The sequence below is a fragment of the Pavona decussata genome, unplaced genomic scaffold (assembly GCF_977016875.1).
Source record: "Pavona decussata unplaced genomic scaffold, jaPavDecu1.1 SCAFFOLD_102, whole genome shotgun sequence".
Lineage (NCBI taxonomy): Eukaryota > Metazoa > Cnidaria > Anthozoa > Scleractinia > Agariciidae > Pavona > Pavona decussata.
This window is the reverse complement of record NW_028145517.1, coordinates 1022090-1147646: the sequence shown is the minus strand read 5'-3', so window position 1 is coordinate 1147646 and position 125557 is coordinate 1022090. Positions and strand designations below refer to the sequence as shown.

At 38.1% G+C, this 125557-nt stretch overlaps 4 protein-coding genes and 1 pseudogene across 5 annotated transcripts; 3 read left to right on the top strand and 2 right to left on the bottom strand.

The window, feature by feature from the left end:
- Positions 1–4427: 4427 nt before the first annotated feature.
- LOC146471513 (uncharacterized) lies at positions 4428–5452 on the top strand (annotated as a pseudogene).
- A 16407-nt stretch (positions 5453–21859) lies between these two features.
- LOC146471512 (uncharacterized) lies at positions 21860–53919 on the bottom strand. Its single transcript, XM_085119982.1, has 19 exons — positions 53815–53919; positions 37254–37618; positions 36572–36727; positions 36001–36114; positions 35165–35296; positions 34849–34945; positions 34147–34365; positions 33381–33595; positions 32341–32502; positions 31636–31803; positions 30879–30989; positions 30424–30540; positions 29477–29567; positions 28643–29017; positions 28207–28329; positions 27027–27146; positions 26559–26702; positions 24995–25228; positions 21860–22642 (listed from the first exon to the last, which is right to left on the bottom strand). The coding sequence occupies exons 1-19, from the start codon at positions 53882–53884 to the stop codon at positions 22338–22340; spliced, it is 3318 nt and encodes a 1105-aa protein (XP_084976108.1). The 5' UTR covers positions 53885–53919; the 3' UTR covers positions 21860–22337.
- A 5601-nt stretch (positions 53920–59520) lies between these two features.
- On the bottom strand, positions 59521–90296 carry LOC146471511 (uncharacterized). 2 transcript variants are annotated; one of them, XM_085119986.1, is made up of 20 exons: positions 90214–90276; positions 84468–84498; positions 80885–81249; positions 79844–79999; positions 78846–78959; positions 78037–78168; positions 76306–76402; positions 75241–75459; positions 73994–74208; positions 72910–73071; positions 71983–72150; positions 71226–71336; positions 70183–70299; positions 69388–69478; positions 68063–68437; positions 67765–67887; positions 65403–65522; positions 64127–64261; positions 62467–62712; positions 59521–60320 (listed from the first exon to the last, which is right to left on the bottom strand). In XM_085119986.1, the coding sequence occupies exons 1-20, from the start codon at positions 90250–90252 to the stop codon at positions 60013–60015; spliced, it is 3324 nt and encodes a 1107-aa protein (XP_084976112.1). In that variant the 5' UTR covers positions 90253–90276; the 3' UTR covers positions 59521–60012. The 2 variants fall into 2 exon arrangements, with proteins under 2 accessions (XP_084976112.1, XP_084976111.1); XM_085119985.1 differs by lacking the exon at positions 84468–84498 and having other exon boundaries at positions 59526–60320; positions 90183–90296.
- Positions 90297–114284: 23988 nt separating this feature from the next.
- On the top strand, positions 114285–116077 carry LOC146471510 (uncharacterized protein KIAA1958 homolog). Its single transcript, XM_085120808.1, has one exon. The coding sequence runs from the start codon at positions 114394–114396 to the stop codon at positions 115657–115659; it is 1266 nt and encodes a 421-aa protein (XP_084976934.1). The 5' UTR covers positions 114285–114393; the 3' UTR covers positions 115660–116077.
- Positions 116078–121479: 5402 nt separating this feature from the next.
- On the top strand, positions 121480–123864 carry LOC146471509 (beta-1 adrenergic receptor-like). Its single transcript, XM_085120807.1, has one exon. It carries the CDS (start codon positions 121997–121999, stop codon positions 122891–122893), a length of 897 nt encoding a protein of 298 aa, XP_084976933.1. The 5' UTR covers positions 121480–121996; the 3' UTR covers positions 122894–123864.
- The last annotated feature ends 1693 nt before the right edge of the window (positions 123865–125557 follow it).

Below are 125557 nucleotides of genomic sequence, written 5' to 3'. Positions count from 1 at the left end.
AGAGCTAAACGGGAGAGCTCTTTATTTGTTTCCCCATAGACATCAAGGACTTTTCCCTTCGAGAAAGTTTGACGTTTTTTCTTGAAACGACTGAAATAGATTTTTAACACGTGATACCACATAAAAACCTGTTTTAGCTAAGTTAGACGATGTTACACAATAATTTGAGGAGTAAAACGATATACAATTTCTTTGTTGCTAAGATACATACTCACGAAAAAATAAAGGGTTGATTCCTGGGAATGAGGAAGGGAATTAAGTGATACTACATACGCTCAAACGAGGTGAAAGGGTTTTAACTTAAGCTTTCAAAGCAGTTTATATATATCCTAAATTTAATCTCCTTTTAATAAAAATAATAAAGTATTGATTTCTCAGAATGAGGAAGAGAGGGTGAAGAGTAATTCCAAGTGCAAGCCAAGCGTAATGCTGAGATTTTTGGACTCTCAAGCCGCACTCCTCTAGCACTTAATGATATGCCAGTCCTGCACCATCCCTCTCAAACACACTGTAATCTTTAAGTTATCCAACGAAGAAAACATTCCGCACGGACCAGGTATTTGCTGAAACACAGTAACACAGAAACACAGTATTAAGCGGAAAGATAATATTTTCAGCAAACATCTGTTTGCTAATACGCGGTGGGGGATTGAAAAAGTGCAAGAAAAATCCTGAGTAAAACCTTCCTAAGTACTTTCAATGGGCTAGACAAGGCTATTTATCAACGCAAGTGCAGCACATTTCACACTTCTGACTTGAATGTAACAACAAAATGTCCATATATATGTTGAAATTTGAAACGTTAAAGAGACGTCGCCTGTCGACTGTTTGTGCTCTCGGTGTTAGGGGAGAGGGGGTGATAGGGTTTTTGTCGAAAACCTCGTTAAGTGCCCCAGCAGGCAATTTTAAATACCAGTTACAGTAGTGTGAGGTCGTTGGAAAGTAGAATTTAAAGCGACTGAGGAGGTGTCGGGCTGCCCTTCTAGCCCCACCCCTGCTTTTTGTTCTCCCTGAGATATCTGTTCATCAGCCCAGACAGAAATCACTGGGTCTCATTTTGAAGCCCGTCTTTGTGTACAGCTTCAGTTAGTTATAGTTGGAACTGTAGCTAGGCATAAACTGAGATGATTATAAAAGAAACGTACAGTCAATCAACGCGAGTTATGAGGTAGAAGGAAAATTAAACCAACTGATCGATTACAACTGAGATATGCTAACCCAGGCAATGATAACTGGATGTAGAGACACTGAACAACGGGAAAAAACAGAAAACCATTTTCAGGAAATAAATTTGGCTATCAATGTGCTTTCGTCTTAAATTCCTTACACATCTTTTAAGGTTATGAAAAACATCCCTTTAAACAAATAATGGATTGATTGGTGGGAATGAGAAAGACTCATATATTAGAAGAAGAAAATATTTATTTTGATGGAATGAGGAACATGATATCAAGTGATACACGCTCGCTCATATGGGGTTAAAGGGTCGTGCATTAATGCGCTATTTGTGGAATATCAAAATTAAAAGATCTTTGCGCGCGCTGCCGCCAAAATCAGGGATTAAGTAAATGGATTTAGGAAGATATCAGGTGAATTCGCGTCTGCTTGAACGAGGTTAAAGGGTATTTTGCTCGCGTGCAGTTTTGTTTTGCCTAGTCAACAAGCTAAGCTGCTTCTGCCTATATAGAGCGCTATTTATTAGTACTATACCTCGGACGAGATCTTGCTGGCCGCAGTTACTGACTAAGGGCCAGATTTCCAAAACCCCCTTAAACTGTCTCCTTGCCCGTTTATTGGTTCTGAACAGTACTCTTTTGTTAAGAAACAATATTTAGGATGATACATCTTAACTTACGAAAGGTTCGTGAATTTTGCTCCAGGATAACACCGTTGTACTCGATTCTTTGAAATGATTATTTCGCGTATAAATATTTTAAACAGCGGTAAAAAAGGCGAATTTTTGAAACTTTTGAGACCAATTATTTGCTGGCTCTTGGTAGTTATTACAGCTACATGCCCAGTTTACGCGGGATTTATGCTCAAGGCTAACAGTATATTTATCATGCGCGATCGCCCGCAATTTTCAATTAATTTTTCTGCGTTTCGAGGTGAGAACGACTTTTCTCGTGTCAGGGTGAGCAGGAAGAACTTAGATAACAAGGACTGGAACCAGATTTCAGAGCCCAGCGGTTTTCGCGAAAACATGGGTTTGGTGGGGGTGCCCATTCTCGCGGGCTCACAAACCTGGTTCCGGTCCTTGTTATTTAGGGATTTTCGGGTGAGCAAGGCGAATATTTAGTTGGAATTTTTTTTCTTATCCTTCCTCTACAATCCCAACCTGTGTTGAAGCCTAATGTTTTTATTTTTGTTTGTTTTGTTTAATTTAATGTACGTTTTGTCAACTTACCCAAAAATACACTACCAGAAATTGTGGTCAAAATGGCGGACGCGCGTGCGCATTTCTTCATTAATAGCGGCGGAATCGTGTGAGAAAATGTATGGGATTTCGACAAAAATCTAAAATGCAACAAATACGAGTTAGAGTATTCCCTAGCTCCGACTCGAGACATGTTTAGTAGTGATTAAGCTACATTACTAACATAAAAAAATAAAAGCAATTAGTCTACTTACTTCCCACGATGTTCGTTCGAGGCTCGAGTAGTAGCCAGAGCTAGATTACTTATAGTTTGCCTCAAAAATGGTGTAATCCTCACCAAATGATCGTCGATTTGAGGAACAACCCTTCAAGTGGTCAACTAGCTCCGACTCGCATTAAATTCAGGGAAGTTTGATGTACAAAATTCTCCATATAAAGAGTCATTTCTTGTAATTCAGGAAGTTTCCAAGGCCCTCGAAGATACTGAACATATTTTTCCATCGTTGATTCTGTGAACTATGGCCATCTTTGCAGAACGCACGAGGAGGAGAAAAAACTCTACGAGCTTAGATCTTTAAACAGCCGCCATATTTGTTTTTCTCTTCCAGCAATGTTTGTCGGTATATATAAACTAGCCCCAGGTTTCCTCGTTTTACAGACTTATTTTCTCCCGCGGAAATTAAACTGGGTTGGAGCTTTATGGTTGACCACTTGTGAAACTTAATTGCAAATTAATAATTTTCAAGCGCTTTTAGAAGGAAGTTTACACGTATTTAAAATGTCTGACATCCTTGCTGATTACAAGAAACGCCAATTAGAGTGGGAATTTTATGGGACATGTTTCCCCGAAGTCATCGCCGCCATTTTGTTTTCTCACGATCCATGTGTAATAAGACACTCCGCTGACCAATAAATGCGGGGGCAAAATGTCCTTGATTTCTGGCGATGAGACCTCTTCATGGTGGCTAATATTACACAACATTTTAATTTTGGCCAACTTGGAGCTTCTGTGAATTCTACTAAAAGTTGATAATTTCAAAATATCTCGGCTACCTCCTTCATCTGATTACAATTTGTACAGGCCGGCTATTATACTATAATAGCCGAGTTGAGTAACTTTCGGCAACGCTGGTCATATGTTTTGATATGTTGCTTGTAGCTAATTTCGCGGCAATTTACCAGGGGCGTAGCGCGTGGGATTTTGAAGATGTACGCAGGAGAATAAATTTTTCGTAAGCGCCAAAGTCGCTTACAGCTAGGGGGGTCTGGGGGCATGCTCCCGCAGAAAATTTTGAAATTTAGGGTCTCGGAAATGTTATCTCTTGGTTTTTCTGCAGGGCATTTTCAATAAATAATGTGGCAAAAATGCAGTAAAAAGTTGTTTATTTTAACCATTTCCCTAGTGTTTTCTGTAAGCTACAGTCTCTCGAAAAGAAAAAAAATACAAAAACAATGAAGACAGGTCATAAGCAAAGGGCGAGGCGTCACCCTTAAGACGGGCAAATTCCGTTACCAACCTGTCAATATCCACGTTCTTATGTCTATGTATATGAAGGATTGCTAAGGAACTTATTTTTCGTCCGTCATCGTACTTCCCAGAGGAGATTTTAGTCTCTTCATGCTACTGAAGCCACATTCGGCAGTGCATGTAGACGCAGAATAAGTAAACAATGTTACGAGAGCAACATATTCACCGGGATGAAACTGGGAGTTTGCGTGGTCAAGAGTCTCAACCAAAGTCTGCGGCGTCACATTCGGATCCATGCCACTCCATTTGTGCTTCCATCTTGTGAGGCGTTTTTCCTATTTTTGCTTACCACTCAAATGCACTTTGCCATTACAGTGGAACCTCGATTTAACGAAGTCGCTGGGGACCAGCCAAATTTGTTCGTTAAATCGAGGGTTCGTTATATCGAAAACCTCGATATAACGAACTTAAGGGGAAACGACCAAAATGTTCGTTATATCGAGGTCATAGTTAATGATTGGAAGGTGCTGATGCGGAGCGGACGTGTTTGGCTGTGCTCCCGCAAAAGATGAAATTTTGTCTTCAAAAATAGCTTTAATCGTTATCTTTTCAAGTTACTATATTTATTATTTGTGTGTAGCCCTACTAGTTATCGAAATTTGCAAATTATGGTAAGAAAAAATCATTCGAAGCAACCCAAAAACCTCGTGGCAGCTCTTGGCGCTGAACAAGCTCACCAAAGCGACGAAGCTTTTCAAGGCGACGAAGCTCAAGCATCTGTGGATACAGAAGAGCTTGTCTCTTTACGAACAGTTCGAGAAATGCTGAAAGTACAAGAATCGATGCTACGAGCGTTGTTTGATTCAGTCGTGAAATCACTGACGGCGAGAGTGGATGGTGTGGTTGAGTCGGTTAATTCCCTCAAAGCAAGTTTGGAGTTTTCCTAAAAAGACATCGAGGAACTTAAGCCCTTTGCGTCTAAGCTTGAGGAAGCCAAGGACGAGATCGATCAGTTAAATTCAGACCTGGCTCAACAAGAGCTAAAAGCGGAGTATCTAGAAAACCAGTCGAGGAGAAATAATATCCGTATTAAAGGAATTGCCGAAGGTGAAAAGGAGACTTGGGATGAAGTTGAATCGAAAGTTAAACATGCCATCAAAGCTAAGCTTGATTTGGACATCGACATTGAGAGAGCTCATCGTGTGGAGCGACGGAAGAAGAGAGGCAGTGCCAACGCAAATGAGCCACGCACAATAGTGTGCCGTCTTCGCGACTGGAAGCAACGTGAGCAAGTTCTAAGAAAAGCTCGGAAAGAAAAGCCCGTTGGATTACACATCAGTGAGGATATCGCGTTCGCAACCCTGAAAAAGCGGGAGGCTCACCTTGAGAAGTTTAAAGCTGCTAAGCAGGCGGGTAAAATTGCTTATTTTGTACTCGATCGCTTAGTCATTCGCGATAAATCAAATGACTAGTTTATCATCCATGCCATTTAATAATTTGGACGATGATGAATTTCGGCTAACTCTCTTTGAATTTATGAATGGCGGCACCATCAATTTTGATCCTGATAGATTAGCTCAGTTAAAGTTTAATCCTTTGTTATGTGAATCCTATAAAAATTTCAGTCTTTGTAAAGACAATAATCCAGATATGAATTTTTATTTAAAAAACAGTAGCTGTGAATACTATACTGAAGATAGCTTTAAAAACATGTTAGCCGAAAACCAAAGTCGCCTAAATTTAAAATGCGGTACCCTTGAATCTAGCCTTTCGTTCCTCCATATGAACATTCGTAGTTTATCTAATAAATTTGATAAGCTTACAAATTTTCTAGGCCAACTTGTAGTGGAATTTCCTATCATTGGGATTTCTGAGACTTGGCTTGATGATTGTTATCGTTTTTCCGATATAGCGGGTTACAATTTTTTGCATAAACCTAGAGTTGATCGCATTGGTGGAGGTGTTGGCCTTTACATTTGTGAACATTTAAATTACAAAGAACGTCATGATCTAGCATTCCCTGGGGACAAATCTGCTGAATCCTTGTTTGTTGAAATTAATAGGACAAAAGTAAAGAACATAATTGTCGGCATTATCTATCGACCACCCAACTCGAAGTTACATGAATTTCTGTCTGACTTGGATCTAGTACTTTGGAAAATTTCCAAGGAAAATAAGCTTGTATTTTTAATGGGAGACTGGAATTTAAATCTAATTAACCATCATTGTCATAAAGCGACAAGTGATTTCTTAGATTTGTTGTACTCTAGGATGTTTTTTCCACTAACAACACGTCCTACTAGAATTACGGCGAACAAAGCTTCGTTAAGGCCCGGTTCATACGTCGAACTTTACATGAGCCGAACCTAATCATTTGGTTCGGCGCATGTAAAGATCGACGTATGAATCAGTTAGGATCGACAGATTTGTATTTGGGTCGACCCGCCGTTCTATTCGACTGCGCCAGTCGAATAGAACGGCAAAAGTTCGACTTCGATTCAGACGTCGAACTTTTCATGTGCCGAACCAAATGCATACGTTACGTATAAATTATATAAATTATATCTATCCCATAGGTCTGTGCATTCCATCGACTTGGCATGCGCAAAGGAATTCATTCTGAACAAGATGGCGGGAAAAGAGGAATGTGCTTGTTCTTCTTGTTTCGAAACAACTGAATATACTTGTCTGAGATGCGAAAGATTTAAAAAAAAAAGAATCTATTCTTGATGTGCACATGCACCTCAAACCGACAGAAACTTTCAATACAGGCTATATCAAAGGCGAAGCCTCAAGACTTCTCAGAACAAAATCTTAAAAAACAACATTTGAAGAAAACATCACTCTATTCAAACAGAGATTACCTATCAGATATTACCTCGATAACCTTATAGATAAAACTCTTTCAGAAGTCAACCTCCGCGAAAGAATGTCGGCACTACAAAACAAACTAAAAACCCGCAAAAACATTTTGAGGTTTGTTATGGAATATCGCCCTTTTGTGTCTAACCTAAAACAATTCAGATGAGTAAATACAGGAGCCATAATCAGGGATGGAGACCGTCAGCGTGGGGTCCACGCGTCCCCTTGTGTTGTACCAAAAAAATCTAGCTTTAGAAAAAATTGCCCCCCCTCCCCCTTCACGTCATAAACCCGCGTGAATACACGCAAATATGCGTGGGGCTACTACCTTATATGTGACACGGAAAGCAGCTGAGAAAAAATTCACTAAAGATAAAAAAGTCCTTACGTGTCTGAGTACATGTCCGTAGAGTGTAAGCTTTTTTCATTCATTCAACAGTAGCAACGCACGCAGCGCCACCGTCTTGGCGCCTTTTTGACTTTACTGTGAGAGCCATGTGATCAATAGGCCGCCTATTCCAACTTTTCCCATCTTCTTTCAATTGCTACCTTTTCTTTGTGAGGGTCTAATTCCTTAAATGTGAGTACTGAGGAGATATTCCCTGGCAGAATTTTAAAATTTGGACGCCATTTTGAACGGGTAGAAAAAAAATTTCTATTTCTCCGCGCGCGATCCTGGCTGTTTACACGCGTGCGCGCACGCGCGTATGGCGCAATTTTTTTCTAAAAATAGATTTTTTTATATAACACATGGGGACAAGCCCACAAGTCAAAATGGCATCTCGTTACGGTCTCCATCCCTGATTATGGCTCCTGGTAAATGACACTTGATAGAAAATCAGCCTCTGCTAGGGGAGATCTACAACGACCCTTCCTTACTTTCGTACAGAAAAGAGAGATCTTTGAAAGACGTACTCGTAAGAGCAAATTAGCTTTGAAGGTCATATTCTTCCTATCTCGACCTGTAGGAGCCGTGTTTGGCCTGTCTTTATTATTTTATCAAGCAAGCTCTTCCATGTCAGAATTCATCTTTCCCGCCATTTTAAATCTTGTTGAGTACAAACAACAGCCGCTGACCACGAAAATCTACTTTCTCACTTTAGCTTTAATTAAGTTCGACTTCAGTTAGGTTCGACGTCTGAATCAACTGCCGAACTTAATTATTTGGGTCGACCTTAATAGGTATTAGGTTCGGCTCATGTAAAGTTCGACGTATGAACCGGGCCTAATAGATAACATTTTCAGGAACGATCCATTTTGTCCCTCAATAAGCGGTCTTTTTCTCAATGACATATCTGACCATTTACCGATATTTTCACTTATTTTGTATAATAATACTACCAGTGATAAGAATAAATGCGTATTTTTTCGTGAAAAAAATGCGCATAATCTAAGTGTATTTAAAGATGAGTTAGGTAAGATAGACTGGACTGAAATGCCTGGTTTAATTGATCCTTCCTGCGCTTATGAACTCTTTGTCGGAAAGTATACTACAGTTTATGATAAATGTTTTCCACTCAAAAAAATGAAAGCGAGACGGTTCAATCTTCGTAAGCCTTGGTTTACTAAAGGACTGGCTAAATCCATAAGGAAGAAAAATGTGTTATATCAGTCTTTTCTTAATGACCCAAACTCTTCCAATGAAAATGCATATAAGTCGTACAAAAACAAACTTACTCATTCTCTTCGACTTGCTAAGCGTTTATATTATGAAAAACAAATTGAAAAATTAAAATCAAATGTCAAGGCTACCTGGAAAGTTCTAAATGAAATCCTTAATAGAAATAAAGGAAAGCGTAGCTTGCCATCTATATTTAGGGCAGATTCTCGAGAAATTTCCAATCCAAAAGATATAGCTAATTTCTTTTGTAAATATTTTACTAATATTGGTCCCAATTTAGCTAGCAAAATGCCTGTATCAGAAAAGTCGCATAATTCTTTTTTACCTTCAAAACTAGTTAATTCAATATTTCTAGATGCTGTAAATGAGCAAGAAATTATTGAAATATGTAGTACTTGTCGTTCAGGTACTGCTGTAGGTTATGACAACATTTCTATGAATTTGATTAAAGAATCTATTGATTTAATTATTTCACCTCTTACATACACAATTAACTTATCCACCACTTCTGGCATTGTACCAAAACAATTAAAAATTGCTCGAGTTATTCCTTTATTTAAATCTGGTGAGCAGGATATATTTACGAACTACCGACCGGTGTCTGTTCTACCAGCATTCTCTAAAATCCTAGAGAGAGTAATGTACAAACGTCTTTTAAGTTTTCTTAATAATCATAACATTCTCTCTGACAATCAGTATGGTTTTCGCAAGCATCACTCCACCGCTTATGCTCTTGCTTGTTTATATGACAAAATCTCTTCCGCCATTGACAATAAGGAATGCACAGTTGGTATTTTTATAGACTTGTCCAAGGCCTTTGACACCGTTGATCATAACATTTTGATTTCAAAATTAGAGCATTATGGTGTTCGTGGCATTCCACTTAGATGGTTCGAAAGCTATCTAAGCAATAGACAACAATATGTGGAGTTTAATGGCGTCAGTTCGGAGTCTTGCGAAACTAAGTGCGGGGTGCCTCAGGGTTCTATACTAGGTCCCCTACTTTTCCTACTCTATATAAATGATCTGTGTAACGTGTCGAAGGTCCTGGACTTTATTCTTTTTGCAGATGATACAAAAATATTTTTCTCCCACAAAGATTTTAACTTGCTTCCTGGAATCTTGAATTCTGAAATGCTTAAATTAACTCATTGGTGTCGGGCAAACAAACTGTCCATTAACTTTAAAAAATCAAATTTTATGGTTTTTAGACCACCCCAAAGGAGGCAAACACTTGATATATCTATTCAAATTGACAACAATGCAATTGAACGTGTGAAAGAAACAGTATTTTTAGGTGTTATCCTCGATGAGCATTTGTCATGGAAGCCTCACATTCTTAGTGTTTCTAGAAAAATATCAAAATCAATAGGTATTATTTATAAGTCTAGTTTTTGCCTCCCCAAAACCTCCTTACGTTCCTTGTACTATAGTCTAGTTTACCCTTACTTAATTTATTGTGTTTCTGTGTGGGGATCGACATATCAGTCTCATTTAAATCGCATTATTGTTCTGCAAAAGAAGATAATCAGAATAATATCAAAAGTTTCTTTTGATGCTCATACCGGTGTTCTTTTTAAAGAACAGGAGATTTTAAAATTCTCTGACATTTATTTATACCAAATAGGTAAATTTATGTATCTTTTTAAAAGAAGCTTACTTCCAAATTATTTTCGTGATATGTTTACTCTTGCAAGCCAAATACATTCTTATAAAACAAGAAATTCCAACCTTTTCTATATACCTTATTGTCGAACTAATTTTCGAAAATTCTCAATTCGGTTTCAAGGTCCTACGTTTTTCAACTTGCTAAGTCATGAAATTCAAAACAGTGAAAGTATCAGTTTGTTTGGCAAAAGACTTAAAAAATTCCTTCTTTCTAAGTTAAATTGACTCTTTGTTGAGCTACACACCTTTTCTTTACCTTTTCTTTTTTCTTTCTTTCTTTTTCTCTTCTTTAAAAAAAAAAAATAATAATTGGAATTTTCAATCAGTACCCTTAACTCTATGGTTTATCCTATTCTCGGTTTTCACGTGACGTCACCAAATTCTAGAATTCAAAACTGGGAGGCCTACAAAATTTTTACCTTCATTCAAGGAAAGATTGCCTAAAAATATGTCTGTTCACAATTTCTTAGCTCGATGTCGTGCTTCCTTTTGAAAATAGAACAATTTCAATTTCCGAGTTTTCCATCGTGCGTGACATAAGGAGGACGGCCGTGACAGAGCTTTTCAGTATCTTAAAAATGACTCTTCGGGTGATTTTCAGCATTCTAAACAATTTAAGTTTGAGGAGAAATATTAATCTAAACATTCGAAAATTCACAAGGGCAAACAAACCTCTTTTCTGGCAAAAGTGAACTCCAGATGTTTTTTCGTATTTCCGGCCGCCATGTTTGTGCCCCTCAGAGGGACACAAACATGGCGTCTCCATACTAAGCTCTATAAATTTATGTGGAACATTTTGTCAAATAACTCGAGTACGGAATGCCGCACAGACCTGACACTTGGACAGATACCTTATTTATTTATCCTCTATACCATGTCAATTTCTTGACTTCATTCATGGAATGGTTTCGATTTTTTTTTTCAATGGCGTGATAGTGAAAACCGAGAATAGTTCTAGGAAGCCTATAGTTAATAAGCCCCCGGCTTCTATATAGGCTTCCTAGCCTTTAACCCTTTTAATATTGTAAATAGTTAAGTATGAACATTGTAATAGTAAGAATATTGTGTGTCGTCTATAATGTATTTATGTTGTATTTTTTTGGTTAATGGCAAAATAAACGAATTGAATTGATTGATTTTTAAAGCAGGTGACTTCTGTCACGCAATCACAATACAATTTTCGTCACCCAGAAGTGCCGCGTTTTGAGATGCAATTCATTAAGCATGGTAGCTTTCAGTAGCAATTATTTTCACTTTTGAGCAGACACGCAGCTTTTGTTAACAAAAAAACGACACTTTTAGAGTGTTGATCTGCTCAGCGTTTATCTTCTGTCGCGTGTTGACATTGTAATTCGTTATATCGAGGAAGATTTTACGTTTGGGCTTCCGGATTATGTTCGTTATATCGAAGAATTCGTTATATCGAGGTTCGTTATATCGAGGTTCTATTCCATACATTTTACTGTTACTTTGGCCGGGACATAGAATATCGTTCGTTATATCGAGGACTTCGTTAAATAGAGGTTCGTTAAATCGAGGTTCCACTGTATTGTGTAATGTGAAAATACGAAATTATTACCCAGCAAATTTAATGAGAAAAATTTTCAGATCTTGACCAGCTGTACGCACGGGCGTACGTGCGTATATGGACGCTACGCCACTGCTTACGTATTCTAATAAGAAGGGTTTGTGTGAAATTTAAAAGTTTTTTACGGCAGTTATAGTCTGAATCTGTTTTCTATATTTCAAGAAGTAGAATTTAGGATAAATAAGCGCAGTATTCGCTGTCAAAACTAACTGGAGTTAGAGAGGTTCAAAGTCGCCAAAAATCCGTACATTTAACTTAGTCATATTTGCCCCCTCCCCTCCCTCCAACCAAAACGGCTTCAGAAACAGTGAAAATATGCACTCGATTGGAAAACCGTCGTCAGGTAAAACCATAGACAAGCAAATTAAGCGAACGATAAAGACCGACGTTTCGGTGTCATCATGACACCATAGTCAAGGTAACTTGTGGACAAAATGTGAAGCAGTGTTGGCGCCGAAATTAACTTAATTGTGCACGTTCAAAGTCAAAACCATAAACAATTGTTGGCTTCACACTACAAGCTAAGTTAGTTTCAAGCAAGCACTTGATTCAAGTGCACTTGAAAATCTCATGTCTCACTTTAGAAAACTTGGCTTCATACCTGGTGACAAAGTATACACTTGAAGCACAAGCTGTCAATCATCTTTCGCGGTAAAATCAGAAATGCGATTGCTCGCCGGAAAATCATGGAGCCTTTGCAACGGAAAAACGTTTTATGTTGTTTACTCTTTATTTTGTCTTTAATTTTAACTCAGAGAGTTTTAACATTACAGGAAATGCATAGGTACTTCATTGTTTACGAGTACTTGGCGACAACACAAAAGAACAGGCGACATCTTTTGTATTTGTGGAGAATGGTTCAGCAACGTGGTTTTCGGCATGGCTTCGTCCACAAAATTAGTTTAGACTGCTTTTAGCTAACTGCGACATGGATCCGCTTTGGAAAATGCATTTTCGCGTGACTCGTCCAACGCTTTGTGTGATTTGGTGCGCGGAGTCCTCAAACTGCGAGGCGTATCTCCAGCCATCCATTTTGATTTTTTTTGGATTGATTTTAGTTCACGGCAAAATGTTTATCTGTCCTGGCACCGCAGCACGTGGTTTTCAGTTGGTTTCCCTTTTCCTATTGGTCAAGTACGTTCTCAAGTGTGGTGTTGGCTATACTTGGCGGCGTATTTCGGCTTCTTTGAACTAAGAACGTTTCCATGGTCACTAAGTAAAGTTCAAGTTGGTAGGTTTTACCCCTTCACACTCAAAGTAGGTTTCAAGTGCACTTAGATTATACTTACAAGCTCTAGTGTGAAGCCCCCAAATAAAACCCAACACCTTTCTGGGAAGCTTTTAATCGCGAGCTTATTTGCAAGAAATAAACGCACGTTGGGTTACAATCATCCCATAATTCCACCAGATCGCATCGTTTACGATTGACACTTTGCACGGGACAACGTTTTCTCGATTGAGGGTATATTGAGCGAAATTTTACGAGAAAGCGATTGTTGAAATGCTAGCAGTATGCAGGATGTTTAATTTGTCCCACGAACCTAGTTTAACGTCCTTAGGTCCCACGAGTCGCCTTTAGCTCAGTGGTAGAGCACCTGAACTAGTAATCGGAAGGTCTTAGGTTTTAAAACTCCTTATAGGAGCACTCCCGGCACTCGGATTTCTTTTTCGGAGTTTGCCTGTGTTACTCACTGAATAATACACCATTTTCAAAGCGATTGTTGTTTGGTTGCAGCCTGCCCGGCGGTAACGTTAACTGTCACGCACAACTAGAAAGCGCCAGTGCCGGTATCGTGCACTTTACCGGTGCATTGCACTGCAAGTTGACGTTTGTGTTTTGCCATGCAAGGTGATGCTTGATCTCTCTGTTCTCGTAGTGTCTGGATTTTCCAGTAAACACTGAATGTGCCGAATGAAGTTATTACGGACTGTTAGCCCTTGTTAGCTTGAACGAAAGTTCAAGCACAAGCAAAAACACGAAGTATTTGCTTCCAACGAAGTTTTCTGCATTTGTACACCTTGTTTGTAAATGGCGGACGTGCGGGACCAGAGCCGCGATCCTTGGCCAAGAGAAGTTAAAAGTGGTGTAAATTTTTACTCCGCAGAAACGGATGTATCTAATTGAAACATCATGACATTGGCAGTAAAAATTTTGAGAACCATGTCAGGAATTTCTTATGACTGAAGATTGCGTAAGAGGAAAGAACCCTCCATCAAAATCGAGTTACACTGACTTCGCTTCTAAAGTCCGCAGCTTTTCAAAACATGTTGGTTTTGGTCATTTATGACCTGAAAACCAATGACAGTTTACATATCCGTTCTAGATCGGTATCACATCTAACATGTGATTAAACTACAATACTAATTTAATTTAAATCAAAAGAAACAACGCAGGAGTTCGTTGATGAATTCGGCTTTGACATCACATAACGCGGAAAAATGGAAAAAAATGTAACAAAAATGTAGTGTTTTCATTTTCAATCTTTTACTGCAGTTTGCTGAAAGTTGGTGTGATCTGGACTTGAGAAATAGATTTCGCTCTTGCATCATCTTGCGCCGTTGTTCTAAGATTTTCGTGCACTGTTACCACAATTCTATCACATGACCAGAAGGCGCGAGATCCCATGAGATAGCACGGCGCTTGCGCAATTCATTGCATGGTTTTCGCTTTGCGCGACCTGACGTCAGTACTTCGTACTGCGGGAAAAAACTTCTGGAGAGATTGACTTGTAGGCAGTTTTTCACTTATTCCAATTTTGTGTTAACATAGTTGACACAGCTTAAAGATTTAGACCCTAACGTAGTTAGGAAACACGCTCAGACACCAGAATGAGCGCCTCTGAGAACGGAACCTCGGAAACGAGGCCTCAGCAACACAGCCTTGAGGATAAGTTCTCGCTTTTACTAGACCAAATGCAGGTCATGAATGGCAATCGCGAAAGGCTTATTTCAGATGAGCAACAAGAGCCAGACCCTAGCGCTGACGGTGATAACACACCCCTCTGTAACAGACCCACTGGAATCTTTATCCCCACCGGGTTTTCGGAAAAACCGTCACTGGGTTGGCCAATTTCCCACTGGGTCGGGTATTTTTGGCTGGGTTTTTTTTAATAGGTTTATTCGATTAAAAAAAATGGCCAGTTGTCGAAAATAACGGGTTTTCTATTGTTTTTCCATTATCCCGTTCCCAGAAAGTGAACGCTTTGTAACAGTTTTATAGTGGCTAAACTGAAGGAACTGTCTTAGTCCAGGGAGGACAGAAGAGTATTGCAGGTATAGTGTAAACTAAGTTAGCAAACTTACTGCGAGAGTCAATGTTGGATCACTCAGCCTCCTGAGACTTGCACAGGTCAGAACACTTCCCGTACATGTTTATTTCTTTTTCTACGTCGACCTCGTTTTCGAGTGCGATAATCATCAGAGTCCGACGAGGACGCATCGTTTTCCGTTCCAGAACTAGAACTGCTGGTAGAACTGCCTATAGCTTCCGCCATCTTTGACCTTTTGTTCGATCGGCACCAGTCCTACGACCGAGTTGAGTGTCACATAGTTCAAATATATCCCGCCGTTTTCACTCACCGTGCAAGTATTTTTTTATTATTATTTTTTTTTATAAACCGGCTTCGGATTGTTGCTGTATTTTTATTATTTTATTTTTGTTCGTTTGCAAAAATACGCTGGGTATATAAAAGTCACATCGAACAGTCACTGGGGAAGCATAAAAATGGCCGGGTAAAATCAAAATATTCGCTAGGTACCGGGGAGGCTAAATTCCCACTGGGTAAGGGAAAACAATCCACTGGGTCGGGTTCCAGTGGGTCTGTTACAGAGGTGATAACGCCAGCGTCCGCGAGGCAGGAATCAAACATGACATCGGCCGAGGGCGAGCCGAGTGGAAATACGGCCCTGTTAAAGGCCATAGCCCAGGATCTCAAGCTAAAGGAGAAAACGGGCCCTGTCATCGAGGGTGGACTGACTGAGGTTGTGAATGCCCTCACCTCAAGGATAAGATGAGCGGTGCGAGGTGCTAAAAGCAAAGATTGACAACTATTCGCGTCCCGAGAACATCGAGGGACTTCGCATACCCAAAGTTAACCTACTGATTTGGAATCAAATATCCGCGTCCACGAGGGCACAGGATGCTGGTTCTCAAAAGAACCAGAACACGCTTGTGGCTTCGATAATAGCGATGACCAAAGCGACAGACATAGTCATGGAAAAACATGAGGGTCAAAGCGAATTGCTTGCATTGCTAACCGATGCTATCGCTTTGGCGATCCAGTGTTACCACGAGGCAAGCCACGCTAGGCGCCTCGCAATAAAGAAAGAATTGCACAAAGACTATGGTTCTGTGTGCAGCACAGTCGTGGGAACATCATAATTTCTTTTTTGGTGATTTATCCAAGCTTACCAAGGATATCACCGACGCAAACAAGCTTACAAAGAAAATGCGGCCCACTCAGTCAAGTGTTCGCATGGACACGTACAGGCACCGTACGAACCGCCCACAAGGATCTTTCTCCAACAGAGGGAATAACAGGTTTCACCCTTATCAGGGCTCCAAAAGCTCTAATTTTTTAGGGCGAAGTTCGTAGCCCAAGTTCAAGAAAAAGAAAGAAGGTGGCGAGACGAACCAACGCCAATGATATCTCAGGTATGTGATAAGCTTATATTGGCACGAAATTATGTTGTGGAAAACATGCTTGTGCAGCAAACCAGCTTTCTCGCTGGTAGACTGCGCGATTATCTACCGAAGTGGGAAACTCTAACTTCGGACCCTGTCATACTTCAGTATGTTACTGGGGTTAAAATAGAGTTTAAAGGCGAGATTCTGCTTCAACAGAGCTCTCGTAGACCAAGCCTCTTTAATGGCAAAGAGTGAACAATTGTGCAATCTGGAATTGATAAGCGTCACTAATAGCGTAATAGTGCCGTCGTCTCCGGAAAGGGGCGATTTCGTATCTACGATTTCCTTGCATCCGAAAAAGGATGGCACACATCGCACTATCTTAAATTTAAAGCAATTTAATACATTTGTAGAATATCACCATTTCAAAAATGGACACGCTTGAGACTGCTCAAACCAGGCTGTTACATGGCTTCGGTGGGCCTGAAAGATACCTATTATACTGTCCCGATTGACCCGTCACCACTGAAAATTTTTGAAGTTCTGGTTTGATGGCAAGTATTTTCAGTACACTTGCTTACCAAACGGATTGGCCAGTGCGCCTCGTGTTTTCACGAAGCTGTTAAAGCCAGTATACTCTGCTCTGCGGAGTGCGGGACACCTAAGTTCAGGGTATATCGATGACTCCTATCTTCAAGGAGACACATTTGAGGAATGTCGTGTAAACTTGATCGACACTACAACAATGTTCATGCAGCTAGGTTTCTTTGTACACCATGTGAATTCGGTATTTGTACCAACTCAGAGACTAACGTTTGTTGGTTTTGTCCTCGATTCTGCACACATGACGGTTGCACCCACAGAGGACAAAGGCGAAAAAATCTTAGCGAGTTGCAACTTGCTCCTTCAGAATGGCAACCCCAACATCGGATAGGTGGCTGAGGTTATCGGTATTCTGGTCTCCAATTTCCCTGGGGGCACAATACGACCCGTTGCATTACAGACATCTGGAACGTGACAAATATAGCGCTCTTGTAGCCAACAAAGGCGATTATTCTAGCGTTATGCACTTATCGCAACCGGCATTGACAGAAATTCAATGTGTGGGTCAACAATGCCATGCACGTGCTTAAAGCGCAATATTTTTTTTCATGGTAACCCGAGTGTAATTATACCTTCCGATGCCTCAAAGTTGGGATGGGGAGCTGTGTATGGCAAAAGGAAGTCAGGGGGCTTTATAACCTTCCGCTGTCATGTGATAGAATCTCAATCAAACTTCAACTTACAGGTAAGTCTCGTTTAATTACCCAATTATCCTGTACAAGGTGGCTCTAACTTCTGACGCTGTGGAAGAAGTGCTCAAGTATGACCATTCGAATGTAAGCTAAAACTGCGCAGTTCTTTGTTGTGGTGCTGTTCATTATGCAGTACAAAGTGGTTCTAATTTTTGAGTATGTCACGGTGGATGAAATCCTAAAGTGTGACTGCCATTTAAGTGAAGGCCACTGAGCAGTTCTTTCCTGAAAGTGCCCTTAATTATGCTGTTAAGGGTGGCTCAAAATATTGAGTGTGGGAATGATGTTCTAAAGCGTTGTCATTAAGTGAGAGCTGTTGAGCAGTACTGTCTTGATATAATTTGTTGTTGAATATTGTGCATGAAAAATAAATCCAGTTTTTTTATATGTGCTATGTGCAATGTGTTGATGCTTAAGGACCCCAAGTGTTAAGATATAAGGAAGTTAGCACAGAAGCTGAAACGATTTCCATGGTAACGATCATGAATGTTCAGAACAATGCATATTTCTTGTGGCTTATCCATTCAATCCCGGTAATTATGAAAGCCACCTTAAAGCTACAATGCCTTACATTCACATAGAAAAACAGCCAAGTCTGAGTACAAGTGATTGTATTCTTCCTAGTTCGCCTTATTCTTTTTATTTGTTTGAGTATCCGTAGCTTTTAAAAAATACATCACGGCTTTCGTGCATATCTTCTAAAGAAATTATAGGCTCATGGCGAGAAAATGCACTTAATATACTTAAGCTAACAAAAGATTGCTGTTCTAAGCAAGTCCTATAACATCCGTTCTGTTAAATTGAATTCAAGCCTGAGTAGTTTGGCGCCTCGTTCACTGACTTCCTGTTGATCAACACGAGCTCTCTTAACTGTGAAGGGCAGGAAATCAAACCGAGTTATTCGGAAGGTATCAGTCCCAAAATACGAGATTCCACGAACAAAGGGTTTTAGTACAGTTCTGGAAACCACGCTCTTTGGCATTCGGTATAACGAGAAATTGCCTTTTAGCAAGTGTCTTCATGGCCTTATTTTTTGGAACCAAGATCAAATAGTGTTTTCTGCAATCTTTTTTTGATTAAGTTATCCGTGTAAATAGTGTGAGCTATATACAGTGTGTGGACGGTTGAATCTGTTTTGTCGAGTCTTTTCTACCGCCGTGCACGTTAATGCCATTTTATTTTGGCGTAGGTTGGGAAATTTTTGGCTTTTTGAAGGGGTGATTCTGCGTCCCAACCGAGCCCTTGAACAATGAATCGGTTAATTTTAACATGTCGCTTAGACACCATCTCTGATGTTCTTTGGAATTCCTTCTGTTCAATTTTAATTCATTTCTTTGGGGCTGGTTTTGGCTATTTTTCGGCACTTTGATCACCAACTTCCTGTTCACTGAGCAGGTAATTTCTGAATTGCAAATGGCCGTACAGCTCCCAGATGGTTTGATAGCACAGTTGGTAGTGAGAACGCTGCTTCGATAAATAGCACAGATCATAGGACAGTCCCTTTCAAGACTCAACGTCTGAACGTTTTCATTTTTCTCTTCGGAACCGCTTCAGTAAATATCACTAGTTGCGTACAGAAATGCTATGTTCTTTCGTTTATTAAAGGGGACTATCGTCACAAATCACGCTATCATTTAACAACAAGTTAAAATCCGTGGAAGAAATGTTGCAGCTTTTATAATTTGTATATAAACGCTACTCAGCATGCGGAACAGTAGTTTGAGTCAGGCATGTTCAGTGAAAGAGTAAATTTTTTTTAACAAAGGAACCATCCCTTTTAAAATGCTACATTTCTATGCAGAACCCAGAACAAAACGAAAACTAATTTTGCATGTGTTTGATTCTATATAATTTGGCGGTCAATTATGTTTTTATGGAGTTTTGCACGTTAGGGATAGCAAAATATCATTTGAAAAAGTTGAAATAGTTATAACCTACAGATCAATATACCAGACTGAAAAAAGTGAAGCCTTACGATGGAAAAAAAAAGGTCTTATACAATACAAAGAAAACAAGCAGAATATCGAGGCATCTCGTTTATTGATAGCTAATTGCGAACTTTACACAGATTACGTAAAAACTGTCGACTATCCTAAAGGTAAAAAAAGATGCAATTTATATCCCAAGAATCACACTCAAACAAGTAAATAGCTGCTGATATGATCAGAGCTCTACAATTTTACGCTCTTGATTAAGACTAGCAAAAAATTTGCAATATCAAAAAGAGACGCATTCGCATCAAATGCGTATCTGGAAGTAAAGTATAGTTGTGAACTACAATCTTCTGCACTTACTGTAACTGAAAGCAGTGCTAAAAGTTACCTAAAATCATAAAATAATAGATGCACTCACTTATGGTAAACGAAAACACCGTGGGCCACTTGATTTGACTTTGACGAAATTTTGGCAAGAAAAAAAATTGTTTTCACGGGATTTTTACCCGTTTGCAGCTTAATTCAGTTTAATTTCAGCATCTGATTACGTTTGGTAGCGACGCCACTGACTCGTCAAAGTTGAACAAGAGTGTCACGGTTTCTTCTGTTTTTTTTTTTTTTTTTTTTTTGGATAAAACAATCATTACTACTATGATCTTGTTTATTGATAGCAACATCGGATCAAGGTGTAAACGACTTGTTAAAAATCATTTAAAAAATGCTTAGAACATGTTAAAGAAAGATCGCTTCAAGGCGATATTTCTTTAATATGTTTAAAGCATTAAATGTTAAACGCATACGGTACGGATTACACGTACCAACTTAGAAAAAGATAATATTTCTTAATAATACGTTTAAAGCATTAAATGTTTAAACGCATATGATATATGCTAACTTAGAAAAAAAGTAAATTCTGTGAACATTATTCTACTTCTGATTGATTGCAGTAAATTAATATTACTCTAGATCACAGCGGCAACAACCTACTTAAGTAAACTGTAACGATGTTGCAAAACAAACGTAATGCTCAAATGATGATCCAACTCTTTCAGGAGTTAAATAATCTTTTGATATTTTTTTTATGATATATGTTGCTCACGATTTCCAAAAAGTAAAAAAAAAAAAAAACACACACACACACAAAAAAGCAAAACATGTGGCAAGTAGAGATAAAATAGCAACCGTTTGCTTCTTTTCCGCTTCTTTCCTCGTGCGTTACGGTGGTGAAAACGAGTGGTTTACATGCGGAAACTTCTTATAGATCGTTTTTACTGCAGCCATGTTGGAAGTACAGCTAAACTCATTCTATTTATTTATTTATTTATTTATTTATTTATTTATTTTTGTCTCTCCACAGTATAGCCGCCGTGAAAACACCCAGTCGGTTTCGCGATTCTTAACCTAAAACCACTCTACAAGTTTCACTACAAACTTCAGTCAAAGAAGAAGCGTCTCTTCGTTTCGTGACTTACATGTAATTGTTTATCTTTGTCAAAATAATGATAGCTGCAATCTCCAGATTGAAAGCTTCTATTGTTACAATGGCTTAAATTTATTCTCACCCTAGAGGCATACTATGTCTTGGCATATTTGCTTCCCTAACAAGTAGTCTCTTTTCTATGTTAACAATCGAAAGATGTCCTTGTAAGTGTGGTTATTAAAGGCCTTATAGCCCCAAGAAAGACCAAAGCACGAGTTTAAACCCCCCAAAAAATGAACGCCTAAACAGCTGAATATCGGATTCCTTCACGGACATCAAGCGAGTGAATACAGTATTTTGAGGAATGATTACAATATGGGCAAGTTCTTCGACAAATCACTTTTTAAATCGATTTCTCCAGGTCAGACAAAAATCAAGTTATGTTTATTTCAATTCACTCCAGTCTTAAAGACTGAAGTGAATTAAAATAATCGCAACTTGACTAGTTTATTCTTTCCTTGTGTCCTTTCATTTCAAACCCGACATGTTCCTATATTTTCGCTCTCTTTTGTTAATAGAATATTCAAATATTTTAGCCCTGTAAATAGTTTTTCAGCTAAAAGCACATGGTTAAGCCTCTCTTGGCATTTGCTTTCTACGTAGCTGAGCTCCTACTCAGGCCAAAGGGGAGGGGGTTTGGGGGACCTGAATCTGTCCACAAGGACCTTGGACTCTTAAAAATTTTCCACTTTTGGTGCGGTTCTCGTTAACATTTCATGTTTTGATCAATGAGAAATGAGGAAACCTAATATGGCCGCCGTCTGCAATTAACAGGGGGCAGTAGCGGGTCGTTTTCAAAGTTTAGAGCTGGATGTCGAGAAAATATGAAAACCATGATTTCATCAATCCGTTGCTATAACACCACTAATTCTAACCCGACCTTCTTCTTCTATCAAAATGTAGTCACCGAGAGAAAAGTCAGGCCCATAGGGAACACTCCCCTCTTACGCGTGCTCAATTTTCGATAGTGCTGCGGGCGTGTGTTCTTGATAAATTTTGATAAAGATCTTTAACAACTTAATGTGGTTTGTAATGGCGACTTTGGCTAACAAAGTTTCACGGGTTATGAGTAAGATATGTAGTCTTAGAAGTTATCCTTACCCGCCTATCGTAAAGATTTAAAATCGAAGTGTACTGAAACAAAAGATAAATTTCGCTTCCTATTTTAAATGAAAACAAAATGAACAAATCCTTAAGGTTTGCAAAAAGGTTATACACCACTCATTTAAAAAATAAAAATCGTTATGGAAAGGAAAAACAACAACAACGAAGACGAAACAAAACATCGATCTGCAAACGCTAAAACCTTACCATCGTTTTTCTCCAGTTACTTGTGGACTACGTATATCGGCTGAACGCGTCAAATGGTTTCAAAGTTAAAGTTAAAAAACCGATACAGTTTACGCGATAGTCAAGCTTAAGCAAGCACTTCATAGTAAACCTCTGCGTTACTTGGACAGAAATTATTGTTTCCAGTCCAAAGATTATTGTTACAGTAGGGACTGGTGTACGAGTGGCAACTAAAGTAATTATTATAGTTGTAACCAGCATTGTCAGCAAGGTAGATGTCATGTCCCCCACCAAAGGTTGGACCATAGTTATAGTAACTATACGTGGCATAGCTTGGATAGGTGTTTACGTCTTTTTTAAAGTATCCATACCCATAATAGTTCCTCAGTGAGTATATGAAAGCATTTGACGAGTACAGGTATCCTCCATAATCTGCAACAAAAACACCAGTGAAAAACAGTTTAATTTCTCAAAAAAAAAAAAAAAAGGGTGCGTTCGCCACTGGCGCTATTAGGCAATGTACCGCCGATTTTAACAAATTGGGAAGTTATAGCAACGCGAGAACGAAATTTGTCTTTAATTAATGGTGTGAACGGCTAGAGATCTCCCGCCGTTAAGTGGCAACTATCATTCCAAATTTTCGTGGCAGGTTTGATTTAACTCAGCCAGTTCGAGAGTTTTCGCAAGTGGAAATTGAATGTAAGCGTGTGAGTGTTAGCTTGGGTTTCGACACTGTAAATTCAAAAGACCTGTTTAAAAACTAAAGTGCCAATTTAGCCCGGGCCACTTGGGGCTAAATTAACCCCTTGGCCACAATTTGGGACAAAATGGCCAATCATAAATCATTTCGACCTCACCTCACTATGGGATTTGTGTTAGCCCTTGGATGCATTTCAGACCCTAAGGAAGAATTAGTTTGGCCCTTATTTTTAAGAGAGTCAAATTCGCCTGAAAAAACATTTCAGCCCCTTCTGTGACTTATTTTATCCTTTTGGTACGATTCAGAACTTCTAAGTTCTTTATATCTTAAAAGATATAAAGGCTATTTTGGCCTATACATTTAGGAGAACCAAGTTATCCCTCAAAATGACGTTGTGATTTACTCACCGAAACCGCCGACTAAAACAGATCTTTTGAACTTTTAATTATGCCGTGGACATTTGAGAAAAAGACTTCGACGACAAAAACTAATTTTCATTTCACGGGCTTTATAAGGATATTTCGTTGATCCACTCAATTTGTTCATCAATTGCAAATGCCAGGTCACTTGAAATTCATTTGAATATCATAAAATACAATTTTTTATTCAGCAATTGCAAGATGGCCGTCAACAAATTGTTAGATGATAAAATTGTCAATGATGAAAAATATTTACAGCGCAATTATTTGGGGTTAAAATAGTTAAAGGAATTTTTTTTTTCTGTGCTTGGACTTATTACAGATTATATTTTGGTTTGGGGAATATCATAAAAAGATCAGTTGACTCGTTATGCAGCTCTCTAGAAATAATACCTTGTATTTCGACTTAGTTATTCTTAATTTGTGATTAATGTATAAATTCTCCTGTCATAAATTCGGTATGAACAGCTGCATGTTTCCTACAAAAGATAACACCTTGTTTACCTTTTTTTTATAAGTTTTTTCTCAACTTGACCTTTCGACGGTTTATTCCAGGAAATTGTTACTGTTCTTATTTTTAGTCAATTTTGGTAGATTTTCTTAGGTTCTTTTACCGAATTCATGGTAGTTGGTGTTCATTTTAAAGAGAAATATATCTAAATAACAATATCTGTTATTTTAGGGTGTTTTTGAAAGTAAATACTATGGTCTTAAGGTGATTGTGAAGATAAATATCCATTGTTGTAATTCTGCTACTAGCTACGTACTGAATGTATAATTTGAGCTTTAGATTTTGTTTACCACGTACTCATTTAATTCATGGAAACTTTTAACCAATCACTTTCGATGAAGAAGGCTAACACCTTCAACGAATCGACTTCTTGTACAATTTTTAAACAACAGCTTTTACTGTTTTTCAGATTATCTTTGTGAAACCTTATTGTATAAGTCTGAACTTTGTAATTTTTATATTGGTCTCCCTGTTTTGTATTGACTGGACAACTCAAGTTTCGGGGTGATATTTCTCTAGAAAAATGTCTTTGACTTGACTAATAGATCGAACGCACGGATGCAAATAAGTTTCTTGCAGCCAATCACAGAAGGCTTGCGTAAGATTTAATTTGCGTTAAACAGATGGTTGTCGAGTCAGTATAAAAATGGGTGGCATCTAGTTTTAGTAGAGAGAAGTGATTGTTGACCAGAGTAAGCTGAACTTATGTCAGAGTAATAAAGAAGAGCAACTGAAAAAGCTGTTGGATCTTTGTTGAAGTGAACCCAGCTAATTCTCCGTAAAAGGTTCCTTCAACAAAATGAACATCGCGGTCACGCGCCACTCATGTCGTTTTTCGCGCTTGGGCGTACAGTGGGATGTATTGCTTTCAAAATAGGAAATGAATTGCCGACATATATAAGGCGATTTCATAACGGGTGACAATGTTTTTGTTAATGGCTAGCCCCCCCTCCGCCCCCCCAAAAAAGACATTTAAAAATATATTCATACAGTCTCAACCAGATAGCAATTTCTTTTAGCATTCTGAACAAAATTAAGTTACTCGTAGTTTACAGTTTATTTTGATTCGTGAACTCCATGTCGTTTTTTTTCAATTCACGCTGCCTACATTCAGAGAGTACGTCAATAGTTACTGATTTAACATTCATACATACATTGCCATGATTGGTCGGTATATCCTCCAAAGATGTAGCTTCCAACGCTAACAATGGTCACGGTTGGTCCCCTATTATCACAGTAGCTGTGAAAGGTAGATGAACTCCAACCGTGTGAGGAAGCTCTCCAACACAGCGCCCAGTAACTTCTGTCTGAGCTCTGTAAGTGGGGAAGAAGCCAAGTATTTAACTGCGTAATTTTGCTGGTATCGCTGGCCAGAATCTGTGAGTCATCTAGGCCACCTAAAGAGAAAACAGTTAACCACATAGTAAGGGCGTGTGCATTTCACTGTTTATTCTGACCAATTAGAACTGTACTGTTAATATTCTCAAACTCCAAAAATATTCGACAGAGACGACGGCTGAAAGTCAGGCAATCATCATCATCTTTACTATCCTCCTCCTCGTCATTATCATCATCATTATTATTATTATTGTTATTATTTGGTAATTAGAGTGGAGGATGTTAGGTCAACGTATTCTGTTCAAACACATATTCGTTATATTTAACAATTATCCTGCGAAATCGCGCGGAATATCGCCTGATACATTGTTGTTGAGGTCGTAGGCCGAGTTGGCTAAAACCAGGGGATATTTCGCAAGATTGTTTGAGCAGAAAATTTGTTTTATTATTCAACACATTTATAACAACGTACAGTCTTATTGCAGAAAAGCTGGAGACGATCTTTATTTTGCCATTTTTCTCCCCGACACATGAAATTACGTATATCGCAGGATATCTGTTGACTACGGAAGACGAACTATTCAGTGCACCATGACCATATTTGGGCATTGTTACAATGTGTTGAATAATAATGATGGATATTCGTCTCGGGGAATATTCACCGAAAAATTGTCAAGTTTATTTTTGTGTTTCAAATTACCGCCTCTTTATGAACAGAGATGCGCAGTCTGGTGATTACCTGATTAATCAAGAGCGCATTAGCAATCGATAAACTGTACATGCCTCAAGCAGAAAGTCAATATTCTTCTCTGCCGTTTACACTATCGACATCGGCAACATTTTCATTTAGCTCTTACAATTAGCAAAGCTCTCATATGTTGCCTTCGAAAGGTATCACCTCGAACTTGGGATCATCTTTAGTGTCTTTCGGAATTGCATTTTCTTTCATTGTATTAAAATCTACCTCAAAAACTGGCATCAACAAATCGTGAGGAGGTCATTTTTTAAATAAGCGTTCATTTACATGGTCTTGGCGGGAGGGAGGGGAGAAAAATTAAGCGAGCGTTTATTTGAAAATTACGTGCCCGGGCGAGACCCAGTTGACCCAACTTATAATTGTTCATAATGATTCTGAAATATTAATAGTTGAACTGAGTATGATCAAAGTTTATTGAAACTTGCTTGCGTCGATTAATTTTTGCTCAAATAACTGTTTAAAGAGAACAAACGCGACGGCAAGGATCACTAAACAATAATTTTAAAATATTCATACCGCTCTAAACAGAGTTGTCTTTTCACTGTTCTAAAAATTAGTCATTGAAAGATATTTCATTTAGTCCCGTTTGCTCGGTTAAACCGAAATTAAGAAATAGAGATGACACCTACGGGTATTAGCGGTACATGTTTTCCCGTCGCCATAGTAATGGGAATTTCCGTCACAATTGCAATCAAATGATCCTTGTGTATTGGTGCAGATCGCGTTTGAGTCACAGTCGTGAGAGTTGAGTGTACACTCATCCAAATCTGGAAGAAAGAGAAAGTCAAGATATACCAAGTATGTAGAGTATGCTATCCTACACTGCAAAACTGATTGAAAATTCAGCGAAAGCAAAGTAACAAAGCGCTTGAAATATCAGTTCTTCTTGAAATGCATTTCAGAGCTGACAGTAGCAACGTCATGAGACGACCATTTGAATTGATATGTGATGTTTTCCTTGACTCTCTAAAAAACGAGATTTTGATGTCCAACAGTACAACTCGGGAAAATTCTCCTTACTTGTATTGGTATGGAACACTACACTGGTATTTTGGTATGTCCGGCTAATTTTAAAAGCATGCACCATATACCTTGACAGGTTTTTCCGTCCCCAGTGTAGCCGCTGTTACAGACACAATCGTGAGATCCATCTGTATTGTAACAAGTGGCACTGCTGTCACATTGGTGACCTGTAGAACATTCGTCGATATCTGGGAAGGCAAAGTAAGTTCAGTGTAGCTCCTCCTGCCCCAGTAGGGAATAGGGCTGGATAAAAGGTGGGGGTTGGGCATGGTGTTAATCGTCTCATTCCGTTCAACCAAAGTGTCCCCGAAAACCTAAAACATCTACCATGGGGTGTGTCCCAGGATGAACTTAACGTCCTCTGATGTTCCGAGTGACTTTGACGCTGGAGTTTTGACAGGTGTAGGGCAATGGGAAGACAGCGGGAAAGATCCATTTATTGGGGAAGCCTTGACCTTTTGAGGTTAAGAGAGAGTTTTTAAAGTTTTTAGTTTATCAGAGTGGTCGAAATATTTAATATTTGAAGTGCCTGAAATGGTATTCTCTGTAATTTGAATTTTTGCAGATCTTTTAATCTTTTGTTTCCTAAGTAGTTAAATATAAAGCGGGGCAAAGTGAATGAACAACCTGGAGATCCCTGACTTAATTAAAACGTACATACTTCGGTGTTGTTAATCTCACACCTTGTCACAGGGTTATCTTGGTCTCAATAGTCAGGCAAAGAACAGCAACTACTTGTAAAAATATGTGAATTTTTCTACTTGAAATTGTCTCTTGCACCGTATTGCATTTCAGTACTATTGTTTCCTTAATATACCTTTATGCATAAAACCTGGAAAAACAAACAAAAAAACAAACCGAGAGTTTCTTGTAGTGGAAACTAGTCTAGATCCGCGTCAAATGATCTTTCGGTGTATTCAAGGTTTCATTTCAGCTTGATAAACGTTTACTTGCATCATCCACTTTTAAACATTAAGGCTCCTCTAATTATTAGTTAGTGTCCAAATTTTCATGTAAGGACTTAAACTGTGGCCAGAGGGGCATTACAATTAGTCTTGATTTATGAAACATGCAAAAACTCAGATAGAGCAACTCCTTTTAGACTGATAATCATTTAATTTAAAGCAAGGGCATTGTTCTAGGTACGTTGAAATTATGCCCTATCGGTCTAATAACATGCAGTCGTTTCAAAGCATACAATCATTGGGATGCTAGCTAGCCAGGTATGCTATTACCATAATTTTATACCTGTGCACGATATTCCGTCTCCAGTATATCCTACAGAGCACTGGCACTTGTAGGATCCGAATGTGTTCGTACAGGCAGCATTCTGGTGACAGTGGTTGTTGTCGCCTCCACATTCATCTAAATCTTTTTTTTTTTAATCAATAAAGAAAAGATAAATCGTCAACACCATGTTTAATTAATGAATGAATGAATGAATCAATCAATCAATCAATCAATCAATCAATCAATCAATCAATCAATCAATCAATCAATCACGTATTCGATCAGTTGATCGATTTAGTCCGTCAGTCAATCCATCTATACACTCATCAGAATGCGGCTTTTCAGTTTAGGCTATGATTTGTAGTCACTAATTGTCTGTCTGAAACATAAATGGGCTGACAAAGCGTTTAACAGGGCAATTTATATAATCATAAAGACCTGAAAGGCCACCCACCTTCTGAACAAGTATAATTATGGCAGGTATCACATCCCACATCGTTCCACATATAGCGATGTCTTACTCCCAAGGTGTGAACACAGTCTTCATTGTTGAAGTTATTGGGTTGATTCTGTGCCCAGTAGGTAAAGTCGCTAAACTGAGTGTCTGCCCAGACAAAAGTTCCCTCTACATTTCTGTCACTCAGTCCAATCCATCCCTTGGCGCCATTCAGGCGATGCTGCACGTAGACATTCTCTTCCTGATTTCTAATTCTGACGAGGTTACCGTTGTACGATTGGCAGGTTTTCTGAGCGTCTGTCCAGCTCTCACATGATTGACTTGTTGAATAGCAGATACCCTCAAAGTACGACCACCCAGGTTTGCACACGTCTATGAGAGAACAGTTTGCAATGGTTGAAATACTGTTGCATGTATGCCTCTCAAGAAGGAATATGAAGGAGCTAGGCCAATGGAAGTAGTGCCACACAAAAAATTAAGGGCAATAATGTATTCCAGATATTGTTAGGAAGGTAAAACGCGTTTCGATTTTATATGATTATACTTTATGCATGAAAACTTTGCCTTACGAAGTGCACAGTAACCAAATGGTTGGATAAAAAATTGTTACCCTTTCAAAGAGATTAGTTGTTCATTATACGCTTGAGCGCCAAGTATGCTGCATGTTTTTTTCGGTTTTCTTGTCCCAGTCAATATTGTCTTACAAATGCATACTATGATGCTTGAAGTACAGTAACTCTCACAGAACATACCGTAACGGAGTTCTTGAAGTATAAAAGGTTGACCACATTTAGGGTCACAAAGCATTAAAATACTTCATATTGTTACTACCTGCTAGGACTACGTAGGACACTGTGGCGGGATCATGCCGGTCAGCGTATAGTTCCTTGAGGCAAATGCGGAATTCATTTGTTTTGATGTGCTGAGGAATAAACAGAACATGTTTAAACGCATTGGAATGCGATTTAAGTTGACTGGTACCCGTTTTAAGCACTTCCCAGCAGTTAAACTGATCAATACCACCACTCAAGCTGATAATCAGCAAAAGCTTAGCTATTTGTGAACTAGTTGAAGTTGTTTTCTCGACTTAAAAAGGTTACCATTGGAACAATAGAGCCTGTTGAAAACAGCCCTAAATTTAGCTTTAAGTAACTGTAAAAAAATGAGCTCGGTGGCACCTATTTTTTCTTTTTCTTTTCTTTTTTTTTTTTATTACTAAAGCTGAAATTAATGCTTTTTTAACAGTTGCTGTAGTGTAGTAACCTATTAAACCGAAAAACAAAAAGACCGTACGTTTTTATTTTACTAATATTTGGGGGTTTGTTTGATGCCATGTTTTAGTGTCCACTGCACCTACGAGGTGGCCTCAACTATAAGCCTGGTGGTTTCTAGAGGTCACCTCGCCATACATCAAACTATGGATAAATTGTAAATATATTGGAAAAAGAGGAAAATAAATGTCAAATGTCAAAAGTGGTAGAGACGATCAATCAAATTATGACTTAAAGGAAGTGCTGGAAACTGTTGTAAACCACCTAACCAGAATTTGAGTTAAACGAATCACAGAAAAGATCAATCAAGCCAAACGAACACACGGAAACGGACTTTACCGTCCTTGTAAGAAGAGTGCCCTAAAAAGACACGACCGTTGAGAACAGGATCACAGAAGACGGCGAAACTTGACCAACTTTCAAAAAGGACCTATAAGTACGTACATTATGGTTTCTCTAATATTACATTTTAACAGGTCTAAATTATCTATAATTACCAAACTTTACCTCTATCCATGTAGTCACAGATATGTGTATTGCTTTTAAGTTATTGCCTTCTGAGTTATGTCTAGCTGTTATTATCACAATTGGTTCTTTGTCGTAATTTCTCTCAAACTGCACATCCTGTAGAAATAAAATATTAAGAATATTTACTTAGAAATAATTATTACCAGCAGTTGGTAAATGACACGTACTCATCTATCTAAATTGATAAATTAGGAAGTAAGAAGATAAAAGGTGCATTCTTAATTGAAAAGGTGGCAAACGCAGGAGTATAACGCTCCAAGAACCCTTGCATTCAAGTTTGAACTAAAATATACAACTACTAGGCCAACTGTACGTAAGCTTGAGCAAGTAATAAATAAATAAATAAATAAATAAATAAATAAAACAATAAAGATTTCAGCTCATTATTTCATTTCCCTTCATGACATTTTTTTCCTTTGAAAATTATTCCCTACCTTGCAAAATGCACCATTGTAGCTTGTAGAAATGGGACTGTCATTTGGAAAATCAATGCTTTTGCTCTCAGTAAACAGAGGACGATGGATTGTTTCGAAAGCCATCCAGCTCTGAGTGAAACAAACAGAAAAAAAAAAGAGACATGCCTTTCACTATTAGCTGACTTCTTGTCACGCTGAAGAGACAACTCCTGGTTAGCAGATCTGCTTTTGTGAGTGAAATTATTTGACTTGTGACTGCTCTTCGTGTATTTACCTACCAAAGGAAAATACTCTTAAATCACTCATCAGAGAATCCCTGCGACGTGAGACGAATTGCGTGACGTATTTAGTCACGAAATACTCCATATACAATAGAGTATGCCACTATATGAGTTATGTCAATGTAGAAGACAGGAAACGTGTTGCGCTACTTTGAAGTATTTTGTGAAAACTTATTGTTGTTGACAAGTAATGCAAAGTAAGGTTAAAGACTGCAAATAAAGTGTTCGACCTGTGAAGGACTTTATGTCCTTATTCCGGCACGAGACAGATTGACCAAGAAACCATGCAGGGTTGGGTGAGCAGTGGGGGAGAATCATGTCCTTAAATGTCTTATGCTGAAAAAAATCGGCAATTATATGAAGATGCCAGTCGTGTCAAATTCGTTGTGCCTTGTTGCGGCCCATAAGCGCACTTGCCTGCATCCTTACTACATGATTGTAAACTTTGCTGTAAATTATCGAGCAGTGTCTTGGTTTGTTAATTAAGAACATACCACGAAAATGTCTTCATGCAGACCATCGTAGTTCTGTAGCTCACGGAGGCAGATAAAGAAGGATGAACTTGTGGCGTTCTCTACCCACAGACTGGCGGCATCATGATTGCTTGCGGCACTGACGTGACTTGCCGTTACCAAGACTGTGGGTGTGGTATTAAATTTATTCTGTTTAAAATGAAAAACGGGTTAGAACGAATCTACGAGAACTACCAGAGATGAGATATTAGATAAAACGAGGAATTAAGAACAAAAAAAAAAAATAAACAAACAAACAAGCGAAAAAGCATGCGAACACACAGTACTTTTACAGCTTAAGTGTATTGAGTTTGTCTCCAACATGGGACAAATCCTGATCACACTCTAGCCCGAAGGAAGTCGAATCCATCATACAGAGCTGTATACCGTTATCGGGTAGATGTCATGGCTCAAAAAAACCCAAATCTTTTTCTCTATAACGTTTTCAATATTTGACTGATCACAGCAGAACTCTGGTCGTATGGGCCTACAAAGTGAGCCACGGCCTTCTCTAAGTATATTGCCTTCAGATGAATGAAGAGTGATGCGAAGCCGAACGTCTCACTAAAGAAGTGCAATCCAGCAAATACACTAAAAACTTGTTTTAAAATTCATGTTTAAACGTGTTTAGGATGGATTCTGAACAGGAGTTTTACACAGGGTGATAACAGAATGGGAAAGACATGCCTGGGGAACTATGACTTCCTCGCATTGTGTTCCAGTCCACCATTCCGGCACACGTGTTTTTCCCGCCACTCCTCCATCCGGTGCGCCCTGATAGGCCATCCAATCAACGGTCGCAAATTCTTTTATGAAGCGATCATTTCTTCCTGCCGCTGTCACGCAAACCTAATGACATGGTTTCTCATGTTTTGATTGTTATGTTTCATAATATTAATATTAAAAAGAAAAAGATTACTCTTTTATTATTGGTTGATGACAGGCAAAGTAATCATTAATTTTCAATGGAGTAAAATTACCCAAAGATGAGTGAAAATAAACGTAAACTCCAGCTGGGACCACCGTACCCTTCTTCTTAAAGAATCTTTTCACGGCAAAAATGATAAACGTGATGTTGTGGTTTATGTATTATTTATCCTTTCTTTATGTTAGCCTCTTGTAGAGCAGGGAAGCGTATAATAGAAGCCTGAAGATCCTCCCTTGTAGATCTCATCATTTTCCGGGAATTGCTTTGTGAGTTTGTTTCTTGTGACATAACAAGGATAATCGCAAAACAAAAAGAACAAGAGGTCGAACGAGAAAGTAAAAACCACAGAACTCATAATAAGAAAATGACCTTTGAGGTCATAATTTGATTCAGTAAGTTTCAAATCCTCCAATTCACAGTAAACACGCTATAAATCTACGCACTAAAGAAGCTAAACTGATCAAAGAATCATGAGTAAAAGCGACCAACGGGGGGGGGGGGGGGGGGGGTAGGAGTCGTGCAGGCCTTCCACCAATTTTGACAGGACCTTATGGCTGTTGCTTCGGATTTATGACGACGAAAATTACGACTTTAACAGGGCCAGATTTGATGTCTGCAAACTCACCATTCAAACTTATTTAAATTCTAGCCGGTTTGAATAATTTTTGTGGACACGCATTTAAATTTTGAACAAATTGCCCTCTGGTATCATTTGATTTTTCCGACTGCGTCGTCTTGCCTTATGCTAGCTACCGCCTTGATACCGTCGTTTTAAAAAAAAATAAAGCATATCATTTACCTTAAAATCCTTGTAATTGACAGTTTCCACCCAAGACACTGTAGCTTCGTGAACGTAATAATCCCTGCTGATGTTCCAGTGGTTGGTTGTTATCTGCACGTGCACTTCCTTGTCTGGATAGAATGAAAAAGGCGGGAAATTCACCACTTCACAGACGGTCTCAGCCCACTTCACTTGCCTCGTTAACGATACTCGTCCTGTCCGAACAGGAAACCCTAAGAAACGAAAAATGGAACCACAAGATTATTCATCAGCAGAAAGTCACTGATCAATTCCTCAATTTTCCTTAAAACTATAATACACTATGGAGAATATGCATAAAGATAAGTAGGAAGTCACCAACAAAGATCAGCTGCTTGAGTTATGGAGTATTAAGGTTGGTGTGAAACTGATAAATAAATGAATATAATAATTTATTCTGCCCTCTATTGGGACTTTTCCGGCAAATAATCAATGATTATTTTGATTTCTACAAGTAGCTTTTTCTAAAGCTTCTTGTTCGGTAGCTTTTACTTGATAATATAACATAGCCTCGTGGAGGCTTGGTAGGCAAGTTGGTATTCTGTGAGAGTTTCTCTCCAACCAAGAGTTCGAATATTTCAATACAAACAAATTCCCGGGATTTAATCGGGGAGTTTCTCATACCGGAGTAAGGTAGTTGTACTCTCCAGCTAGATAGCTAAAGTTACAACGACTAGGGCTAAGCGCTGGCCTGTTGAGGAGAAGGTTTGTGAGTTTGTGAGTTTTAAGAGTCTAACAGATTCACCTGTACAACTTCCCGGATGATAGAGGGTGTGGTTGCTCTTGCGCTGACATATGTCCAGCAGGCAGAAGCACTTGTTTTTAAACGTAGTCGAGTTGGATGAACACACGGGTTCCTCGTATGAAGGGCAATTATCATCACACACGCAGCGGGCTTCAAATGCGCTAAATGCCTTGCAGATGGCATGGTATTCACACGTAACGTTGGTGCACGGGTCGATATCTTTGGGACAGTAAAAAGTAATCGTAAGCAAGAATGATGGGGATTATGTTACTATGCACTCTTCTAGCACCTTGCTTCCAATAAGTTAACCCTTGCTTGTAATCACTCCTCGTAATTTTTAAGTGCGTTATTCTTACATAAAATCTGTAACAATTTTTCCTTGTAATTTGAGTTGCCTCCTCGAATAAAATTAAGCACTCTTTAATGCTAAATGTCGCCTTCAAAAAAAACAAAAAAAAACGTACCCTATAATTTCGTAAATTAAGCTACTTACCTCTCTTAGAATAAGCACCCCACTTATGGGTTTTACGAAATCTGAAATAAACGTCATCTCCTGCTCCTATAAACACTTCAGGGAAATTACTAGTTTATTTAATTGTTGAAAATGGAAAAATAGGACTAAAAAGACCCCGACATGCCTATTCGAAGAAATACGGTATTTCTATAATCATTCATGACTGTCTTGCTACTGAGAATGCTTACCTCCTACAACAGCGAAGTCCACTGTTACTGGGTCATGAGAATTGCTTATTCCTTGGCTGTCCTTGATGCAGACTTTGAAAGATGTCATAGTGATTTCCTGAAATACAAAGGAATTTATTGTTGGTTCTTTCAGTGTTACGGGGAACCTCAAACTATTAAACGCACTACAAGATTTTATGTTGTTTCATAGCCAAACGGCCCTGCATTTGTATCTCATTAACGAAACTTTGAATGCAAACAATAAGTTTTTCAAAGTGAACAGAGCTCGAATTTACTTACAGTAATGTTTAACATAGAAGCTACTTATGGCTTTTACCTCTACCCAAGTATTTAAAGCGTTGCTATAGCGACCGTCTGATTTATCCCACAGTGCACTGGTTGTGTTGTCATGGCTCGTCGACACCAGGACACTGGGCGGCTCGTAGAACGGGTTTTCGAAGTTCAAATCCTAGTTGAAAAAAGAGATAGAACTGTACTCTTAAACTGTGACTGAAACAAAATTAGGACATTTGGCCAAGTCAACTTTAAGTGCAACCCTTCGGAAATAAAGAAGTACCGCTGTTGGGAATCTATAGAATAGAAATTTGTTTAACGGAGGCAAAAGAAGGTGGTCGTTAAGTTGTTTTTGGATCAAACAAAGCCAGTGGGTATTTATTTATTGGTGATTATAAGAGTTCCTAACAATACGAAGAGCGATAAAAATATAAATCAATAAATAATTCTATTTAAAAAGAGGTTTTTAAAAGCGCTTAAAGTGGTTATACCACATTACTACCACTCTTTTTCAGTGAATACTACGGCCTGGTATCAGTCAAAGGTTTAAAAATTGGTAAATAAGTTATCTTCATTTTCCCAACTTAAGTTACTAAAGCAACGATATAACCTGTTAAAAACACCCCAAATGTTAGCTTTAAGTGGTTATAACTTAAAAACAAGCTTGGTGACCACCATTTTACTATTGAATTGTAAGAAGCACGTTAAGACGCAACAATTTGCAAAGTTTGAAAGAATTCGTTGCTGGGGAGTCCAATTGGCCTGGGCAGTGCTAGAAACTGTTGTGAGCCACCTTCAGTGCAAAGCTACTGACATTTTACCGTATGGCACTATCAGTTAACCCAACTGTACATTCCTATTTAGCTGTCAATTCTATACCTGGCAAAAGGCGTAGTTATCTCCTTTCTTCGGTGCACCAAGTCCGGAGAAATGAAGTTTTCCTCGCTCAGTAAAGTTCCAAGAGGAAGGGAGTTCGTCATATGCCAGCCAATGCTGAGGAGTCAGTCAGAAAGAAAATACGTGTTAGGCAAAGAAACTGTTTTAAACCAACCCGAACAGGTAGAATATCAAAACGTTTGTTTAAAAGGTTAATAAGATTATCTCAAGTTAAAGAAAAAGAGCGACTGGTTGATCGGGCCACAACAACATATTTTCAAGGCTAACCGTGAATGCCTTACACCATCAGAATCGTGTTGTGAATAACTCCAGAAACTTTTAAAACCCGAGCACCCGAGTTGGACAGCCATTTTTTTTTCTATACTCTTCTCTCCGACCATTGAAGTAAAGCACATCTTTAAGACACGTTCATACGTAACATGTGAGTTTGCGAAGTCGGTCAGGCTGGAGACTTGAGTTTCATTTTTGTTCCCATTATCCTTATCATTATCATTTGTTTTCTTTTAAAAATGGTCTTTAATTTAGATTACAAAGATCTGAAGTACTCGCTCACCACTTTAAGGTCTGAATGGATGCCATCAAAGGCCATAAACTCCCTCAAGCAGACGACAAACCCGTTTTTTGTGATATCTTCAAGCCAAATATTCATCGAATCATAAGGTCGGTCAGAGTGTTCTTGTTGTACCGTGACAAACACTTGTGGCTTGATCTGGAATGACAGAAATTTATCAATATTGAAGAAATTAGGACTTTTTGAAACATTCTCTTCACTGAATAAAGCCGATATCTTATTAACATTATGCGTGAAAGGAAATGCAGTACCCATCGCAGTAAAACACATCTACAAGTCATCTCTTACAAGAAAACAGCTTTGTCGAATCTGTTTTCCTACTGTCTAGCAATGTACCTTGCAATATGTGTCAAGCGTGATCTTAGTGCCAAAAGAGTTTAGCTTGGTCTTCCATTTGCTCATTTATATAGTTGCGTGGGTAAAAATGAGAGCAATGGGTTCTAATTAATCAGATAATTTGTAGTTTAGCCAATCACAATCAAATCCACGGCTCTAATTGCGCTTTAGCGTTTCTTCCTTGTAGTTACTTTTTGTGCAAGCCCACTTCGGGTTAAAACCTTCCCCGTAGTTTCCCGCGTTTTGCACCGATAACGCGAATGCTTCGTGTCCTTATTGAATAATTGCCCTAATCGCAATTTTCTCTATGGTCAAGATCATAGCTTACTTTTGTCTGACTGCCAAGAGATATCTGATTGCACTGCGTCCTCGAAGTGAATTCATCAAATCCCACGATGCCTGAGTGTATGCCATCATATGATCCTTGGAATGCGAGCCAACTGATCACAGACGCACCACCAGAGCCGCTTCCCGCCTCACGCACACAGGCTTCAAAACCGGAAGTTGACACCGATTTTACCCATAATGCTGCTGGATCGTGAATCTTGATGTACGTGCTGCCGTGGCTAAGCGTTACCATCACCTTCACGTCGTCCGAGCCTTGAAACTGCGTCTTGAAAGATACTGACTGACAGCCATGATTGTTTTGCGATGTGTCACTGATGTTGACTTTTCCAGCTTGAAAAACAGCCGCTTTATGAACATGAAAACAGAGGTTCTTTTAGTGTAAGGAAATCCTCTAAATTTCATCTGAATTAATTAAAAAAAAAACATGTGTCCCCTTCACTGTGATGCAAACTTAACTATATACAGTCCATTTGCGAAATAACTGAGGCTGTCTTTTGTTAGATCTATTTGTTATTCTAAGTTATTTACTTGTAGATTCCAAGTTCTAGCTAAAAGCTCCGCCGCTGAAATTAGTAATTGCAATTTGTTGGACCAGTCTATAAAATGTAATAAAGTAAAAGTTGTTGTTGTTGGTGGTGTTGGTGGTGGTGGTGGTGGTACGTGTTGTTGATATTAAACTAGTTTAAACCGCTTAAGCTAGTTAATTTATCACTGGCAGTAATAAATTTACGAGACTCTTAGCTTTTGCCTCCCAAAAGCAGTTACAAGTAGAAATAACATTTTTTAATTGCAAATTAATGTAATTGGTATCGTTTTTAAGTTTATTTTAGTTTCTAGATGAATACTTAAGCAAAACGTTAACAGTATTTAACCAGAGGTACATGAAGACGTAGTTGCCTACCAGTTAATCACTAAGTAAATCCTACAAGTTTTATTGTTAGCATTTCCATCCACGCGGACAACCACATACAAAACTACAAAATATGATAAATTTCGAGGGATATTGCACCCGCTCTCGATAAAAAGCTTTATATCGGTGTTCATCTGTTCATCAGGCTAAATCATGATTGAAAATTCCTTACTATTTGAACGAAATACTGTACAAAACCTCCCCGGAATTGGAGGAAATCGCTCGAATTTGTTGGAAATTATTTGCCAGGCGTTTCTATGACGAGAGAAGACTGGGCACTCTTTGGGCACTGGGCACGCCGTATTTATCGTTATATACTTGTGATACTTTCTCCTCAGGAAGAAAATTTCAATGATTTGATCTGGAATAGGAAATAAATCAAAAGAATTCTAGCTCTGGACAATCTTTGGACGAAGGAAGATCACTGATTAGACGAAAGAAAACGAGTTACAAAAAGAAACTTAGAGTGAATGTGAGAAATAATAAGATGTATTTTTTTTTTCAGTTAGTGATACATCATTCTACCATTTTATATTCACTAGGTTGAAAACACAACATTCCATTTCTTTCAACTGAGAAATGCATCGCGAATCAAATCACAAGTTGAGCATCTCGAGACAAAGAAAACTGTAAATAAAGTGATATCACGTTTACTTTTAAGCTTAAAAGCTTCGAAGTCTTAGGATTAAAATACTGATTTAGCTGGCGGTGGATCAGCTCTTGCTGCTTCGCTACGATTTAATGCAACTCCATCAGCAAGAAAAATATATATTGATTTCACAAAACAATGGACGAATTAATCAAACAAAGTCGGTGACCCTTGTATTCCTGTCGATCTATGACACTTGAAAGCGCTTCCGAGTGAGCCGCTTCAGAACATGTTCGTTGAGAATAATCTCCGCCTATAAAAACAAAGGATTGATTTATTCGGGGCAGTGAAAAGATCATATCAGTTACTTTGTTGATTCATGTCTCTTTCTGAAGTGTTTTTGAATGAGGAAACAAAGACAAGAGAAAATAACATTTATTCAGGCTTGAAATGACACTGACAGACCAACTAATGCCATGGATGTTTGAATTAGCGAGGTTAGTTAATCGAACCTTGATACCAAATGACAGCCAAATAGTTCAAGGAACTGAGGAAGATAAAAAATGTTTGTTTTAAAACCTCTCGTTCAACAGCCTCAAATCAAAGCTGAGGTATAAAGAATAAACCGAAGCAAAATTTCAGTAAACGGTCACACATTAAGGGCTTCATCCAGAGACACAAAAGGTTAGAAGTTAGGCATAGTACCTTTTATATAACATATTAATTGAACAGTACCCCAGGAAATTACTACTGCAGCTTTAATTGGATGGTCAAATTTGGGACTTAATCCGCAAACGAAAAAAACTGAGGTCAATAGGATTATCTTTTAGAGTAAAGTAAAACAGTACTACTGAGTAATAAGCACCTCGTACACTGACTGAAAACCAAGAACAACTTTCGACTATAGGATTCACTTAAACGTACGAGTTAAAAACGAGAATTGACGTAAATATGGCGATTTAGGTAAATTTTTGTTCAATCCAAATTCCATATTCGGTCATGCCGCCCTTTTTTTCGACCAGACGAATACAAATTATGTATTAATGAAATGCAAAGTCTGTTATTTTTAACTTAACCTGTTTCTTGTTTCTGACTATTAATCACCATCCTTCCTGGTGGGCCGTTAATTACATAAACATTCACCGTCCTCGGTTTTCGAATATAAAATGTTTTGTTAGAGATTAATTAAAGGTTTGAACACACTCCCAAAATACAGACAAAATTAGTCGAGAGGGCTAGGGCGACAAGTTTAGAAAATATCTGAAATCAATCTGTCAAATGCATCAGGGTCTCAGTGCTCAGGGTTAATTCATGGAAAATTCATGGCAACAGCTGTATTTTAAAATACGAAAAAAAGATTATGCACATATTTTGAGGCAGCGAATTTTGATAGATAGAAAGTTTTGGACAGATGTATGAAGAATCATTTTTTAAAATTGAGATATGGCTGACGCTTCCTGTTGCAATTGCAATTAAAACAGATATAACAAAATGGTGTACACTTCCTTCCTTAAAAGTCTGTATCAAAGTGTCATTTTTTGTGCCACAATGACGAGAAACCTATCAATAGAAGCAATTCAGATATATAATATTAACAGCTTTCATTTTTCTTCCCGATTTCTTAATTAACATCTTCCTTTGCTTTACTTGTTTTTTTTTTTTGAGGAAATTTACTCCTTAAATTTGGAAATACATCCGATCATGAAAAATACCTTAACATTAATCAACAAGGTAGTTAAAGAGTTTGAAATATCTGTTCGATGGAAACTTCCATGTCAGTAAGAAAACAAATGACTGATTTCATCGAGAAGACCTCAGCTCTGGAATGCGGAAGATACAAGACGTAACTGAATGAAAGCAAATAAATTCAAGAGGTATCTTGCAAAGATTTTCAGTAAGCTCTTTGTTGTCGTAATACTGATTTAGGCTTGGTTTTTTATTCCATCTGAAAAAACTCATAGGATCCATTTTCACAGAATGGGAATAAACCAAGTCAGTTGTGGTATTTCTCCGTTCTGATTAATGTTACTTTTAAAATATTTCAAAGTTCAAGCACTTCCGTGATTGCTTTAAGTGTTCGGAGATTAATGTAAACAAATTTCCTCCAAGAAAAATACGGTTGATTTCTTTGACAAGAAGACAGATGCCGGTACATATATTGTACAGAGTACTACCATACGATTGCTAAAGCGAGATAAAATTATAGTTTAAAAGAATAAAAATAGGTGGAAAAGTGAGGATATAGAAAACGTAGTCAATCAGCCTTGCGCTATACTAAATTTAACTCATCGGCACAGTCAATATATCTAGTTTCAGAGTCTATTACTTCATGTCACCTCCTGACAAGACATTGAAAAGTTATAAAGACAACTTCAATCTGCAATTCTACGGGTTATTAATTCCTTCTTAGAAAATTAAAAGATGATTCAGTCTTGGTCATAGGTTTATCAAGTCACTGAACACACCTTTAAGGCATTTGAACGTGAAAAAAAGTCCTCTAAATTGTCTAAGACAGTGAGTTTAAAGGAAGTCCTGATTACCTGAAATTTCCATATATATTACAAGAGAAACAAACCCAGCATTAATCTGCTAAAGAAGCTCAAAGAATAAGATTGATTTTTATGCTGGAATGAGGACGTTGAGAAGCTGTATTTGCTAGAGTTACGACTTTACGGCTGGGATTTATGACAGTTTTACTGTATTTTTTTTTAGATAAACATACGCGCCAAGTAAATCGACTTCTATACAACTAACGAAAAGCAACAGATCATTTAAAGTTTTTTTTCCAGTCATTTAAAGAAATTAACCAGATTAGTTAATCCACAAGTTTGAAGCTAAACGGGTTTCCGAATTAAACCATGCTTATAAATCTCTGCTGTGAAAATGAGGTTAGATGAAATTGATGAAATGAGGAAGTTATCACCAAAAACCGAGAATAAAAATTGACGAAAAAAAAAAAACCCACACAACAACACCATTTCCAGACATTGAAAAGCAATCCACTTGGCAGGATAAAGTACTTCTAAATAGTTTCATTTGAATGATCACACTTTAGGATTTCATCCTCAGGCTAAAACGTTAGAGCCTCCTCGTAATTGATAACAAACGTAAGTAAACGTATAAAAGCAAGATTATTTTACGTACTAAGTGAAAATATGGTTCACCGGCGAGGACTTAAACCCTGGTATCCTGCATTCAAGTCAGACGTGATAACAGCTACACCTCAGGCAAACTCACAGTTAAAGTGGCCGAAAAAGCACAGCTTATTCTTGCACTTCACTAAGATCACGGGGTCGTTCACTCAACTCGGAGAGTCTGATTTTGGTTAGGATCGAGTAACAGCGATCTGAATATTCGAATTAATATCCGTAGCTTTCATGTAAATATTCAAACATAAAGATTTCATTCGCGGCCTCAACAGTTTGAGCCACCCTGTCATACCAAGGAAAGCATAGTACTGCTAGACAGCTATTGTTTCAAAGGTCACACTTTGGGTTTCATCCACAGACTGAAAACGTGCAACCACTTAACTCGGTTAAATGAGTCAATAAATCGGTTTGAAATAAGACAATCGAAAGGTGAAGTTTGAGAAGTTTTTAAAGAATGTCAGACTTTCAGTAAAAGTCGTTTTCTAATGAGGAAGCTAAGATCAGTCAATAAGAAACCCTGGATAAATATTATTTTTCTGCAGTTAACGTCCTAATCGCTCAGACATGTTAAAAGACATTTTGGTCTGTATGGATTAGTGTAAACCAATACTTTTAGTAAACAAATTCGTTCTCAAATGAGGTCAGGCGTTTTCATTTTCAGGCTAAACTGATCGCGCGCGCAAACAAAGAACGATAGATTTCATATTTAATCCTTTGCTAAAGACTAGGAAACACTATATTTGGCCATTTTTTTGCTTATGTCTATCAAATTCGAGTTCTTAATTTGGAAATGTGGTTTGACACGTCGATTCAGCTTGGAATTCCAAACAACATTTCTGACATCAACCAGACAAAATTCAGTTATGAGTTGGATTTGACATTCGGTCACTATCTGCTTCCCTACAGCGCTCGAAAATACCTTCCATAGTCACCTGAGACAGGAACTGTGCGGATGAGATCAAAATTCCAATTCAAAGAAAACGCGCAAGATCAAAATTTAAACACCCCAGCCATCGTTTTTTGCATAGTGTCGAATATAATGCAGAATTACCGAGAAAGAAATTACGAGCCGTAACAATGTTTTGATTCTACAGAAAAGCAATTAAAAATTGACTCATGCCCCCTTCACACCAAGGCTTAAACACATTTAAAAGCTGTTCAGTTAAACACAGTTTAAGGTGATTCCGCTGAAAAAGAAGGAGTATTTAAAATTGTCTAAAACTTGGTCCAGTTCATGACTATGTTATGAGCACTACAAAAATGCAATAAAAAATGGGGGTCACCATGCTCGTTTTTGTGCAACCTGGGTGAATATTATAGTAAATAGATGACCCACGAGGTTTATATCAGGAACGCTAGTAATCAGAAAAGGGAAATATCATTTCTAGAAAAATTAATTTCTTGCATTAAAATATCGAAGCAGTTCAACAAAATTTACTTTAATCTTACACAACAAACTATTTTCATTGAACTGGAATTAAGATTATGAAAGAAATTAAAGATTTTGCTCCGTGTGCACGTAAGCAGCACTACCTAAATACGTGCTTTTTAAAGCATTCAAATAAAAATATCTTAAAGTAGAGTATTAAACTTTTCTTTAAATCGCGATATATAGTGGTCAACCGTATGACATTTAAATTGATGCATAAAAAAATGGGGGTCACCGTGCTCGTTTAGAAGAAAAGGACCATTTATTGTCCTGCCGAGCTTAACCTCAAGGAAATCCCGTAATGTTGTGTGCGCGCGCGCTTGTGCGCGCGCTAAATGACGCGAAAAATTATGCGCAGCAAGGATGCGCAATGCAATTCGATGGAATCACCTTAAAATTGTTTCCTTCATAAGCTGCTTTCGGATTTTTGTCGACCACATATTTATCTCAAGTGAAAGCATAAGTTAAAGTTTACTTGCATCCTATGTCGAAGTCAATGGTTCAGCTTTCTGTTACCAATTTTCATTTTGTTAAACCTGGTTTAATTAAACATGTTTTGTTGGTGTGAATACGGCTTTAGATAGCTGAGCGTTTCTGACGAGGATGGAGATAGTTAATATGAAAAGGGGGTCTGTGTAATATCTTTTGCATTTTGGAAAACAAACAAGGAAAGATCGCCTAAAAATGTGTCTTTTCACAATTTCTTAGCTTGATGTCGTACTTCCTTTTGAAAAAAGAACAGTTTTTCAATTTCCGGTTTTCATCCTGCGTGACATCAGGAGGACGGCCGTGACAGAGGTGTTCCATATCTTACAAATGACTCTTCGGGTGATTTTCAGCATTCTAATCAATTTAAGTTTGAGGAGAAATATTTATCTAAACATTCGAACATTCACAAGGGGGAAAAAACCTCTCTTCTGACAAAAGTGAACTCCAGATGTTTTTTCCAATTTCCGGCCGCCATGTTGGTGCACTCAGAGGGAGACCAACATGGTGTCTCCATACCAAGCCCTATAAATTTATGTGGAACATTTTGTCAAAGAATAGTTTCGATTTTTTTTCAAAGGCGTGACAGTGAAAACCGGCAATATTGCAATTGATGTAAATTCCTGTCAAATTCAAATTTCATGTTTAGTTATACCAAGGGTATTTTTATATACAGTCCTTTTCGCGACAAGACAGAATACAAGCTGTGCGTCTTTAAAATTTGTAAACTCTCAGTTAATCTGTTTCTTGTTTCTGACTATCGATCACCGTTCGTGTACCTACTGTAGTTGAATTTTTTCCATTTTAATAAATCTTTATCAAACACTAAAAAGCAATCGTACAAAAAAAAAAAAGATGACAGCGAATTTTACAACTATTAAAATTGTAAAATTCAAATTTATCTCTTGGTTGGCCCGTGATTTATATATCTATCTTCCTCAGAGTTTTCACACAAAAAGTGTTGTTGTAAAATGTTGTTGCAATTAAAGCATTGAATAGGCTCCCAAAATCCAGACAAAGTTAGTAGATTGTGAGGGCGATACTTTTTCAAAAAAGATCTGAAATTAATGAACCTTACAAGTGCAACGGTGTTTTGTTTTTCTTAGTGTAAATTCATGGAAACAGCTGCTTGTTTTCAGGCCGTAAATTTTAACAGAAGTTTTCAGGTAGGTTTATGAAGAATTATTTCAATTGAAATATGGCGTATTCCATCCTCTTGCAGTTACATTCCTAAAACTTGATTTTTAAATGTCTTTCATAGGACCTCAATTGATCAGGTCCACAAACGATATAACATTGGACAGGCCTACACTACTTTCCTACTATAATCTGTTTTGAAGTAAGATTTTGCATTTGTACAACTATAATGGAAACCTGCAGAAGCACTTTCAGTTACATAACGTTAATAACTTGCTATTTTCTTCCCGATTTTTTTTTAATTTTCTGAATGCTACTTTACTTTGTTTCTTTAATGAAATTTACTCCTAAGAACGGAAATACACTAGAAGAGAACAAAAGTCTGCCAAAGATGCTCAAAGAAGATGATTGATTTTTGTGCAATGAGGAAGGTGACTAACAACATTGTGTGAGCTAGGTTTAAAGTATTTAGAACCGTTTTGTGTCTTTTAGTTAGCAGTTTTAGAGTTATAGTACGCTACGAATTATGGATTAATGTCCCAGTCGCCATCATTTTCCACATGGTGGATTAGAAATTGCTACCTCTTTAACCAGTCTATAAAATGCTTTTAATGTAAAACGAAATAAACTCTTTTTGGTGGTGGTGTTGGTGTTCGTAGACTGAGGAAGATAACAAACCAGGTTAAACAGCTAGTAATTCACGATACTCTTAACTCTTTTCCTCCTAGGAGAAGTTACATGTAGAAATAACGTAGTTGCTTACCCATTTAACCACTCGATTCGGCTTATTTACTCCACCAACAGCCCAAGTAAATCGTATAAACTTCATCGTTACAATTTCCATCCACTCGAACAAGAACGTACAACACTTCCAAAATGATCAATTTCGAACGAGATGCGCACCCGCTCTTCATAAAAAGGTTTCACATAGGTGTTTAGCTGCTCATCAGCCCATCACCAGGCTAAATCATGATTGAAAGTCTCTTACTATTTTGAGCGAAATACTGACAAAAACTACATGGAATTGGCGGAAATCGTTCAAATCTGTTAGAAAATTATTTGCCAGGCGTTTCTATGACGAGAGGACTGGTCACTGGGCACGTGGTATTTATCGTTACGTGCTTGAAACATCTCTTTACCCCTTGATACTTTCTCTAAGAAAGAAGCAAGAAAAGAATAATGGTTTGATCGGGCATGGGGAGTAAATCAAAAGAATCTCAGCTCTGAAAATGCTTTGAACCAAGGAAGGTCAAATTAGACGAAAGTAAATAAGTTACAAAAAGAATCTTAGAGTTTATAGAACTGAGAAATGGTAAGATGTAATTTTTTCAGTTATTTTATATTCACTAGTTATTCCATTTCTTTTAACTGAGAAATGCATTGCAAATCTCCGCAGAAAAGCCGTAAGTTGAGCATCTCGAGACAAGGGAGAAAAATAAAGTGATACCACGTTTACTTTTAAGCTTAAAAGCTTCGAGGTCTAAGGACACATTTAACGGGCGGTGGATGAGCTTTTGCTCCTTTATACGATTAAGTACATCTCCATCAGCGAGAAAAATATACGATTTATTTCAAAAACAAAGTCAGTGACCGTTGAATTCCCACACCGATTTATGTCACTTGAAAGCGTTTCCGATTGAGACACTACAGCACATGTTCGTTGAGAATAATCTTCCCATACAAAAACAAAGGATTGATTTCATCGGGGCAATGAAAAGATCATGTCAGTTACTCTGTTAAATTATGTCACTTTCTGAAGTGTTTCAGAATGAGGAAACAAAGAAAAAAAGAAAACAGCATCCATTTCTTGAAATGACACTGACTGACCAAGTAATGAGCAAGGGTGATCTTTTAAAATGAGGATGCCAATATCACCAAAGTGGTTTACAGAAGGGTCCTCGTGCCATGGATGTTTGAAATTGGCGAGGTTAGATAATCCAACCGAGACAACAAATGACAGCCAAATAGTTCAAGGAATGATGAAGATAATAAAGTTTGGTTTTTGAGACCTTTCGCTCAAAAGCCCCAAATCAAAGCTGAAGTAAAGAATAAACGAACAAAATTCCGAAATGGTCACACATTAAGGGTTTCATCCAGAGACACAAAAGGTTAGAAGCTAGCCATAGTACCTTTTATAACATTAATTGAACAGTACCCCAGGAAATTACTATACTTAGCAGCTTTAATTGGATGGTCAAATTTGGGACTTAATCCACAAACTAAAAAGGTCAGTAGGACTATCTTGTAGAGTATAGTAAACATCGTACACTGACTGAAAACCTAGAACCACTTTCGGCTGTAGGACTCACTGAAACGTACGAGTTAAAAACGAGAATTGACATAAATATCGCGATTTATGTAAATTTTTGTCCAATCCAAATTTTATATTCGGTCATGCCGCCCTTTTTTCGACCCGACGGAATACAAATTATGTATTTATAAAATGCAAACTCTGTTAACCTGTTTCTTTTTTCTGACTATTGATCACCATCCCTCCTGGTAGGCCGTTAATGGCATAAACATTTATCTTCCTCGGTTTTCGGATATAAAATGTTTTGTTAGAGATTAATTAAAGATTTGAACGCACTCCCAAAATACAAACAAAGTTAGTCGAGAGGGCTAGGGCGACAAGTTTAGAAAATGCGTCAAAGTTTCTGCTCAGGGTAAATTCACGGAAAATTCATGGAAATAGCTGTATTTTCAAATCTAAAAAAAAAAAAAGATTGCACATATTTTTTGGCAACGAATTTTTACAGAAAGTTTCGGACAGATGTATGAAGAATCATTTTAACTGAGATATGGCTAACGCTTCCTGTTGCAATTGCAATTAGAACAGATGATGTAACAAAAGGTTGTACACCTCCTTCCTTAACAGTCTGTATCAAAGTGTCATTTTTGTTTTTTTTAATTTCTGTACCCCAATGACGAGAAACCTATTTGTAGAAGTAATTCAGATATATAATATTAATAGCTTTCATTTTTCTTCCCGATTTCTTAGTTAACATTTTCCTTTGCTTTACTTTGTTTTTTTTTTTTTTTTTAAGAAAATTTACTCCAAAAATTGTGAAATACATCCGGTCATAAAAAATACCAGAAAATTAATCAACAAGGTAATTAAAAAGCTTGAAATATTCGTTTGATGGAAACTTCCTTGTCAGGAAGAAAACAAATGATTTAATGAATGGTTTAATCCACAAAAAAGGATTCAGTTTTACCTGAATAGGAATAAGCCAATTTAGTTGTGCTAGTTCTCCGTTCTGATTTATGTTACTTTCAAAATGTTTCAAGGCTCAAGCGCCTTAGTAAGCCTTATGTGCTCACAGATTAACATTAAAATCTCCAAGAATAAAATAGGGTTGATTTCTTTGACAGGAAGAAAGATAAGAGAAACAAACCCAGCATTAATCTGCAAAACTGAATAAGATTGATTTTATGGAACGAGGAAGTTGAGAACCAATTACTTTTAATTTGCTAGAGTGACGACTTCACGGCTGGGAGTGATGATGTTTTTACTCTGCTTTCTGGATACATATACGCTAAGTAATTCGACCTCCTGACAGCTAACGAAAAGCAACAGATCTGTATTAAAATTTAAAGTGAAGGAATTCTCGAGATAAGTTAATCCACAAGTTTGAAATTAAACGAGTTTCAATATTAAAGCAATGCTAATAATTCTCGTCTGTGAAAATAAAGTGAAACGAAATTGATGGCAAGAGGAAGTAAGTTGTCAACACTAAAACCACACACCCCTTCACTCCAAGGAAATACTATAAACCAAGAATAAAATTTGACGAAAAATTTATTTTAAAAAGACCTTGAAAAGCAATCTACTTGCGAATGGCAGTGGCTAAATAGTTTCATTTGAATGGTCACACTTTAGGATTTCATCCTCAGGCCAGCAAGACTGTAAAAGCAATATATGACGTATTATAAAATAGCCAGGGTCAAGCAAGCACTGTGATTGGTCAAACTGAGTTCTGTATAACTCCACAATGCACGAAGCATACGTATGGTGCGTGCATTATAATTGTACATATGCACGGAGCACACGTCAGATTTTTTGCCTGTGAAAAATCTGAGAAATTCAGAGACAGAATGCGCTGTCACTCCAGCGATTCGCAAAGAACAGTCTCTTGTACTGATGTTTCCAGACTTTTAATTAACTTGAACTTGTCTCTCAACACCTTAAAACTTAAACTTGACTTGTAGTTAACTTCTTGAACTTGCTTACGACGAGACGAAAAACTAAAACAGTTTGACTTTTCACTTGATTGCGCGCGCTGTCCCCTGTCGTGATCGTGTCGTGATCGGCAAGAGCGCGCGCTATTAAATTACGCGTTATCTCGCGTAAGGAGAAACTTGATGTTGATTCATTAAAATTCGCACTTGTCTGAGGAGTTGCGATTGTTTATATTTTATAAAAGAAATAAAAAACTTGTTCCTCGTGCATTGTTGAGTTATATAAGCACTTGGGAATTTTTAAGAACACTCGAGAAGTGCAGAGAGGCACTCGCCTACGGCTCGTGCCTCTCTGCACTTCTCTCGTGTTCTTAAAAATTCCCGCGTGCTGATATAACTCAACAATGCACTCGGCGCGTTTTTTATTTCTTTACTAAATGAAAATATGGTTCCCCCGGCGAGGAGTCGAACCCTGGTCTCCTGCATTCAAGGAAGACGTGATAACAGCTACACCTCAGGCGAACCCACAGTACTGAGTTAAGCGGCCGAAAAAGCACAGCTTATTCTTGCACTTCACTTAGATTGTTCAATCAACTCGGAGAGTCTGATTTCACTTAGCATCGACTATCAACAATCTGAATATTCGAATTAATATCGGTATCTTTCATGTGGAAATATTCAAACATAAGGATTTTGTTTGCAACCTCAACAGTTAGAGCTACCTTGTCATAACAAGGAAAGTACTTCTAGACAGCTATTGTTTCGAAGGTCACACTTTGGGTTTCATCCACAGACTGAAAACGTGCAACCACTTTACTCAGTTAAATGAGTCAATAAATCGGTTTGAAATAAGACAATCGAAAGGTGAAGTTTGAGAAGTTTTTAAAGAATGTCAGACTTTCAGTAAAAGACGTTTTCTAATGAGGAAGCTAGGAACAATTAATGAGAAACCCTAGATAAATATTATTTTTCTGGAGTTAACGTCCTAATCGCTCTGACATTTTAAGTGCTTATTCAATGTCGTACGACCTTTTTGTCTCTATGGATTTGTGAAAACCAATACTTTTAGCAAACAAATTCGTTCTCAAATGAGGTCAGGCGTTTTCATTTTCAGGCTAAACCGATCGCGCACGCAAACAAAGAACGATAGATTTCTTATTTAATCCTTTGCTAAAGACTAGGAAACACTATATTTGGCCATTTTTGCTTATGTTTATCAAATTCGAGTTTTTAATTTGGGAATGTGGCTTGAAATGTCGATTCAGTTTGGAATTTCAAACATCTTTCTGACATCAACCAGACAAAATTTGATTATGAGTTGAATTTGACATTTGGTCACTATCTGCTTCCCTGCCGGCGCTCGAAAATACCTTCTATAGTTTTATTCGATTAGCTACCAAACAGGAACTGTGCGGCTGAGATCAAAATTCCGATTCAAAGAAAAAGTAAAGAAAAAAAGAAGCAATGATATAGAAAATTTAGTCCACCAAATGAACATGATTTTTTTTTGTTTAAGCGAGCTCTACGCTATGCCAAACTATTTATTTTAACCCATCGGTAGAGCAAAAGATATCAACTTGATAATCTAGACGCAGTCTATTACTCCATGTCACTACGTGACTTGCCATTTAAGAGTTAAAACAACTTCAATGTGCAATGCTACAGGTTTATAATATCGAGAAAATTAAAAGATGATTTACTCTTCGCCAATGAAAACACTGTTCTAGTGATATCTCCGTTAACTGTAGGTTGACCAAGTAACGTAACTCACCTTTAAAGAATTTTAACGTGAAAAGAGCTTTATACGTTGCTTAAGGTAGCGGGCTTAAAGAAAGTCTGTGATTACCTCAAATTTTTATGTATTAGAAGAGAACAAAATCCCACATCAGTCTGCTAAAGATGTTAATGGAATGCTCTTTAGAACCTTTTTGTGCGCTTTAATGAGCATTTTTAGAGTTATTAATAGTACGCTAAGAATTATGGATAAATGTTCCAGTCCCCGGCATCTTTTTGCACATGGTGGATTAGAAATTGTTACCTCTTGGACCAGTCTATTAAATGCATTCAATGTAAAACGAAATAAACTCGTTTTTGGTGGTGGTGTTGGTGTTCATAGAGGAAGATAACAAACCAGGTTAAACATCCAGTAATTCACTAGACACTTAGCTCTTTTCTTCCTAGGAGAAGTTCCATGTAGAAATAACGTAGTTGCTTACCCATCTAATCACTCGATTCGGCTTATTGACTCCACCAACAGCCCAAGTAAATCGTGTAAACTTCATCGTTAGAAATTCCATCCACTCGGACAAGAAGTACAAAAATTCCAAAAATGATAAATTTCGGGCGATATACGCACCCACTCTCGATAAAAAAGTTTCACATCTGTGTTCAGCTGCTCATCAGCCCGTCATCAGGCAAAATCATGATTGAAAATCCCTTACTGTTTTGAGCGAAATACTGTACAAAAACTCCCGGGAATTGGCGGAAATCGTTCGAATCTGTTGGAAGATTATTTGCCAGGCGTTTCTATGACGAGAGAAGACTGGGCACTCTTTAGGCACTGTGCACACGGTATTTATCGTTACATGCTTCAAACATCTGTTAATCCTTTTATACTTTCTCCTCAGGAAGAAAATTATAATGATTTGATCGAGAATGGGGAGTAAATCAAAAAAATCCTAGCTCTGAACATTCTTTGGACGAAGACGGAAGTAAACAAGTTTCAAGAAGAAACTTAGAGTTTATAAATGTGAGAAGTGGTAAGATGTATTTTTCTTTTTTCAGTTGGTGACACATCATTCTACCATTTTATATATTCACTTAGTTTAAAACACAACATTCCACTTCTTTCAACTGAGAAATGCATCGCAAATCGTAAGTTGAGCATCTCGAGAAAACGAAAACTGAAAATAAAGTGATACCACGTTTACTTTTAAGCTTAAAAGCTTTGAAGTCTTAGGATTAAAATATTTAACCGGCGGTTTATCAGCTTTTGCTGCTTCGCTACGATAAAACAACTCCATCAGCAAGAAAAATATAGGATTGATTTCACTAAACTAATGGACAAATCAATTAAACAAAGTCGGTGACCCTTCTATTCCTGTCCGCGATCTAAGATACTTGAAAGCGTTTCCGAGTGAGCCGCTACAGGACATGTTCGTTGAGAATAATCTCCGCCTATAAAAACAAAGGATTGATTACATTGGGGTTATGAAAAGATTATATCAGCTACTCTTTTGACACATGTCACTTTCTGAAGTGAAATATAACGTAATAAGTGAAAATATGGTTCACCGGTGAGGACTCAAACCCTGGTCTCCTGCATTCAAGATAGACGCGATAACAGCTACGCCTCAGGCGAACCCATAGTTAAAGCGGCCGAAAAGGTGCAGCTTATTTATGCACTTCACTTAGATCACGGGGTCGTTCACTCAACTCGGAGAGTCTGATTTCACTTAGGATCGACTTACAGCAATCTGAATATTCGAATTAATATCTGTAGCTTTCATGTAAATATTCAAACACAAGGATTTCATTTACGACCTCAACAGTTTGAGCCACCCCATCATAACAAGGAAAGGCCTTCTAGACAGCTATAACCTATTGTTTGATAGGTCACTCTTTGGATTTCATCCACAGACTAAAAACGTGCAACCAGTTAAATGAGTCAATAAACCGGTTTGAAATAAGACAATCGAAAGGTGAGGTTTGAGAAGTTCATGAATGTCAGACTTTCAAGTAAAAGACGTTTTCTGACGAGGAAGCTAAGATCAGTTAATGAGAAACCCTAGATAAATATTATTTTTCTGGAGTTAACGTCCTAATCGCTCAGACATTTTAAATGCTTATTAAATGTCGTAAGACCTTTTTGTCTCTATGGATTAGTGAAAACCAATACTTTTAGTAAACAAATTCGTTCTTAAATGAGGTCAGGCGTTTTCATTTTCAGGCTAAACCGATCGCTTGCGCAAACAAAGAACGATAGATTTCATATTTAATCCTTTGCTAAAGACTAGGAAACACTATATTTGGCCATTTTTTGCTTATGTCTATCAAATTCGAGTTCTTAATTTGGAAATGTGGTTTGACATGTCGATTCAGTTTGGAATTCCAAACAACATTTCTGACATCAACTAGACAAAATTCGATTATGAGTTGAATTTGACATTCGGTCATATATCTGCTTCCCTACAGCGCTCGAAAATACTGTGCAAATGCGATCAAAATTCCAATTCAAAGAAAACGCGCATGATCAAAATTTAAAGAACACACCCCAGCCATCGTTTTTTTGCATAGTGTCAAATATAATGCAGAATTACCGAGAAAGAGTTACGAGTAACAATGTGTTGATTCTACAGAAAACAGTTAAAAAATGACTTAGATAACTGAGTTTCTGACGAGGATGGAGATAGTTAATATGAAAAACGGGTCTGTGTAACATCATTTGCATTTTGGAAAACAAAAAGAAAAGCGTGTTTCAACATAAAGGCTCTACAAAATATTGTTTTCATGAAACTCGCCTCAACGGATAAATAGGAAGATCCGCGTTAATTTTCGCTGCATTAATGTTTTGTGTCGAAATGAAAAATGGAGCCATTTCATACAACGCTTTTTAACAGAAACTGCCTACAAATTCGTGATAAAAGATTTTTGGCCGCTTACCTTGAATGAAATACATTTGCAGAGAAAGCACCTGGACGGCGAAGAAAACGAAGACTTGCTTTGCTTGCATCTTGCTTCTTGTACTGCTAGCTCTTGCTGCAACCTTTAACTGATAGCTCAGTGCCTCTTGGGGCCCTTGGCACCTCTATTTAAACGTTCTCCTCCGTGGAATGAGGAAGGTAATCCTGTCCACGTGAAATCACTTGTTAACTCACGTGGTGGTTTCAGCGCTGACAGCTTATAAGAAATGTCTTCCTGTGCTGTCATCTTGTCATTGGTCGTTATCAAGGAAACAGCCGCTTCATAATTGAAATGGGAAAGATAAGGAAAGAATTAACTTTTCTTCAAGTGGGTGAAAAAGGGTTGCCTTACTTGATATCACGTTGAAAGTATTGCAGAGTTAAAATAGCGTTCTGGTGCTTCATAAACTACACTCTCTCTGAAAGACTTTCCTCTCCCTGGTCTAAGTAGGTGTTAAGCTTACAGTTTAGAGCTCAGGTGCATAACTAATAAGGCAGTTCCAGTACAGATTTTTTCCCCCACGTTTTGATGCTTCCCTAAAACGGATACATTTCCCGTAATTAAATTTAAGAGATATTGATCAGGGATAACGCGTTTACTAGTCACGAGATTAAAGAGTTTTTTAAACTTTTAAGAGTTTCAGAGCTACACTGGATCGGAGAGCTCTTTATTTATTGCCTCATAGATACCAATGACTTTTCCTTTTCAGAAAGTGGGACGTTTTTTCTTGAAACAAGGCTGAAATAAATTTTTAACACTTGATACCACATAAAAACCTGTTTTAGATAAATTAGACGATGTTACACGAGATATTTGAGAAGTAAAACGATATACAATTTCTTTGTTGCTAAGATACATACTCACGAAAAAATAAAGGGTTCATTCCTTGGAATGAGGAAGGGAATTAAGTGATACTACATGCGCTCAAACGAGGTGAAAGGGTTTTAACTTAAGCTTTAAAAGCATTTTATATATATATCCTAAATTTAATCGCCTTTTAATAAAAATAATAAAGTATTGATTTCTCAGAATGAGGAAGAGAAGGTGAAGAGTAATAATCAAAGTGCAAGCCAAGCGTAATGCTGCTGAGATTTTCGAACTCTCGAGCCGCGCACCATCCCTCTCAAACACACTGAAATCTTTAAGTTATCCAACTAAGAAAGCATTCCGCACGGACCAGGTATCTGCTGAAACGGAAGTACAAAGACATCATCTGAAATCCGCGTAAACTCAGTATTAGGTAGAAAGATAATATTTTCAGCAAACAGCTGTTTGGTAAAACGCGGTCGGGGATTGAAAAGTGCGAGGAAAATCCTAAGTAAAACCTTCTCTAAGTACTTTCAAGGGGCGATACAAGGCTATTTATCGACGCAAGTGCAACATATTTCACACTACTGACTTAAAACTAACAACAAAATGTCAATATATATGTTAAAATTTGAAACGTTTAAGAGACGACGCCTGTCGACCGTTTGTGCCGTCTGTGCTAAGAGGGAGGTGGTGATGGGGTTTATGTCGAAAGCCTCGTAAAATGCCCTCGTTAAGGCAATTTTAAATACCAGTTAGTGTTAGGTCGTTGGAAAGTAGAAAAGCGACTGAGGAGGGATCGGGCTGCCCTTCTAACCCCACCCCTGCTTTTTGTTCTCCCTGAGATATCTGTTCATCATCCCAGACAGAAATCACTGGGTCTCATTTTGAAGCCCGTCTTTGTGTACAGCTTCAATTAGTTATAGTTGGAACTAGTTAGGCAATAAACTGAGATGATTATAAAAGAAACGTACAGTCAATCAACGCGAGTTATGAGATAGTAGGAAAATTAAACCAGCTGATCGATTGCAACTGAGATATGCTAACCCAGGCAACAATAACTGGATGTAAAGACACTGAACAACGGGAAAAAACAGAAAACCATTTTCAGGAAGTAAAGTTGGCTATCAATGTGCTTTTGTCTTAAATTCCTTACACATATTTTAAGGTAATGAAAAATATCCCTTTAAACAAATAATGGATTGATTGGTGGGAACGAGAAAGACTCATATATCAGAAGAAGAAAATATTTATTTTGATGGAATGAGGAACAAGATATCAAGTGATACACGCTCGCTCATATGGGGTTAAAGGGTCGTGCATTAATGGGCTATTTGTGGAATATCGAAATTAAAAGATCTTTGCGCGCGCTGCCGCCAAAATCATGGATTAAGTAAATGGATTTAAGAAGATGTCAGGTGAATCCACGTCTGCTTAAACGAGGTTAAAGGGTATTTTGCTCGCGTGCAGTTTTTTTTTTTTCTTTTTTTTTTTTTTTTTTTGCTTTGTCAACAAGCTGAGCTGCTTCGGAGCGCTATTTATTGGTAAGATACCTCAGACAAGAGCCTGCTACAGTTACTGACTATGACTTAAGCGGAATGTTTAATTTGTCCCATGAACCTAGTTTAATGTCCTTAGGCCCTACGAGTCGTCTTTAGCTCAGTGGTAGAGCATCCGAACTAGTAATCAGAAGGTCTTAGGTTTAACTCCTGATAAAAGCACTCCCGGCACTCGGATTTCCTTTCCCGAGTTTGCCTGTGTCTCTCACTGAATAATACACCATTCTCAAAGCGATTGCTGTTTGGTTGTAGCCTGCCCGGCGGTAACTGTCACGCACAATTAGAAAGCGCCAGTGCCGGTATCGTGCACTTTACCTGTGGATTTTACTGCAGGTTGACGTTTGTGTTTTGCCATACAAGGCGATACTTGATCTCTCTGTTATCATAGTGTCTGGTTTTCCAATAAACAGTGAAAGGGCCGAATGAAATTTTTACGGATTGTTAGCCCTTGTGTTTACTAGTGATGAAATAACAAGCGCGTGCGTGAGAGCTCTCTGTCATTAAAAACGAACGAAAGCTCAAGTTCAAGCAAAAATATGAAGTATTTGCCTCCAACGAAGTTTTCTGCATTTGTACACCTCGTTTGTAAATGACGGACGGGGGGGGGGACCGGAGCCGCGATCCTTGGCCAAGAGACGTTAAAAGTTGTGCAATTTTTTGGCTGCGCAGAAACGGATGTATATATTTGAAACTGATCCTGACATTGGCAGTAAAAATTTTGAGAACCACGTCAGGAATTTCTTATGATTGAAGATTGCGTAAGAGGAAAGAACCCTCCATCAAAATCGAGGTACACCGTTTTTGCTTCTAAAGTCCGTAGCTTTTCAAATCATATTGGTTTTGGTCATTTATGACCTGAAAGCTGAGCCAATGAAAGTTTACATATCCTTTTTAGATCGGTATCACATCTAACATCGGATAAATTTACAATACTAATTTAATTAAAATCAAAACAATTCGTTGATGAATTCGACGTTGACATCACATAACACGGAAAAATGGACAAAGAAGCCTCTAAACCAGAAAGCAACAAAAAAGTACACTGAGCTCCGCTTGTGTAAGTTCACATGTCGATTCAAGGGTAACACAAATGTACTGTTTCATTTTCAATTTTTTACCGCAGTTTGCTGAAAGTTGGTGCTCAACATCTTATGTGTTCTAAGATTTTCATGCACTGTTACTAAACTGACCATAATTAATCAGCATGATCGGATCTTTCAGGTGTTTCGAGTTTTAAGGAATTTTTGGTCCATCCGGCGAGAAAATCTCAATGACAGTATGTTGTTTTCAAAGTTTAGGTCTAGATGTCAGGAAAAAATGAGGTGTCACAATCATGACGCCACCATTCCGTTGCTATAGTAACATCGATGTCACCCCGACCTACTTTTTAAATATTTTTTCATCAATCTTTAATTAGTGTCAGTGAAAAGGGTACTTAACCCAACGCGGGATCTCTGACGGTAAAGAATCAGGCGTTCAAAGTTGGTTAGCCACCTTAACATAGACCGATTCGGCTAACCCAATGTTGTACCCAATTCAGATCCCCCGGAGTTAAGATTCTTTGTTTATTGCATTTGCATTATAATGTAGCATTCACATTTAAATGATATGGAAATACTTGGAACAAAACAGGCCCAAAGGATTTGAATTGGGTACAACATTGCGTAAGCCGAATAGGTCTATTTGTGCATGATTTCATGAGATGTATCATCCCATTGAGTAAGCTGACCCTTCCGTCTGATTTGCTGGAGTTTGTAAATCAATTGAAAAGGAAGGAGGAAAACTCGGTAAGACTGTAAGCTGGGTTAATATGAAGTGAAAGCAGCTTTAATGCTGTAGCAGACAATGATAACCTTTTCATTTTTGTTCGTTTTTTGTTTGTTTGCTCTTGTTTCTTGTGTTTGCTTGTTTGTGTTTCTAATTTGCAAGTGCTATCTTAAAAAAAAAATTCTCGCTGTCTAATAAAGGGCTCAGATGATGGAGTTCTATAATTGAGAACATATTTAAGATAAAGAAACTAATAAGGTTTTCAAACAACAAGTTAGAGATATATCATAGAGAGATATATCATCCCATTGAGTAAGCTGGCCCTTCCGTCTGATTCGCTGGAGTTTGTAAATCAATTGTAAAGGAAGGAGGAAAACTCGGTAAGACTGAAAGCTGGGTTAATATGAAGTGAAAGCAGCTTTAATGTTGTAGCAGACAATGATAACCTTTTCATTTTTGTTCTTTTTTTTTGTTTGTTTGCTCTTGTTTCTTGTTTCTTGTTTCTTGTGTTTGCTTGTTTGTGTTTCTAATTTGCAAGTGCTATCTTAAAAAAAAATTCTCGCTGTCTAATAAAGGGCTTAGATGATGGAGTTCTATAATTGAGGGCATGTTTAAGATAAAGAAACTAAAAAGGTTTTCAAGCAACAAGTTTATTAACAGCTGCTCGGTACAATACATTAACTGCAGTACTTTTGATTAAAGCAAATGATGTATAAGTTACAACTCAAGAATCATACTTAAACAAACACTAAGCCGCTGATGTATAGAGCTGTACAACTTCACGCTCGTAATTTACACCAATTAAAACAAAAGAAAAAGTTCGTAACAAAGAACAGTAAGATACATGGCAAAATAACAATACAAAATCAAGTATCATCCTCAAGCGATTGTCGATTAATTCTTTCTAATGAGCTACGTTCCTATGCACTTAACAGGGACCTGACCCAACGGTTCATTTTAAAGAAAATCTAAAAGTTTCCTTACGTGAAATGTCACCTTAAACTTGAAACGCTGGAAAACTTCCTTTCGTTTTCGTAGAGCCTAATATCTCGTTAAAAATGCTAAAAGAAGTCAGCTAGCATTTTACGTTTCCTACAACTTTCTGCGACTTAAATTTTCAACCAAAGCATCCGAACAGATCAAACCGTATTAACTTATAAAGAAATGGCTCTCAAAGGCCACAAAAAAATCTGGGAACATAGAGCACAACATTTTAATTAATGTACACATTGGGTGGCCCTGACTTAATTAAGCTTACCTTATAATTAACTCTTGGTAAAGGACTACAATTTCAAGCTTCTTGGTTAAACTAAAACGCCTGACTAAAAATTAACTAGCACAAGGTAGAATTCTGATGTTTCGTACCTCAATATTCTACCACTGTTCACCTATATTTCAAAGAATAATTGCATGTTTATTATTACGAGTAATTAACGACCGAATTAAATTTTGAAGAATTAAGAAACTAGAAGAATCAAAACTAGTGCATTGACACGTAAAAGAAAATTTTGCTCCCTACTTTGAATTCGTAGACGACATTAACAAAAGTGCGCCGCTTTTTTACACTGTAACAGAAAATTATAGGAACACAAAACGTCCTTTTTCCAAAATCCTCAAGGTGGCTGGCGCTAGTGTCCATTACAACAACAGCAAACATTAATATTGGTTAACAAGTTATGGTCACTTTCTCCACATAATGGATTACCATAGCAACAGTATAACCGGTTAAAAACAGCCCAAGTTATTTTTATTACAACTCAAACGATATCGGTGACCCCAGTTTTTGGTAGGGAACTGTAATCAACATGTTTAGATACAATTGTTTGCAAAGTTTAAAAACATTCTTCCAGAGGGGTTCAGAGCCACCTTAAAAAATACTATTGTTTTATTCCGTGCAAACGTGGAACTCGTATTCAGGAAGGCGTCTTAAAAGATTCCTGTTTTACTTTTAATTAGAATGTTTGTGAGAGAAACTACACCACAGCACTAAATCAATGGATTTCAAACTTAAACTGAACTGATGCGGTTTACAGGACATTCAAGCTTAAGCAAGCACTTCATAGTAAACCTCTACCTCATTTGGACAGAAATTATAGCTTCCGGTCCAGAGATAATTGTCGCAGTAGGTACTGTAGTACATATAACAATTAAAGTAAGAGTTATAATTGCTATTAGCATAGTCTGCAATATGAATATCGTGTCCATTACCAAAGGTTGGACCATAGTAGTAATATGTGTAGGTGGCGCATTCCTGACTAGTGCTTACGTCGTTTTTAAAGTATCCATACCCATAATAGTTTCTCAGTGAGTATATGAAGGCGTTTGACGAGTACAGATATTGTCCACCAGACCCTGAAAGAAAATGAAAGTTGCAAAACGATTAAATATCAATTATATAAGGTAGTGACCGCGACTGACCTTATTGCAAAATGTATTGATTGATCGCAGGAAAGACACGAAATCAGGGCCGTTGGATATAGAGGATATTCCACGGCGCCGCAAAGATATTAATTATGTTTTCGAGTGGTCAGAAAAACAATATTTTAAGAAACGAGCGGCGAGAGTGTTAAAATATTGTTTTTAACTCGAGAAAGTAAAATTTATAACTTCAAGCCAGCGGGTAATTTTCTTCTTAGTTTAATTCTGATAGACAAGAAAATATATCACTGACTGTTTGTACAAACAAGCATGAAAAACAGCCGGGGAAATGACGTCATCAATATCCTCACTAGAGAAGATATGAAAAATACGCCACTCAGATCCCGGATGTAGTTTCGTATGAATTTTACGAGTGACGTTTTTTCAAGTAAAACACTCATGTCTTTATAGTAAAACAAAATTATAGTTTTCTATGCTTATAAACAGGGTTGGAAGGTAAATAAAAAAATCATTGTTTCGTTTTATTTTATTTATTTATTTATTTATTTACTTCCCACTTTGATGTATTGTTCTGACGCCGTGGGATGGTAGAATTTATTAGCAGAGTTTTGAACGTTGGGGTAAAATGAAAATAGGTAAGAATTTTCATTTCATGGGACTCTTTCATGTCCTAAACTTCACTGAAAACAATGACAAAGTTCAGTTATAAAACTTCATTGAAAATCATGAAGGAACACAGGTCAACTTACACAGGTAAAAGTTAGCTACAGTAACCTGTGCACAGCCCCTCGCTCTCCCAAAAACAAGTTCCCGCACCCCACCACCCCCGATTTTGTGAGGAGAGTGAGCAGCTGGGCACATGTCAGAGGTATAATGTACAATGTCGGTCACGTGCAGCATTTCACAGGTCAGATGAGAAATCATTAGCGAATTTACAATATTCATAGTAAAAGCCATTTTAGAAGGAGAATGTTTTTGATTTTGTCTTTTCTTAAAAAAACGGAGGGGAAGATAATGCGACCAGTTGGAACAAGACAGGGATTTGTTTCATAGAATTATGGACCAAATTGAATTAAATTATGGCATGTCTATGTGTCTTCTATGGCCATTCAGCTTGATTGTTTTTAGTCGCCATACCCCATATAAGTGCACACCCTCGTGACCAAGCATTGGTCACGGGTGTGCACCAGTGGGAAGTGTCTGGTTAAGGAATCATAGCGTGTAGGATAATAGACTTCTTGCACGTGTAATATAAATAGAACGGCACTCAATTAGAAATAGAGTTTAAAAGCCTTTAGATCTTTTGCAGGTCACCAAATTTTTCCGTTTGCTGTCTTTTGGAAACTTTAATTTGGCGTTTTGACCATTACTGCCTCTTGGATCTTTTAGCATGTTTAATTTAACGTGTTTTGGAGGATTTGATAAAGATTTAAGAAAGTCTCCTAACCGTTTCTTGTTTTCCCGGCTTATAGCGAGGTTATTTCATTAGATCTTGAGTTGTTTTTGAAGAACCATTCAAATTGAACTTGTTGGCTCAGTTTAGCAATTACCGCTGCGTTGATACCTCCTTCCACTGGTTGCGGCAATCAGGGGTGCTTACCATTTACGCAAACCACCCGGATGGAAATTTTCGGCATAAATACGAAATGATTTAGCTTGTCTTAACAGAAGATAGATAACATACAAAATGCATGAACATCAGTTTTGAATCCTAAAAGGAAATATAAAAATGCATCACTTTGACCAGAAGCCCATAATTTCAGAAGTACTCCAAATGGAATGATGCGTACCATTTGATTTTCCAACTGGAATTTCCGGGTTTTCCATGTAAATGGTAAGCACCCCTGAACTCAGATTGACTTTTAAGAAAACACACAAATTTCAATGCTCGCCTTTTACGTTTTTTTTGCCCCGTACTTTTGTTAAAGTCGCAGTTATGATCGCTTTACAACCAGACGTTTTAAATGTTGGCGTGACGTTAGATGACGTTTAGCTGCGCGTTCAGTATTTAGTTAGAAAACAAATCTCGGATGTGTTGTCCAAAGAGAGCAGAACTTAGAACGTTTAGCTAAGGCTTAAACAGCACTTAAGTACTAATGTAGCATTCAGTTATACTTACATATCCATGAATTGTCCGTATATCCTCCAAAAATGTAATAGCTTCCAACGTGAACAATGGTTACTGTGGGTCCCTTGTTATCACACAGGCTGTGAAAGGTCGATCCAGCCCAGCCATCACTCGTAGCCCTCCAGCAGCGCACCCAGTAACTTCTGTCTGGGCTCTGTAAGCGGGAAAGAAGCCAGGAATTCAACTGCGACATCATGCTGATATCACCCGCCAAAATTATGGAATCATTAAGGCCACCTAAAAACAAGTAAATAAAATGAGGCAGGTATAAATAATCAGTCTGTAATGCATCAGTCTGCGCTTATCTTTATTCAAAACAAGCTTATTCACGCCAAACTAAATGTTGGATAAGTCCTATTTCTCTGCAGTATTGTGGCAGTGGCCGTTTGTTCTGGGGATCTACTAGGAAGTTTAAGAAACGAGGACGGCAACGGTAACGAGAACGTCATTTAAAAATATAACTTCTCGTTTTTGTAACTCTTTCGCAATCGTTTAAATTTGTTTAACTTGGAAACTGCTGGCGAACTCTCCAGGAACTAAATTAGTATGAACGACGTCAAAGTAAGGAAAAATAAAGAAGATTTTGCGTCATACGCTCCCGTTCTCGAGAAAACCTAAAATTTGGTCATTTCACGTTGTTGTTTTGCAGAGGACGGCAAAGAAATGTACCAAAATGTAAAACGCACGTGCAGAGCGATTGTTTTTGCTCATTAACCCCATTGTTTTGTGGCGTTGTGGTTACCGTTGCCTTCCTCGTTTCTTAAACTCCCTAGTCCTATCTCCTTTATGTCCTCCTTAGATGTAGTTAAACGAGAATTTATTGTCTTTGCTGGTGAGCTTATAATTGAAACGAAGCAACAGTGTTTTAAGGTGAAGATCACGAGGCCGTCCGATGCCTGTGGAGAGGCTAACGCCCGATCCCCAGACCGGACAGGGTTGAATTGAAACATGCCCGGTTAATCAGTGGCCGGGAACGGGGATGAGGTCTGTTGAAAGATTATCCCCAAGACACAAGCCGCATGCATCAGTGATTGTGGGCGCATCACCGTAGGTAACGGTGGGCTGACGGTAGAAATGGAGACAAGGGATGTCTCTTTTTCCCTCTCGGCACTTCGTGCCTCGCTCGAAAAGCTTCGCTTTTCCGACGTCGCCTTTCCGCCAACGATCGTTTCCCCACAGGCGACTCATAGCTGGCGTAGGGATAATCTTTCAACAGACGCGTAGTAAAATCTAATGACGCTTTGTTCGATCACGTGTATATATATCAACCAAATCGGTTTGCGCCGCAATTTTCAAGGAATTTAGCCGGAATTTACATCAAATTTTTATTCCTCTGCGCTGTGTCTCATATTGAAAAAAGGTACCAAGAGCTGATCAGGTCACCATACACCTTTTACTGCGATCCGGGATCACAGTAAAATATTTAACATAAAAGGACGTAAGGAGAGGGTCGACTGTAGAGCAAGATCTTCTGCTTTGCAGTGGAATAATCAGTGGCTAAAATTTACCATCTCTCCAAAATAGAAGTAGGCGACTTCAGCACGCTTAAATGTTCGAGATGTCATGATTGCACTCAGAGAAAGAGTAGGGCTTAAACAGGTGATGATTCAGCTCTGTCAGTGAAAGTGCAGGAAATAGTAATGGGACTTACGATAAAGGTAGCATTTTTTTCCGTCGCCAATGTGATGGGAATCCTCGTCACAAGTGCAGGTGAATGAGCCTGCGGTGTTAGTGCAGTTTGCAGAGGCGTCACAATCATGAGTGTTGAGTGAACATTCATCCAAATCTGAAAACGAAAGACATATCAGGAATGACATACATCAGAAGTGCTAAATTATGGATTTAAGGTCGCGCAGGATCCTTGCCCATGAATAAATTCATAAGCCAGATTATTATGGTCGGAGGTGTTTGCTCCTAAGCCTTCACATCTGTAAATTTCTCAAGTTGATTTCGCTGAAAATTGGAAGGGATGTTGGGAGATGATGGAATTATCATGATCATGATTGTCGTTTTCCCGGGGCGAATCTCGCAATACCACAATGGTTTACCTACTAAAGTTGGAGTTACCGAAGAGCGTCTTTTAGTCCAAGTTTTCAGCTACAAACGCGTCCAACGTTAAATAATTGCATTACCTAGTGGCAAATTTCACAGTTTCAATTAGACTCGTTGAAAGGTATTGGGTTTTCAATTAGTAAGGCAGCATTTAGTTGTTACCAACAATTGACGAGAGTAGCACAGGACAGGGCAAAATGGAGGAAGGCACGACGGACTACCGTCCTATGATGACTGGGCCTGCCCTTAGGCACACAAAAACAAGTTAAAATGTGAAGAAAGGACTTTGCAATCCAAGAATTCGATCTTCTTTATGTAAAATTTTTTTCACAGTTCCGCTCTGTTACAGTACAATAGAGTACACTAACTTTACGTCTTTCGTGTGTCATGAGTTGAAATTCTATCTCCACGAGGAAAACGTTGATACCAAACTATCTACACACTCTCCCCTCCTGACTAAGTGCAGTTTTGTACCAGATAGCAGGGCATGATGTGACGGCAAGAAACCTCTTTTCTGGATATAAATTGACCTTATACGAAATATGAGGTGGATTGAATTGACGTTTTCTCTGCTTCACCATTATTTCATTTTACGGATCACCTATGTATTGTCACTAACTACAGTTACGCCTGAACGAATGTAAATATATGAAACATATATTTATATAGTTCAGCCTGACGTCGCTTAACTATAACGTCGCTTAGAAAGTGAAGTATGGTAGTTACGACGTGTGCATGCATTGAGGAGGGGATTGAAGGAGCTGAGCCAACTAGAAAATCTTCCTCGTTGTGTCCCGAATTAATTATAAAAACTTTGCTTATTTTAAGAATTGAAACGAATAGTTGAGGTCTAAATAGCTGATCAAGCACAATACCGCGACAGGTGTATCCGTCTCCTGAGTAGCCACTGTCACAGACGCATGTGAAAGATCCGTCTGTGTTGTGACACGTGGCGCTGCTGTCACATGTATGACCTGCAGAACATTCATCGATATCTGGGAAAGTTAAGAGAAGAGGAACAAAACTTAGGCAAACTTTTACCCTTTGTGCAGACATATTTGTATAGTGATTATGACTAAAATCCTCGCATCACCTTAATCCAGCCTGCGCTTTTTTGAGTTCCCGAGCCTGGGTGGGGGTAGGTTAGGGAAGCATTTCCTCGTAACTTAAAGAGCATTAAGGGTATGGCACTTAAATCTGGAAGGCAAATAATAAGTCAAAAACTATTTCTTTTGGAGTCCTCAAAGTGGGAGTATTACGTTGTATGATCATGATTATTCCTAGTCGCCATCTTGGATCCATCATCTTAGATCTTTCGGATTCTACAAAACCTCTGAGAACCGTTCAAGTTGACCCAAGAATAATCGATACTAAAATGATGCAGAAATGCAAAGGAGACAACGATACACTTGAAATGTTTCACAAAAAAGCTAAAAAAAAAAACTACGTTTTTCGAAAAACGTGACTGTCAATATTTTTTGTTGTCATGAAACGGCTTCAAGCCACGTGAACATATTTAATCGCCAAACCAAATCATTGTGAAATACATTTTAGTCAGAAAGCTTAATTTGGCATAGTTCGCTTTAATATTAAAAGAACGATGAATGCAATTTCATAGTCAGCGATCGAGGGTGATGGTGAGGAATAACTTTAACCCATCCATTAATGTCCGCGCATTTCCATTGGACAAAACACGTCTCTTGGTAAAAAATCGCACGAGGGCTATTAGGCGATAACAATCGTCCGATCTGATAACACTTGCCGTTTTATTATTTGTTTTTTCAAAGAGAAAAACAAAGAAAGAACGTCACAGTTACAGGTCTTTGTTGTAAATCTAATCATTTGTAAAATCAGTTTGACTAAATTAGCTTGAATTTATTTGGTTTCAGAAATTAATTGGAGGACAATGAAATCGATTAACCCTATTCTGGAATGCTGGTATGTTGGATGATAATGCCCTCGTCTCAAAGTGCCCCTGGGACAAAAATTTCATTTTCCATCTTTTTGCATTTTCGTGTAGAATATGACCTTCTTACTCATGTTACCAAATTTCAATCCTTTACGGCGATTGAAAGTATCCTTTTTTTTTAGCCTTTTTATTCGAGATTTCACGGCCGCCATTACTTTGCCTTGTTCCGGAAGTTAACAAGGCCGCTTGCTGCAAATTACAGGAAGTGACGTCATTGGCTCAACACGAAAAATTCCACATAGCTAATTTTCATATGGATTCTACTTCATAAACTGTATTCTGCTGTTTTTTAGTTCGCAACAGCAAGTTTTATTTATTTTTTATTTGTATTTTTTCTGATTAAAAGATTTATTTACACTGGTCCGTACTGTACTGGTAAGATGTATGGTTAGGTGGTGTATAGTGGTGGCTAAAAAAAAGAAAAGCCGAATAAATGTTCCTAGACCAAATATCTTTTGGAATCCATTGTTTTCAACGGAAGATATGAAATGTATGCAAACGTCAACAAAGTACCTGATCTACTGAACATCAACGAGCATTTTTGTATTTAAGCAAAAGTTAATTACAACTGGCTCTTTTACAGTGCTTTCTTTCAGTCAGTGTAACATGTCCCCTAGTAATTCTTAAAGCAGGGAAGAGAAATAAATGCATTGTCCGTCCTTTAAAACTTAGTTTGATCTCTTTGTAATAAAGGCTAACTTCGCAAGTTGATAAAATCCAGTAGTACGGCTAGCCGAAGAAAAGAATAGTCTGTACATGTGTACTATGCGGAGTAGAATTTCATGTGACGCGCAAGCCTGTCACAGTCGGTTCACTTCTCCTTTTCGCATGAAGCTTGAAATTCCTGAGGTGAAATCCTCTTAGAATTCTGACAGCTGGCTTTTAACAAATAGCATCATTCTCAAAAAAGTAATTTATTCGTCTTTGTAATACGATTATGCATCAGAGCACTTAAATGGAAGGTGGATTCGATATTGCAACCAATGCAAACGATAAATACCGTCGATATTACCGCTCTACTGCTTATGCGTCCACGTCGATACGTTGTTCCCGAAATATACATTGTAAGAATAACCTAGCCAAACCTTAGTATGGGTCTATGTGAGATATATACTTCATACCTTCTTCTAGTGGTCTTTAACCTTTATACGTGTGTGTTGGGAGGCAGTGCACAATATTAAGTATAGTGGTGACTTAAGGCGCAAAGATTGCAGTTTAAATTTTAAACTTTTTACCACACATCAGCTACTCTACCGCGCGCCTCTCACCTGTACACGATATGCCGTCTCCGGTATATCCTTCAGAACACTGGCACTTGTAGGAACCCACAGTGTTTGTACAAAATGCATTCTGGTTACAGTGGTGGTTGTTTCCTCCACATTCATCAAGATCTTGTTGAAAGAGAAGTGAAACAAATAGTTAATTCCGTCGATTGATCGATCAATCAACGAGCCAAACAACCAACCAGTCAGTCAGTCAGTCAGTCAGTCAGTCAGTCAGTCAGTCAGTCAGTCGGCCATTTAATCGATGAATCAATCAGTGTCACAATAGTAGGTTTTCAAATACCTTCTGAACAAGTATAATTGTGGCAGGCATCACATCCCACATCATTCCACACAAAGCTGCGTCCCACTCCCAAGGTGTGAACACAGTCTTCATTGTCGTAGTCATTGGGTTGATTCTTTGCCCAGTAGGTAAAGCTGTCAGCCTCATTATCAGCCCAGACAAAAGTCCCTTCTGAACCTCTCTCATTCAACCCAATCCAGCCCTTGGCACCATTTAGGCGATGCTGCACATAGACATTCTCTTCTTGATTTCTAATTGTGACGAGATTGGAGTTGTACGCTTGGCAGGTTTTCTCAGCTTCGGTCCAGTTTTTACATGACTGACTTGTTGAATAGCAGATACCCTCAAAGTACGACCAACCGGGTTTGCATACATCTGCAATAGAACAAATGGCAAAGGTTGAATTATTTTTAAATATATACCTCTGAAGAGGGGGGATTAAAGGTCAGTTGATCCAGTTTTTGTGCAACGAAAACAAAAAAATTCCTGATAAGACAGTCGGACATATGTTAAGCTGCATTCCTCAAGGAAATGGAAGTCGCCACTTTATGGTTGTTCGTCGAAAATTAGCATTAGGCGTAGTGGGGACGTCGCTTTAGTTTAAAACAAAAATGCTTTGACGCTTGTGCCTGTTATTCATTGTTATTCAAAGTTTCACTGATAACTGTATCCTTTAAAAGTTTCTCAATTTCTATTCAAGAGAAAGTATTGTGATAACTAAGGTCTCTATGTAACAAGAACAATATAAAACAATCGATGATTTCATGGTTGGAGCTGAAAACGTCGAAAACAAAATTCCAACTGAAATCATTTCAATAGACTTCGACAAAACATGGCCATACTACGTATTGAATGTTTGGTGGCCGCTTCAGTATAAAGGCAAAAGTAAAAACAATTAATGGCAGAACCCTCATCGAGATGGGCACGAGGTAGCCGCGCCCTCTTGACTGAAGTGGTTGCTTAATAGGAGCTAGGAGAGGACGACTGTACTTGGACCGTGAAACGTGTTTTGAAATCTTTCTACTTAACAGTAGGTCAACGTTTTCTTTTATTTGCACAAATGCAAATTTGTGCGAATATAACCAAATTAAAGAAAAAAGTTGAATAAAAAAACTTGTTGCTACTTAAAAGAAAGATTACCTGCTCAATATGCGTATGATGTCATATTTTGGTCAGCAACGTCTTATCGATATAACGATATCACAGAACTTTTAACGATTAGCCTCACGTCTTACACTTAGATTTGTTAAAAAAAAACCTCACTCACCCCCTTCTCAGGGCAATGACTTGAAAAGTCTTGAAAATTAAAAGCTTTTTACATATACCTGCTAGCACTACGTATGACACTGTTATGGGATCATGCCGATCAGCGTACAATTCCTTCAGGCAAATTCGGAATTCACCTGTCTTGATGTGCTGTGGAAGAAACATAGCAAGTCTAATGGCTTTGGGATGGTATTCAACTCTTTAGCAGTTAGTTCACGAAGTAATACTTTTTATCTTAATTTTTATTCACGTGCACTGTTGTATTTTTATTACTGAGCTTTACTCTTACTTTGGGTCACCTTCTCGATTAGTTCTACAAACAATTTGGGTGTCTCAAACTCCACACAATTAACATTGCATTTAAACTATTTTTCTTCCTTCTTGTCCTATTTTCACTTTTCACTTTAATTTTCTCTATCTATCTTTAATAACAATTGCGAATTATTTTGATTTTTGCTATGAATACTATTTCTTATACTGGCGCGCGTAATTTAAATTGAAAAGTTAGTACTTGTGAGTGTTGAATAAAATTGACTTGACTTGACTTAAGGCAATTATGAATTAAGTGGATCAATCAGGCCAACGCTAGCTGGTACACGTGACAAACATACCCTGTAAAAAGATCATATCCTAAAAAGGGGACCTGACTTCAGTTCTTAAGACAAAGTTTATCTACATGTACTAAATACTGTATTTTTGCTGAAGTGTATGGATTTCCAAAATGAAAAAGCTGGCAGGCGGAAACGGTGAAAGTGGGTCAAGTTTTAAAAAAGGGCCTATACAAAGCACGCGCATTATCGATTTTCTAATATCGAATGTTAACAGGACGTGTATTTATAAGTGCCAGACTATACCTCTATCCACGCAGTCACAGACATGTGTATTGGTTTAAGGTTGTTGCCCTCAGAGTTATGTCCAGCTGCTATTATTACCCTTGGCTCGTTGTCGTAATTTCTTGCAAACTGGACATCCTGTCGAAATAATTAGATATTAAGGTTAACTTAGAAATACTTACCTACAGTGGGTATATGTTGTTTGCTCATTAAAGTCCCTAAACCTTGACGGAGGATAAACAAAAAAGTTGGACTTAATTATTTGTCAAAAAGGTGGCGAGCGCCCTCTTAAGTATAGCCAATATCGATCGACTGAAGTACTCTGTGTGGACGGAGGAAAATCGTAACGAAATTCTCTAACAACCCTTGCATACACGATAGAAACAAAATATGCAGTTTCAGTAGCCTTCAGTTCTTCGTCCAGGACCAGGAGGACTTCTGAGTCATGTGCAACCTCAGTTCATTAGTTCATCTCCTAGCATCATCATCATCATCATCATCATCATCATCATCATCATCATCATCATCATCATCATCATTCTTTATTTAAACACGATGCAATATCATTAAAGGCAAATGGCCTTCGTATCATCCGTGTGAAAAGGAAAACTACATTAACCACATTAATGAAACTACATTAATTATGCTAAGTATATAATATAAAAACTACTCTGCTATATTAAGTAAAAATGTAACAAGAATTGCTTTGAAGAAATTATTTAAATGATGTATTTGAGATAACCTTATCATATAACGATGTTTTAAAATCAGTCTTATCCTTACAGGGATCTCGTTCCATAAGACAGATCCTGAAATGCAGGCCAGATCTAGGGATATGCCAATTCAACACTGACAGCACTTGAGATATTTGTAAAAACGTGTTTCAAGAATGATGGGGAGAGATTATTAAAATAAACTTTTGTACATACTCGTGCGGGTAATTCTATGCTGCCATTGAAGTTTATATAGAAAGCAAGCAACTACTTTAAGCCAACAGTACGTGCGCGCGCGTGTAAATAAAACGATTTTAGTTCGTCATATCTACTCTGAAAATGATTTCCTACCTTACAAAATGCACCATTGTAGTTTACAGAAACGGAACGGTTGTTTGGAAAATAAATCTTTCTGCTCTCAGTCAAGAGAGGGCGATGGATTGTTTCGAAAGCCATCCAGCTCTGAATGAAAAAAAAAAAAAAAAAAAACCAACAACAACAACAGGGATTTCACTATTACCTAATGCTTGCCTGACCGGAGTAACAGCTCATTTCAACTGAATCAGGAATATAAACAAAAAATGATGAGCGCGTTAGCCGTCTTGACTTTTACATATGCTGATCGTGAGATCTAAATTGCAAAACCTAATATACCAGATCTAGACTAACTTCGGGTTCCTATACAAGTAAAATTAATATAGCTGTATATATACATGTTATTGCAAAATGGAAAAATGAACTAACAATCCTACAAAACAAAACACTAACTCATCCGGTGGCTACCTTGTAACCACGTCTGACACTTACTTTCATACTGAGAGCAGCATCCGCCAGAGCGACTGATAATAACTTCCCATTACACTTACACATATAATAACCGGGTTCCACTGTAGACGACATGCAAACGAACGTAAAATCCTTCAAGCTTTTAGCTTGATTAACACACACGACGTCCAACTGATCGAAGTCTTTGGTCACCCAGTCACCCATGAGATTAGGAAGCAATTACGTTGTTTCGTTTCCTAAGACAGGAAACAACTCCTAACGTCTTATAAATATGACGTATAAATAATCCATAAAAAAAAGGTTTGTTTTATTATGAACATACCACTGAAATGCCTTCATGCAGACCATCGTAGTTCTGAAGCTCACGGAGACAGATAAAGAAGGATGAACTTGTGGCGTTCTCTACCCACAGACTGGCGGCATCATGATTGCTTGCGGCACTTGCGTGGCTTGCCGTTACCAAGACTGTGGGTGTGGTGCTAAATTTATCCTGTTTGAAATGAAAACGTGTGAGAACGAATCTACCAGAGAACTGTCAGCGAGTAATTTAGCAAATTAAAACACATGAACTCTCGATAATTTTACTACCTAAAAGAATCCTTGGTTCGGCAGGTGTGGAATCGATCATGACAAGCTAAAGTTGATGCCTCACTTCAACGTTACCACATTGCACCACGCCTTTTGGTCAATATTTAACTGATATTAGCAGTATTGAACTTGTGCGGGGCCTAACAAAGGAGCAACGGCCTTGCCAAAGATACTGTTTCCACTGGAGGAAGAATTAATAGACGTATAGTGCCTCCAAATAAATACAGAATAAACTACAGGCATCAGAAAGTCGCAGACGACAACAACAACAACAACAAAAACAACAACAAAAACGTTTCTTAGGCCCCATTCAGACTTGGTGCCCGTGCCAGGTCTCTATACCGGGCACTGTTCTCGTTCGTCAATATAGCGCCAGCCATTTTGTTAACTGTGTCGTAGTGAGGCATGACAAAAAAGCATCAAATCTGACAAAATGCTGTTCATACCAGTGCCATTGTATAGCCCAAGTTCAATAAACCCTTGGAGGTAGTACCCGTACCCAGAGTTTTGCTTGGGCATCGACATTAGCTACGTTCAGACAGGTGCCCGTACCCGAGAACCGGAGACGGGCATCTAGTCTGAACGGGGCCTTAGATTGACTAGAGGGGTTTTAAGGAACCAAGGAACCCATATATTATTATAATAACTGGTAAGGACTTGCCTCGGGAAGTGTGACTTCCTCGCATTGTGATCCAGTCCACCATTCCGACAGTCGAATTTTTCCTGCAACACCTCCATCCGGTGCGCCCTGATAGGCCATCCAATCCACGGTCGCAAACTCTTCGGTAGGTCGGTCACTTCTTCCTGCCGCTGTCACGCAGACCTAATAAAGCATTTCTACTGTTTTGATTTTTATTTCATATTAAAAAAAAGTTCACTCTAATCTCATTAGCTGATAACAGGCAGCCTTATCATTAATTTGCAATGGAGTAATGATAACTATAACTTATTGATTAATTTTAGCGTCTTCTTATAGGACAAAACACGTCACATGGTACAAAATTGGACGGCAGTTATCAGGCGATAACGGTTGCTCGATTGCTTTCCGACAAGAAAAACAAAGAAAGAACGTCACATTCAGTTGTTATAATCCAGAGACAGTTTATTAAGATGTAGAAAACTGGTCAGCTTGCATTTATTTGGCTTCAATCACACCGTGGCATCACTGGCTGTTTTTTTCTTTTTCAAAGTAAAGTGCGTTTTTCAGAAATTAATCGGAGGGTTATCAAATAAATAAACCCCTTTCCGGTTTGTTGGAAAATAATAATGCCTTAGGCTTAATGATTGCCCTCAAAATTTCACAGTTGCCCGAGAAACGAACTGTCCATCAGTTTGGGACAATCTTTCAGCCTCGGACATTATCCTCCATCCTCCAATTTACTAGCTGACTGGAGAGGTTTATTTACTTATTAACCAAAGATTAAACAAGAAAAAAAAAAGCGTCGGAAGGCCAATTTACGTCTTCTTTAATAAAAAATAGTGCCGTGGCAACAATGATACAATTTTTCAACCCATATTTGTAAAGACTTTGTTAAAATTTGTGTAAATCCTTCATTACAGTCCCTTTAACTAAGTAACGAAACAATGTTAATATTTTCGTGCTTGGGTAATGTCATCGAATCAAATGTCGTTACCTTTCTTTGACTGGCACTTGAAATAAAATCCTACTCGTGCTAATTGCGATTATTATTTTTTTTTTGAATTTAGAATGTATTATCTGGAGTTATAAAAACATTTTCATATACCTTAAAATTTTCGTGATTGACGGTTTCCACCCAAGACACTGTAGCTTCGTGAATGTAATTATCCCTGGTGATGTTCCAGTAATTGGTTGTTATTTGCACGTGCACCTCCTTGTCTGGATAGAACGAAAACGGCGGGAAATTCACAAGTTGACAAGCGGTCTCAGCCCACTTCACTTGCCTCGTTAAGGATACTCGTCCTGTCCGAACAGGAAAACCTAAGGAACGAAACATGGAACCACGACATGATTAGGAAAAAGTGACTGATCAACACTCCTTTTCTCCTGGGAAAGTTAACATATTGTGATGCGCATGCGCAAAAATAATGGAGGAGACAAAACCACAAGATTTATAAAAGGACGAGAAGTATTAACTTCGTGTGTAAAAAACCTCTAAAGCTTATGGTGCGTTTCTTTGGGAAAATCCGAATCCGGATTTTTGAATCCTAAAACGATTTTGCATTTATTTACTAAAATCCAAAAATGGATTTTGAATCCAAAGTATCCACACTCAGGGTGGATTCTTTAGATCAAATCTAAATCCGGATTTTTAGGATTCATGATCCGTGCGTTTTTTTCAGTAATGGATCCGTAAAAAAATACTTTTGGTAAGCGGTCTTCTGATGAGAACCAAGAAGAACCGCCATTACTTTCTCTCCGTGAGTGATCAAGGTAAGTGCTATTTCCTCGGCAAATCGCCGACCATCTCTTCGCCATTTTAAAACTGCCGCGAGAAGCGCAAACTGCATTCTGGGGCTGTCACGAGCAATAACAAAATCCATTTTCGGATTTTTCGTTACTTTGGATACGAAGAATCTCTATGATCTCGGTTCAGAAATTCAATCTTGGATTTTCTCAAAGAAACGCACGCTTAGTTTTCTTTAAGCTAAGTAAGAAAATTGAGGTGCACGTATATATTGTGAATTCATCCATGCTATCGAGTAGACCGTCATTTTTCTAGTTTTCTGTGGCCTGAAAGGGGGTTTCCTAACCCGCACCCTCCATAACTCCAAGACCACTAAAGCTTTAACAATGATACCTGAAGGATAAATTATACGTTAAAGTTGTTTCTTTTGGCGTCCTCAACGAGAATTGATGGCGTCTTATGATATGGTAATTAAGTCATAAATGCCAAATGGCGGCCATCTTGGATCGGTCATCTTGGATTCCTGGATTTTCCCCAAAGTTCAGTAACAAAGTTACAGTGACTGGGGCTATGCACTGACCTGTTGAGAAGACTGTATGACTCACCTGTACAACTTCCCGGATGATAAAGGGTGTGGTTACTTTTGCGCTGACATAGGTTCAGCAAGCAGAAGCACTTGTTTTTAAACGTCGTCGAGTTGGATGAACACACGGGCTCCTCGTATTCAGGGCAATTGTCATCACACACACAGCGGGCTTCAAATGCGTCAAACGCCTTGCAGACTGCGTGGTATTCACACGTAACGTTGGTGCAGGGGTCGATTTCTTTGGGACAGTAAAACATAAACGTTATCTAGAATTGCGGCGAGAATGATACTATTCACTCTTCTAGCACACTGCTTCTACAAATCGAACTCTTATCTCAAAATCATATTTGTGCCACCCTTGATCTTTAAAGGCGTTAGTCTTAGGTCTAACAAGTCCCACCTCACCCCCACTCCCCCCCCCCCCCCGTTCCTTCTTCTAAAATATATCGCGCCATTAACTACGGTAATCACCTTCTGCTATTGCGTAAATGCCTCTCTTTCAATAAGCGTTCCCTCCTGTGATATTGTGACCCATTCGACAAGTTTATATAAAGAAAATCGAGATTCGCTGAAGGTGTACTGGTCTTACTAGGTTCCTACTCCTTATTCCTACCGTAACAACGTCTGTTATTTCCTCTGCATTGCTCGTGTTTTTGAAAATGTTTTTATCATTTCAAGTACTACGCCTCGAAGCGCCCACCCTTAAGTTGAACCGAATCTTTACCGTACGTCATAAGGTTTGATACCCCTGGGGGGATGTTATTAAGCTACTACAAAAATGTTTTTCTCTATCATGCCACGTTTTCGGAAAATAAGCCGTTGCAGAACAGGTCACTGTACCTCCTCAATTAAGCGATCCGGCTACCCTTCAAAGATGTTACAAAATCTGAAATAAACGATAATCCCCTTCTCCAAGAAAACGCATTCAGAAGAGTGCACAAAGTAAGATGAGATTGGAAGCACTCCAGGGTATATATATATATTGCTGGTTTAATTTTTTTGAAGGAAAACCCAGGCATAGTCAGATTCGAAGAAACAGGTATTTCTATCATACTTTTCATGTCTTGCAACTGATAATGTTTACCTCCGATAACAGCAAAGTCCACTGTTACTGGGTCGTGAGAATTGCTTATTCCTTGACTGTCCTTAACGCAGACTTTGAAGGACGTCTGAGTGATTTCCTACAGTAGAAAGGCGTTACCTCAATAATTAATCGCACGAGGAAATTTATGTTGTCTTATAGCCAAACAGCCTTGCTTTTGTAGAGTGAAAGTTCAGCAACTGAATTGACCTTATGAAATATTAGAGAGATTTCAATTTCAGTCCCCAGCTAGAACGGCTTGTATTTAAATGCGTGCGCAGAAAGACACAAGTTCGGGCACAGGGAGCCCACACAAACGGTGTGACTGGTGACTGTTTACAAAATTTAAAGGATTTGTATGGAAATATTATAAGGTTCGTATTGTTACGGAAAATGTTCATCTGAAAAGTCACAATAAATGTAAACTTACCTCAATCGTTGTGCTTTGTCGTTCTTTTGCCTGAAAACGGCGAATTCAGGCGATTTTGAAGGTTTTGCTTTCGTCGTTTACCTGAGCGTTATATAGAGAGAAAAGGGAGGAAAGCTATGTCAGAAAGGCTCCAGCGCCGAGGCAATTTTCACCCGGAAATTCGAATTACCCCGCTTTCAAACCCAGCACCAGTAAAGTCGAGATGTTAAGCTTTTCTCTCGTACCATTCGATCGAAAATCTGTTCAAAACGAGAAGCGACAGCCGGCGGAGAAAATCAAGATATCGGCATTCGAAGTTTCAAATTCACCGTTACAAATTTTTGTGTACAGGTCAAGAACTGTCACGCTGACTGCTCCACTCTGATTGGATGCGGTTTTATTTATGAATGGGCTTTGTTTAACCACGGCATTTACCGCATCCAATCAGAATGGAACAGTCAGTGTGACATTTCTTGACCTGCACACAAAAATTTGCAACGGTGAATTTGAACTTCGAACGCCGATATCTTGATTTTCTTCGCCTGCTGTCGCTTCTCGTTTTGAATGGATTTTCGATCGAATGGTACGAGAGAAAAGCTTAACATCTCGACTTTACTGGTGCTGGGTTTGAAAGCGGGGCAATTCGAATTTCCGGGTGAAAATTGCCTCGGCGCTGGAGCCTTTCTGACATAGCTTTCCTCCCTTTTCTCTCTATATAACGCTCAGGTAAACGACGAAAGCCAAAACCTTCAAAATCGCCTAAATTCGCCGTTTTCAGGCAAAAGAACGACAAAGCACAACGATTGAGGTAAGTTTACATTTATTGTGACTTTTCAGATGAACATTTTCCGTAACATTTGGCTATAATACGAACCTTATAATATTTCCATACAAATCCTTTAAATTTTGTAAACAGTCACCAGTCACACCGTTTGTGTGGGCTCCCTGTGGTTCGGGGGGAAAGCTCTGTCAAGCAAGCACGAAGGCGCACGTGAAGACTCGCAAGTTACGGATACCTGTATACCATCTACCTAACCCGGATCCCGAGCATCCAAGTTCTAGCCCACAGATGAGTACAATCTGCCATACGGAAAAAGATGGCTGCTATACATTTTACCACAATACCTTGCGAGCCTAACACAGCCAATAGGTACATATAGAAAGCCACATTTTTTGTGAAATTCTTCCCTGTGCTAACAACATTGTGTATGCCAGGTTTGAAGAGTTTGGAATTTTTCTGTGCGTTTTTATGAGCGTTTTTAGGGTTTTTGTACGCTAAGAATTTCAGATTCAACACGGAATTAAGGTAACTTATGGCCATTTACCTCTATCCAAGTATTTAAAGCGTTGCTATAGCGACCGTCTGATTTGTCCCACAATGCACTGGTAGTGTTGTCATGGCTCGCAGACACCAGGACACTGGGCGGCTGGTAGAACGGGTTCTCGAAGTTCAAATCCTAGTTGAGAAAAAACCATAGGAGTGCTTTTTCTTGCAAGTTCGATTAGGGCACTTTAATTTTATTTTCAACTCAGGCTAACATGTGCAAGCTTTTTATCCTGACTTAAACCCTGTGCTTATATTTCAAGCCGAGCGCCATTTTCTTGAGCACTGTATTCTAACAAGGATTTCGTCACATTGATTTTATCCTGCTTTTAAAATAAAGAAATACTACTATACTATCAAAGATCTTTCGAAGCGCTTGCCCGACTAAGACAAAACAGAATGGAGATAAGAGAGTTAAAAACTCCGTATATACGTGACCCACTTTATGTGAAATTAGTTATTATAATTTTGGATCAAACAAGAAGCATGTATTTAAATATTGTTTCGGTTAGTCATGATCAAAAATGTAAGGATTAACAAGAGAGGACGACGATTGATGATAAAAATGACGCTATCGCAGTAGGTTTTGTGTTTGATATTGATAATTAGAGTACTTTACAAAACCCCAAAACGAACAGAATTGAAAAAATCTACATATATAAAAAGCCATTAATCTCAAGATGAAAACATGCACTTTTTAACAGGTGAAGCAACGTATGATTCACTTCCTCATCCCATTCCTCAGTTTGCTGAAGATCCAAGATCCGTGATGGACTTAATTATTTAAACCCATCCCCAAACGTCCCGTACCTGGCAAAAGGCGTAATTATTTTCCTTGTTCGGTGCACCAAGTCCCGAGAAATGAAGTTTTCCTCGCTCAGTAAAGTTCCAAGAGGAAGGGAGTTCGTCATATGCCAGCCAATGCTGAGGAATAAGTCAGAAAAAAAAATGCTTGCTACCAAAATAAACTATTTTAATTCTAGCTTCTACTCATTAAAGGAAAGAAAACCAGATAGACAGGAAGAATCTCGAATCTTTTATATCAAAGGCAGTAATTGGATCTCACCCTACGGAAGCGGCTATATAGCGGCTGACAGGTTGAAGCACAAGAATCCTTTAAGTTTCAAACCTAACTTCTCATGCCTTAGATTGAAGGCAATTCCACACGCACGTCTCAAACTAACAATCATCGTTGGCTTTTGAGCCTCCTTTACTACAGTTCAGCCGAACCGACGGATAAGCGAAGCTTGGCTCTGCCTCGGGTCTGAACCTGAGTCGGTGCAGTTTGAGCAAAGTACAAAAGCGTACTTTCATTTGCATTGCACTGTTACACCGTTATTTTTTTCTCCATACTATACCATGACTTTTATTTAAACAAGATGGGATTTGAAGCAATAGCTTGTGGGGTCATGTTACAACTTAAACAATATGATTGTAATACTAAAGTAACGCTAATATTACTATACTAATAAAATTTTATACTTTAATGCTAGATAGTTTAGACAATAGAAAAATGCCATCCTTGTTTCCAGTTATTTGAAGGCATTCAACGTTGAAGTCGAGCCATTTTTTAATGTGTGCATTCTTCGAACTCCCGTGTTGTTATTAAACATTTTGATGATATGGCGTTATAGCGTTCAAAATGATAGATCCTTTATGAGCAACTGAATTTTTCGTGTGTCACTGTTTGAAACTGTTTGTTTGTATCCATATACAGAAAAAAGGACACTGACTGAATATTTTTCCTGCAAATAGTTTACCATTAAGTCCATTCGAATCCCCATAAATGTTAAAGACATTTAGCTCACCACTTTGAGGTCGGAGTGAATACCATCAAAGGTCATAAACTCTCTCAAACAGACGACAAATCCACCATTTGTGATATCTTCAAGCCAAATATTCATTGAATCATGTGGTCGGTCTAAATGTTCGTGCTGTACTGTCACAAACACTTGAGGCCTACCCTGGGATTGAAAAAAAAAAGCATAATTAAACAGTGAATTCCAAAATAATTGAGATTTTTGGAACATTCTCGTCATTAAATAAAGGCAGAATCTTTTGAATATTGGCTGTGGTAGAAAGTGCAGTTAGCTCAATTCAGTACTTGAGGGCAACAACCAATGGAGCGTTAACACACACAGTCATGTGACACATTTTGGCATTACTCTACTAGACATCAGCCCACCCGCTCTGTTTTCATCCCACGTAGCAATACCTTGCTGCACGTGCAAAGCGTTTTAAAACTTGAATATCACCAAAGCATACCTCAAGTACACAGTATGGGCTTGATTGAGCGTAAAACGTCTCCGTTTGGCTCATTTCTATAACAGGTTGTATTAAAATGCGTGCAACGTGTACTAGCTAACCACGGAAGATGCTCTATAGCCAATGAGAAGGAAACCCATAACTAAACCTGCTGTAGCTTTTCTGTGGTTGACGACTTTCACGTGCTTCTCCGCGCTTGGCACCGATGACACGTCTGGCCGACGACAAGACTGCTTCGTGTCCTTATAGGATATAACTGCTTTTAAAAATGTATCGATCGATCATCATCATTATCATCATCATCATCATCATCGGTCCGATTAGTAGGAGTAATCGCAATAGCATGTTACAATGTGCTGGCCAATTTCTTTTTCTTAGTTGGTGTAGCGCTGGGTGAATTCGAAAAGCGGCCTGCTTCAAAGTCTAAAGCACTGCCACATAATTTTTAAATTAGAATAATTCAATTCATTCGTTCGTTCGTTCGTTCGTTCGTTCGTTCGTTCGTTCGTTCGTTCATTCTTTCATTCATCGGTACGTGTAACAAGCCTTTACTTGCGCTTTGCGCTATGGTCGACATAACTTACTTTGGTCTGACTACCAAGCGATATCTGCCTGCACTGCGTCCTTGAACTGAACTCATCAAAGTCCACGATGCCTGAGTGTATGCCCTCGTGTGATCCTTGGAATGCAAGCCAGCTGATCACAGAGATACCGCCGGAGCCAGTTCCTGCCTCTCGCATGCAAACGTCGAAACCGGAAGTTGACACCGACTTTACCCACAAAGCTGCTGGATCGTGAATCTTGATGTACGTGCTGCCGTGGCTAAGCGTTGCCATCACCTTCACGTCGTCCGAGCCTTGAAACTGCGTCTTGAAAGATACTGACCGACAGCCATGATTGTTTTGCGATGTATCTGTAATGTTGACTTTCCCAGCTTGAAAAACAGCCGCTTAGAAGGAAGTTTTCTTAGCGTTAGATATAATTATATAACTGGAACTGCAACCATCTGCATAATTCTCAATCTATACTCTGATACAAAGAAAACCTTATACGTGTAAACTACGCAGTTTTTGAATTGATCCTAAATTAGTAAGACCGAATTTATTCGGAATTTGAGGTACGCAAGGTGTACCACTTGCAATGTCATCAGTTATGTAGAGGTGAGATGTTAGCCTCATGGTAAAAATAAAACAGTTTTTGGTTGTTATTAGCCCCATGGTTAAAATAAAAAAAAGTTTCTGGTGGTCATTAGCCCCATGGTAAAAATAAAACAGTTTTTGGCTTTAAATAAATGCTTTAAGTATACGATTTAGGTACACAATTGACGTGCTTGATAACATACATGTCGCAAATCTTCGCTAGTACGAAAAACAAGACCGCGCTGATTTCTATAGAAAATAGGACATTTGTCGATGTGTTTTCGGTTAAACTCGCCCCAGTCCCCTCCGGGAAAAACCTGTTTTGAAACTCGATTTACCACAGTTTAGTAAAATATATTGAAAGCCAGTTTGATAACTTATTTTTTTCTTTTGCGTTTTCAAGCCAACGTTTTGTCAACCAATGTGACAATTTGAAGGGATTTTCTGTCGTTAGAAATACCAAATGTCTGTGTTTAAATCAAGCCACGAAATATTTTGATATCCTTACAGAGGCAAAGAATTAAATGATTTTTTGATTTTCTTGGTACTAATGGACAGGAATGGCTTTGAAGCAGACTTAACATTGCACATAATTTTAAGCAGTTTAATACGTTTGGGCTTAAAATGTGTCCTGAAAAAACTCTAATATTTTCGGCTTGGTTCCAACAACAGGATGAAAATTTCCCTGGGGTGTAATTTTAGTCTGCTCGTGCTAGCTCTGTTAGGTCCCCATTAACGAGCATTAAATGAGCATTTCATGGACTAATGATTTCATGCTCAGTTTAGGGTCGCTAGTAACTACAGTTAAGCTTGACTTCATGTGGCGACCGCAACTCGGAAGTGTGTGTTGAACGTGTTATAATTGACTCGTTTCAGAGTTAAAATAGTTTGCATCTGGCGGCTTTGATATGATTAGGCGATTTAAGTTATATCACGTTTACTTCCTAATATGAATTTTTTTCACGCTAACTCTGCACATTCGATGAATTTTAAAAGAAAGAAAGATTTCTTTCTATTATGAGCTCGAAATTTCTATTGCGTGATAGTTGATGTAATTATCTGTTGTAATACTTTACTTTCTATCTTAATGTTGTGTAAATAGTGTGAAATAAATGAACCTTGGTGAGACTCCACGTTATGCTTATTAAATCGCGCATATGACAGTCGTGTTCCGGCACCAGTTATGTTTGAATTATAAGCGAATTATCATTCGAAACTGTCTACAGCAGCCAATTATAGCCCACAACTGTGATCCAACTATAAACACTTCAAGCAAATTCCTGCCGTTTGGTTGATATCTTTCACGGTTGGTTCAATCAAGATCAAGAACTGATGGAACTATAGTTGTCATTAGTTCATAGAGAAAATGCGGTTCAGAAAAATCTCAAAACGTCTAACAAACTGCCAATAGGGAAGGAAATATGCTTAGAGATAGTATCGGAAAGGTACTCTGGCTGTGTCTTGTTCATTAACAATGCATCTGGATCCTTTGTTAAAAATACTAAATAATAATTAAACAATAGCAACCACGAAACAATAGGTCTCCTTCAGGAGTGGCATGCTTGGGTGCACATACATGGGAACAGGAACATGTTTCTGTTTTTCTTATCTTTCGACAATAATTACAAACACGTAAAGTGTCAAGACTCGCTGATACTTCCACTTGGAATTTAGCGTCATTTCACTAAAGCCTTTGTCCTTCCACACTGTTTTTATCAGTTTAACAGTTAAAATAAAAAAAAAATTACGCATTTGTGGTCAAACCATAACCATGGCAATAGTAATTACTAATTACCTCGAACGTAGTTGAGTGACTTCACGGTTTATGAACATAGAGGTTAAGAGTTAACTCTTTAAACTAGAATGGAAATGCAAGAAATATCAAGTATAATTATTCAAAACTGGACCATTGGATAATGCAATTTTAAAGTTTTGATTTGCTTAGCGGACAAAGCGTTCCAGCCATTGCGCCATGCAAGAATGAAATCAGGAAGATCTAGCAATAATTCTTGGTTGTTTCAGTGAAATAGTTGTTCCACTCACGTTTGCACGACCAAATGTTCTTTTCTCACACTTCTTTAATTTGCGCACAGGTATTTTCCCGGTCATATTGCTAGTCATACGGTTGGCTATGCAGCTGGAGATATGCGGAAAAAATTAATTCCGGTTTCAAAAGAAATGAAGACTCGATCCTTAGCGAACTGATATAAAAGGACGGTGAAAAATCAAAATGCAGGGAAACTGGGTGATACAAATTCAGTAAAAATGGTTTGATTCAGCGCTCAAATATGATGTCAACCCAAAAAGGAAATGAAGAAAGCGAGCGATTTCGAGGGTGAAAAGAATGGATGGTAAAAGAGAAAAGAAGTGAACTCTTTCTCAAAATCCTTTCGGCCTTTTGCAAAACGAAGAGAAAAGCAGCCTTTTCAAACCCATTAAACAATTTTACGCCAATCATTTATATGCTTCACTCAGCAGCGGACCAGCTATTATTTCTTACATGTTTTGAATTCTCTTGAAGGCATTTTTAACGCAATATTGCTAGATCTACAGTTGGCTAAGGAGCGGGAGCTATGCGGAAAAAGTCAATTCAGGTTTAAATGGAAAGAAGGGTCGATCTTTAATTTATCGAAGTGTTGGTGCAAAATAAAATGCAGAGAAATTCATGATTCATATTTAGTGAAAAATCAGTAGTTTGATTCTTGAAAACAGCGCTGACATAGAAATGACATCAACCCAATAAGGAAGTGAAGAAAGCGGGTGATTTCGAGAAAGAAATATGGATTTTAATAGGAAGAAGAAAATTGGAAAACGAAAAGAAAAGCAACCGGTTCAACATAAAATCAGCTTCTAATTATTGACAGTTTTTATCGATTTCGCTTCTACGGTCAAACCTGATACTTTTAGAGGATCTTTCATAGCTGACGAGTATGTAGTAACTTTTAACCAATATTTGCATGTGCAAAAAAAAGTTTCTTATGTGTTTTGCAGAAAATACTAAAATTCAAAAAATCAAACGCTGGCTTACCTTGAGTAAAATAAAGCTGCAGAAAAAGCACCTGAACAGTGAGAGAAGCGCAGACTTGCCTTGCCATCATTTTCTTGTCTCCAATGCTAAACTTGCTACAACACCGAAGGTACTGCCTCTAATGGCGCTTGGCAGCTCTATTTAAACGCTAACGGGTGTGGATTGTTATGAGGAAGTTAACTGATGATACCTCTGTTGCTTCAGCACAACCAACAGTTTCGAGTTTATTGTTATTCTTGAAGCTATTCATTGATGTACTTTCAAGCATGTCTTATAACACACATTTGATAGACTTTGTTAACCCTAAGCTTTATCGTGCGGTGTGTTCCGCCTCCGGTCCTGAGAGTAACAGAGGAGTTAAGGTACTTTAAAGGCTCTCTATGCTTTTTTCGTGCCTTTTCAAGACGCATTCCGTGCCTTGTATTCACCGTTCGAGCTCGGTGCATGTAGCAAATTAATTGATGCCAATTGCAAGATTTTCTGTTATAAACTGATAAATTTGAAATAGGATACATCATGCATGAAATTGAATAAAATCGTTAAAAAACCTGCCTTAAAAGGATTGAATTCCTTAAATAACGGAAGAACATACCACCCAGTTTGCTGAATCACGTGTCTGAGATTTAAAGAGTTTCTGCGCTAAGGGAACCATTTACTTCCGTCAAATGAGAAAAAAATAACGATGAACTGAAGAGGATTAGTATCACGTGACACCAAGTATACTTTAGGAGCTTCTAGTGACGAGAAAAGTAAGCCTTTCATTCACGTGATCGGTTTCTTATAATGAGGAAAACATTTCAAGTAACATCAAATTGGCAAAAGAGGAAAAAAAAGATTGCAGGTTTAAACTGCGTTAAATGTAGGGCTTTTATACTTCTAATAATAAGAAAATATAAGAAACAAATAAAAAGGACAATAGCGTGGAATAAGGAAGACAATTCAAGTGATACCGCATTTGCTCAAGCGAGAATAAAGGGCTGTGAATTATTTGGTATCTTCAGCAAGGCACCGATTTGTTAAACAACAGCGAACAACCGTAATCTAATTATAAATACTTGAAACAATTCCGTGCGAGTTGGTTCAACCAAGATCTAGAACTGATGGGTTTAAAGATCCACGTGATTACTTCAGCACAACCAACAGTTTCGAGTTAATTGTTATTCTTGGAGCTATTCATTGATGTACGTTCAAGCATGTCTTATAACACACAGTTGGAAGACTTTGTTAACCCTAGGCCTCATCGTTCTGTGTGTTCTCCGGTCCTAAGAGTAACAGAGGAGTTAAGGTACTTTAAAGGCTCACTATGATTTTTTCGTGTCTTTTCAAGGCGCATTCCGCACCTTGCATTCACCATTCGAGCTCGGTGCATGTAACAAATTAATTGATGCCAATTGCAAGATATTCTGTTAAAGACTGATAAATTTGATATAGGATACATCGTGCACGAAATTGAATAAAATCTTTACAAAGCCTATCTTAAAAGGATTGAATCCGTTAAATAACGGAAGAACATACTACCCAGTTTGCTGAATCACGTGTCTGATATTTAAAGAGTTTCTGCGCTAAAGGAACCATTTACTTCCGTCAAATGATAAAAAACAACGATGAGCTGAAGAGGATTAGTATCACGTGACACTAAGTCTACTTTAGGAGCTTCTAGTGACGAGAAAAGTTAAGCCTTTCATTCACGTGATCGGTTTCTTATAATGAGGAAAACATTTCAAGTAACATCAAATTGGCTAAAGAGGAAAAAAAAGATTGCCGGTTTAAACTGCGTTATATGTAGGGTTTTTATACTTCTAATAATAAGAAAATATAAGAAACAAATAAAAAGGACAATAGCGTGGAATAAGGAGGACAATTCAAGTGATACCGCATTTGCTCAAGCGGGAATAAAGGGCTGTTAATTATTTGGTATCTTCAGCAAGGCACTGACTTGTTAAAGCTTTTTAACCCCCCTCTAAAAAGTAAGGGGTTGTATTCTTGTAAGAGGAATGACTGAGATTTAAGGGTAATTTGATCCCAGTGCAAGTCTAGTGCGGATCGGTGCGAATTGCCGGCCTTGTTATTATTGGGTGCATGTAATTCGAGAAAATGTTTACAAAACCTTTTAACTACTGAATTCTTTAAATAACCATAAAATAGACTGTATTTTACTTTATGCGTAATAAATCGCGCATATGATAGTCGTGTTTCGGCACCAATTATGATTGAATTATAAGCGAATTATCATTCAAAAGCGTGTACACTAGCCAGTTATAGCCCACAACTGTGACCCAGTTATAAATACTTGAATTTTTTTTTTTTGCGAGTTGGTTCAACCTGGAAGATCTAGAACTGATGGGCTTAAAGATCCACGTGATTACTTCAGCACAACCAACCGTTTCGAGTTAATTGTTATTCTCGGAGTTATTCGTTGATGTACGTTCAGGCATGTCTTATAACACACAGTTGGTAGACTTTGTTAACCCTAGGCTTTCTCGTGCGGTGTGTTCCGCCTCCGGTCCTGAGAGTAACAGAGGAGTTAAGGTACTTTAAAGGCTCTCTATGATTTTTTTCGGACGCATTCCGTGCCCTCCATTCACCGTTCGAGCTCGGTGCATGCAGTAAATTAATTGATGCCAATTGCAAGCTTTTCTGTCAAAGGCTGATAAATTTGATATTGGGTACATCATGAAATTCAATAAAATCTTCACAAAACCTGCCTTAAAAGGATTCAAGTCGTTAAATAACGGAAAAACATACTACCTAGTTTGCTGAATCACGTGTCTGAGACTTAAAGAGTTTCAGCGCTAAAGGGACTATTTACCACCGTCAAATGAGGCAAATAACAATGAACTGAAGAGGATTAGTATCACGTGATATCAAGTATACTTTAGGAGCTTGTAGTGACAAGAAAAGTTAAGCCTTTTATTCACGTGATTGGTTTCTTATAACGAGGAAAACATTTCAAGTGATATCAAATTGGCTAAAGCGGAAAAGCCTTGAATGGCTTTGAAACAGACTTTAAATTGAACATAATTTTAAGCAGTGTAATACGTTTGGGCTTAAAATGTGTCCTGAAAAAAATGGACGAACCCTAACATTTTCGGCTAGGTTGCCAAGAACGGTTGGCTCAGTTGGTAGAGCTCCGGGCTCCCGTGCGGGAGGTCGCGGGTTCAAACCCCGGCCGGACCAACACTCAGGGTCTTTAAATAACTGAGGAGAAAGTGCTGCCTTTGTAATGACATCTGCAAATGGTTAGACTTTCTAGTCTTCTCGGATAAGGACGATAAATCGTAGGTCCCGTCTCACAACCCTTGTTCATGATTACTTTGTGGGACGTTAAAGAACCCACACACTGTTCGCAAGAGTAGGGGACGTAGTTCCCGGTGTTGTGGTCCGGCCTTCTATCTTTCACACTCATGCTTGGGTTAAGTGGGTGGGTGGGTGGGTGAGATCTAATATGGACCGATAGCGGCTGCCAGAGGCGCCTTCACATGCTGACGTCCGATCTCACTCCATAGAAATGTAAACCGCCATGAGACTTGATGATATGTGCGGTATATAAGAATTCATTCATTCATTCAAGAACAAGATGAAAATTTCCCGTGGGTGTTAGCGTGTCAATTTTAGTTTGCATTGCTAGCTCTGTTAGGTCCCCATTAACGTAAAAACGAATTGATTAAATTTTATTTAATGAGCATTTTATGGGCTAATGATTGCATGCTAAGTTTAGGGTCACCAGTAACTACAGTTAAGCTTGACTTCATGTGGCGACCTCAACTCGAAAGTGTGTGTTGAACTTGTTATAATTAATTCGTTTTAGAGCTAGACAGTTTTAATTTGGAAGCTTTGATGATTAGGCGATAAAGTCATATCACGTTCACTACCTAATACGAGGTTAAAACTAAGGGTTATGAATTTTTTTCACGCTTATACTATACATTCGATGACTTTTAAAAGAAAGAAAGATTTCTTTCTTGGACTCAAGTGGTATTTAACAATTGATCGTGAGCTCGAAATTTCTATTGCGTGATAGTTGATGAGACTCCACGTTATGCTTATGTCGTGTTCCGGTACCAGTTATGATTGAATTATAAACGAATTATCATTCGAAAGGGTCTACACTAGCCAATTATAGCCCACAACTGTGATCCAACTATAAACACTTCAAACAACTTCCTGCGTGTCGGTTGATATCTTTCAGGGTTGGTTCAATCAAGATCAAGAACTGATGGAACTATACTTGTCAGTAGTTGTTAGAGAAAATGCAGTTCAGAAAAATCTCAAAACGTCTGACAAACTGCCAATAGGAAAGGAAATATGCTTAGTAATAGTCTCGGAAAGGTACTCTGGCTGTGTCTTGATTATTAACAATGTAGCTCCTTTGTTAAAAATACAAAATAACAACGAAACAGCAGGTCTCCCTCAGGAGTGGCATGCTTGGATGCACATACATGGAAACATCAACATGTTTCTGTTTTTAGTTATCTCAGCTTTCGACAATAATTAGAGATACTTCCACTTGAAATTTTGGGCTTTTTCACGAACACCCTCATCCTTCCACGGTGTTTTTACCAGTTTAGCAGTTGAAAGCAAAAATTACGCAAGTGTGGTCAAACCGTAACCACAGCAATAGTGATTACTAATTACCTCGAACGTAGTTGAGTGACTTCACGGTTTATGAACATAGAGGTTAAGAGTTAACTCTTTAAACTAGAATGGAAATGCAGGAAATATCAAGAATAATTATTCAAAACTGTTCCGTTAGATAATGCAATTTTAAAGTTTTGATTTGCTTAGTGGACATAGCCGGGTTCCAGCCATTGCACCATGCCCGAAAAATGAAATCAGCAAGATCTAGCAATATTTCTTAGTTGTTTCAGTGAAATAGTTATTCCACTCGCGTTTGCACGACCAAATGTCATTTTCTCACACGTCTTTAATTTGTGCACAGGTATTTTCCCGGTCATATTGCTAGTCATACGGTTGGCTATGCAGCTGGAGATATGCGGAAAAACTTAATTCCGGTTTCAAAAGAAATGAAGACTCCATCCTTAGCGAACTGATTTCACAGGACAGTGAAAATCAGTCAAAATCCTTTCGGCAGTTTGCAAAACGAAGAGAAAGGTAGCAGTTTCAAATCCATTCAGGAATTTTAAGCCAATATTAAATGATTCATTCAGGAACGGACCAAGTATAATTATTTCTTACATGTTTTGAATTCGCTTGCAGGCTTTTCGACAATATTGCTAGTTCTACAGTTGGCTAAAGAGCGAAAGCTATGCGGAAAAAGTTAATTCCGGTTTAAAAGGAACGAAGAGTTGATCTTTGATTTATCGAAGAGTTAGAGCAAAATCAAATACAGACTGAAATGCATGATTCATTTTCAGTGAAAGATAGTTTGATTTTTGAGAACAGCACTTAGAAATGACATCAACCCAATAAGGAAGTGAAGAAAACGGGTGATTTCGAGAATGAAATATGGATTTTAATAGGAAGAAGAAAATTGGAAAACGAAAAGAAAAGCAAACGGTTCATCATAAAATCAGCTTCTAATTATTGCCAGTTTTTATCGACTTCGCTTCTACGGTCAAACCTGATACTTTTAGAGGATCTTTCATAGCTGACGAGTATGTAGTAACTTTTAACCAATATTTGCATGTGAAAAAAAAAGTTTCTTATGCGTTTTGCAGAAAATACTAAAATTCAAGAAATAAAACGTTGGCTTACCTTGAGTAAAAAAAAGCCTCAGAAAAAGCACCTGAATAGCGAGGAAAGCGCAGACTTGCTTAGCCATCATTTTCTTGTCTCCAGTGCTAAACTTGCTACAACACCGAAGGTACTGCTTCTTATAGCGCTTGGCAGCTCTATTTAAACGCTAAAAGGTGTAGAATGTTATGAGGAAATTGTCCGATTTTACTTCTGTACAAAGGACTTTAAAGATCCACGTGATTGCTTCAGCACAACCGACAGTTTCGAGTGTATTGCTATTCCAGGAGCTATTATTGATGTACGTTCAAGCATGTCTTATAGGACACAGTTGATAGATTTTAAAGTGCGGTGTTCTGTAGTCCTTAGAGCAACAGAGGAGTATAAAATGTTACTTCGCAAAGTTCTTATAGAAGGAAAATTTTAAACTCCTCTGCTGCTTAGATACTTTCAAGCCTTTCTAACATTTTCGCGCCTTTTCAAGACGCATTCCATACCTTGCATAAACTGGTCGAGCTGGGTGCATGCAGCAAATTAATTGATGCAAATTGCAGTCTTTTCTGACTGATAAATTTAATATTGGATGCATCGTGAAATTCAATAAAATCTTTACAAAACCATTTATCTTCTACTTTAAAAGGATTGAATTCGTTAAATAACGGAAGGACATTCTACCTAGTTCGCTGAATCAAGGTTAAAGTGGGGTTTATTCACGTGAGAATTAAAGAGTTTCAGCACTAAAGGAACTGTTTCAATCTTATGACGAAAATACCTTTAACTGTGATTCTTTCTTCGAAACGATAAACTGAAACGGATTCATGTCACGTGATACCAAGTATATTTTAGGAGCCTCTAGTGACTAGAAAAGTTGAGCCTTTTATTCACGTGACTAGTTTCTTATCATTAATGAGGAAAACATTTCAAGTAACATCAAATCAGCTAAAGCGGAAAAAAAGATTGCCGGTTTAAATTGCTTTATATGCAGGTTTTTTTTGTATTTCTAAGAATAAGAAAATATAAAAAATAAAATACAAATAAAAAGGACAATAGAGTGGAATGAGGAAGACAATTCAAGTGATACCGCATTTGCTCAAGCGAGGTTAAATAGTTGTTAATTATTTGGTATCTTAACAAGACACCGTTTTGTTAAAACTTTTTTTATCTCCCTCTAGAAATTAAGGGATTGTATTTTTGTAAGAGGAATGACTGAGATTTAAGGGTAATTTGATCCCAGTGCAATTCTAGTGCGGATCGGTGGGAATTGCGAGCCTTGTTACTATTTAGTGCATGTAATTCGAGAATTAAATAACCATAGAATAGACGGTGTTTTAATTCGCTGAATGAAGGTTAAAGGGGAGTTTATTCACGTGAAATTTAAAGAGGTTTCAGAGCTAAAGGAACTGTTAACTTCGGTCGAATGACGAAAATAACTTTTAAAACTGTCTTTTAATGAAACGTGGAGCTGAAGCGGATTAATATCACGTGATACCATGAATATGTTTGGATCTATGGTGCCGATAAACGTTAGCCGTCAGGGCCGTAGCCAGAAAAAAATAACGACTGAGGCAATTCCCCGCCTAGCTGTTTAGGGTCTTAAATATGATGGCTACGTTTAAACAAAACACTGGGATCAAAGCTTATTTCATGTTATTTGACAAAAATTCCGCTTGGAGCCCTAAAGGCCATATAGATCTAGAGATCTAGGTGTTTTGGCGGGGGGGGGGGGGGGAGGGGGGAGGGGAGCTATTTAAATGCTACTTTAGGGGCTCTGTGTTCTTGTATGCGACTTTTTAATGTTTTTGTTGGTGGTTTGTTCCTATATGAAGGCCTTAGATAACAACGACCTAAACCAGGTCCGACTGACCAGCGGTTTCGTGAAAAGTAGGGTCTCACAGGCTCATAAAACCTGGTCTCGGACGTTCTCGTTTCTAAAAGGCAACGATTTAGGTGTTAAATGCCAGCGTGATTCACCTGTTCCCACTAGCATCCCATCGCTGTAGAACCTCGAGCGGGTCCACCGGGATTTCGCTGTGGACTTGGGCTAATGCAAGGCCATTCAACCTGTGCTAAAATACTGAATGTGACTGGGCTGAAAGTCTGGCGCCCGACATTAAATTTTATGCAACTCACTCCAGGTCTTCAACTTGCGGAGAGCGCTAAAGCTGCGCTCACACGAACAGCTTCCTGTACTTGGTCGCGCTGTGGCCTGTCCGCGTTCGGCCTCTACAACTTCTTTCCCACCATCTCCGGTGGCTTCTTCACTGACATCACCATCTTTACTAGATGGACCGAAAGTCAAAGTTGCTTAGCTAAATAATGTCAAAACAAGCTTAAATTTTGTTTCGATTATTGAGAAGAACTGAAAGCATGTTATGAGAGCATCTACTTACCGCTTTCTTTGAAAAAAGCTGTTGATTAGATAGAACGTTCCCTGCTAACAGAGGTCTCTGCCGTCAGAGACCTCTGCTAACAGGTAAATAGAACGCTGCATTTTGATAGATTTTCCTCTCTCAGATCAGAGAAGACAGAAAACTCGAGAAATGAGGTCAAAACACATGAAAAAGAGGCAGTTTTCTTTAGGAAGTCGCTGCCTGGTTAGCATGAATTTTTGCTTAATTTTTCTCATCTGTAATTCAGGCCACTGCCTGATTCGCGTTATCATTAAACATAATACTATGTTGCGTTAACATTTTTTTATATTTATTTAACTGTTTGTCACTTTATTTGCTGCTAGTGTCTTCCTTTCTCCTTTAAAAAAATCTTACTTTCCCCGAAAAAAAAAAAAAAAAAAAACAATGACTGAGGCGAGTGCCTCGGTTTGCCTCATACTGGCTACGGCCCTGGCCGTGAATTCACCTGATTGATTCCTTCAAACGAGGAAAACATCACAAGTAACATTAAATTCACCCCCCCCCCCTCCCCTCCCCCCCAAAAAACTTTGCTGATTAAAACTGATTTATATAATGGTTATTATTATATTTCTAAAATCAAGTTCTCTATATTAAAGGTGCACAGCCATGCGCAGAGCACCTCGCCACGCTGCTCAATGATTTTGAAAAGTTTAACCTAAATTTTTCAAAGTGTCGTCAAGATCACTCTGAAGTTTATATCGTTCTTTATCTTATCCTTCCTTGTATACTTAGCTTCAGTAACGCCTGTTTTACTTCGGAGATACCTCTGTTGATTATTTGGCAACAATTTTCTTAGCAAAAGCAGTTTTTCATGAACAATTTGGCGAAATTGCGATCGATAGCAGCTTGGAATTGGCCGCCGGTGGGGTTTAATGAAAGCTTGCGAAGATATGCACACATCCGACAATTTTTTTCAACTTTTCTTCGTTGATTTTAAATTATAGTGGGCTCATTTTGTAGCCGTACAATTGGACGGCACGGCTTGAAATCGTGTTTTGTAAGCCGGCGTATGTTTAGTTGTAATGCCAGAGTCTCTTATCGGGCGATCAAACGTGTAACCACCTGGGCGTCAAGCGAACGCAGTTGTCTGATAATACACGATTGCTTCAGCACAACCGACAGTTTCGAGTTTATTGCTATTCCAGGAGCTATTATTGATGTACGTTCAAGCATGTCTTATAAGACACAGTTGATAGACTTTATTCAACCAAAGTTTATCGTGCGGTGTTCTCGATCTAGTCCTTAGAGCAACGGAGGAGTTTAAAATGTTACTTCGCAAAGCTCTTGTAGTCAGAAGGAACATTTTAATCTCCTCTGCTGCTTACTGAGATACTTTCAAGGTTCTCTATCATTTTCGCGCCTTTTCAAGCCGGATGCATTCCGCTGGGTGCATGCAGCGAATTAATTGATGCAAATTGCGATCTTTTCTGACTGATAAATTAGATATTAGATGCATCATGAAATTCAATAAAATCTTCACAAAACCATTGATCTCCTGCCTTAAAAGGATTGAATTCGTTAAATAACGGAAGAACATACTACCTAGTTTGCTGAATCAAAGTTAAAGGAGAGTTTATTCACGTGAGATTTAAAGAGTTTCAGCGCCAAAGGAACTGTCTACTTCAGTCAAATGACGAAACTAACTTTTAACTGAGATGCTTTCTTTGAAACTATGAACTGAAGCGGTTTAATGTCACGTGATACCAAGTATACTTTAGGAGCCTCTAATGACGAGAAAAGATAAGCCTTTCATTCACGTGATTGGTTTCTCAGTATAATGAGGAAAACATTTCAAGTAACATCAAATTGGCAAAAGCGGAAAAAAAAGATTGCCGGTTTAAATTGCTTTACATACAGGTTTTTTCTTTTATATTTCTAAGAATAAAAAACAATAAAATGGACAATAGCGTGGAATGAGGAAGACAATTCAAGTGATACCGCATTTTCCCAAGCGAGGTTGAACAGTTGTTAATTATTTGGTATCTTCACTAAGGCGCCGACTTCTCACTCTTACTCTCACTCTAAAAAGTATAAAGGAATTGTTTCCTTGTAAGAAGAAATTAAGATTTAAGGGTAATTTGATCCCATTGCAAGTCAAGTGCGGATCGATGCAAAAAGCGAGCCTTAATAATTTGTTATTGGGTGCATGCAATTCGAGAAAATGTTTGCAAAACCTTTTAAGTATTGAATTCTTTAAATAACCGTAGGATAAACTGTGTTTAATTCGCTGAATAAAGGTTAAAGGGGAGTTTATTCACTTGGGATTTAAAGAGGTTTCAGAGCTAAATGAACTGTTTACTTCAGCCATATGACAAAAATTACTTTTAACTCTGTCTTCTTTCGAAACGTGGAGCTGAAGCGGATTAATATCACGTGATACAAAGTATATGTTTGGACCTCTTCTCCGATAAAACGTTAGCCGTGAATTCACCTGAATAATTTCTTGAAACGTGGAAAACATGTCAAGTAACATCAAATTCGCTAAACCGGAAAAAAAAAAACATTACCGATTAAAATTGATTTATACCCAGGTTATTATTATATTTCTAGAAACAATTTCTCTATATCAGAGGTACACAGTCACGCGCAGAGCACCTCGCCTCGCCGTCAATGATTTTGAAAAGTTTAGCCTCAATTTTTCAAAGTTCAGTCGTCAGGATCACCCTGAGAATTCTATCGTTCTTTGTCTTATCCTATACTTAACTTTAGTAATGCCTGTTTTGCTTCGGACAATACCTCTGTTCCTCGTGCAGGGGTTGAGGGCGATCGCTATAGCAAGAATTCTGAAAGTGGGGTTGACATTTGTGAAGAAAATTCGGAAAAAAATACAGAAATACCTCCACGGTTGATTACCCAGCAAGACAAATGGACGGTAGGTGAGAAAAGAATCGCATAAATAGGCATAAATAAATGAGCATGCAGTAGATGACATTGATCGCCTTTTATCATTTACAGCACATGACGTATTGTTTATAAGGAGAGTAATTTAGCAATATCCAGGAGTGTACGAAGATAAAATACAGGGATGGCTCAGTTCAGTACGCAAGAGGAAAGACTATCAGTGTGGCTTCCATCAGTCGATGCTCAACCCCTGCACGAGCAAATGCACCACTCGCCAACTTAAACTTGAAGAATAAGAAGCAACCATGTCGACCGAACAGGCTACACAGTGGCCGCCATATTTTTTGAAAATAAGAGCGGCATCCCTTTAACGCGATATAAGGAGCGCATGATTGACGGAAGCGAATCGCCAAATGCTCGCGGAAGTTTTTATTCCAGGGTCGCGTATCAATGAAATCGGTGGTAATGTTTGGTCACGAGAATTGATCGGTAGTCAACTAAGTTGGCAAAGCTTAGGATAGGAAAATTGGCCACCCTAAAGAGATTCGAGTGCTGATGTTTGCCCTTCGTCAGAGAGAATCATAGTTGACGATAGTTGACGAGAAGTGATTTTCTGATCGGCAATAAGCACAGAAAAATGCACGCAGTCAAGGCATGGGTAATAATATATTTTCCAAGCCTGAGTGATAGGCGCTAAAAATAGGAGGAGGGAAAGGGGAATCAAGCGCGCGCGCGAAGCGACTCTCGCCACGCACTTTGCGCGCGTGTCCGATTCCACGCCAGCTATATTTTCACTTGCCCTGATGGTTAACACATGAGAAGTTTTGGACTCAAAAACAAATCCTAGTCGCAATCTGAAGGCTAAGAATTTACTTTAAATCAAGGGTTATACAGCTCTGTTTAGGTGGTCGCACGTTTTGTTGATGAAGGTATACAAACTTTCGTGTTTTTATACTCAAGTCACAGTCTCAAACAATGTTTCAGACAACTTGGCTAATATGTTTGGCCTAGACATCACACTGATATTACTAAAAGTGTTGAAACGAGAATTCCTTCAAGTGATGAGACGTTTGAATAGACACCGTCAAGTTAGCGTGGAAGCAAAATGAAGACTTTTAGCCGGTCTGAGCGCATTTGTGCGTGAACACTGAAGTAAAACAATGTGAAAATGCACGTCTGGGTGGAATATTTGCTACTTTTGTGACAAGAAGAAACTTGGAATTGTAAAACTCTAATTTGAATTGCAGATAAACTCATTAAAAATCATTTTAGTTAACACCTTTACCACGAGGAATACGAAGACATCGAAGGACTTGAATACGGCTTCAAATTCTGTTTATTCAGCTACAAACGCCACAGTAACAGACTTAAGAGTGGGAAAATTGTTGGCAATGAGGAAAGCTATAAACTAGTTTGGCTTCTAGGTCGAAATATTGGCTTTGGAGCGAAAGTCTGGTAGCACGTGGTGAAATGAAGGCAAGTTTGTACAGTACAAACGACTTCTACAGTTTTCAGGTAATAATTATTTCATCTATTAAAATGTAGTTATGCACTGCCAGTTAACTTTCTATAGCTTGAACCGTCTGTGGTAACAATGAATTGGTTCGGGAAAGGAAAGTTTGGTTCATTGGGGATTAAATGAGCGAGAAGGTCGAATTATGGGCAGGGGTGGGGTGGGGGGAGGTGTATGCTATCGAGATTCTACTGTCATTTTTGTTATTGCATATTTATCACTTTTCGGTATTCCTATATGTTTGACGGCCAAAAAACAGTTGTGCCTTGTTTGAAGTTAACAATTATTTATATTGTCAGTCGGTAGTTAAATAATTTTTCGTGATATTTGTTAACAACTGCCTTATAATCAACTGCTGTTTAAATTGATGTTCTGTAATGTTCGGTATACAGTATACACACACTGTGCTGTTAGATAAAATGGCACTACATTTGTGATGTAAAACCCATTAGCGCAATGTTTCAGTTGCATGGTAAAAGTTTGTGAAGGCTAATTTAAGTTTTATTCAAAACTCATTATTTGAGATAAGCTCCTCCACTCTGTTAAACCCCTCACCCTTCTTGTTCTCGAGGCCTGAAATTAAGTTAGCCCTGTCATGGCTATTAAATCATAAACCTTAATAGCATCACTAACAGAATCTGTAAAGCGCGCGCAAACTGTGTTTGGCTACCTTAACTAACTTACATTTAACACCAGCTTTTGAATTTTCAAGTAAATTTTTATCCTTCCTTTGCAGTGCCTTTTTTGTGTCCTCTCAATTATCCTTGAAGTGACATTAACAGAAGGAGGAGTTTTCTCTGGATGATCCTTGCCGCACAAGTTATGAGGTACGTATATTTAAAAGGCTCTGCTTTTATTGTAGCGTTTTTATAAGGGAGAGATTCAAACATGTAAAGAATTAGCCTGGAGGAGAATGAGACGCAACCTTGGGATTAAAGAGAATGGAACTAGAAAAAAAAAATACTATTTGCGGGTGGCGAGAACTAGGAGAAATATGGAAAAATTGTGGAGAAAAAGGTGAAAAGAGTGAGGTTGTCAAGGAGGAGGAAGGAAACTAAAAGGTATGGAAAGTAGAAGGTTGAAACCCTTCCCCCTATTCCTCTACCCTCTATCCCCAAATTCCCTACTCCGGTCATGCCCAGCAGAAGAATACACTTCTGTACTTTCGTCGGGGCGCCTTGCACCGTTTACAACGTCTCACATGATTGATCGAGGCACAAAAGAACGAACAACAAAACAATGGGCCTAGACATAAAAAACAATAGAGCCGCAGTTTATTTGGGTCCAGTGAAGATAAAGCTTAGTAAAGGTATTAATAGGCCTAGTGCTTTCATCCTCAATGTGGTCAGGATTTGGATAACCTGTTGCCTTCCCCCTCCCCGATACTTTCAGGTAGAAGGGAGTAGGATTCAAACTTTTTTTCTAACAATTTATTTATCGTTCAACCACTTGTTACGAGTGAAATGTTAACCAGCATGTGTGTATAATTCATCTTTTTCCCTCGGTTAATTTCGGACATCATGATGGGGCAAATAGAGATGAACGAAAGAAATCATCATCCTCTCGCAGTATGGAATTGTTTAAAAAGGTGAGTAGATATTTTTCATCAACTTAATTTCTGTTTCGATCAATATTTATACAGAACACACCCGGAAAAGTTGCCAGCGCTCCTTAGCCCTTAATCCTCGATGTCAAATTACAAATTCTCCTTTCTTGTCCCCATATACTTGTTATAGCAGTGGTGGAGAGACCGTGCTAAGATATCCAAAATTGATGTTGGGTGATCATATTCTTTACTCTCATAACCTTTCTGATTGGTTAACCATTGATATTACAAGGAGAAATTTGGTGCTGATCAATATTGGGGATTAAGGGGTTAATAACATAAGACTTATCCGTCTCCAGGTAACTAAGGCGAGGAACGGAAAATGCCAAAGAGACCAGTCATCAATCTGTTTCACTTTACATGTCTTGAGCGTTTACTTGTTCTTTTGTTGAGTTCTTGCGCTAAACAAATATGGAGTTTAAGCAACGACGACAGCAACGGCAACGAAAACGTCGCCTGAAAATAAAACTTTATTTCATTTGTGCTACTTCGCGATTATTTCAACTCGCTCAACTTTCACAAAAATGACGAACTATCCAGGAACCAAACTGGTAGGAGTGGCGTACAAGTTAAGAAAGAAAATGAAAAATTCACAGTCTTCCTTTGACGTTCTCCACAAAAACTTCAATGTGATCATTTCATGTTGTTGTTTTGCAGAGGACGGCAAAGATTAAATGTACCAATATGTAAAACGCACGCGCAGAGTGATTGTTTTTGCTCAATAAACATACTTTTTGCGGCGTTGTCGTTGCCGTTGCCGTCGTCGTTGCTTAAGCTCCCTAATAACAACAACAGCCATCATGGAAGAATTAGTTCAATGAATGTAATTGCCTTCATTATTTTGTCTTGTCAGTGCCAACAGTACAAATGAAAGCTAAACCGAAAGAGTTACCCATCCCTTAATGAATTTCTTCAACCCTTTTGCCTTGACAACCATGAAATTACAGTCGAATAGATAAATATTTACATACACCCATACTACCTTTTTGGACTTTTCGCGTAAGCTCGCGGCTGGAAAATTCTACAACTATCTCTATACACAGGCACAAGCCTCCGCTGTGCTATACATCCTGGTGTAATTGCTTTAATCATATCTTTCCTTCATTCTTGTCAGGATACAAAGAACATTCAGATTTTGAAATCAATCAAGCAAGCAAGAAAGAATGAGATGCCACTTAAACAAGACGTAGAGGTAGATACTGACATTATTCACGAAAAAGCGCAGAGAAAGATTACCGTATTTACCCGCATATAGACCACTTTTTCTCGAAGATAAACCCTTGTTTAGGCTAGCATTACACGTCACACGCTTATTCAAGCATCCGCTATGATGTCGTGAAGCATTTTTAACCCAGGGGGGGGGGGGGGGGGGGCGTACCTAAATTCTAAAGTTTAGAGTACGGCTTATATGCGCATGCGTCCTCCGTGCGGGTAAATACGGTATTTTCGGCCAGGATCTTAGGAGTTTTTCTTTTCTCAATGACGACCGAAAAGCGAGCGTAATTAAGGTCCTGGACGGCTTACGTGTAGTCGAGAGCGAGTCTTTGAAATAATTAATTCGCGCCAAATTTGGCATGAATTAGAAGTGAACGCCCACGTTCTTGGCTTTATAGTTTTCTTCAATTTTTCTAAAACAAATGAATTTTGATAACTTTTCAAGATACAGTGCAACACATATATAACAAGTTCTTGGTGTAACAAACAAGAATCAGTGCTTTCGGATAATTCATAGCGCGATTTGAATTTTCCTATGCGCTGGGTGATCAAACTCCTGTCAACAGAATATGTATAAAGGTACAGAACATTCGTCTGTCTAGGATAATTGTTCGATTCTGTCGTTAGTGACATAACAAATATTGACTGTCTTTTCGAGATGAGTAAACAGACAGCGAGTGTCTGTTGACTGAAGAAAACAAACAAGACTCAACGCACTTGTTTGCGACAAACACTTGAAATGCTGATAATTAAGAACCTAATCAAACAAGAATGGACGCTACTGAACACTTAATGGCAAACTTAACAGTAAACGCCTCTACTGAGCTGAAGGAGTTTGGCGTTGGCGACAAATGACTCAGCCTTGCATTTTACCAACTGACAAGCCCTCCACTGCAACCGCAGAAAGCAAACAAACGTTACACACACCGATGCGACCCAATATAACCTCGTTCTGTGGGACTCCGGCTAAGTACTTTTAAAAACGACCTAAGAACAAACTATAACTACTGAAATTATCGAAACGTTTAATTGACGCCTTAACGCGAATTACACTTCACCAGTTTTTCAATTCCAACTAGTCAAAATGTAGATAGCCATAAGAAATAAAACTTTCCTTTAAAACCACTGCTACCCACATGTCGAGCCACGTTTTCAATTACAAAAAAGCGCAAATGACAGGCCGTTAGTGTTTGTTAATTTTCAGCCAGAATTTGACTGGAATTTGAATATTTGATTATTTGACCGTTTTCATTGTAAATTACAAGACATCAGTGAAAATGTTGAGCCATTTGTCACCTAAAAACTTCCTTTTATTAATTTTCGTTGAGTAATTTAAAGTTGGGACATGATTTCTCGGAAAAAAAATATTTTTTGTCTTCTTTCGGTTTAACTGCTTTGTTTGTCAACTTCCATTAAGCAAATGTTAGACTATTTGTTTTCAATTTCTCGGTTAGAACTTTGAATTCGAGGCACTTTTTCAATAGAAATGTTTTGCTGTTTGTCAGTGTTTGGAAAGGACTTTTAGAAAGGTGGACAGTCTGGCTTCATGTTTTTGTCTTCCAATTTCAGGCCCGTAGCAGGGGGAGGGGCAGGGGGGCTTGAGCCCCCCCCCCCCCCCCTCAGAATTTTTGAAAGTTGCAAAACAGTTTTCCAAAAAATAAATAATTAAACCAAATTAATGTGCAGAAATCAGTCTTAAACTCTGACGGTGCAAATGCCTTTTCACAGCCCTTTAAAAATGTGTTTACTACCTTTCAGTTTCCTTTGCTAACAGTTTGTTTTCATCAGTACAACAACAACAACAACAAAGGTACTCCTACCTTGTGAATCGGAAATAAGAACCAAAATGGATAGAAATCAACCAATCTTAAGCCCTAAAAGCTGTTCAAATAAACTACTTGTTTTCTAAGGCATCCGCTCATTATAGCAATACAAATGTCCTTAGACCTCCTTAGTGTATAACAACTTAGTGTTCGAGCGTTGTCGAAAGACACACAAATATGTCCCCTCAAGAGCCAGATAAAAAATTCTCCCACAGTCGGATTCTTACTGCCCGGTTTAAGCCAAATTTTAAAAGAGAAAGAAAAATTGTCGTCTTTTGTTTACGTCCTCCTTCAAACCTGAAATTAGGAAACTTCACATGGTAGTCAACGTAAAAAAAAAGGCAAAAAAAAGTACCAAAAAGTGTGATGCAGGTGCAAAGTTATTGTTTTACTTAATAAATCTACTTTTTTCTGTTTTTTTCTTTTTATATTCTCGTTGCATCTTAAACTCCCTAATCAGTCTGGTTTTTGGGGGGTTACGGGGGGGGGGGGGGGGGTAGTTTTATTTAACCATTTTGCTGGGCCCCCCGATCAGTTGTTTTAGCCTTGCTACGGGCCTGAATTTAGCTCGTTTCTATAATTTGGAAGGTTGTTAATGAGAGACGACTTGCAATATTAGGCCATTTGTAAATTTGGAAGTTAAGATACAATTTTTCTGTCAAAAATTGCGAGGCTAATTGTCAGTTTTCAGTAAGAGTTTCGGTATTGAGATGCTTTTTTTCAGTAAAAACCGAATCTTGTACTGTTTATCAATTTAGTTTCAGCCAACGTTTTAGGTAGTATTTGACTTTACAAAATTGCTACTCAGTTGCAATTTCTTGTTTCCTATTCAAAATTTGATTGCTTCAGCCAATTTTCATCAAAGGATAAGGATTGAAAACTTCAAACACTTTCTCTGAAAATGAACGTCAAGTCATTTTGCCGCTTTCACTAAAAAATTGAGGGTTCAAACAGGCCGTTTGTTTGTTTCAGTTTAAATTCTGTTTCAGTGAGTTTTTTGTAAAGGTGACAAGATTCATATACCACTGATTTCTCTGTAAAAACATTAGGCCATTTGACTGCTTCGAAATGAAATTTGGCTTGGTTTAGTCAGTTTCTAGTAAGGATTTTAGGCTTCAGACATTCGTGATCTTCGGAAGAAAGTCAGGCCATTATTTTGTTTATTCAATTCAACTTTATTTTTGCTTATTTTTTTTTTCAGTTAGGCCATTTGTTTGTTTTCAATTCAGAGTTTGATTTTTTGGCAGACACTACTGATTTTACTGTCGAAAGCCGGCTAGACCATTTACTTGTTTTCAGAATAAATTTTGATATTTTCATGCATTTCCAGTAACATTTGTGAGGCTGAAATGCTGTCGTAGGGAAAGTGTTAGGCTGATTTTTTGTTTGGTTTTAGTTTACACTTGAATACACCTTTGTCAAAAGTTGGCAGTGATCATAACAATTGTCTTTTATTTGTCACTTTTTCAAACGCAAGTAGATTTGTAAGGTTGAGATCCGATTCGTCAAGTAAAGTGTTAGGCTTTTTGTTTGTTTTTAGGCAGGAATTTGAACGTTCTAAGCATTCTAACACGAATTCTAAGTGGAAATGTTAGGCCATGCGTTACTTATTTATCTGGTAAGGAATTCGAAATTTTATGCGCCATTTTTCAATTCTCTGTGAATGTTTACACGAATACAGCAATTTCTCAGCATATTTATTAGCATGCCATTAGTATTTTGTTATTTCGCTCCATTTTAGTGAAGAAAATATTTCACTGCTAAAACTGTCACGCAGTTACTTGTTCTCAGCCCAAATTTATCGATCGGCAGTTTTGATTGAATATTAATTTTTTTTAGGATCATTTCAACGATTCATTTTGTCACCAGGCTTTGAATTGTTAATTATATTTGTGTTGCACTGCATCAATACCGAGAGAGGAATTTACACGGTGTAACGTTTGCTTTTGAATATCTCATGCTTCTCATGAACTCGCAAAATGTTGAAACTCCTTGGTAATTCAAACTGTTATTTAACATGGTTTTGTCTATTTGAGATTTGAAAATGTTTTATAATCGTTAAAAATATTTTGCGCTGTTTCAATTAATCGTAAGCAAGCTATGCCGTGTAAATCTTTTACATATAGGCAACGTTAAATAAAACAAGCAAAAACGCCAAATAACACAATTGCAGTTCAGTGTTTCGCTCAGAAATTTGTTTACAATTTCAATCTTCTATCAAGTTTAATTTATGTTAACAATTTTAGCTTAACATGTTTCGGCAATTATTGTGAGATCTGAATTATTTCATCTTTATAAAATTTATTATTCAAAACTTGTTCATGTTTTTGTATTGGAATACCTACTGTAATTTTTTCTTTCAATTATATCATGGTCACCTCTGTTCAAATCGCTCCAATTTTCCCGCCAAAAGACTTAGAAAAATACGGGCGCCACAAATACGCGTGCGCAAAATTTTTAAAAAATATATATATGCCAAGTACTTAACATCTGTTTTAAAATCTTAAATTTTCCCGCCAAAAAACTTAGAAAAATACGGGCGCCCACAATACGCATGCGCCGTTTTTTTTAATTCAATAGTTGATTTCAGTGTTCTTTGCTAAAGTTTAATTGTAATATAATAATTAGAAGACAACAACAATAAAGGTTCAAAACAATAATTCCACTTTCATTGTCTTTATATTCTCTCTCTTAAATAACTATTAAAATTATTTTTACAAGTTCTACTACTTAAATAGTTAATTAATTGAGTGTAAATCATTTAATTAATTAAAGGTGTAACAAAATTTTTTTTCCTATATATACTAAGTCTTTTGGCGGGAAAATTTGAGTACATTTGCACAGCGTTTCCCCTGGCAACAGTTTTGACAAAAAAATTAACAGGGTATCCCTTGAACAATTTTTCCTAATAAGGTTCAAGATTTCCCCTACAGGTTTAAACCCGCCAAAAAAGATACACCATCTCGTGCAGAAGGCTTTTAAACCGAAATCGAAAAATAAAATCCAAACCTCGCTTAATCTTCAAATTTTCTGCACGAGATGGTGTATACAAGAGAATATTAAAAACAACATGGCAAGCCGTGATGAAGACTAAAACTAATTTTAGTGAATTTTCTTTATGAAAAGTAGTTTGTTCGGAAATTTTGCATGCTACAGAATGTTTAAAAAAAATGAATCTCAAGTTTTCCTATCGCGATATTTTTTTTTATTTTAAGTCCAATCAATTCTTAGCTTAGCTTGCCATGTTGCCTTTAATAACAAGATCTCTTTCTGAAAGACAATTTTCTTTGTAGCACAGTGGAAAATGCGTGGCCTAACAATTTTGCCGCAATTGCAAATAACGACTTTTTGGAAGTTTGGAGCAAGTCATAAAATTTAGAACGTAAATCAGAGAATTGTATGGCTCCATGTTCTTTCTCGTATCAAATTCTAGGCGAGTTAAAATATTTAGCTCTTCTAATCAACGCATTGATAAATCAGTTTACTGTGCTACATCGAGAACAAGCTTGCAGAGAAAAGGTCTTTTTCTCCAACTTAACGTCTAGAATTAAGAGTTTATCATAAAACCCCAATGTCTGGTTCATTGAAAAAAAAATTACTGGTTCAAGTGTCAACAAGTTTCCTTTTTAAATATCGGAAATTTGTGTAAAAGACGATCAAAACATGAATCAAATACAGGTTATGCAGACCACAATAAACACAAACAAAATCAATTTAAAGGTATCTGCGTTTGGTGAGGAAAGGAATCTCGTCGAAAGCAAGATGAACGTTATTTTAAAAGCTTAATTCAGTTGAGATTACTTTCATGTTGCCCCTGTTAAAATTTTCACATGCATGCGTGCATTGGCAACAATGAAAACCGACGCCAATATTCAAAGCGAATTGCAGAAACGAAAAATTGAAGTCAATATTAGGATTTTTGAGAAATTACGCGACCAAATTAATCTTTTCATTCGCTGAATTTGTGCTTGTAAATACAAATGGTTCCCTTTGTACCAAGAGTGTTTAGTCGTAGAACAATATATAACTGGAATAAGCTTGTGTCCAGGAAAAAAATATGTGAAATAAATTCGCCGAATAAATATTTGTTGGCTTGGTTCCGAACGGAAATCTTGAAATTTGTTGTATAGTGAACAATAAATTGAATTTGTGTTCCTAGAATTTATTATCACGACAATAATTGGGACAATTTTGTTCCAAAAAATTCAATTGCTGAAAAAACGTTTCGAAACCTTCAAGATATGAAAAATCTACGATAACGAAGACATTTGCGTGACGAAAAGTCTTTTTGATCATTATTAATCAACGGGTTCCAAAATCTTTCACTTTTTCATATATTGTTCCATCTTTTTCTTCTATTAAAAATCGAACAACAATCAGAATATTGTGGTGCAGTGCAGATAAATTAGATCAGGAGTTGAGTTAACTTAAAATCTCACTTGAAGTTTGCAATAAATGAAACATCATTCGCTGTTGTTTACTCTCCATAATCAGATTTTTTTTCTTCAAAAAAGTGTGTTAGCGTTGTGGTCTGTATAACAAGCCTTCTTTATCATCGTTAAAACAAACTTTCCCTCAAACCAGACATCAAGATTTTATGACAACTATCAACTGTGACACAATAAGAGAACACAGGCACTTTGAAGAACGTGCAAAACATTCGTGAGTTTTTGATTTGGGTTTAGCTTAAATTTCGTAATTTCACTTGTGAAGTTATAAATTAACGCTTTAATTTTGCGCAAAATTAAGGAGTAATTTGTCGCCCATGATATTACCTTTGTAATAATTACAACCAGAAAAACAAAGTTCCGTGGATTTCTTACTTAATTCAGAGTAAAACTTGAAAATGCCTCTGTTCTCTCGTGCAACAAAAGTTTATCAGTGGATGCAGCGAAGGTGTGGATATTTATAAGGAGGCATTGACAGTTTATCACATATTCGTAGATATTTATTCCCAGTTGAGAAAAAATGTATGATGCCAGCCTTTGAAAAAATGTGAAAATAAGTCAATTTAAACTTTCTCTAATGAACGGAAATGTTTTCAATCTTTTCTTTCCGGAAAAACGTACATTTCGAGAAAAATATAAACACAAATATCGATGCCACAACACGAGAGTTTCAAAGAAAGAAACAACAAATTTAAAGTTTCGTATTGAATTTTAGTCGTAAAAACAAATTTATTCGGTTTTGTTTCACAATTGCAAGTGTGAAAATGAAAAAAAAAATGGAACTTCAAGAGTGGTTTGCATTTAGATGAGCTTGACTTCAGAAAAGCGTGTCGTTTTTTAGATTAGATGAAATTTGATATCAATTTTATTGTTTTATTTTGTTAGAATTTGAAAACTGGGAAAGAAAACAATCTGCAAAAAATAGTATTTGTTTCTTGGTTGGTTTTAAAAAAATATTTTAGTCAATCAGTTGATAAATAAAGAGTTGTTCTTAGTTCAAAGAAGTTAAATCCTGCAAAAAGTTTGCGCTCGATAAACTGTTGGTGTCATCTTAAAATACGAAACATCCTTCGACATCGACAGAGTCAACAATTATTAATTTTACTGTACCTAAACGTTGAGCGATCAACAAAACAAAATCGCAAATTTTTATTTCCTTTGTAGGTCAGAAGATTCAATAAACAACTAATTTTCGTGAACACGGCAACCAAAATTCGTTAGGATGCTATGGCATAAAGTTTTAACACCAAATAGACTCACCAAGCAAACCGTTAAATTACCCATCGAATGAATTAGAAGATCGCTCAACGTGTGGCTGATATTAAACTTAGTTATGGCATGTTCTTTTATTTTTCTCTCATGCCAAGCCTTATGCCAAATTGAGATTTAGTTGAGAAAAACTGACTAGATAATGTTAGCAATTCTGTATGTGAATTAATTTTAAAGTCCAATTCAAGTATCATAACAATTGGAAGAGTAGAATCAGACGATTATCAGCGATATAATTTCAAAATTTTTTTAACTCAGTTCACTTATAACCAAAATTCAGTGCAAAATAAATTCAATTCCTGTCCTGTACTGTCATTTTGCTACATTCATTGGAATTGTTAATTCTTCTGTAAAATTAATACATTTGATAATAACACAAGCTAACAAACTTGTTCAGCCATCATTTTACTTCAGCTAGACAATATCAAAGTTCTTATCTTTGCCGAGTTCCTTGTGCCCTGTTCTTCCACCCCATTTTGTATTCTTGAATCTTTCGTCGTTCCTTCCCACCGCGTTTAGCAGTCCTCCTGAAAATGAGTAATACGGCAAATTAGCACAAATGTTTAATTTTAAAACACATAAAACGGAAGAAACTTATAAATATTGTCATATAATGTTTCAATTCAATTCTTACACGCTTAGGTCAACTTTGTTTTACATAGACGAGACAAGCCAAGCTCAAATTGAAGCAACGCTGAAAGCACGTGCTAACTTCACCGAGAAACTATTGTAGTATTTCAGCTTTCTGGACAAGTTTTAGATTATAAATCGTATTAAAAAATAAAATGCTTACCTCGATTGGAGTTGCCTTTGACTCTTTTCCCTGTCGTAAGTCATTTTAGCGTCTTGGCAGTTCTCTCATAGTTCCCTCAAAAGCACGAAATTTTTTTCACAAGAACAAGACATCTTCACACAGTCACGGCTTGTGTGGTTGTGACAAATTCTCGAGTTTTTCATGAATATTGATTAGAAACTGAAACCAACTGCCGATTACTCCGTCAAAATGAACATTGTTTTCACGCATATTTTAGCAAATGAATCCCAAAGCGAAAATAAAATAAAGAAGACAAAAAAGAGACGGCCATTGTATGTGCTAAAAGAGTTGGCATGTATATAATTAACAATTCCAGACGTGCACGGAAAAAAGGAAAATGGGAAATTCTTCAACTCTTGACCTGAAGTGAAACCATCGATAAAAGCTTCACTGTTTTGCAGCGTTCTGCTGCACACTATTATCAACTGATCCAAAATCGTATAAAATAATTTAGCATTTCCAGGTTTCTTGCTTGGGGTCATAATAATAGTAAACCTTCCGCAACTTTCCAAACCCCTCTCCCCTAGTGTCGCCAATTTGACACGCCGACAATTTTGTGACGATTTGAAATTCATCTTCGCCGAGTCTCGGAACAATTCCCTAAGCGCAATAAACAACAAAAGGCTTTTGTTTGGACTTGTGAAGACGAATTTGACTCACTACAATGGACCATTTCTTGATACGTTAAGCAATCTAAGTCAAAGATGAACTTTACTTTTTTTAACCAAAGGATAGTTTTTTCAAATGGAGAGCTTAGATTCCTTTGGATATTGAAATCAAAATGGCGGCCAGCCCTAAAAAATCCGTCATCTTGGGGTTAAGCATCAAAGGCATTGTACCTTTACATGTTCCCTTTTGTACTACCTTTTTATACTTACGTTTTCCCTTCACGGTAACACTTAGGATCCCTTTTCAGTGAAACCTAGCGTCTTTTTTTTTTGTTCCAGCTCTTTCCAAAGCGTTTCTGTGTATTAGTGGTGTATTCTTAAAATAGCAGGACTTGCGTAATGACACCGCACTGGCGTTTTCCATATTTTGTAAATCTGTTAGGAGACGTTACCGTAAAACTTGTAGCAATTCTGTTGTTCTTTAAGTGAAGGTTACGTCCCCGGCTATACGCGAGGTCACAATACCGTAAAACTCGCTGCTATAAAACCTTGACGTCCCACTTTGACGTCTGTATTATTTATGTTACAGTTAATGATCCGTACCGGAAAGGGCGTGGGGGTACTCTTGGAAATTTTTGTTGAGGGCGTACAGCTTGTTTTTCCAAAGTCTGACCCTTTTTCAAACCAAAGCATGTAATTTTCTTGTACCCTTCTCAAGATCTGGCCTCTATAATTCATATCCATTTTCATACCTGATTTCAAGAATCCATATCCGTTTCTGACTTTACAGCCCAAATTCTTAAAATCTATACCCTATTTAAGATCAAAACAGCTAGAAAACCGTACCCTTTTGGCGCCGCACATACATATAGCCATGTACCTCACCCTCCCGGAATCCGTATTCTTCGCAGGCTTGGGGAGGGGGTGGCGTTTTCCCGCGCTTGGCGCTGATTACAAGTATATGCCTCGAGTACTGATTGGTTCTTTGCGATGGCAAGTCTCTCATGATAGGCCAGAGTAATTACTTTGGTTTCGGTTTTATGAAACTAAAATGAAAACCGCTTTGAACAACACCAAAAAAGCAATCACGCAATGAGCATTCAAGGAAAACCAATAGTTTATTCCTTGCTATCATTCACCACTGAACACCCGAAACCAAAGAAGATGCAAACGAGTTGACTTAATCTTCCATTCCTAATTTTTTCCGAGCAGACACTCCTGAAAAGAAAACGAACGAAAATAAATAACCATTTGTTCATTCACTTCAGATACGAGGAATCATAAATAGGGTATAGATTTTAAGAATTTGGGTCTGAAAGTCTGAAACGGGTATGGATTCTAGGAGGGAGAGTGTCAAAAAAATTGTAAATTTATATAAATCAGGAAACAAAAATTAAAACAGGAATTGCTTCTAGGTCACTAACAGCAAGAAACCTCTGAAGTGAATTTTCAAGGAACGTCGTGGCAACAGCAAAATATCAAAGTTTTTAAGAGTCATTGTCTGAGAAAACCAGGCAGAGGTAAAAGATGGGGGTCGGCTGATTTCCTTCAAACTTTCACCATTTAATGTCTGTCCGAAATGATAATGAATGATGCTATTTAGCAATTCTCCTGCTGTTGCGTTTCGTAGTTTGACCACACCCCCTTATTTTGACCCTCACTGACCCTGATGTCACGAAAAAATATATGCGGAATTTGAAGCTCGATAAAATATATTTTGCGTCATTTCTGGGGACTCATATCGATTGCTTGTAGTGTTTACCGTCTAAAAAACGCTGTTAACGGAAAATATCCCGACTTAACATAAAATTTAATTTTTTATAGAATTTTGCAATTTCCTTGCGATCGCAAAAATGTCTTGGGCCAAATGTGAGGCAATTTCGAAATTGTTTTTCTCACAGGTGCGGCGTTCCTTTCCGAAAATTTCAAGATATTTTTTAAGCCAAACATCTGTTCTCCCAAAGTCAGCAAACGACGAAACGCAACAGCGGGAGAATTGCTAAATAGTATCATTCATTATCATTTCGGACAGACATTAAATGGTAAAAGTTTGAAGGAAATCGGCCGACCCCCATCTTTCACCTCTGCCTGGTTTTCTCAGACAATGACTCTGAAATATGAAACATAACGCAGTCACCATATATCCCATGTGTCAAACGTTACGTTGGACCGTTCTCTCTTGGGCTTATTATACTAAAATGCAAAATGGGTTATAAAATAAATACTGAACCATTCCAGGCTTGCAACGAGAGGAAAGAAATCAGCAACTCGTGTTTTTATAGCGTATTTTAGAAACAAAAATGCGACAACTTGAAAAACAGCCTGAATAACGCTTTTTCAGTTTCAATTCATTCCGACCTACTCTGTCTCTTGCCAGAGGCACTAATCGACAGTTTTATTGCACTGAGGGAATAATTTATAACAAAAATGGACTATTTTTTGTTGCTCTTGAAAGGCAAACATTTTTGAGCTTTGAGATGACATCTAATTCGCCTAATACTTCCCCTTTAAGCCAGTATTCCTCTTTTAATAATGCCTGATGCAGCTTGAATTGAATAGACTGACTCTCCCACGAACTAAGGAAGTGCTATCGGAAGAATTTCGTAAAGTTTCCAGTAAAACCAAATATCATGCTAAATTGTTTGAAACAGGGTATCGTGACAAGGTCTCGCGTGATTGGCTTACAACCCTCCTAAAAAACAATAGAACAATCAACGGAACAATACCCCCAACCCTAAAAACAATAGCAACTGCTACACAATTAAAACAATTACAAGCTTAATACGAAAGCTGCTACACTACTGATAATATGGCTCCCTCCAAATCCGTCCCTAATCTGTTCGAATAAAACGACCGTGGCTTCGTCTATCGAATCCAAGAATCGCTGTTGGGTTTTGTCCGCAATAATGTAGACTTTCAAGAGGTTGTTCTTAAAGAGGCACTGTTACGGAGATTTTGCTGTATGCTGGCCAAAACAGCTCAAATATTTGACAAAGAAACCCTTCTTTAACGTGACATCACTGTCAGAGAACCGGGAGGGAAATATGAAATGATTTCTCCAAAGGAATAATAGACTATAAATATACAAATTGGCCATTTTTTTTTTTTTTGAAGTTGCAATCCATTTCCATCCAAGCCAACGAAAAAGACTCATTCTACTCTCTGTGCACTTGTAGCATTAATTTGTAACAAAATTGAACCTTTTTTAACGTTTCCGTCGATACAAATATGTTTTATAGCCATTCAAAGTGACATTAAAAAAAGAGGTGACACTGCCCCTTTAAGGTGACTCTATACAGTTATTTGGCGCGCGGCAACTGGGTAATAAAATGGCGCGAGCGCGCGGTTTTCTAACTGATACGTGAATTTTCATTGTGCTGGCACGCGAAACAAGGCCAGTTTTAGCCTGAAAAGTAAGGCTTTTTTAACACGTTTTCCACGGTGAATTTTTCTGAAAATTGATAAAATGTTAGGATTTAGCTGGTATATGTACTCCAAAAAATCTTAGGGAGAACTATACATGCACAACTGCAATAAATGGCAAAAACGAAAATTGCAGAAATTGGCCAAACCTACGTACAGAATTTGTTTTGACTTTACGGGGAGATACTTTGGAGTTTCTCCCTTCTTCTTCTACACGAAAAAATAGCGAAATTTTACCGAACGAAATTCGGACAAACCCGTTTTGAAACTAGCTAGGAGTGAAGGAATCAGCAGATGTATCATCCACTGATTGCCATGGAAACGGGGTTTACCAGTTGTAACGGTGTTTTTAGCAAAGCATAAGGACTTATTAGGTACTTGAAACTATGTTTGAACCCGGATATTTTCACAGGGCTGAAAGAATCAGAACATAAAGAAAAGTAGATATATCACTACCAACTGAAGAAATGGTATAGAGCCACCTCAAACCTCTCGGCGTATTGCACGAGGCGAACATAGACGCATTCTAGGTCCTAACGAATATCGAATTCCGCAAAATGTTTATATACGATTTGGATTGCCATTGTAGTCATTTCTCGTTTGGTATCCTCGTCGCCAATTTAATTTCGAGAAGCCATCAAACTTCCAACGTACAGTTACACGTGAGCCTAAGTGTTATACTGATTAACTACACGAATACATCATATATTTATACTGAGGTGTCCCCGCCAATTCGGGATACAGATAGATGTCCCGGATGTAGAGTCCAGACCCTCGCGTGTAGTTAAGCCATTACGCAAAGGATATCGCAAAGACCTCTTAATAAAGAGAGCGTAAAGAAATTGAGATCTCGACATAAGTTGCCTCTAAAATTGTGGCTTGTCTTTTCTACTAATCTCACTAGTTAGAAGAAATAAGCTGCTTTTATTGTATTAGCACTGGAAAATTTAAAATACTTACCCCTTCACCGTCGGGATCAAAATTCGCAATCAGGAACTTCCGGTTGTAAGGCTTTTTGACTTAATTTCGCTCAATGCTGTTCACGTTCACCATCTTGAAAAAAGAGAAGATAAGAACGTGCTTTTCATTTTCTCGGTCGACTCTTCCCATTGCCCTTTGCGCCAATCTTAAACCTTCCCATGTTTCCTTAGTTTTAGGATGAAAATTGGGTCAAAACCCATAGGCCATAGATTGTAGTATTAGGATAAAAATTAGGTCGAAAAGCACAGTCTATAGTATTAGGATGAAATTACATCGAAATCCATAGTCTGTAGCGGTAGTTCTAAGATAAGAATAGGGCCAAAATTCATAGTCTATATTATTAGGATGAAAATCATTTCAAAATCCATAGTCTTTAGAATTAAGATCAAAATTAGGCCAAAATCCATTGTCTAAACTATTAGGATGAAAATCAGTTCAAACCCCATAGTCTATAGTATTAAGATGAAAATTAGGTCGAAATGCATAGTCTATAATATTAGGATATATTTTAAACCAAAACCCATAGTCTATAATATTAGGATAAAAATTAGGCCTAAACCAATAGTCTATAGTATAAGAATGAAAATAAGGTAAAAATCGTAAGTCTATAGTATAAGGATGAAAACTGATTCAAAATTCATAGTCTATAGTTTTTGGATAAAAACTGGGCAAAAATCCATAGTAGTAGGGTCAAAATTAGGCCAAAATCCATAGTCTATAGTCTATTGTATGACGATGAGAATTTGGTCAAAATGCATAGTCTAGTATACTTCTAGAATGAAAATTAGGTTTAAATCCCTGGTGTAGCTATAGTATTTGGTTGAAAATTAAGCCAAAATCCAGTAACTAAGTGTATAGTATTGCGAACGAAATTAAGCCGAAATCGTTCGTTTATAGTAGTAGGATGGACATTAGGCCAAAATCCATAGTGTGTAGAATTGTTATGAAAATTGTGCCAAACTCTACAATGTATAGTTCCTTATCTCTCCCTCTGACTAATTAGCGTTAAGGTACTAAGGGAAGACTAAGGGAGCACAAGCGTAAAAAAATGAGCCCACAAGAGGGGTGGGAGGGAGGGGCGACCAGTTCCTGGATGTCTTCGCTAAATGGCACACCTTGCATAAATTATTGTGTCTTTTATAATGCTACTGAGTCATCACGTGGGATAATGAATATTATTATACAATGCTGATGCTATCTCAATTTTGATTGGCTAAAAGCACCCCGCTAATTCTAGATGGCGCTGTGTCATCGCGTCACATCTACAGACACTGGCGTTTATGCATGTAGGTATGACGCGTTTTTGCAGACAATGGTTTTCGTCACCTGACAAGCTAGCCGGCGGTTTGAGCAAGATTGTCATGGCGGAGTCCGCTTCAAGATTCGCGTCAGTCTCAGAAGCGGATTTAGGACGCCTTGTTGACGACAAGGACGCAAAGAACACCAAACGAGCTACCAAGACAGTTCTTAGAGTTTTACAGCAGTATTTGAAGGAGAAGAAAGTTCCCGAACCGCAAACCAAAGATGGCATCAGTAACGTTCTCAAACTATTTTATGCCGAAGCTAGAAAAGTCGATGGAACTTCTTATTCCAAAAGCACTCTCAACAGCCTGAGATTTGGACTGAGCAGACACTTCAAGGCGACTCTTGGCTTCGATATAATAAACGATCCAGCATTTGCCGAGGCAAACAAAGTTTTTGGCGCCAAGTGCGTTGAACTAAAACGACAAGGGCTCGCCAAAGTCGAACACACGCCACCGATCTGCGAAGAAGATCTTAAAAAGCTGTACGAAAGCGATGTTTTTAACCAAAACAGCCCGGAAACGCTTCAAAACAAAGTTTTTTTCGAGGTTATGTTGTACTTTTGTCGCCGAGGAAGGCAAAATCTTCGTGAACTCAAAAAAGCTGATTTTTCATTCTGCACGGATGGCAAAGGTGCAAAATATGTGTGCAAAACAACAGATGAACTCACAAAGAACCGACGAGAAAATGATGAAGGATTTGAAGGAGGCGTGATGTTCGAGAAACCAGGACCACACTGTCCTGTGGCTTCATTTGAACGGTACATACAGCACCTGAATCCCTCAAACGAATTTTTGTTTCAGCGGCCGAAGAAAAACGCCGGCATATCTGATCAAGTGTGGTACGATAACATGGTTGTCGGAGAGCGTTTGCTCGGTGAAAAAATGAAAAGGATCTCTCGAGAAGCCAAACTTTCAATGTGTTACACCAATCACTCGATCAGGGCAACGGCGGTTACAATCCTGGACAAGTCCGGGTTCGAAGCAAGGCATATCATGGCGGTGAGCGGGCACAGAAATGAATCCAGCATTCGGAGCTATAGCAGGACTGACATTTCAACCAAGAGAAAAATGTCGGAAACCCTGACGACAGAGTGCGAGGTGAGAGGTGAGGAAGTGGCTATTAATCCGCACCAGTTATCTCCTGTTATTAGCCTTTCTCAAGAGGAATTTATTGTACAGAACTCTCATTCAGAGATAACGAAAAATTTTAATTTCTTCAACTGTAATGTCAACATTCATTAAACGCAAATCGGGAACTTTTTTCATAAGACCGTACAACTTAACTTTAGAATTTTGTTCAAAAGTTTCAGTTCGATTCAGTTTTTCCTGAAACGTTTTCAGATGTTTTAAGCTTAAATCCTTTCTGTAAACCTTTTGAATTCCGCTTTACACGTTATTCACGGCTGTCATTAATAAAGATGTTTACACTGAAACGTGTCATTGCGTGGCTTACTTTGTTGTTGTTCTGTGAAATGTCTCAACGCTTGTACATTTATAATTGTATAATAAAACAATTATTGGATTCGGTTTTCGCATGATAGCGAAATTATCAAGGCCTCGGTTTGTGTTATCCGCCTCAGCCTTCGGCTTCGGCAGATAACACAAACCTCGGCCTTGATAATTCTCGCTATCATGCTCAACCTCATCCAATAATTGCTTATTACATGAACTCTGAATAGTTCCTTATCCCTCTCTGTGACTCATTAGCATCAGTAAGGCATGGTCCGAAGACTCCTGTCTCGCTTAACTAGGCAACACCAGCAACACTAATCCGCTTGCCAATCCTTATCTAAATGACATATGTGATTCCTTTCTTGTTTCCTCAGAGGCACCGTGTGTCTGAGCTATGTGAGCTTGATCCCTATTCACACATCCTTTTTCCCAATCCTTACCATCCCCAACCCTTTATTTATTTTATTTATTTTTTTAAGCCTAATGATATTTTAAGGACCGAAGGCCGTAGTGAATCCAGTTAAACTGCTTTGTCTTTGGTAGAGTTCAGGTAAGTCTAAAGAAGTATTTGCAAGAGCGTCGCTCGCTCCCACCGGGCAAAGTACTCGGTTCAACTTCATATAGTGTTCCGCCGTTTTTAAAGACCTCCAGCCCACATGAGATAGTATATCAGGCATCTGAGTGCCCACCAGTTCCAAAAAGATCGCTGAACCACTTCGCAAGGCAGCCATGGAGGGTAATATTGCGCGAACCGAAGGCATGAAGACATGAGGAGGACTGCTGTAATGAACACCCTTAAAACTCTCTTAAAAGGGCGGAGGAAACTCCATGGTATTAAAATTCCTAGAGATGTACCCCAGAATAGTTTTCCCTATCCTGGTAGTCCTACAAGATAACGTTCCACACCTCGAGATGGTTGTGAACCTCCCCAGCTACGAACATATTCGGATCCCAAAAGTTCACTTCACGAACAGCCGAATGCTCCCCCGATGGAACTCTCTGAAGGCTGGGCAGCGCTTTGTTCCGTCCGACCCCACCCAATGGATCTTCCTCTCGGCAGCCGTTTGCTGCATCTCAACAGGGGAAAAACATCCCCCACCTCTACCATCCCTCTCACTTGGAGCTACAATAAAACGAGACAGATAGGAGGGTAATCAACGGCTGCGATTTGCACTCAGACGACTTTCTCCCGACTCAGGCCTAGAGAAGATGACTGCCACTGCCCGACAAGTCGAAGCAACAAGGGATGCCATCGTTGACAATCGCTTGCAGCGTCATCTCTTAGGACCCAGATTGACAGGAAAAAACTGGCATGTATATCTCAGGGGACTATGAAATTCATAGTTGACAGGATTCCGAAGACATGAGGCTCCTCACTTTGGGACTCACACGAATACCCCTGAGATCACAGAGAAATAAATTCGAGCTCTTCCCCTCGGGATTTACACAGATATCCCTGGGCTTACACAGAAAACTGAGCTACTCTCTTCGGGATTCACAAAGATATCTGTAAGATTACAGAAAAAATAAATTATAAAATTCGAGCTCGTCAGAAACCCCCTCTCCACTCTTCACACAGCTATTCCTGAGATCACAGAAATTTAAAAATTCGAGCACTTCTCCACAGGATTCACAGATTTAACCCTGGGCTCACACAGAAAACCCGCTCTCCTTTCTCTGGGATTCACACAGATATCCCTGAGATCACAGAAAAAAATAGATGAAACCCTTCACTTCGTGATTCACATAGACATCCCTGGGCTCACAAGGAAACCCGAGCTACTCTTTTTGGGAATCACACATACACCCTTGCATGAGATCAGGTGTGAGATCACAGAAGAATAAATGCGAACCCATCACCGTACCTCGGCATTCACATAGATATCCCTGGGTTCACAAGGAAACCCGAGCTACTCTTTTTGGGAATCACACGGATATACCTGAGATCACAGAAAAGATAAATGCGAACTCTTCACCTCGGCATTCACATGGATATCCCTGGACTCACACAGAAAACCCACTTTCCTCTCTCTGGGATTCACACAGATATCCCTGAGATCAGAGAAAAAAAAAATGCGAAATCTTCATCTCGGGACTCATATAGATATCTCTGGGCTGCCAGAGAAACTCAGGCTCCCAAGTGGGGTATAGGGCGAAGACAAAAAATGCTATCTAATTTTCGTGGTAACCATTCACTTCCGTTATTTTTGTGAAGCTTAACAAAAGTCATTTCGCAATGTGCAGATTCATTCTGATTAATAGGAAGTCGTCGGACTGTTGGTGACTATTCAATCCAATTCGTGAACGGCAGAAACGGCCACAGTCCCCACAGATAAAGCCTAATGCTGCTGGTGCTGATGCTGCTGCGTTTGCTGCAGCCCTTCTCGTTGCCCGCTTTGCGTCGGCTTCGGCTTTCAGTTTTGTCTCCCCCGCTCGGAGTGACTGACTGACTGCACATGGTCTTCCATGTCGATCAGACTCATTCCAATCATGGCGTCGTAAACTAGGAGTGCTTCAATTTGCATTTGTCAGAACTGGCCGACCAGACCAGGCAGTTCACAAACGGAATGCGCAAATTTGAGGTCTAGTTTTATGATATTAGTCCTTCAAATTTCTTCAAACTAACGGGTACCATTTTCGGAATGTTCAAATGTGAACGTTTTTGACACACCCACTTCTTTCAAATGGGCAAATCCATTAGTTACTGACCGGCCAGTTATGCCACTTGGAAAGCGCCCCATAATACAAAAAAAAAAATCCTTCTGGAACAATTTCACCTAGACTAATCCGTGGATAAGTACAGAGTGCCTACTTTTGTTACTGCCTATACGTTCTGTGCATCTCGAGAAACCCGGTTTCCTATGGGTGGTGCCTATTAATACAGGGGTATTTATGAGTGGTTTAAAACTATGCGAAGAAAGCAGAACTTAGCAAGTGCTCCTGGTATCCATAAATAAAGGGGAAAGGGACCATGTATTTTTCAGAGATAATAAAGCTTCAATTTGGGAAAAAAAGCCATATACTGCTTTGCAATTTAGCGTCTTTTGGAATTATTGTTGCTTAGCTATCTCTTAAAAAAATGCGTAGTTGTTGTGGTTTAATTTGCCGTTGGTTTAAATTTTATTTTCCATTGTTTCATATTCATTATCACACATTATCATACCCGAGAACAATAGGGAGGTAAAATTTAAACCAATGATAAATTTGAACCACGACATAGTTACCCCCAATTTTCTTTTTGGATTCCAATAGCCCTTGCTAAGACCTACTTTTCCTGCATAGACACAAACTGCGAAAAAATAACTCTTATATTAGTAGGCACCTTTTTTTATTCACAACGAGTCAGCCAAGTTCTAACTGTTTATTAGTTTATTTGTGGTAACAATCACAAATACAAAGTAGACACTCACGGGAACAGACCAGTTAGATTTTTTTGGTTTGATTACCTTCTAAAAACCATTGTTAATTAAGGGAATGCTTATGAAACTTTGCCATGTTCAAAGTTAGTAACCATGGTGCTGCAATTTATGTTGGAATGGACGCGATAGTGCACAATCCTTTGTTTTAACGTTCAACTACAGCTTCAATAATATCTTAACAGGAACGTTTCTATTGGCCAGTTGCTCCGACACATTTCAAAATCTATTGTGGTCTTTGCACAAGGCGGCCAAACATGCTAAAAAAAACATAACAAAGAAACTTGTTTGGCTTCATAACCATTCCCGTTTATTATAACTTTAATTTGTGAAAACATATTCACCGAATTACAAATAGTCAACGGACGTTACAAGACAGAATGGCAAAATAACGAAAGAGAGAATCGAACTTTGTCGCACTTCACGGCTGCTGATCAGCTGTCTTGCAACTTTTGCTAAATTTATTAAACGCGTGGTACGTTGAGCGCTCTCTTTTCCCTTCCATTTGCATTTTTATATAATTATGTTTCTGTCATGACTTTGCCAAATTTGGTATTTTTAAACAGTTTCCGGTCATTTTATTTTTCTTTGCTATTTTTAGCAACGTTTGCTAAATTCGTGCATTGTTCGGGGGTGTCTTTGCCTTTCTGTTTAATTTCCCTTGTTTTATTCGGTTTATTTGTTATTTCAGGCTTGTTTTTTTTTTTTTTGCACCATTTAATGTATCGCGTTTCCTTGAACCGAGGAACAGTGTTTTCAAATGTCGCTCGTATCTCATAATCGCTTAATTCTTTTGCCCTGGTTGTTGCAGCTTTGTTTCATTTAAAGATTCCTTTTCTAGGATATCAAACATCAAAGAAATCACTCAAAGAGATACACGAAAATTAATATTAGGTTCAATTCCCCATGACACGGCAAGACCAGCTGGCGTTGACATGTCATTGAAGACAACTCTAGTTTTGCATCACAAATGATTAAGCTTTCTGAAAACTTATTCACAGCGAAACTACAAATTAAAAAATTGATCAAAAATTTAATCACCTAGCGCTAAAACTGTGCTGCAAAAAAAATGATAATAACAAAAAAAAAAAAAAAACCCCTATTACGAACGTTACAAGACAAAGTCCCTGGATTAAACTTTGTGGCAAAATAACGAAAGGCGTACAGAATCACGAGCGTTGTTGCCACACTATTTCACAGTTGCTGATAATTTGTCTTGCCACTATTGCCAAATTTCTTAAACGTGTGATATGTTGAGGGCTCTCGGCCTTTTGACTTTGCAGTTCTTTAGATTTGCCATCTTTTTCCAAATTTGGTACTTTTGATCAGCACCATTCAGCATCAGCTGCTTGCCATTCTCTTTGTTATTCTTGTCACATTTGCTAACTTCGTGGTATGATCAGGGCCCTCTTGCCCTTTCTTTAATTTGTATTTCTTTTTCCTTGGTCTTTTCGGTTTGTTCGTAAGTTTAGGCTTGGTTCCTTTTTTACACTATTACATTTGCTATTTTCGTGGTGTAAACATTCACTTTCGTTATTTTTGTGAAGCTTAACAAACGTCATTCGGGTGTTTTGCAGTGTGGAAACTCGTTCTGATTGCGAGGTTTTTTTACAGCTTCGATTCGTGAACTGGTTACAATCATTGAAAAAATAATCGAGCGACTTTCGAAAGTTTTGTGTCTTCAACTTTTTAATTGTATTGTTGGAAGAAAAGGAATCGTACTTTTAACTAGGAATCTTCAAGCTACTGTTTTTCAATACTTGTAGCAGTGCGTTTTGTACCAGGTGGTTCACCTTTCGAGTTTGTGAAAGCTACCAAGTATCATGTTTTTTCTCGTTGCTTCAGTTTAAAAGCGTAATGATTCAAATAGCAAAAAAAAACCACAATTCTAAAGCTCCTTGGAGATGTCGGGTCTGCATTACGGCACTGATGGGTTGAATAAAAAAAGCATGTGTATACTCTCCTAAATTAAAAATACCCATTTACGTTCACCATTATGAAACAGGTTCTCAGCTTTCTGCATGGCACTTAACGCTTTGGAGTTTAGAGTTAAGTGCCATAACAGTGTAAGCTGTTATTTATCCCGTTTATAACAAGTTCGTTCAGTAATTTTTATTACTTTTGAGTCCGGTACTCTTGAATTAGTGGTAATAACGTTTCCTAATTTTATGGTGCGAAGGCGAGTCATACGGAGACAAAAAATTGCTAAAATGTGGTTTCAGTCAGCTATAGTGCAAGGCAACTGTCAGTATTCATACAGCGTCTAGTGACATAGGTTAATGGCACATTAAAGCAAGTGAATCGAACACAATGTTAACACGTCATTCGACGTGGAAAATTAATTTAAGTTTGAAATTTCAACCGCTTCAAAAAACTACCTGTGGGCGACGGACAGGATATTCCTATCTAAATTTAAACAACAATTGTCCGTCTGGTTTTTAACGCAGGTGTCTTAAAAGTCCGAAAAGCTCAAGATTCGCTGGGCGGTTATTAGTGGTTCCGTCTGCAAATATATACCCTTTCGCTTTCACATAATTACAATACAGGAGTTGGAAATTAGCATAAGGAAATGACAAACTTGATCGATAAAGGGAACAATTATACTGTATAAAGAAGTTTGGCGAAGATCGGTAGTTTTTATTTGCAGCAAGGAAGTTCAACTTGATAATTGTTCAGACCCAAGAAAGTCCGATTTCTGCACTACATTCGCCATGAGTTGCGAAGACGAAAATTACGAATGTTCTGCCAATTTGTCACACGACTGGCGTGCAATATTTATTTTTCTCAATTCTGTCGCCATTGTGATTGCTCTCGGCGGAAACGCGGTAATTTTGCTGTCCATTTACCAAGTGCGTTCGCTAAGAACTACTTCCAACATCTTCATTGCGTCTCTAGCCGCTGCCGATCTCGTGGTCGCATTGCTTATGCATCCGACTTACATCGCTTTAACTGCCACGAAGAAGTGGTTCTGCTCCCAGGCCGCCTTGTACAGAATGGAGAACTTTCTTTGGATTCAGTGTCTAGTAACATCAACATTTACTCTCTGCGCAATTAGCATCGACAGACTCATTGCTGTGACATCCGCTATGCAGTACAAGCAGATCGTCACAAAAAGGCGGTGTTACTACGTCGTCGCGTCCATTTGGACCTCATCCTTGGTTTTCGGATGTTCTCCTCTACTCGTTGGCGATCGCGATAAAGCATCTATCGTTTGGATCGTATGCCTTGTGTTGACTTTTGTCATTCCTTTAGCCATCATTATTTACTGCTATGCTCATATATTTAGGGCAGCTCAAGATCAGAAAGTAAAAGTTTCCTCCTTAAATCCGGCTGAAGCTGCGGAAATGTTGAGAAACAGAAAAGCAGCTTGGACGGCAGCCATCGTTATTGGTCTATTTTTCGTTACATTTTTTCCCAACGTCGTATTTTCTTGTCTTGACTTGGCAACTAAGGATGGCTGTGAAAAGGCTGTGGTCTACAGACATTGGTTATGGGGCATCCTTCTTGCTTTCAGCAGCTCAGCTTGCAATCCCTTCGTTTATGCTGCCAGGATTAGAGAATTTAAGTGTGCATGTAGAACGCTTCTTGGCAATTTTATTAGACCCTAAGACGTAATCTCAACGGTCTTCTAAAAATTTCAAGTGCATTTGATAAATACGACTCCGAGAACTGAATAGCTGAGAAAAGAAAGCCTGAAAATATTCACGTTTGAACAGGATTCGATCCCATGTCCCCACGATATCGGTGAAGTGCTCAAATACACAGTTAGAACGAATTTTATACATTTCACTTCTATGAATTTGATTTTGTTAGATACCTACGACTCTAGAGTAGAGCGGAAGTATATTTATTCCGCTGCAATATTCAGCGTTGATACATTAAGATTTTGTTTTTAAGATGTTTGATTTCAGTTCTGGCACGCACATTCTCCTTTAATGTATATATGAGGGATAATAATTATCTACCATCTCGCCTCCAAATACTCCCAATTTTGAAATCAAGGTTCTAAGGTCTAACACAGTAAGGTGGACTAAATCAGATAGTGTAAGAAGCCTGGTTTTGAACTTTCAAATTCTAATTAAAAGTTTCCGTACATCAATTCTTAAGGCACTTTACAATTCTTTAAAATATCATTCGCACATTTTTAACAGATCGCTAAACAATAAATTCAGAGTCTACAATAGATTCAGATTGGATTATAAAGCTAAGACGCAACTAAAACCGCAGGTTCATGAGTCCATGTGTGAAGACCAAGCAATGAAAGCGTATTTATACTAAAAGGAAAAAATAAACAAACAAACAAACATGGAAGTGCTCAAACAATAACTTTGCGGGGTATGGGTGAACATTTTCAAAACGCTCCGGTCCAATATCACAAGTAACTCTTATTTTAATATAATGCGAAGTTGGTGATCCAAACAGTGTGTGCCAACGATTCATAAGAATGGATGTTGTTTTCCTTCTTCAGATATGCGTACTTTTTTTGTAAAGATGCCAAAGATACTTTTAAGCTGCCGATTGTAATCCTGTAATAAAATATTTTGTAGTTTTTAATAAATTTAAAACTGTAGAAGTACAACAGGAAAGTCATTTTAAAATTTAATACAGTAAATGAAAGTAAAGTTGTTTCAAGCTGCAAGGAACGGATGGCTGGCCCTCATAACCATCCTATGTCTACGTATTGATAGGTAGAAACCAACCATACGCTAGACTTTTTTTGTTTGCTTGAATTGTTTGCTTTGAATAGGATATTTTCTCATGCTAATTTGAGCTATTATTCTTTGCTCTCTCCACTGGGATTACAAAATTTGAATTTGAATAGGAAGAGGAAATGAATTCTGGTTGTTGTGGTCATCATGAAAAATGTCTAAAAATTAAAAGTTCTTCGGCAAAATTGAAGGCACCCCACCCATTTTTTTTTTTTTTTTTGTCAATCGCAGATATCCTTGTTTGCGTTGTGCCTACACTTATTATGAATCAGGTGTACGTTTCTCAAAGCTACGGAGAGGTTTCGGACCGGAAAAGTCCCAAAATTAAAACTTCTTTGGCAAAATGGAAGGCATCCACCGGTTTGAAACGTAACTGAGTCTCTCAGTGTCTTTTTCATTTTTTTTAATCGAAGATATAATGTAACTGTATGAAATACTTTAACTGTCCACTGCTTAAAGTAGAAAGATCTTCAGTCACGTTTGGTTACAATGCTGTATTGTTGCGTTCCCAAATCTGCATTGGCATAAGATGTCACATGCTTTACTGAGCCTTTTTTGGATCAGATATCCTTGTTTGCGTTGTGCCTACACTTATTACGAATCAGGTGTGCTTTTCTCAAAGGTACGGAAGAGGTTTCGGGCTGGAAAAGTAATTTTCGTACCCGTTTTCTACAGATTGCCGGTTGTTTTTCGTACATACTGACTCAATCTCTTTCTTAATCTTTCTTAATCTTGAAAGACTTGAAATGTTAATACTTTTCAAAATTGTCAAAAATTGAATTTTTGGTTATAAATTTTGTGCATGTAAAATAGTTTGTCTGGTTCGAAATCTTTGCGGCAGTTTGAGAAACGCACGCCAGAAGCGTCTTGGTTGCAGATTTGTGTTGGCGTTCATACAAAACATGAAAGGGAAATGAAAAGTTCTCTGAGATGTCACAATAGTGAGACCTTTGTCACTCGGCGGCCATGTTGAGTCTCGGGAGAATAAAAGGTTTTGCTTTTGCACGGCAAGCCTCGCAATGAAGCGAATTCAGAGCGAGGCTTGGTGTGCAAAAACAAAGCTTTTTATTCTCCTGAGACTCAGCATGGCCGGCCGCCGAGTGACAACGGTCTATTCCAGAAACTTATATGACTCCCGGGCCCCGTTGTTCAAAGCCCGATTAAGATAATCCCGGATTAACGTGAACTTTGATGCGAGTTTAATTAATCATCAACAAAGATTCTCCCAAAAGATTTTTGTTCCTCAATTTTGCCTTAGACTTTTCTTAACCTTTAGTTTGAAATTAGCCTTTTAAACCAATTTAAACGAGCGAGGTGAAAACGTCGATTAACTTTTGATCGTGAATTAGCGTTAACCGGCTTTCGAACAACCGGGCCCCGGAATATCTAAAGTGGAACCTCAGACAGTCGTGGACCATCGTTGTTTGCCATGCTCGAGCTCTTCAACTGAGTGAAGAAAGCCCTCTTTCTCCTCAATGTGCCGATGGATATGCAAGATCCTAAGTTCCTCAAGAGTTGAAGGCGTTATCATTCGGAGCCGTCTTGCCTGGTCTCAGTAATAGG

Coding starts and splice junctions, on each gene's coding strand:
- LOC146471511 (XM_085119985.1), bottom strand. CDS start 90,252: ATGATGGCTAAGCAAGTCTGCGCTTTCCTCGCTATTCAGGTGCTTTTT. Junction 75,460..76,305: donor GGACTTTGCTGTTATCGGAG/GTAAACATTATC, acceptor ACTGTCCCAAAG/AAATCGACCCCTGCACCAAC. Junction 65,523..67,764: donor AGACGGCATATCGTGTACAG/GTGAGAGGCGCG, acceptor TAACTTTCCCAG/ATATCGATGAATGTTCTGCA.
- LOC146471510 (XM_085120808.1), top strand. CDS start 114,394: ATGCATGTAGGTATGACGCGTTTTTGCAGACAATGGTTTTCGTCACCT.
- LOC146471512 (XM_085119982.1), bottom strand. CDS start 53,884: ATGCAAGCAAAGCAAGTCTTCGTTTTCTTCGCCGTCCAGGTGCTTTCT. Junction 35,297..36,000: donor ATAACTACGCCTTTTGCCAG/GTATAGAATTGA, acceptor TTTTTCAACTAG/GATTTGAACTTCGAAAACCC. Junction 22,643..24,994: donor TACCGACCAATCATGGCAAT/GTATGTATGAAT, acceptor TTTTTGTTGCAG/ATTATGGAGGATACCTGTAC.
- LOC146471509 (XM_085120807.1), top strand. CDS start 121,997: ATGAGTTGCGAAGACGAAAATTACGAATGTTCTGCCAATTTGTCACAC.